The sequence below is a fragment of the Tachyglossus aculeatus genome, chromosome 22 (genome assembly GCF_015852505.1).
Source record: "Tachyglossus aculeatus isolate mTacAcu1 chromosome 22, mTacAcu1.pri, whole genome shotgun sequence".
NCBI classification, from domain to species: domain Eukaryota; kingdom Metazoa; phylum Chordata; class Mammalia; order Monotremata; family Tachyglossidae; genus Tachyglossus; species Tachyglossus aculeatus.
Genome location: NC_052087.1, coordinates 30483462 through 30624567, shown reverse-complemented (window position 1 = coordinate 30624567; position 141106 = coordinate 30483462). Strand labels below are relative to the sequence as shown.

General features: G+C 43.6%; 1 protein-coding gene across 1 annotated transcript; it reads right to left on the bottom strand.

Moving 5' to 3' along the window:
* Window positions 1-24216: 24216 nt before the first annotated feature.
* On the bottom strand, window positions 24217-122669 carry PTPRJ (protein tyrosine phosphatase receptor type J). Its single transcript, XM_038765224.1, has 47 exons — window positions 122659-122669; window positions 119794-119856; window positions 115749-115877; window positions 113619-113622; window positions 113157-113219; window positions 106048-106098; window positions 105380-105441; window positions 102865-102984; window positions 102459-102468; window positions 101148-101230; window positions 97239-97276; window positions 93888-94017; window positions 92971-93080; window positions 89423-89523; window positions 89262-89334; window positions 88598-88708; window positions 86987-87048; window positions 85533-85653; window positions 84180-84350; window positions 81815-81968; window positions 78408-78488; window positions 78117-78325; window positions 77598-77659; window positions 72652-72670; window positions 68823-69056; window positions 63511-63768; window positions 56616-56867; window positions 56105-56302; window positions 53728-53994; window positions 52332-52586; window positions 48270-48530; window positions 47197-47466; window positions 45946-46224; window positions 44174-44305; window positions 42383-42587; window positions 42004-42122; window positions 41198-41285; window positions 39995-40036; window positions 39374-39382; window positions 39181-39268; window positions 38134-38224; window positions 36269-36342; window positions 36041-36175; window positions 29386-29505; window positions 28664-28824; window positions 26560-26695; window positions 24217-25356 (listed from the first exon to the last, which is right to left on the bottom strand). The coding sequence occupies exons 1-47, from the start codon at window positions 122667-122669 to the stop codon at window positions 25198-25200; spliced, it is 5871 nt and encodes a 1956-aa protein (XP_038621152.1). The 3' UTR covers window positions 24217-25197.
* Window positions 122670-141106: the final 18437 nt, after the last annotated feature.

The following is a 141106-nucleotide window of genomic DNA, read 5'->3' as shown; positions in this document are numbered from 1 at the left end:
TATTTCATTTCCCCTTAACCAGTCTCATAGGGTCTACAGATTACACATCATTCCCAGGATCCTTTTCTCACAAAAGTTTCAAATGCTTTCAGCCACTAAACTGCTTTTCTGTTTGTACATATTTATTACTCTATTTATTTATTTATTTATTTTACTTGTACATATCTATTCTATTTATTTTATTTTGTTAATATGTTTGGTTTTGTTCTCTGTCTCCCCCTTCTAGACTGTGAGCCCACTGTTGGGTAGGGACTGTCTCTATATGTTGCCAACTTGCACTTCCCAAGCGCTTAGTACAGTGCTCTGCACACAGTAAGTGCTCAATAAATACGATTGATTGATTGATTGATTCTCTACTGAAGAACCAATTCCAAGACCCCTAAGGTAGAATATAGATTCCAATTGTACAACGCCCAGTGAGAGGTGTGAGAAAGATACAATAAGAAATAGTCACAATATCTCACCCTAAAATATAATTTGAAGATGTTACCCCAATAAAAATGATGCCACATAGAGAAAACCAAATTAATAAAGGAGCATTCTGCTGGTAGTTTCACCTATATCTTCCTCTCAATTTGTTTGTCTTACTCTCTCAAGTGCTTAGAACAGTGCTCTATCCATAGTAAGCCCTCAATAAATACGATTAATTGATTCATCCAAAAGTTTATGCTGGCAAGATCAATCCACAAACACTAAAAACAAAACCAGAATTCTAAGTTGAGCTCATTATTCCTTCCGCACATTCCAGGACCCAGTGTAAATGAAAATTGAGAAAAAAAAACCATGCAGTACATGAGATAAAATTTTCGGAAGGGCAACAATGTTCCTTTAAAGAAATTATTCTGGTAGAAATGTAGTTCACTGTAAAATAAGGCTCTCTTCCAGGGACTCGAAGTAATTCAAGGGGACACTGGGAGGACTTCAAATGGTTTATTATGACTCAATGTCCATTTTGAGAGCTTCTCCAGTAGTCAAGAATCAAGCTGACAATTCTTTTTTCTCAAAAACTGAAGCATCAGGACACTATTCTCCTATTCTCTTAGAGAATATACTCTTATTCTTCTCTTAGAGAAGCAGCGTGGCTCAGTGGAAAGAGTCCGGGCTTTGGAGTCAGAAGTCATGGGTTTGAATCCCAGCTCCGCCACTTGTCCGCTGTGTGACTTTGGTCAGTTCACTTCTCTGGGCCTCAGTTCCCTCATCTGTAAAATGGGGATGAAGACTGTGAGCCCACATGGGACAACCTGATCATCTTGTATTCCTCCCCAGCACTTAGAAGAGTGCTGCGCACATAGTAAGTGCTTAATAAATGCCATTATTATTATTATTCTCAACAACTGTGTAAGTTTAAGAAAAGAAGGGAAGCATTATGACCTAATGGAAAGGGCATGGACTTGGGAGTGAGAAGGTCATGGGTGCTAATTCCGGCTCTACCACTTGTCTGCTGTGTGACCTTGGGCAAAGCACTTAACTTCTCTGAGCCTCAGTTACCTCATCACCTTGGGCAACTCACTTCACTTCTCTGGGATTCAGTTACCTCATCTGTAAAATGGAGATTGAGACTGTGAGCCCCACATGGGACAGGGACTGTGTCAACCCAATTTGCTCGTATCCACAGCTTAGTACAGTTTCTGGCACACAGCAAACGCTTAATACAAAATTATTATAATTAATATCATAAAATGGGAATTAAGATGGTGAGCCTTATGTGGGACAGGAACTGTGTCCAATCCGATTATCTTGCATCCACCCCAGTCCTTAGAACAGTGCTTGGCACATAGTGAGCACTTTATAAGTACCATTATTAATATTTCATTCTTATTATTATTATTAAAATGGGGATTAAAACTGCTAGCACTATGTGGGACAGGAACTGTGTCCATCCTGATAAACTTGTATCTACTCCAGAGCTTAGTAAAGTGCCTGGCACATAGTAAGCACTTAACAAATACCATAAAAAAACCCTGGAGATACAATCCCCCAACACTCTAACTCCCAAAATACTTTGGGACCTAAACTGAATTTATACTGAGCAAGCTCCAGCCGTGCTGTGGACATTGGATCTGTAAATCTAATTACTGGTGATGTCTCTGACAGATTTATATCTGTTCTTTCCTCCACTTGTCCAGATCACTTACGGTAACCCAATTGACTCAAAAACTCAATTCCTCATTTTTTTTTAAATCCCAATAATCAAGTGTTTAATTGAGAGAAATTGCTGGCTGCTGATTCAAGGCGGGGTAGAGAAATGCACAGTTTCTCCTGTTCCCAAGGTCCTTGGAGGCATGGGGTCCAGACAACAGGTACTCATTTCTATGCAGAACAAGTGGTCACTGAAGGCTTCCTGGGAAAGGAGCCTGAGGCATCTTTCACTCTTCTAATTCTCCATGAGAGAACGGTGAGTGATGATTTCTGATTCAGAAAATCGAGTTTAAGAGAAAAAATGGGAAAAATTTAGGTGTATCATCTTGGAGAAGAGAGGGAGAGCCATGGGATAGAAGTGATCAGCTCATTCCTCTAAGCGCTTGGGAAAGTACAATGTCATCATCATCATCAATCGTATTTATTGAAGCGCTTACTGTGTGCAGAGCACTGTACTAAGTGCTTGGGAAGTACAAGTTGGCAACATATAGAGACAGTCCCTACCCAACAGTTGGGCTCACAGTCTAAAAGGGGGAGACAGAGAACAAAACCAAACATACTAACAAAATAAAATAAATAGAATAGATACGTACAAGTAAAATAAATAGAGTAACAATATGATAGAGCGGACAGAGCACAGACCTGGAAGTTAGAAGGTCATGGGTTCTAATCCCGGGTCTGCCACTTGTCTGCTGTGTGGTCTTGGACAAGTCACTTATCTTCTCTGTGCCTCAGTTACCTCAACTATAAAATGAGGATTAAGACTGGGAGTCCCATGCGGGATAGGGACCGTGTCCAACCAAAGTTGCTTGTACCCTCCCCAGCTCTTAGTACAGTGCCTGGCACATAGCGAGCACTTAACAAATACAAATACCAAATGACGGAGTTGGTAGACATGTCCCCTGCCAACAAGGAGCTTACTGTTCAGACAGAACAATGGGAAACAGGCTTACTCTGCAGAAGGGCAGAATTAGATTAGATTTAAGAAAGAACTATCTGCCTGCAAGGGTTATTCAACCTTGGAAAAACCCAAGGAAGGCTGAGGAATTTCATTTCCAGGACACTTTTGGGCAACAGAGCCATCTTTCCAGAGTGGTTTAGCTGAATAAGAAAAGAAGAGAGAAAGTCAGTTAACTCTCCCCAGCGTCAATTTCTCCACATAGGTTTTCAAGGCTGAAGGCCCAGGATTGAGGCTCATCCATTTTTTGTTTTCTTTTAAATGATATTTGTTAAGTATTTACTATGTGCCAGGCACTGTACTAATCGTGGGGTAATAATAATAATAACAATGGTATTTGTTAGGCGCTTACTATGTGCCTCCCAAGTGCTTAGTACAATGCTCTGCACACAGTAAGTGCTCAATAAATATGATTGAATGAATGAATGAATGCCAAGCACTGTTCCAAGCGCAAGGATAGATAAAAGATTATCAGATTGTCCCACGAGGGGCTCACAGTCTTAATCCCCATTTTACAGATGAGGTAGCTGAGGCACAGAGAAGTTAAGTGACTCGCCCAAAGTCACACAGCTGACGAGTGGCAGAGCTGGGATAGAACCCACAACCTTGGACTCCCAAGCCCGGGCTCTTTCCACTAAGCCACACTGCTTCAAACTGGACACGTCCCACATGGGGCTCACAATCTTATTCTCTATTTCACAGACGAGGTAATTGGAGCACAGATAAGTGATGTGACTTACCCAATATCACACAGTAGGCAAGTTGCAGAGCCAGAATTAGAACTCAGATCCTTCTGACTCCCAGTCCCGTGCTCTATCCACTAAGCCAAGTTGCCTCTCAATGGAAAACTCCATCGGCGGGAGTTCTATCTGTAGGCCGAAGGATGGCCTAAATGACTGCTGGAGGTCACTTTCAAATCTGGGATTCTGTACGTATTTCTGTTTCAGGATACACTGGCACAAGAAGGAAGAGCTGCCACTTTACTCAAATCTATGCACCATCTGATCTGTAGCCTAGTAGCTACTACCTTATTTCTAATTGGGGGATATCTAGAGGCAAAAGTGAAAACAGCGCCAAGAGTTGAAAACAAGAAACATGAAACCATATCATGTATAATAGAAATAAAGATATTAAACAGGGAAGAATTAAATTAAATAACATGAGGGGAGGGGGTCTCATTCATGTTCCATGGACAGATTCCAGTCTTTCCTTGGGGATATCTTATAATGATAATAATAATAATAATAATAATAATGGCATTTATTAAGTGCTTACTATGTGCAAAGCACTGTTCTAAGCACTGGGTTGGGTCAATCTACCCTCTCCCCACAAATTTCCCCTCCAAAGACACTGCTCACCTGCAGAGTAGAGTGACTTGTTCGCCCAGAATAATCTGCAAAGGGTAGCAGGTATTTTTCTTATCACTCACTCCCAGCTCCCAATCTGGTCCTCCTCAAGAAGAACTTTCCATGTTGCTTTGCCGGGATGCTCAGATCACTGAAGCTTTGTGTGAGGAAAAGGAGAACAGATGTGACACCCCCACAGCTGAATTTTTGAAGGCCGGGTGGCAAGTCTCTAGACAACGGTGGGCATCGCTCGTACCAGAAGGTTGAAGCGGCAGCGTCGGTCACTCTCTCCTCCCAAAGCAAACAGCACATCTTAAAAATGGGACCAAAAAAACTCCCACCCAACTCCCCTGTTACTGCAGAAATACCCAAAGGCTATTTCTTATTATGTCACTGACCCTAGTAATTAGCTCCCAGGTGTCTTTCCAATCTCAGTCACCAGAAGCCTTTGCCAAGGAAGTTTTCCACCGAACTGGTCAAGAGCATGAGCTTACTTTGGGGAGTTTATTCTCCTCTGACTTTTTAGTCACTGAATCAAAGGGGTCATGCTTTCCTGATCCACTTTGTGAGCAAAGACAATGCCTATCGTCTGAGCAAATGGATTCTCTGACTCTAGAAATGAAGTGTGGCCCACTTCATGGGCCACTGGGCATACCCTGGGTCACTGCATACAATGGGACACTCCATACAGGGGGTTCAGTTCTACAATCCCTTTAACATGGATTTGTTTGGCCAGCTTCAACACACCACTTCACCATCTCAGGACTCCAGTTTCCTCCTTTAATAAACCCACAAACCTCAGCCTAACTCTGGAGAGGAGTTAATTGAATGGAAGTCTTGATTTCATCACACTGCCCTCATTTCTGTAGCTTTGTAAATAACGGTCACTAATTTGAGATTCGACCACCATTGAACTGGGTCCCGCGGAACTTAGGTCAAGTAGCAAAAGCAGCCCCAAACCTCGCAATTGCTTCAGGAGAAGTCTCATGATAGAGAAACAGCGTGGCTCAGTGGAAAGAGTCCGGGCTTTGGAGTCAGAGGTCGTGGGTTCAAATCCCAGCTCTGCCAACTGTCAACTGTGTGACTTTGGGCAAGTCACTTAACTTCTCTGGGCCTCAGTGACCTCATCTGTAAAGTGGGGATTAAGACTGTGAGCCGCCGGTGGGACAATCTGATCACCTTGTAACCTCCCCAGCACTAAGAACAGTGCTTTGCAATTAGTAAGCGCTTAATAAATGCCATCATTATTATTATTATGATAGATAGTCATCCACCATTTTTGATCAGAAATGACCCTCCAGACAGTGAGATCCTCTCCAAGATTGTGTGAGCAACTGATAGTCTATTTTTCTTGCTATTTAAGTTCTCACTCTGTGCCAACACTGCTTTAAGACCTGGGGTAGATTCAAGTTAATCTGTCCAGCACAGTCCCTGTCCTATATGGGGCTCATGTTCTAAGGAGGGAGAGAGCAGGTATTGAATCTCCATTTCGTAGTTGAGGAAATCAGGCACAGACAAGTTGCCCAAGGTCATCTAGCAGAGTTTTGAATATAGGCAGAGCGGTAGACTGTTGAAGACGAAGGGGGAAGAAGTTTCAGGCTAGAGGGAGGAATGTGCCGGTGGGTGGCAAGAGGGGTGAGATTGAGAAACATTCATTCATTCAATAGTATTTATTGAGCACTTACTGTGTGCAGAGCACCGTACTAAGTGCTTGGGAAGTACAAGTTGGCAACATATAGAGAGATGGTCCCTACCCAACAGCAGGCTCACAGTCTAGAATGGGGAGACAGACAACAAAACAAAACGTATTAACAAACTAAAATAAATAGAACAGTAAATATGTACAAGTAAAATAGAGTAATAAATCTGTAGGTTGGGGCTCCAGAAGCAAAGAGTGTGAGGTGGGTTAGAGTGCGAGATCATTCATTCATTCAATTGTATTTATTGAGCACTTACTGTGTGCAGAGCACTGGACTAAGCACTTGGGAAGTACAAATCAGAGACATATAGAGATGGTCCCTACCCAACAATGGGCTCACAGTCTAGAAGGGGGAGACAAACAACAACACAAAACAAGTAGACAGGTGTCAATACCGTCAGGATAAATAGATTTATAGCTATATACACACCATTAATAAAATGAATAGAGTAATAAATACGTACAAATAGACACAAGTGCTGTGGGGAGGGGAAGGGGGTAGGGTAGAGGGAGGGAGGGTGGTGATGAGGGGAGGAGGAGAGGAAAAAAGGGGGGCTCAGTCTGGGAAGGCCTCCTGGAAGAGGTGAGCTCTCAGTAGGGCTTTGAAGGGAGGAAGAGGACTAGTTCGGCAGTGAGTTTGGCTAGATCAGTGAGGTAAGGTAGGAGAGGGTAGTTTTCGTTTGATGTGGAGATGCATGGGCAACCCCTGGTTTATGAAGAATGGGGAGATGTACACAAAGACTTGGGTATAACTGGATGCTTTCTTTTTTTTTTTTTAACCTTCCGTGCCAAGCCGCCTTCAGCCACATTTCACAAGAGGGATTGGCAAGTTGGATGGGGGGCTCTGGATCAGGGACACCCTGGCGGAGGGGGCTGGGCTGCCCCTCACTGGCCCCTGACTGTGTGCACAGCACTGTACTAAACGCTTGGGAAGTACAATAGTTGGACTCATAGTTGTTCATATATGAGAGCATATGTGGCCCCGACAGCGCGGGCCCACCCAAAGTATCGGTCCAGGCCTGGGCTCCCCCCGTTACCCCCGTCTGGATGGTAAGCCTTTTGTGGGCAGGGATTGTCTCTCTTTATTACTGTATTGTACTTTCCAAGCGCTTAGTACAGTGCTCGGCACGCAATAAGAGCTTAGTAAATGCGATGGAATGAGGGAATGAATGAACATGCCAAGCACCAGTCAGCCACCGGCACCACTAGCTGCTCCTACAGTAGATTCTAGACTGTGAGCCCGCTGTTGGGTAGGGACCATCTCTATATGTTCCCAACTAGTACTTCCCAAGAGCTTAGTGCAGTGCTCTGCACACAGTAAGTGCTCAATAAATACGATTGAATGAATGAATGAATGAATTTGCATGGCTCCATGCAGGGCTTCAGGAAATCAGCCTGACTTCGGCTACTACAGCTCCTTTAGTGGGGTGGACACCATTCCCAGACTCAGGACTTGGGTAGGGACTGTCTCTATATGTTGCCAATTTGTACTTCCCAAGCACTTAGTACAGTGCTCTGCACACAGTAAGCGCTCAATAAATACGATTGATGATGACTTCTGGGGTTCTCCTCAGCCTCAGTGGGATCCCCATGCACTCACTGAAATGCCCACACATCAGAAGTCAGTCGACCATATTTACTAAGCGCTTACTGTATGCAGAGCGGTCTGTCAATCAAATTTATTGAGCACTTACTGTCTGCAGAGCACTTTTAGTAAGGGCTTGGGAGAGTACAATATAACAATAGACACAGTCCCTGCCCACAACAAGCTTACAGTCTAGATGACCCATCCATTCACCTCTGCTGCCACAGGTTTAATTTCTTGTCTCAGCCCTCATCTTGCCCTCCTTCCCTATCCAGCCTCAGTCTGCTTTCTATTTGATCCCTGCTTTATCCCCATTTTATGAATGAGATAACTGAGGCAGAGAGACGTGATTTAACTCTAATAAGACATTTTTACCACACTGCCCTGCGTATAATCTAAGCATGTTCCCAGACTCGAAGAAACACTCCAGAAATCTTCACTGCAGAAAAACTTCACCCACACTCACCTGACCCACTCTTAGCTGGGCCCACCTCCTTAGATGAGGAGCCTGAGAGGAATCACCAAGAAGGGATTTTCCACATGGTCCACAAGGAAGGTGCTTGAAGGGAACTGGGTGACTAAGGGGAAACTGTGAGAATGTTATAGTACTTCGGTCAACCTATCAATCTACAGTATTTAGTAAGCCCTTCATGTGTCCACAGCACTGTGCTAAGCGCTTGGGAAAGTACAGTGCAATAGAGTTGGTAGACATGATATCTGCACATTGTCCTCTCCGGTTGTTTCAGATGTTTAACTCCCTCCTCAAACCCTCTGTCTCCCTGTCTCCCTCATCTATTGCCCCTAATGACTTGACCACAGACTTTGAGGAAATTGAAACCATCATTAAACTCTCCTTTGCTCCTCTCCAGCCCTCCCTTCTCCTACCCCTTCAACTCTCCCCTCTTTCCCAGAGGAGTTCAGCTGCCTTCTCTCAAAATCTGCACCTCTGACCTCATCTCTTCAAACCTTATTAAAGCACTTGCCCCCTCCATCCTTAGCTCCCTGACGGTCATCTTAAATTGTTCATTCTCTTTTTCAGACTGTGAGCCCACTGTTGGGTAGGGACTGTCTCTATATGTTGCCAACTTGTACTTCCCAAGCACTTAGTACAGTGCTCTGTACACAGTAAGCGCTCAATAAATATGATTGATTGATTGATTGATTCTCCAATGGCTTTTTCCAATTGCTTTCAGACATCCTCATGCCTCCCCTACCCTAAAAAAACCCCTCCCTTGACCCCACAGCTCCCCCAGTAATCACCCCATCTCCCTCCTACCAATCATCTCCAAACTCCTTGAGCAAGTTATCTACACCCGCTATCTCAAGTTCCTCTCCTCCAGTTCTCTCCTTTTTGCCTTCCAATCTGGTTTCCACCCCCTTCACTCCACAGAAACTGCCCTCTCAAAGGTCACTAATGATCTTCTTGCCAAACCCAATTGTCTCTACTCCATCCTAATCCTCCTCGACTTCCCAATTGCCTTTGTCACTGTCGACTATTCCCTTCTCCTGGAAACATTATCCAACCTCGACTTCGCTGACAGTGTCCTCTCCTGGTTCTCCTCCTATCTCTCCGACCACTCATTCTCCGTATCTTTCACAGGCTCCTCTTCTGCCTCCTACCCCCTAACTGTGGGAGTCCCTCAAGGGTCCGATCTTCCAACTTTCTGAAGGTTGGGATGGTCAGGCTCGAAGATGGAGGGGAGCAGGGATGGCGTGGAGGGAAGGGGCGGAGGATGGGGACTGCTCCGGTCATCAAACTGCCCCACCCCACCCCATTGGAACTCTGCTCATCCACTGCTCCAATCTGCGGGACCAGAGTAATCAATCAATCAATCAATCAGTGGGATTTACTGAGCACTTACTGGATGCAGAGCACTGTATTAAGAGCTAGGAAGAGTACATTACAACCTAGTTGAAGAACACACTCCCCGCCACTCAGGATTGTTCAAAATACAGTACTGCAAATTCATGTTACTTCCCTGCTGCCTTGCTCTACTTGTGTGGATTCACAGAAAGTCACTTCTCCTCCAAAAGCCTTTCCCCAGCTAAGCCTTCTCTTCCCCTCCCTCTCCCTTCTGCGTCATCTGCTGAATTGTACTTTCCAAGCGATTTGTGCAGTGCTCTGCACACAGTAAGCACTCAATAAATATGACTGAGTGCCCATCAGGAGCCTACAGTCTAGAGGGGGAGGCAGACATTCAAATAATTTTTGGATATACCTAAGGGCTGAGGGGGTGAGAGTGCAGTGAATATCAAGTGCTTCCAGCACTTAGAACAATGCCCCAGTGCTTAGAACAGTGCTTGGCACATTGTAAGTGTTTAATGAATGCCATTATTATTATTATTATTACAGATCCAAGTGCATAGGTGACATAGAGAAGCAGCTGATTCAGTGGAAAGAGCATAGGCTTTGGAGTCAGAGGTCAGGGGTTCAAATCCCAACTCCGCCAGTTATCAGCTATCTGATAAGTCACTTAACTTATCTGTGCCTCAGTTACCTCATCTGTACAATGGGGGATTAAGACTATGAGCCCCCCCATGGGACAACCTGATCACCTTATAACCTCCCCAGTGCTTAGATCAGTGCTTTGCACATAATAAGTGCTTAACAAATGCCACCCTTATTATTATTATTATAGAAGAGAGAGGGAGAAGTGGGGAATGAGTGCTTAGTTCGGAAGCTCTCTAGACTGTAAACCCATTGTGGGTAGGTAACATGTCTACCAACTCTGTTTTACTGTACTGTCCCACCATTTAGTACATTGTTCTGCACACAGAAAGCACCCAATAAATACAATTGATTGATTGAAGCTGATTCTGGAGCTCTGGTGGAAAGAGCTGAACACTATCGTGGCAGAGATGAAGAGGACATATGTGTATCATTGTGTGTGTGTGTGTGTGTATGTGTGTGTGTGTGACGCTTACATTGTACTCTCCCAAGTGCTTAGTACAGTGCTCTGCCTACAGAAAGTGCTCAATAAATACCAGGCACTGTACAAAGCACTGGGGGGGGATATAAGCAATTGGGTTGGACACAGCCCCTGTCCCATGTGGGGCTCACAGTCTCAATCCACATTTTACAGATGAGGTAACTGAGGCCAAGAGAAGTGACTTCCCCAAGGTCACACAGTAGACTATTGGAGGAGCCGGGATTAGAACCCATGACCTTCTGACTCTCAGGCCCGGGCTCTAGCCACTACAACATGCGGCTTCCCATTACCACACATCTGCTTAAGGCTCAATTCACGGGGTCAAAAAGGGCTCTAAATCAGGTTTGCTGGGTCCTGGCTCGCAATCTGGATCCTGGCTCTCAGTCTTAGTCTTCCCTTTTGGATGTTTTTCCCAAATATCCCAGACAAGTAATTAACTTCAGATCCTACAGCAGTATCGGAGAGTTCTGCTGTTCTGCTCTCAGCAACCAGATCTCCAGGCAATTTGTGTTGATGGGCGCAAAAGGGAGTTGACCTGCCAATGGATAGAGGGAAGGGGAGAGGAGAAGGAGGCGGGAAAAGGGGCCACTTAAAACTAATTAACTTCATCTTTCACTCAGCTCAGTCCAGCTTGGGATCCACTTCCCCTCTGCAGCTAAATTATAATAATAATTATTATTATGACATTTGTTAAGTGCAGCTAAATTATAATAATAATTATTATTATGGCATTTGTTAAGTGCTTACTATGTGGCAGGCACTGTATTACACTGGGGTGGATACAAGCAAATCAGGCTGGGCACACTCCCTTTCCCACATGGGGCTCACAGTCTCAATCCCCTTTTAACAGATGAGGTAACTGAGGCACAGAGAAGTGAAGTGATTCACGCAGGGTCACACAGCAGACAAGTGGCAGAGCTGGGATTAGAACTCGTGACCTTCTGTCTCCCGGGCCCGTGCTCTATCCATCACTCCACGCTGCTTCACGGGATGACTTCACAGAGAGGGTAGTACCTCCTCCTCTCCAACTCACCTCAATCTCCCCGTGTGGTCCTCAAATCCCTTCCATCCTTACCAGGCTTCACTCCCGAATGGGCATCCCTTTCTCTCCATGTACTCTCCCAAGCGCTTAATACAGTGCTCTGCGCACAGTAAGTGCTCAATGATTGCCTGTGGCTCAATGGAAAGAGCACAGGCTTGGGAGTCAGAGTTCATGGGTTCAAACCCTGGCTCTGCCAATTGCCAGCTGTGCGACCTTGGGCAAGTCACTTCACTTCTCTGTGCCTCAGTTACCTCATCTGTAAAATGGGGATGAAGACTGGGAGCCCCATGTGGGACAACCTAATCACCTTGTATCCTCCCCAGCGCTTAGAACAATGCTCTGCATATAGTAAGTGCTTAACAAATGCCATTATTATTATTATTACTAATAATAATAATCAGTCTCCTAAAAATTCTACTCCCTATCCTCAACCAGAGCATTTCCTGACACCAAATCAATCAGTGACATTTGAGTGCTTACTATGTGTGCAGCACTGTTCTAAGTGCTTGGGTGAGTATGAAAGAATAGATATATTCATTCATTCAATCGTACTTATTGAGCGCTTACTGTGTGCGGAGCACTGTACTAAGCGCTTGGGAAGTACACGTTGGCAGCATATAGAGACGGTCTCTACCCAACAGCGGGCTCACAGTCTAGAAGTATATATGATCCTTGCCCTCAGAGAGTTTACAATCTAGTGCACCTCAGAGCAACTTCAGAGGCAGTCTAGAAGTATATATGATCCCTGCCCACAGAGAGTTTACAATCTAGTGCACCTCAGAGCAACTTCAGAGGCAGTGTTAGAAAATAGGCACACCAGAGATTAAGGATACACCACAGAGGCCTAAGAGCCTGTGGGATCATCTATTCTGGAATCGACTGCTTTTCCAGGATTAAATCTTTTACACCCACCTAGAGGTTGGCTAGAAAGAAACCTTCCCCCACTTTCTCCAGCTCTGTTTACCCAAACTACCTAAAGCGAGCAGAATTGAGGCTTGCTGACAAGGACAAGGTGGCTGTCACCTTTGTGGAGCTGCTGTCACACCACTTCAAAGTCCAGAATCCCCTACCTCCTCTTTGGGAAGGGTCCGAGGCCACAGTGCCGGCCGCTTCCAAAATAGTCCCGATCAAAAAAGGTTGCACAACCACGGGATGCTCGGGCTGCATCAAGGGAGTTGCATATCTGAGGGGCGGGACGGGGAGACGAGGGCAGGGGTTGCCCCTCGTGGTTTAGGCTCATTGAGGGCTGTGAATCAATCAATCAATCAATCGTATTTATTGAGCGCTTACTGTGTGCAGAGCACTGTACTAAGCGCTTGGGAAGTACAAGTTGGCAACATACAGAGACGGTCCCTACCCAACAGCGGGCTCACAGTCTAAAAGGGGAAGACTGAGAGCAAAACCAAAGTATACTAACAAAAAAAAAATAGAATAGATAGGTACAAGTAAAATAGAGTAATAAATATGTACAAACATATATACATATATACAGGTGCTTTGGGGAAGGGAAGGAGGTAAGATGGGGGGATGGAGAGGGGGAGGAGAGGGAGAGGAAGGAAGGGGCTCAGTCTGGGAAGGCCTCCTGAAGAAGGTGAGCTCTCAGTATGTCCTTGAAGGGAGGAAGAGAACTAGCTTGGTGGATGGGCAGAGGGAGGGCATTCCAGGCCCGGGGGATGACGTGGGCCGGGGGTAGATGGCGGAACAGGCGAGAACGAGGCACAATGAGGAGATCAGCGGCAGAGGAGCGGAGGGTGCGGGCTGGGCTGGAGAAGGACAGAAGCGAGGTGAGGTAGGAGGGGGCCAGGGGATAGCCTTGAAGCCGAGGGTGAGGAGTTACTGCCTGATGCGCAGATTGATTGGTAGCCACTGGAGATTTTTGAGGAGGGGAGTAACATGCCCAGGGCGTTTCTGGACAAAGACAATCCGGGCAGCTGCATGAAGCACGGACTGAAGTGGGGAGAGACACGAGGATGGGAGATCAGAGAGAAGGCTGATGCAGTAGTCCAGACGGGATAGGATGAGAGCTTGAACGAACAGGGTAGCGGTATAGATGGAGAAGAAAGGGCGGATCTTGGCAATGTTGCGGAGCTGAGACCGGCAGGTTTTGGTGACGGCTTGGATGTGAGTGGTGAATGTGTCTTGTTTTTTGTTGTAGCATCCTCTCCCGAGCGCTTGGTCCAGTGCTGTGCACATAGTAAGCCCTCAATCAATAATAATAATATTAACGGCATTTATTAAGCGCTATGTGCAAAGCACTGTTCTAAGCACTGGAGAGTTTACAAGGTGATCAGGTTGTCCCACGTGGGGCTCACAGTCTTCATCCCCATTTTACAGACGAGGGAACTGAGGTCCAGAGAAGTTAAGTGACCTGCCCAAAGTCACACAGCTGACAAGTGGTGGAGCTGGGATTTGAACCAATGACCTCTGACTCCAAAGCCCGGGCTCTTTCCACTGAGCCACACTGCTTTGTCACACAGGAGGCAAGCGGCGTGGCTGGGCTGAGAACCCATGTGCTCTGCCTCCCAATCCTGGGCTCTTTGGGTGAGGCCATGCTGCTCCTGAGCCTGCTGCTGACTCCGGGCGATCACCCCACCACCACAGTAGGCAGGAGGCCAAACCATTCAGTCAGTCCATCGGATCGGATTGGGAAGCAGCGTGGTTTAGTGGATAGAGCCTGGCCTTGGGAGTCAGAGATCCTGGGTTCTAATCCCAGCTCCGCTACTTAACGATGGCATTTATTAAGCGCTTACTAGGGGCCAAGCACTGTTCTAAGCTCTGGGGAGGTTACAAGGTGATCAGGTTGTTCCACGGGGGCCTCACAGTCTTAATTCCCATTTTACAGAAGAGGTAACTAAGGCACAGAGAAGTTAACTGACTTGCCCAAAGGCACATAGCTTACAAGTGGCGGAGCCGGGATTGAACCCATGACTTCTGACTCCAAAGCCTACGCTCTTTCCACTGAGCCATGCTGCTTGTCAGTTGTGTGACTTTGGGCAGGTCACTTCACTTCTCTGGGCATCAGTTCCCTCATCTGGAAAATGGGGATGGAGACTGTGAGCCCCACGGGGGACAACCTGATGACCTTGTATCTACCCCAGTGCTTAGAACAGTGCTTGGCACATAGTAAGCGCTTCACAAATACCATCATCATCATCAACTTATCGTGGCGGCTTTGGGAAAATCCTCAGAAGGCACTGGGGCACCTTCTGAGAAGAATTTAGAGCAGGGGCATGACAATGTACCTGGGAAAAGCCAGAAGGCATAGTGTCATCCTCTGCTCCTTCTCCAAGCAGCCCAACAAGGATCCAAAAGCAGCAGTGAGGAAGAGAAGCCTCTTTAACTATCTTTTCCTTCCTCTTCTCTTCCTCCTTCCCTGTTTTCTCCCCTATCAGGCCTCACCCCTAATGCCCCACCCACTCAAAGCTCTGCACCCCCACCCTACAAGAACATTCATCCTTTCTTCTCCTTTTCCCACCCTCTCCCCTCTCACCCTTTCTCTTGGCATTTGTTAAGTGTTTACTGTGCCATACTAAGCGCTGGGGTAACGTGGCTTCGTGGAAAGAACTCGGGCTTGGGAGTCAGAAGTTGTAGGTTCTACTCCCAGTTCTGCCACTTACCAGCTGTGTGGCTTTGGGCAAGTCACTTAACTTCTCTGTGCCTCAGTTACCTCATCTGTAAAATGGGGATTAAGACTACGAGCCCCAAGTGGGACAACCTGATTACCTTGTATCTACCCCAGCAATCATTCATTCAATCGTATTTATTGAGTGCTCACTCTGTGAAGAGCACTGTACTAAGCGCTTAGAAGTACAAGCCGGCAACACATAGAGACGGTCCCTACCCAACAACGGGCTCACAGTCTAGAAGGGGGAGACAGACAACAAAACATGTAGACAAGTGTCAAAATCGTCAGAATAGAGTTGTAGCTATATAATAATAATAATAATGATAATAATAATAATGGCATTTGTTAAGTGCTTACAATGTGAAAAACACTCTTCTAAGCACTGGAGAGGATACAAGGTGATCAAGTTGTCCCACGTGGGCCTCACAATCTTAATCCCCATTTTACAGATGAGGTAACTGAGGCACAGGGAAGTTGACTTACCCAAAGTCACACAGCTGACAAGCAGCGGGGGCGGGATTTGAACCCATGACCTCTGACTCCCAAGCCCAGGCTCTTTCCACTGAGCCACACTGCTTCTCTAATGGCAGGGATGAGGAGGGATAGGCCCCTTCGAAGGCTTAATTATCCCGCTGAGTAAAGTCGGAGATGGGCAGGGTCCCCCCTTTCCCGCTCTTTGGGGTTGGAGGGAGTCCGACAGTAGGGCAGCGTTTGCTGAGCACAGGGGCAACGTGCTGAATTTTGGAGGGGTGAATTTTGGAGCAGCCCGGGTGGGAAGAAAGGGCTCCTTGCCAGCCTGTTCGTTCACTCTGCCTCTCTGAAGGATGCCGGCGGGGACTGTGAGCCCACTGTTGGGTAGGGACTGTCTCTATATGTTGCCAACTTGTACTTCCCAAGCGCTTAGTACAGTGCTCTGCACACAGTAAGCGCTCAATAAATACGATTGATGATGATGATGATGATGAACCCAGGGGGACACTCGCCCACTCAAGGAAGCCGAGGATCAGGCTCCAGGCCTGCAAGGGTCCGAGCTGAAAAGCTGTTGGGGCCTCCGGCGCGGAGCCAGGGAATGCCAACCACAGGCGCGGGAAGAGGAACAGGTCGCTGAGGCAGTCAGGGGGGTCAGGACAGGAGAGAAGCGGAGAAGGGCAGGCACAGGAACAAACCACACTGGAACGGACGAGTGCTTTTCTCGGTGCTTTTCTCTTGAGGGCCCTCACACCAGATCCCAGTGGCCGGTCCAGAGCAGGCCGGAAGCTCTCTCAGGACAGCAGCTGATGGTGCCTCCCTCAGAGCAGCAGTTGGCGGAGGCCACGCAGGGCAGAGTTGGATGCTGGTCTCTAAGGAGGTGGTGGAGCCATATCTATGCTGATGACACCCAAATCTACATCTCTGTCCCTGTTCTCTCTCCCTCCCTTTAGGCTCGTTATCTCCTCCTGCCTTCAGGACATCTCCATCTGGATGCCTGCCCACCATCTAAAACTCAACATGTCCAAGACTGAGCTTCGTATCTTCCCTCCCAAACCCTGCCCTCTCCCTGACTTTCCCATCACTGTAGACGGCACTAGCATCCTTCCTGTCTCATAAGCCTGCAACCTTAGTGTCATCCTTCACTCTGCTCTCTCATTCATCTCACACATCCAATCCGTCACCAAAACCTGCCAGTCTCGGCTCCACAACATCGCCAAGATCAACCCTTTCCTCTCCATCCAAACCGCTACCTTGCTGGTTCAATCTCTCATCCTATCCCGACTGGATTACTGCATCAGCCTCCTTTCTGATCTCCCATCCTCCTGTCTTTCCCTACTTCAGTCTACACTCCACTCTGCTGCCCGGATTATCTTTGTACAGAAACGCTCTGGGCACGTCCCTTCCCTCCTCAAAAATCTCCAGTGGTTGCCTGTCAACCTTCGAATCAAGCAAAACTCCTCACTCTCGGCTTCAAGGCTCTCCATCACCTCGCCCCCTCCTACCTCACCTCCCTTCTTCTACAGCCCAACCCGCACCCTCTGCTCCTTTGCTGCTAACCTCTTCACTATGCGTCGTTCTCGCGTATCCTGCCGACGACTCCCGGCCTACGTCCTTTCCCTGGCCTGGAATGCCCTCCCTCCACACATCTGCCAAACTAGCTCTCTTCCTCCCTTCAAAGCCCTACTGAGAGCTCTCCTCCTCCAGGAGGCCTTCCCAGACTGAGCCCCCTTTTTCCTCTCCTCCTCCCCATGCCCCCCACCCTACCTCCTTCCCCTCCCCACAGCACTTGTATATATTTGTACAGATTTATTACTCTACTTACTTGCACATATTTACTATTCTATTTATTTTGTTAGATGTGCATATAGCTATAATTCTATTTATTCTGACGATTTTGACACCTAGCTACATGTTTTGTTGTCTGTCTCCCCCTTCTAGACTGTGAGCCTGTTGTTGGGTAGGGACCGTCTCTATTTGTTGCCGACTTGTACTTCCCAAGCGCTTAGTACAGTGCCCTGCACACAATAAGCGCTCAATAAATTTGAATGAATGAATGAATGGAGTAGGAGCCATTAGATTTGGCAAGAAGGAGGTCGTTGGTGACCTTTGAGAGGGCAGTTTCGGTGGAGTGTAGGGGACAGAATCCAGGTTGGAGAGGGTCTAGGAGAGAGTTGGCATTGAGGAATTTGAGGCAGCTAGTGTAAACGACTCATTGTAGGAGTTTGAAAAGGAAAGGTAGGAGGGAGATAGGGCGATAACTAGAAGGGGCAGTGGGACCAAGGGAGGGCTTTTTTTAGGATGGGGAAGACGTGGGCATGTTTGAAGGCAGAGGGGAAGGAACCAGTGGAGAGTGAGCCATTGAAGATGGAAGTTAAGGATGGGAGCAGGGAAGGGATGAGAGTTTTCATAAGGTGACAGGGAATGGGGTCCGAAGCACAGGACCTTCTCTTTTTCCTTCTTCTTCTTCTTCCTTCTCCCCCCACCTTCACTCTTCAATCCCCATCCTCAGGCCCCTTTTCCTTGCCACATTTGGAGGGGAGGGCTGTAAAAATACCCAAAACACCTCCTCTGCCCTGTTCCTATCCAAGGAAAACCAGTGAAGAGACCCAGTAAATTCCCCACACATGTTGGGGATGGGAGTGGGTAGCAGAGAGCCCACATTTCAGAGCCCCAGTCCCTTATTAGTGAGGCATATAATCACCTCATCAAGATAGGTGGAAATCAGATAGATGGATCTCTGGATTGTAAACTTTCTATGGACAGGGAACGTGTCTGCTAAGTCTGTTGTACTCCCCCAAGCGCTCTGCTCATGAGAACGTGGCTTCCCATAAGCCTTGTAGCAAAAGGTTAAACATCTACATGACTCACCTTTATTTCTGGGCAGTCATCAGGTTTGTAGTCAGTTTCAAGTGCAAAAGCCCGTAATTTACTAAACGATTATGGTCTAGAGGAATTACTTCCAAAATGACTAATACCTATCAGTGAAAAAAAATGTAAATTTAAAAAATCATGTAATTGATAACCAGCCAGTCTAGTTTTGGGGGCATAAATATGCTTCACCACCTACTTGAATTATCCTTGGACTCAAGTCTTTTCCTATCACCAAACAGTGGACTGGCTCATCCACATTCAGGATGTATTTTTGTTCCCAATTTCTCAATGTGTTCATTTTAAAGGTATGTCATTCTCAGATGGTCGGGCAATGTTTAAAAATCACCTCTCTAGTTTACTTCCATATCCAGGAACAGCAGGGCCCGTGTCTACCAACTCCATTACGTGGTACTCTCCTAAGCACTTAATCCAGGACTCTGCTCAAAGTAAATGCTCAACAAATATCATTGATTGATTAATAATAATGATGATGGCATTTTTTAAGTGCTCACTATGTGCCAAGCACTGTTATAAGTGCTGTGGGGGGATACAAGGTAATCAGGTTGTCCCACATGGGGCTCACAATCTTCATCCCCATTTTACAGATGAGGTAACTGAGGTCCAGAGAAGTGACTTGCCCAAAGTCACACAGCTAAGTGATGGAGCGGGATTAGAACCCAAGACCTCTGACTCCCAAGCCCGTGCTCTTTCCAGTGAGCCACGCTGCTTCTCTAATGATTGATAATCATAACTCTCCTTTGGGCTTAGGAAGACAATGTGCAGCCATTTGTCCCCTTCACACCACTCACCCACCAAGACTGTCCTTTGCTTTCAGTTGCCGTTGCTATTTTTGTGTCTAATGTTGTTTTTCTCTCCTTATGCCTCTGTCTCACAATCTGCCCCCCAAACACTCCCTATTTACCTATTACTGACTCTAGTTTAAAATCACAATTAACTTTCAAAATATTGTTGGGAGATCCTTACTTGCACAGGACTTGGAATAATCAGGTACAGCTTTACACAAGAGTGTTGCGCTTTCCAATAATAATAATGATGGCATTTGTTAAGCGCTTACTATGTGCGAAGCACTGTTCTAAGCGCTGGGGAGGTAACAAGGTGATCAGGTTGTCCCACGGGGGGCTCACAGTCTTAATCCCCATTTTCCAGATGAGGGAACTGAGGCCCAGAGAATAATAATAATAATGTTGGTATTTGTTAAGTGCTTACTATATGCTAAGCACTGTTCTAAGCACTGGGGTAGATACAAGGTAATCAGGTTGCCCCACACGGGGCTCACAGTCTTCATCCCCATTTTACAGATGAGGGAACTGAGGCCCAGAGAAGTTAAGTGACTTGCCCAAGGTCACACAGCTGACAAGTAGCAGAGCCGGGATTTGAACCCACGACCTCTGACTCCAAAGCTCTTTCCACTGAGCCACGCTGCTTCCCAAGTTAGAGAAGTTAAGTGGCTTGCCCAAAGTCACACAGCTGACAAGTGGCGGAGCCAGAATTAGAACCCATGACCTCTGAATCCCAAGCCCAGGCTCTTTCCACTCCCCCTTCTAGACTGCGAGCCCGCTGTTGGGTAAGGACTGTCTCTATGTGTTACCGACTTGTACTTCCCAAGCGCTTAGTACAGTGCTCTGCACACAGTAAGCGCTCAATAAATAAGATTGATTGATTGATTGATTGATTTCCACTGAGCCACGCTGCTTCTCTGACTTACAAGGACTCCCAATCCCAAGAGTCCCATTTACCACAAAAAATGGTAGTTGTCCAGCAACTTCAACCTGACATGGGTCAGGAAAGTGAATCCCAAATCCGTATTTTGCATCTGGGATAAGAGAAGTTTGTGTTTGGACACAGGAAGCCTCGGTGACCCTCTGGAATATCCAAAAGCAGTGGGCCAAGGGACCAGGGTCCCAGATATGCCAAGTGTCTGCCACAGGGCAGGGATTCAATATCCTGTTCTCCCTCTCCTCTGGGACTGTGTGATTGGGGTCACACAGGGACTGTGTCCGAACCGATTATCTGGAATCTACCCCAGTGCTTGGTGCATTGTTTAGCACACAGTAAGCATTTACCAAACAGCACAATTATTATTATTAATCACAAGACTGGTTATCTTGAGAGTCTGTGAGGTCAAGCCTGTTGTGGGTAGGGATTGTCTCTCTTGTTGCTGAATTGTACTTTCCATGCACTTACTACAGTGCTCTGCACACAGTAAGTACTCAATAAATACGACAATGAATGAAATAAGTACTTGAATTTCAAAAATAGTGCTATGGTCCAGTAGGTTTTAGGAAAAGCAGCAGCATGGCCTGGTGGAGAAAGCACAGGGCTGGGAGTTGGAAGTACCTGTGAGCCCGCTGTTGGGTAGGGACAGCCTCTATATGTTGCCAACTTGTACTTCCCAAGCGCTTAGTACAGTGCTCTGCACACAACAGGATTGAATGAATGAATGAATGAAAGTACCTGACTTTTAATCCCAATTCCACCACTCATTGGCTGTGTGACCTTCATTTCTCTTCTCTGTACCTCAGCTTCCTCATCTGTAAAATGGGGATTAAGACTGTAAGTCCCACCGGGGACAGGGACTACGTCCAACCTGATTAGCTTGTATCTACCCCAGTGCTTAGTACAGTGCCTGACACATAGTATACACTTAAAAAATACCATTAACAAAAAAAAGGATTGATCCTTTTTCCCTAAAGACAATTGTGGTTGAAAAAAAATGTACGGTTAGCTCATCAGAGTCTCTTCCTCACTCAGACCTTAATCTCTGGCATGGAACTGGTGGCCTAAGGGAGATCTTTAGTTTCAAATAGCCTCTCTGCAGGTGGCCAAGACCTTTTCCGCCTGTTTTTTTGGTATTACGGAGCCAGGTTTTTACCCAAGGTTGGGGACCAAGACTGGGAAGACATGGAAGAGAGATGGAAGGAAGGTGCGGGTAGAGGAAGGAAGAGAAAGACGTCATGCAAATTTGACACTTTTTTATATTTGGTATTTGTAAATCTTTAAAAACAACGAATCAGGACACTTTTTTTTTTTAAAAGGCCAACTACAATGCTCTGTACAGTTGTAACAAACATAAAAAAATGTGCATCTCAAAATAGTTACAAGTAATTACAGTCTTTTGAGTACGTATTAATGCCTCGGCTTCTGGTGGGCTCCCAACGAAAAAAAGTCTACAGTATGTTAAACACACAACTGCAACACAGTAGTTTGGACAACTCAGAACTTGGATCTTCGAGGCAATCGACATCAGTAACCAAGACCGACAATGAACAGACTAAAGCACAGCAAAGCATTTTAAAATAAAAGTCCTTTTTTTTTTTTTTGTCCTATGTGGAAACACACCCCACCAGCTGCACACAAGACAGACTGAAGCCTCTGACCGAGCCTCAGTACAGGCTCTGAGTCCGGCGGCCGATGTCAGAATCTCACCAACGGTCTGGAGACAGAGCGCACCCAACTATCGGCACAGATTCGGAAGGACGGAAACCTCGTTTCGTGCCAGCGCCCATCCACGCCCTGCCCCTCAGGGAAAGGAGTCTGACCCTCAGACCCGTTGGCCTCAGCCTGGCGGCTGCAAGTTTGAGGCTACCATTTTGCCCTCTGAACTCCAGGCACGAGCGACCTAAAATAATAAAACGGCTTTGCTGATCGCGTTGCTCAAATCCTTTCAAGGACAACCATTTCCCTGACAGCAGATTTTGTAAACTCACACAAATCGTTAGAAAAGAGCAGTCCAGACTCCTTGCCCACGAAGTCCCGTATCACTTCTATTAATAAATTTAAATTCTCACCCCTCTTCTACAGCTGAGTTAAAATTCACTCCTGTAGGACATGAGGCCTTGGAGGATGTAGGTAACAATCTCCGTGACCCTTCGACACCCCTCTAGAGTAATTATAGGATTAGCTACCTAATGGTGTTTCGAAGCGTGTCAGAAATGACGTCAGAAACTGACTCTGTGCTGCCCGCCATTGTTTCCCAAGCCTGTACCAGGAGGAAGGGAGGAGTTCTGAGAACAATGTGTTGAAATTTTTCTGAAAGACGTGAAGGGACATGACTTCTCCTCCCATTTCCCTCCAGAGATGCCTCCCAGGTTTTGGAGCCGGAGTCTGCACTTCCAACAAAAGAAGGGATTTGTTGGAAGCGTAAATTGAGGTTGGATAAAGGACAGGGACAGTCTCGATAAGTGCCGGGGACCGGAAGCCAGGTCCTTTACCACAGGGCTAGAAGGTGTTCGCCTGAAATGGTGAATTCCATCCCCTCCCCAAATGAAACCAACGGGAATCTCTTTGACTTCTCAAGGGCCTCCGACAGCCTGGGATCAAACGGGCTTTACCCACGCATCCCTTCCTGAATTTGCTCAGGCCCCAGTCGCATTTGGGGCTATGGGGACAGAAAGTTTCCCCGACTTCCACGCCGCAAAAGGGAAGCTCTTCCCTCAGCTCGTGACAGGCTGCGACGGGGTCGATCTCCCGTCGGGCACCGGCAGAAGGGGCGGGGGCAATGAGCAGAGCTCACGCGCCAACCGGTGTATCAGGGATCCAGGTCCACGACCTTGACTCAGATCCGGCAGGACAGCCTGCCTTTGGAGAGAGCGGAAAATTCAACAAAGTGCAATTTCCATTTGGGGGTGGGGGGCGGGTATTCCCCCAACACCAAAACATCACCTCCACCTTTGCGTTTTAACCCTTTCTGTACCTTAAAGAAAAAAAATAGTCCACCTGGGAGCCTTATTCAGGGCTGCCACCCACCATGATTCCTCCTCTCTGCCAGAACTACTAGTTTCACTCTCCAGTTTTGGATCCAAGAAAGCCAGTTTGCGGGGGGAGGGTGTGGCAGTATCAGGAGGCAGGCTCCCTGAGCTCAATGGGCATGGGAGGACTTTGGGACTGTGCCCCACTTTCAATGGGACACATCTGTCTAAAGCTTATAGCAGATCGGGTTAGGCTCATTAAGGAGAACAGCTACGGAGGCTTTCGCCTTGCCTTCATAAGACCTTAAATACTTCATGTCTATTCACGAGTATAAACTCAAACATCTTCACAAAACAACCTGGACCTTAACCAGAAAAGGTTACAAGTAAATCCTTCCATTCTAATGCCTTAAGACGTTTCCAATTTTGTGTACCAGTAAAATAGAACCCACACTAGTTGTTGAATCCTTGGGAAATATACACCTAAAGCAAAACAAACAAACAAAAAACTGTCAACTTAAAAACAGGTCAAAGTAAATACAGCAGCAGTACATGGAATAAGACTTTTAAAAAATAATTACATCTTCGATACAAATTACAACATTTTTTACACCTTCAGTCGGACGCACAAGTATGACTGATTAAGGGGTTTGGTATATACAGTAGATACCTGTATGTGTCAAGTTCGGTAAGAGACCAAAAAGCCAGTTGACCCCCATGGGGCCAGTTGGACACTCCGACGCTTACACTGAAGTTTTCACAGACCCACATGCCCATTTGAAAAAAAAAATAAAAATAAAAGACACACACACACACACATACACACATATACAGGAACAATAGACACACACACATAAAATGCCAACCTGAGTAAAAACTCTACTAAAAAACATAGAGCATTCATTAATCACTAAATCACATATTGCACCTTTAAATAATCTTTCTTACTATACATGGAAACAACAGAAAGGGTAGGGAGCGTGGAAGGAAGATCATGTCACTACAGGGGTAGCTCTTCCCCTTCTTCTCACCAAAGCTCAAAGTGACATCTGCAGTCCACTCCATCCCAACTTGCAAGCTGGAAGAGATGAAGGCTTGCCAGAAATCAGATGAGCAGAAAGGGGTGTGACACAATAAATGGGAAGGAGGGAGAGGACAGCCTCCTCAACAAAGGGAACCGGAATGTTACTAAGAAGGCTAAGTCTTTATGCTAAGCTAAGTCTTTAAATATACTGTATATCCCAATTAGAAGATTCCATACAAAAATATATATTTATATCTCTACCGATTTTTGCCTATGGAAGCATAATTAGGAAAGGCACATGTTCAAATATAAAATCCACTTGGAGGAGGTACTATGTACCCACGCCCAGTGCTATTAACAACCACAATTATGCATATGTTCCATCAGCTAGATTTGAAGATACAGTAGGTAAAAATAGACTTCGTTATACTTAAAATATATTCACCCTAACATGACCCTGGCTTCAGTATGTGGACTTTATAAAACCGTAAAAAAAAGAGCCTGTGTCATTTAGAAAAAAAAGAACAGAGAGCTTACCTTTTCTGGCTTTTCTGAAATTCTCACAGAAAGGGCAACCCCCTCCTACTGTTAATCAGAAACTACCTTATTACGCGTCCTTACTGTCTGACTTTCCGTTTGCAATTTTAGGTGTACACCGTTAAGCCTTCAAAATTAGCCATAACGAAACAGAACAAAAAAAATGAAGACACCGTACATGTAAAAACATATCCACAGTGCATTTCCCTTTCCTGTGGGCAGGACAGTCTGGAGAGTTCCCGGAGAGGTTGTCCTTTGGAATTAAGCAATGAAACCATTTGTCTTCCCAAAAGTTGTCACGGGGGTAAGGTTTTCATAGATTGTCATGGCAGTTGTGTTTTGGTAGATAAGATCAGTCTTGGAGTCTTTCTGGGACTTGATAATATCCCACACACACTGATTGAGGAAGACATACTGGTCCTGGAAACAAAGTGGAAGAGGACATCAGTGAAGGAAAGTTTGAGGCCCAGGACCAAGTGAATTCATTTACAAAGGAGCTTGGAGACCTGGTCAACACAAAGATTGACAGGCCATGAAACGCTGATACAGTGTATCAGGGAAGTTAGTCTGTGCAGCAAAGGCAGTTTATTCACACACACACACACACACACACACACACACACACACACACACACTCTGTCTCTCTCTCTCTCTCTCACTCTCACACACAGAGTTTCGTGAAATCAAAATTGGATTAGTGGTTGTATTTTACAGGCAATATCCTGTCTGCTTTCTCACAAGGCAATTCTAAAATTCCCTCACTTCTTTGAAGAAAACCTTTTATTCCCTTATACCTCACATGGAATTTCTTGTATATTACGCCTCATAAATTTAGCCTTAGAGAAACAATCCAATATTGCCGTGGCCTCAACTGCTAGGGTTTGGAATCATCCAGCTTTATTCACAGCTATGCCAATACAGTTAATAAGGTTCACTAACAGTGAGTAGTACCTTACTGAGTAAGTACTTCAAAACTACTTCAAAAACATGATCCTATTTAGGCTCTCATACCATTTTTTACATACAACACCAGGAAGTGTTTCTTTGCTCCCAAAGAAGAGGGACTTGCCAAAAATTGTACAATGAATTCAGTGAGGCATGCACAGAAATTGAACTCAGGGCTCCTGAAAGTCAGTTCAACTTTTGCTTCACTAAACAGTACCTACATGGTATATTTAGCAAGTCACTGTCCATCAGTTTCAATTCAATAAGAAAAATATCCTGACACTCACCACCAAATTGGGGGAAAGGTATCTGAGCTGAAAATGCTTACAAAGAACAGAACATCGAGAAGCAGTGTGGCCTAATGAATGCAGCATAGGCATGGGAGTCTGAAGGCTCTGGGTTTACTCCCGGCTCTGCCACTTGTCTGCTGTGTGACCTTGGTCAAGTCATTCAACTGCTCTGTGCCTCAGTTACCCCATCTGTAAAATGGGGATTAAGACTGTGTACTCTATGTGGGACACGGATTGTGTCCAATCTGATTAGCTTGTACCTTCCCAGCATTTAGTACGGTGCCCAGAACATAGTAAGCACTTAACAAACAGCCTAAAAAAGGTACAGTGGCATGCGACACTTTCAAACTGATTCTGTGGTTTTAAAAACTGCAAAGTTTGACGATACCTCTGTTTGCACCATTAAAGGTCGATGCATGCGAAGGTCGTACACTATCCCGTATACATCAACGTTGTTCTCATTCTCCATCTGATAGATAAGTCGATCAATGGCAATGAAAGTTCCTGTTCTTCCAACTCCAGCACTGAAAAAACATAAAATAAAATAAAGTAGACACGCGTCATGTAGATTGTATGGTCCTTAAGGGCACACAGTAAGCGCTCAATAAATACGACTGATGATGATGATGATGATGATCATGTCTACCAACTCCGCTGAACTGTACTCATTCATTCAATCGTATTTATTGAGCACCTGTTGTGTGCACAGCATTGTTCTAAGCGCGTGGGAAAGTACAGTACAACAATAAACAAGACACATTCCCTGCCCACAAGGACCTTTATCTCCCAAGAGCATAGTGTGCACACAGTCAGGACTCGATAAATATCACTGATTGACTGATATAGCTGCACCGGGGTGTTTTCTTTTTAATAAAAAAAGGAGAAACCCCACCTCCTAATTAGCTGCATGTTTGCTGCCATTGTCCATAATCAGCCCCAGCAAGTCTGCTCAACTACACTGAGAACGTAGGAAAATACTTTGAATCTCAAGTACAAGCAGAACCACCTCGGCTTCATAGTCCTTGGGAATGAATCAAGATCAGGACAGCAGCATCACGTAGTGAAAGGACTGAGGCCTCTCATCTATGAATTGGACAGCAATTCCAGTCAAATGAAACCCAAGACATTACTACCGCCATTCGGCCAATCAGTTTAAGAAATCAGTAAAAGTCTGTGAGAAGCAATGTGGCCTAGTGGAAAGAGCAAGGGCCTAGGACTCTAAGGACCTGGGTTCTAAACCCAGCACTGCCACTTGTCTGCTATGTGACCTTGGGCGAGTCCCTTAACTTCTCAACACTGCAGTTAACATCTGTAAAGTGGGGATTAAATCTTCCTCCCTCCAATTTATACTGCTGTGAGCCCTATGTGGGACAGGGACTGTGTCCAGCCTGGTTATGTTGTATCCATCCTAGTGCTTGGCACATATTAAGTCTTAATTTCCATGATTACTTACCATAATTATTAGACTATTACTGGGGAAAACTCGGAGTTTTCATTAGTTACTTGAACACAAATTCAATCAATAGCATTTATTAAGCGATGACTGTAGGCAGAGCACTGTACTAAGCACTTAGAAGAATACAATTTAACATATTTAATAGACATATTTCCCTGGCAACAAGGAACTTATAGTCTCTAAGTACTACTACTTCTATTTTGCAATGTGTCTCTACAAAAGTGGGAGTGAAGGCCATATTAATCAACCAATTGAGAATATAGACTGTGAGCTCACTGTGGTCAGGGATTGTCACTCTTTAATGCTGCACTGTACTTTCCCAAGCACACAGTATAGTGCTCTGCACACAGTAAGTGCTTAATATAATTGAATGAATATTTCTTGAGCATTTACTGTGTGCAGCGTAATGTACTAAGCCTCTGAAAGAGTACTACGTATCAGAGTTGGCGTGGTTAGTGGAAAAAGCCCACGCTTAGGAGTCAGAGGTGGTGGGTTCTAATCCCGCCTCCACCACTTGTCCGCTGTGTGACTTTTGGGCAAGTCACTTAACTTCTTGGTGCCTCAACTGCCTCATCTGTAAAATGGGGATTGAGACTGTGAGCCCTACGTGGGACAATCTGATTACCCTGTATCTACCCCAGCGTTTAGAACAGCGCTCAGCACATAGTAGTGCTTAACAAATACCAACATTATTATTATTATTATTTCCTACCCACAATGAGCTAAAAGCCTAGAGAAGGAGACAGACATTAGTATAACTAAATTATGGATATGTACATAAGTGCTGTGAGGCTGAGGGAGGGATGAATAAAGGGTGCAAATCAAAGGGCAAAGGTGACACAGGAGGAGAGAAAATAAGGGCCTAGTCAGGGAAGGCTTCTTAAAGGAGATGTGCCTTCAATAAGACTCTGAAGTTGGGAAAAGTGATCGTCTATCAGATGTGAAGGGGGAGGGTGCTCCAAGCCAGAGGCAGGACGTGGATGAGAGGCTGGCAGCGAGAAAAACAGAATTGAGATAACAGATGAGATCGAGGTACCTGCAGTGCACCAGAACTGGGCACTCGGGAGGATTTTGCTTCTTAAAGTCATGAACAAGATATCTAAAGTTGATCAGAAGGTCTGTTGTTTCGGGAACTCCGTGATCTGGCCAGGAAGTGAAATGAAACTGTCGCAGAGGGTGTCCTTCATTCGTCTTGCTCTATGGGAGATGGGAGGAAAATTAATCAGAAGTAGAGAAAAGCACTCCCACCCGACAGTGTTCTTCACTGTCCTCTGGGGATCTTCAGGCATTAGATAAGAATATAATGGACAAGGGTAAATTAGTAATAGGCCATTCCCATTCATTCTTAGTCCAAAGAAGTATGTATTTCTCTTGCCTCTTGGGGCCGAAATAATTTTCATCAGAAAAGAATATTAGATTCCCATTAATGTTGGTCACTTGGACCTGAATCTATAGAGGAGTCATTTCAATAGCCAGATCAGTAGCTTTGCATTTTAATGCCAATCTTCCACTTTTCAATTTTTGCTTGATAAACGCAGCTTTTAATATTTAATAGTTTCAATGAACGGAATTCATTTTAATAAACCTATTAAACTTTATCCGATAAAGGGTGAAAGTTCAGTCGTCAGACAGAAAAGGAGAAATTGCTTATTCATTCAGATTTGACATTTTCTTTAAAGCCACCATTCTCAAAGCAAATCACCAATTATTCATAAAGGCACTAAAAGAGAAAGAGAAAGCGTATTGTGAATTACTCACATTTTTCACTGTGAAATCCCTAATTGTCCACTCTGGAAGAACAATTTCAGATGTCATTGCCACAGTTATTTCTCCGTAGTGCTGGGCCTGTTTGGAAGGCCAGTACTCCTCACATTTTGTCTAAAACAAAATTAAAAATAAAACAGAGGTGATGTTTTTGAGAAATGCAAATGCATCCCGTGCAACTTCTCACAACATTGAAAACTGATTTCCCACTTCATTTACCAAAGTACATTAGAACAATGCTCTGCACACAGTAAGTGATCAAAATATACCACCGAGGTATGTACAAATCTGTAATTTATTGATATTAATGCATGCCTCCCCCTCTAGAATGTAAGCTCATTGACAGGGAATGCATCTGTTTATTGTTATATTGTACTCTCCTAACCACTTAGTACAGTGCTTTGCATACAGTAAGCATTCAGTAAATGTGATTGAATGAATGAATATGTACAGGAGAAACTATGGTAAAGGCTGTTCTATTATACAATTCCAGATTTCCTTAATACACAAAGACACAATGCAAAGGATAAAACAGAAAGAAACACTAGACTCTTTGTGTGACATTATACAAGTCACAACTTCTCTGTACCTCAGTTAACTCACTTATAAAATGGGGATTTAAGCTTGTGAGCCCGATGTGGGACAAGGACTCTATCCAAACTGATTAGCTTGTATCTACCCCAGCACTTAATACAGTGTCTGGCACATAGTAAGCACTTGACAAATACCAATAAATTTATATATGGCACTCTAAGAAGGAAATGTAGGGCCAAAATGGAATCTTACACCCTATTTTCACTATTCTGAGTAATTACATTAGTTCACTGCAACCTATGAATCCAACAGTTCCAATCCATCAGCACAGCAGTGGAGTTCGCAAAAGCAAGAAAGGGATGCATCCAAACTGCGGCCACGCTAATCCAAGCACTTATCATATCCCGCCTTGATTACTGCAACAACCTCTTCACTGACCTCCCCACCTCCTGTCTCTCCTCTCTCCAGTCCAAGCACACTAAAAAAAAAAACAAACCCACAGTCCACACTCCCCACTTCTCAAAACTCTCAAATGTTTGCCCATCCATCTGCAAGTCAAATGCAAACTCCTTACCGTAGGCTTTCTGGAAGTCAGTCAGCTCTCCCCTTCCTACCTTATTTTGCTGATCTACTACAACCCAGCCCGCACACGCCACTCATCTAACCTACTCTCCGTTCCTCATCTTCTCTATCCTGTCACCAACGCCTTGCCCACATCCTACCTCTAGCCTGGAACTCCCTCACCCTTCATATCTGACAGTTCACCCCTCTCCCCACCTTCAAAACCCCTGCTAAAATCCCATCTCCTCCATGAGGCCAGCCCTGACTAAGCCATAATTTCCCCTATCCACCCTCCCCTCTGACTATGCTCTTGGCTGTATACCCTTTTCGCACTTTCACACTCACCCCAGTCACACAGCATTTATGTAAACAACCTCATAATAATAATGATGGCATTTATTAAGCGCTAACTACATGCAAAGCATTGTTCTAAGCGCTGGGGAGGTTACAAGGTGATCAGGTTGTCCCACGAGGGTAATTGAGGCACAGAGAAGTTAAGTGACTTGCCCAAAGTCACACGGCTGACAATTGGCAGAGCCAGGATTTGAACCCATGATCTCTGACTTTTTCCACTGAGCCACGCTTACCCTGTCTGTAATTTATTTTCCCCTCTGTCTCTCCCATGGACTGAAAACTTTTTGAGCAGGGATCGCATCTACCAACTCTGTTGCATTATACTTCCCCAAGAGCTTAGCACAGTGCTCTGCACACAGTAAGTGCTCATAAATACCACTGCTTGATTGATTCATTGGATGGTTAATTGCTTTCATTGGGGGTCTGGGTTGCCGCACTAGCTGTTTACTCCCAACATCCTGACTTTCTCACTTACGTACTAAAAACCTAAGGCACAGAGACAATTTCCCCAAATTCATATGGTGAATGAATGGCAGAATCACATTTCAGAGTTTCCCTTCTGGCTTTGTCTACTAAGCCACACTGCCTGCACTGGCAGTGAACAAAATAAAATATAGTTACTAAATGACTAATGCTCCTCAGTATTTACTTGTCTCAGGAAGCAGGAGCATTATTTAATCCTTTGCTCACTATTTAAAATGCAGGAAAAAAGACATCGTGTTACTACCCTTGCCAAGACATCTATTCCAATATAAAGCAATCACGCAAATATTCCAAAAAATCCTGATTTTCCCCCGCCCATCAAGTACACTTAGAGAAAAGCCCAAGAAATTAGCAGTTTTTCCTGCACGTGTGGCATCAACTGTACCTCACTTGATAAGTAAATGCGTCTGACATTAATTATGTAGAGGAAATAAGAAAAGGCTATTTGGAATAATGCCAATAAAGGCATTAGTCACAATGTCTACACCAATTTTTCTTCTTAAATTGTGTAAACCAATGTGGTGAAAAGACCATGTCACGAATAGTGGAAAAGGTGAGTGAAGGAGACAATGCATGAAAATCAGGTTTCAGAAACACTAGCTCCTGCCTCTCAGTATTCCAGCTATGGATCCCTGGCTAGTGGGAGACAAAGGACCTGGGTTCTAATCCTGCCTCCTACACAAACCCGGAATTCACGGGGAATGCTCTTAATGCAGATATGACTAAGTGGGATCAAGGATCTTTGTTCTCATTTCCTTTGGAGAAAGAACAGGAAGATTTATTTTTCTACTGAAGTACTTTAGTGTGCCTGGAATTCCGGATCTTATGAAAAGCGTAGCTGTTTGGTTGACGACTGTGTGGGTTAGAATTTGGAAGCGATGTACAGGTAAAAATGGTTTAAGAGACTAAAATGTTCTCCCCTGCCCAACTCTATTTGTGCAAAGATTGTGGAACTCAACCTGGCAGTTCTCAAGACTGTAAGCTCGCTGCAGGCAAGGAATGTGTCTGTTGTTATACTATGCTCTCTCAAATGCTAGGTGCAGTGCTCTGCAAACAGTAATTGCTCAGAAAATGCAATTATGAACGAATGAAGGGCCACAAAATCAATTATGATGGGGCTAACTATATTTTCTTTAAAAATGAAATTATACATTAGTCAGTCAATCATGTTTATTAAGTGACTAGTATAATAATAATAATAATGGCATTTATTGTTTACTATGCGCAAAGCACTGTTCTAAGCATGCAAAGCATTGTACTGGGCTCTTGGGAGAGTACAATATAACAATATGGCAGGTAAATTCCTGCCCACAATGACCTTACAGTCTAAGGCCTTATCTTCCCAGGTTCGTTTGCAACAGTGGCTGAAATATAGTAAGATTAGAATCCAGGTCCTCTGATTTCAGGCCTGGGTGCTTTCCACTAGTCTGTGCTGCCACTTTGCCAAAATCGTCTTGGAGAAGTACCAGACAGGCAATACTGGGACGTAGTAGTAACACTGTCACTTTGGGTATCAGGCATTCCGGGCTCTTCTACTAGTTCTGCCCCTTGCTGTGGGACCTCAGATACAAGAATAAAATCATCAGATAATAGGTGTGGTCTTTGTTAAGCACTTACTATGTACTAAATACCAGGACAGGTACAATATAATCAGACTGAACACCTGGGACTCTAAGTGGGGAGAGAGAACAGGTATTTTATCCCTATTTTACAGTTGAGGAACCCCAAGAAGTTAAGTAATTTGCCCAAGGTCACACAGCTGGCCAACGGCAGACCTGGGATAAGAACCCAGGTCTTCCAACTCCCAGTCCTCTACCCTGGCCACTGGCAGCTAATCCCTGTTACCTGTGTTTAAAATCGGTTCTCAGTGGATAATAAAAATAATTATGGAACTTGCTAAGTGCTTACTATGGGCCAGGCACTGTACTAGGCACTGGAGTGGACACAAACAAATCAGTTGGACACAGTCTTTGTCCTACATGGGGCTCACAGCCTCAATCCCCATTTTCCAGATGAGGTAACTGAGGCATAGAGAAGTTTGATAATAATAATAAGAATAATGATGGTATTTGTTAAGCGCTTACTATGTGCAAAGCACTGTTAATAATAATAATAATGGCATTTATTAAGCGCTTACTATGTGCAAAGCACTGTTCTAAGCACTGGGGAGGTTACAAGGTGATCAGGTTGTCCCACGGGGGGCTCACAGTTTTAATCCCCATTTTACAGATGAGGTAACTGAAGCACAGAGAAGTTAAGTGACTTGCCCAAAGTCACACAGCTGGCAACTGGCAGAGCTGGGATTTGAACCCATGACCTCTGACTCCAAAGCCCAGGCTCTTTCCACTGAGCCACACTGCTTCTCTACACTGGGGGGATACAAGGTGATCAGGTTGTCCTATGTGGGGCTCACAGTCTTAATCCCCATTTTACAGATGAGGTAACTGAGGCCCAGAGAAGTGAAGTGACTTGCCCAAAGTCACACAGCTGACAATTGGCAGAGCTGGGATTTGAACCCGTGACCTCTGACTCCAAAGCCCGGGCTCTGACTTGCCCAAGGTCATACAGCAGACAAGTATGTGTGTATATACATATATCATATATGCATATGGATATATATCTATATAGATATATTTATGTTGTGTATATGTATTTGTAATTCTATTTATCTATTTTGATGCTATTGATGCCAGTCTACTTGTTTTGTTTTGTTGTCTGTCTCCCCCTTCTAGACTGTGAGCCCGTTGTTGGGTAGGGATTGTCTCTATCTGTTGCTGAACTGTACTTCCCAAGTGCTTAGTACAGTGCTCTGCACACAGTAAACGCTCAATAAATACGACAATGAATGAAACCTGCTGTATGGCCTTGGGCAAGTCACTTCACTTCTGTATGCCTCAGTTTCTTCACCTGCAAACAGGTGTTTCAATATCTTTTCTCCCTCCTACTCAGATTGTGATCCCCAAGGGGCCTGATTATCACTATCTACCCCAGTGCTTACTACAGTGCTTGGTGCATAGTAAGCTGTTATCAAATGCCACAATTACTAGATAAGGGTAATTCTCAACACCACGTACACTTTGTTTCCATTAATTTAATATCAGTTTCCACTGCCAACCTTACAGTAATCTCTCCATGAATAAAACAGTGTTCTTTTATTGTGAGATGAATACACGAGGGATTTGTTGTTCTCGTGATGCAAAGGCCATCTCCAAACACTAGATTTACTGGAAGCTCGGTACAGCTGAACCTCTAGAGTGCATATGCAGTCATTAGAGTTCAAAAATAAAAGAGTTCCATGATTCTGCCATCTTTAATCCCCGGGATATTGCGTTTATCCCCAGTACGAAACAAGGAGACTGGCAAACTTTTAAAATGTGATTTCTTCCAATTTTTACTTGAAAGTTTTAAAACAAAAAAAACCACCTAATTGCAGAAAATACATTTTCTTTTTTAAGCGACTGTACCTTTCACAGACCAGGGAAAATGACCCAACACCCACAGAATAGCCGCAGGTTATGGAAACCAATGGGCCAATGTTAGGGTTTTTGGGGGGTTTTTTTAATGGTATTTGTTAAGCCCTTACTATGTGCCAACCACTGTTCTAAGCGCTGGGGTAGATAAAAGGTAATCAAGTTGTCTCATGTGGGGCTCACAGTCTTAATCCCCATTTTACAGGTGAGGTAACTGAGGTACAGAGAAGTTAAGTGACTTGCCCAAGGTCACACAACAGACAAGTGGTGGAGCCATGATTACATCCTCTGACTCCCAAACCTGTGCTCTTTCCAATAAGCCACGCTGCTTGACAGTCAGTCAGATTTATTGAGCGCTTCCTGAGTGCACAGCACTGTACTAAACGCTACGGAGAGTACACTCTAATAATAAATGTTGTCATGGGAACTCGGAAACCCACATCACCGACCCAATCACCTCTGATCACTCTAGCTCCGTGGGTTTACAGGATATGGGGGTGACCTTCTGCCCATCTTGGACATGTGTCTCCAGGGCTCCGTTGCGGGCAGGGGAACAGCCGCACCCATGACACACTGGGAATCGTGGCACCACAGGCCGAGAACCAAGTCCCCAAACATCATCTTCATCAACAACGGTATTTACTGAGCGCTTACTATGTGTTCTGTACTAAGCACTTGGGAGAGTAAAGCAGAGTTGGCAGACACGTTCCCTCCCCATGACGAGTGTACGGTTTAGAGGAGGAGACAAACACTAATATAAATAATTTACAATACAGAATTTAAAGATATATACCTCAGGGCTGTGGGGTTGAGAGTGGGGTAAACATCTAATGCCCAAAAGTCACAGATCCAAGTACACAGATTCATTCACTCATTCACTCAATCTTACTTACTGAGCACTTACTGTGTGCAGACCACTGTACTAAGCACTTAGAAAGACAATTCAGCAGATGAGGCGCTTAGAACAGTGCTTTGCACATAGTAAGCGCTTAACAAATACCATCATCATCATCATGAGGCAGAAGAGAGAGGGCAGGGAAAAGAGGGCTTAATGGGGGAAGGACTTTTGGAGGAGATGTAACTTTCTGTGAATCCACACAAGTAGAGCAAGGCAGCAGGGAAGTAACATGAATTTACAGTACTGTATTTGCTGTAAATACAGTAATACAGTACTGTATTTTGAACTCCTGGGTGGCGAAGGTTATTCAAGTTAAGAAAGGAAATTAAACTTTTTAAAAGACACTCACCCTGCCCTGTTCAACACATTTGGTTAACATAACGATGGAATGTACATTTTTCTCCCAGACCATACGCCAGAAATCATCTAATGTGTTAGGTAAGGGTCCTTGGGTGGCAATAAAATCCTTCTTCGAGTGGTATCCCTTAAAAGAAAAATTAATTCAGTTTTAGACCACGATGGGCATATTTTTAAATATTATGCAACAAACAGTCATAACAATTGCACAGTAACTTACGGGCATGTAGTTTGCATTAATATAGTCATCTGTCATATGGTTTTGAATGGAAAGCTTAACCCGAGAAATGTCATCTGCAATATAAAAAGAAAACAATACTTACAGAATGGAACTACTACAAAAAGGGAAGTAGAAGTAATGAAACTGCAGCACTGCGAATCGGAGATTCTGCCCATTTTCTTTAAAGATTTATGGACTATTATTCAGAATACATAATATGACTTTTTCACAAAAGGATTTTGATTTTTTCATGTACAGGTAAACCTGCAAAATTACCAACAGGTACCTTCTAAACACACACATGCTGAGTCAAAGTAATAACCGAAAACGTAGCACACAGAGCTAAGAGTTAGAAACCTAATCCTAGCTGGAAATTTATACTGACTGGTTGACCACATTAAACACACAGTAGAAAGTCAATCGTCAGAACTGAGTCCAAAGCTGGTTCAAGGGAAGAGTTCGGCTGGATCCGCAATGATCTGGTGAGTGGGATCGGCTCCGGGGGCTACAGTGAGTGTTTCAGGGTAAAAGCCGTAGGTTCACACGGATCAGGTATTGTAAGTTTCTCTCTACAATGTACGCTCTTTTTGGGCAGGGGACATTCCGATCAACTCTGGTGTAGTGTACTCTCCCAAGCCCTCAGAACAGTGGCCTAGTGGAAAAACCACGTGCCAGGGAATCCGAGGACCTCAATTCTCTACCCAGCTCTGCCACTGGCCTGCTGGGTGACCTTGGTCAAATCACTAAACTTTTCTGTGCCTCAGTTTCCTCAACCGTAAAATGGGGATTCAATACGTGTTTTCCCTCCTATTGTGAGTCCCTTCTGGCTTGATTATCTTGTAACTACCCCAGGGCTTAGAACAGTGCTGGACACATAATTAGCACTTAAGGCATACCATTATTATTAGTACAGTGCTCCGTACACAAACAATAAATACGTTTGATTGATTCATTGATTGAAAGGGAGGGCACGCAAGCGAGTTGGGGCAGAGAACAGGTAAGACTGGGGAGGTTACACTGCTACATTACCCTCTCAGCATCATCAATGGTATCTACTGAGTGCTTACCATTGATTAATTTATTTAATTAATTAAAATTATTTAATTTTGTTAGTATGTTTGGTTTTGTTCTCTATCTCCCCCTTGTAGACTGTGAGCCCAATGTTGGATTGGGACTGTCTCTATATGTTGCCAGCTTGTACAACCCAAGCGCTTAGTACAGTGCTCTGCACACAGTAAGCGCTCAATAAATACGATTGATTGATTCCGAAGCGCTTAGTACAGTGCTCTGCACACAGTAAGTGCTCAATACGATTGAATGAATGAATCAATCGTATTTATTGAGCGCTTACTGTGTGCAGAGCACTGTACTAAGCACTTATGAATGAATGAACATGTAATATAAATACATATTTATATGTAATATATGTACATATTTACTATTCTATTTATTTCATTTTGTTAATATGTTTTGCTTTGTTGTCTGTTTCCCCCTTCTAGACTGTGAGCCCCGCAGTTGGGTAGGGACCGTCTCTAGATGTTGCCAACTTGTATTTCCCAAGCACTTAGTAAAGTGCTCTGCACACAGTAAGCGCTCAATAAATACGATTGAATGAACTGACTGATTAATATACTGTACTAAGTACTGGGAAAACGTACACAGATGAAAATTACACATATCCCCTGACCCTACAATTTAGCTTCTGAGATAATTTTTCTATGAATCTGGTGTGTTCAGATAATTATTCCACATATATGAGTAACTCTAATACATTCATAAGATGCTACTGTTATTAGTCTATGCATATATTTATCAGCTAAAAAAAAAACCAAGATAATTTTGACCAAGCAAAGGGAATAACTTACATGGTAGAACATTATTATATCTGTTTTTTCCCCTATTCTCAGTCATCTCCGCTGCATATTTGGGTTGATTAACTCCAACGAGCTTTAGATCCTAAATGTAAGATTAAACGATGCTCATAAAACCATTTTCCAAACTGGGCTTACACATAGTATCTGCGGTTAATGCTTGAACACAGACGACACCCTCAACGAGCCACTCACACAAACCCCAAAACACCTCTGAAATGACTTCCCCAGCTAAACAGTTTCTTAATAATAACAATAATTGAGGGCTGTCTTAATTGATCGATGCCTTTGGTGGGGAGGACATATTCCTCTCCCAACTGCTGCTACCTACGAGGTATTTTTTTATTCAGAGAGACAGGGTGAGGGAGAGGACAACGGGAGTGGACAAAAGACGGAAAGAGAATGCAAGTTTCCTATCAGCTGTGGACAGGGAACATGTCTACCAACTCTGTATTCCCCTGAGAACTTACTAGAGTGCTCTGCACACAATGAGCGCTCAATAAATACAAATGATTGATTCACAATGATACTATCAATGGTAAGAAATTACCAGTTTGTGTAGGCACAGCTGATAAGACCAACATATAACTAAATGATTGACATTGCTTTCAGCACTGTGGGCATACAGCGGTTATCAATCAATCAATCAATCAATCGTATTTATTGAGCGCTTACTATGTGCAGAGCACTGTTATACCTTGTCAGATTGTCCTACTGGCTACCCACTGGGCCTGGTGCTGTTTTCGTTTCTTTATTCAATGTCACAATCTTGCCAGACCTTTACTCTAATTCAGTTACCCCTTTTACGACTACACAACATTAGCCATTAAGGCTTCTTTAAGATATGGAAGATATTAAAGTTTACAATTAGAGTGAGCTTGGTATTTATCTTCTTTCCACATATAACTGTCTGCTACACCAGTCTAATGCCCACCCTCAGTTCCCAAACAAGAACTCATTATCTAGCAAAAGGCATTTTTAACACCCACCCCACACACACAAAAAAGTCCCTAAAATTTAAATTCCTTGAGGAACACATACTTCATACTCTTCTGCAAATCCACAGTTGGAATCAGCCTGCTGTTTCTTGAAGTAGGATTCAAAATTTTCCACTTTAATTAACTTTGATCTATAAAAATAAAGCTATATTTTAGCATTTCATTTAACATACCAAAATTCAGCATGGGAATAAAATAAGACACAATATTTTGAAAATATAAATCAGTTTACTTACTTTTTTGGTCTGACATAAAAAGGGAGAGAAAAACAAACAGTCAACCATTGTAGTTTGGCATTTAGGTTTAAACACAGTCATAAGCCATATTGTTAGAAGCACTTTTTTCTCATAAAAAAGTGACTCAGAAAATACTTGAAAAACAATAAATTCTACAGAATAAAATACAAATTCATTGTGCATTGACTACATATTCCATTGACGTATTTATGAAATTTATTAGTGGCCCCCGCCTTAGCAGGTAAAGCCACCTGGGTGGGGATTTCTCAATGGCAGGCATTCATTCATTCATTCAATCATATTTATTGAACGCTTACTGTGTGCAGAGCACTGTACTAAGCGCTTGGGAAGTACAAGTTGGCAACATATAGAGATGGTCCCTACTCAACAGCGGGCTCACAGTCTAGAAGGGGGAGACACATAACAAAACAAAACATATTAACAAAGTAAAATAAATAGAATATGTACAAGTAAAATAGAGTAATAAATATGTACAAACATATATACATATATACAGGTAATGCTTAGATATGCCCATAAGTGTCAGTAGAAATCAAATCAACTCAAATTCCCCACTGTGTAACTTTAAAATCATGACTTGCAGATGAAATATTAACTCACTTTATTTGAGAAAAGGACACTTCATTGTTTTTTGCATATTTCCTGTACCAAAAAAAATACATATCAGACCAAAAGTACCGGTAAAACATTCCACAGTTTTTCAGGAACCCTCTCTTGGTAAATAAATTCTCATGTATGCCCTTTATGAATCTTTAGCTAAAGTTAAATTCTACCAGATTTTCAACAAAATTGAACAAAACATTGATATAAAGAGCTAGGTTTGCTTATTCCTTCCCTTTCCCACCCCATGGATCAATGCCATTAGGATTGAAATTGGCCCCATCACCTATTTCTGACAAGTTTCTGACAAGACTTTTCTTGTGACTACGTTATCCTAATGTGAAAGAGATGAAAAAGACTCAATTGGTGTTTCAGAGAGAGAAAAAAATTGCAGAACACTTCAGTTAATTAAGCATTCCTGAATTGAGCTAGTAAGTATAAGCTCCAAATATTAAAGGATGGCCTTAAGGGAAAACACAGCTTCCACACGCTTTCACCATCAAATGTAAAAGCAGTACTAATCCATGATAGGTCTAACCGGCCTTGCATTAAATTCTAGAAAGTGGGTTTTCTGACTTGATAAGCCAAAGATATTCTGAATTCACCCAGAGGCAATGTACCTCCTATAGACACCATTGACGACTGCTTCCTTGAAATACATCAAAAGAATAAGAAGGTAGAGCAGGCATCTAAAACTTTAATTCCCAGCAGTGGTAACAAAATTTCCCTAACCCAAAATGTTGCCCCACTTCCAGTCTCACCAATCCTACCATAACCTCTACCTTGATCTCTGTAATGAGTTCTTCATAACTTCTGCTCACACAACAAGGAACCCAAGGTCTAACAATGGATAGGACTGGAGCATGAATCCAGGCCTGGGCATTCATTAGAATAACAAGCTCCAGTGCCCTTACAAAGGAAAGGTAGGAACTCTATTTACGAGACGTGAGGTGGCCACAGGAAATTTCCGATTCTGTTGTACTGTACCTTCCCAATCGTTTAGTACAGTGCTCTGCACACAGGAAGTGCTCAATCACTGCCATGTCTTTCCTTCCCTTCTCTTCCTCTCCCCCTCTTCTTCTCCCTTTTACTCTGCTTCTCCCTCCTCCCCTTAAGCCCCACCCCTTCAAAGCTCCATCCCCAAGATTGCTCTAAATAAAAAGTTCAAGTCCCTGCCAAACAAAGTTAGGAAACATAAATCACCTTTTCCTTCTCCAGAAGATAAAGCCTCCCACAGCCACTACAACAAGGGCACCAAATATGCACCCAAATACAGCTCCACAGATGACACCTGGTGGAAAAAACATACGAGAACTCAATCATGTCACTCATAACAACTGACTGAGATCAAGCTTGGATGAGGCAAGTCTGCTCTTCAGATGTCAGAAATGTTTGAAAGGCAAAAGGCCAAAGTGGTTTCAGGAAACTTGCATTTTCTCCTACGTGAAGCCGCACTCTTCTGCTCTTACCTAGTTATTAGCACAGTCATCCTTCAAGGATATTTTTTAAAAAATCAATTTAGGACACAGCAAATTTCCCATTCCAAGGTTGAATAGGGATACATAGTGGTGTGGCAAGCAAGAATGAGACACTAGGACTACTTGAATGAAGAGAAGGAGAAAAGGCCTATTTCTGGAAGTGAAAAGGAAATGGGTAATGGGCCAATGCCATTACCACTAGCAGTTTTAACTCGAAGAGCAGAAGAGGAGCATAAACTGAAGACATCAAAGAAAGAGATAGTAAGAGACACAAATGAAATTCTTTAAAGAGGGTCCCACTTCTTTTCTTCACTTAGCTAAGAAATGGTGAACAAGACAAGCAAAAACATTCAGCTACTTATTGAACTCACCAAAAAAATCTGACGGCATTAGCTACCATTATTATTATTATTACCACAACACTGAATAAAGTATATACTCTGTTGCTTCCTGGGTTTCTTCTAGAGATTATGGACAGCATGACAGCAAACATAAAAAGCTATTCCCTCTTGCCCATTTTTTTCTCTCTACCTGGATCTTGTGGTAACGATACTGCATTTGAAAATGGCGTAAATGACACATAGCTTTTCTCTTCCTCAATGCGTCCTTGTTTGCTAAAGTTAAATTTGGTGAAGCCTGCGATACTGGTGCTGTTGAAAAGAAGAAGGAAAGGGTGTTAAATCATGTAAACATTCAAATTTCTCTAAAAAAAAAAAAACAATCATGGTGGGGGGAATCAAGATTTGGCTTTAAATTTCAAGCTGCAATAGGGTAATAACTGCAAGCTGCAATAGCTGCAAGCTGCAATAGGGTAATAACAGTATTAAGAGTATTTACTGAGGACCTAATGAATGCCATGCATTGTACTACACATTTTGGAAGTAGAACAAAAGGTTAGCTAGGGAAATACCGGTATGAGCTAAGAGGTTCCAATCTCCCATTGAAATAGCCTCCTGTAGTGGATTCATTTCCCACTTCAACTTCATATTTTAAGTCATCGGACAAGACTGAGGCTCTGTTTTCTTCAATTTCTATAAAGTAAGTCACATAAGTATTCGATTCCTTTTTCTTGAAGTCCTCATATGAGTAGTTCAGGACGTTCTTGCGAGGGTTACCTATGAAATAAACACATTATTCACAATTAAAACAAGTAAAAGGCTCACAAAACAGAAACAACCCAAACATTATTTGTATTCACACCACAGTTCTCTAAGTAAGTGCCTTCTAAGTAAATCAGGCCCTGAGTCAAACAGCCATTCATAAGCTCAGGGAAAGGTTAAGGGTGTAAAATTGGCAAAAATTAAGGACTGGGACTCAAGAATCCTAAATCTCCCAGCTCTACCCCTGACTCATAGAGACAGGGCGCAAATCACTTAACCATCTCAAATTTGTTAATGAAACCAGATAATAAACCAGATACCTGAATGCCTCTCGAGGCATGTGGCTTCAGTCTGTCACAAGAATGGGTAGCCATCATCATTATCCTTCTGTACTTGCATCTTTTATTTCCCCCAGAGCACTTAGGTATCTATCTGTATTTATATTAATGTTCTTCTCCCTTCCTCTCTCCCCCCGCTAGACTGTTAAATTCCCTGTCTATCTCCTCTGTCATACTGTAGTCTTCTAAGTGCTTGGTACCATGCTCTGCATACAGTAAGCACTCGATAAATATAATTGATTGATTTCAAATTGTTGGTCTCTATTATTAGACCACTATTTTGAAAAGGATCCAGTCTAGGGTTTAGAGTTAAATGGGGTCCCAAAGTTTTTTTGGGGGGGGGAGTGGGTAGCCAAGGTCTCCCAGGTATCAGCCACCCAAGGAACTCAAATATCCCAGTGGCTATCTTATAAAAAAGAGCCAAGGCCTTAAGTAAAACCAAGTGGAATTTAGATTTACGCCTTGAAAGCAACGAACCCAAAAGGCAATGAAAACCTCTTTAATGGAAAATTTTAATAACTAATAAAACTTCGTCTTTGAAAATCCAGGCCCCCAACTGTGATAAGCACACATGGTAACTTGATCACTTTCTTCCTAAAACCAAAACTGCTGTGACATTACACAACCTGAAAAAGAACCTGCTCTGTGCAGAAATCATGATGGGAACCTAAACCCTTCAGCAAAATCACCCTTTCAGCGTTTGAGCTACAGACAATGAAAGCTACAGTGCAAAACAAATATTTATCTGAATGAGAACATTTACTTTTATATTGCCATATTGTAACAATAACAGAAACAATGATGGCATTTATTAAGCGCTTATTATGTGCAAAGCACTGTTCTAAAAACTGGGGAGGTAACAAGGTGATCAGGTTGTCCCACGGGGGGCTCACAGTCTTAATCCTATTTTTACAGATGAGGTAACTGAGGCACAGAGAAGTTAAGTGACTTGCCCAAAGTCACACAGCTGACAATTGGCAGAGCCAGGATTTGAGCCCGTGACCTCCGACTCCAAAGCCTGGGCTCTTTCCACTGAGTCACGCTGCTTGTACTCTCCCAAGTGCTTAGTACAGCGTTCTGCACACAGTAAGAGCTCAAAAAATATAACTGACTGACTCTGTCTTGTCTTATGCCTTCGGGTCGTCTCCAACCCAAAGCAAAGTCATGGACACATTTCTCCCAGAACAACCTTAGGGGACACCAAAATGATGATACTATCACAAGGCCATGATGCAGGAACCTAACCAAAGAGGAGCTCCTTACCTTCACCTGTTGTAAGGATTACTGCATATGCTTTAATTGGTCCATTCGTGGCATTAAACCCACTGAACTTCACTTTCAGTGAATTGTGACTGACGGAAATAACATTTGGCGGTTCGACTGGTTCAGGAGGATCTGTGCCAAAATGAGAGTTATTTCGGTATTAATAACAGAAAATAATGAAGTGTCGCATGATAATACTTGCCTCCTCTTGGAGCCATTCTAATCAAAGGGAAAGTATAGAAATATTCCCAGTGTTGTGGATTACACACTTTTCACCTGTATGTCTGCTGCCCTTTTGGGGTACAACCTTCCTGAGTAGGTCTAACGGCTAGTTCTGGACAATGTTACGATGATAATGATGATTATGGTACTTGCTGAGTGCTATTTTCTATCAAGCACTGGGATAGATACAAGTTAATCAGCACGGACACAATCCCTGCCCCTCACGGGGCCCATAGTCTAAATGGTAGACAGAATAGGTACTGAATCCCCATTTTACAATTGAAGTAATAGAGGCCCAGAGAAGTGAAGTGACTTATGCAAAGTCACACAGCAGGCAGGTGGAAGAACTGGTATTACAACCCAGGTCCTCTGATTCCCAGGTTTGTGCCCTTTCCATTAGACCAGTAAGAATGCAGATGTAGATTAAGTCCCTCAGGATGACACCATTTAGTATTTTTTTATGATATTTGTTAAGCACTTACTATGTGTAAAGCAATGTTCTAAGCACTGCGAGGGGGGATACAAGATGATCAGGTTGTCCCACTTGGGGCTCACAGTCTTAATCCCCATTTTTACAGATGAGGTAACTGAGGCACAGAGAAGTTAAGTGACTTGCCCAAGGTCATACACCTAAGTGGCAGAGTCAGAATTTGAACCCATGACCTCTGACTCCCAAGCCTGTGCTCTTTCCACTTAGCCATGCTGCTTCTCTATTTTCCTATTATTTTCAGAAAAACAAGGACATAAACTTCCTCCTTAGAAATTCCAGGAAGGTGTAGCACTTTTTCCACAGACTCTCTCTGCTTCAGGACAGCCTCCCTGCCCAGAGCATACAGAATCTCTGTGAGAAAGTCCCAATCTCTGGGTGTGTTAATGCTGGATATTTGCTAATTGTCAAAACAGTATTTTTGATTACAATGTGGGACTCAGTACAGAGCTTCGCACACAGTACGCGCTCAATAAATACCACTGATAGACCCATCATCCCATATGCATCACCTGCAAGCTCGTTAGAGGAGGGGAACGTGCTTACCAACTCTGTTGTATTGAACTACCCTAAGCACTTAGTACACTACTCTGCCCACAGTAAGCGCTCAATAAATACCACTGATTGATCTCTGAATGATGTAGCTCTTGGGTTTGGTGTCAGTTTATAAGGCAATAAAATCAGGGATAAATGGATTTTGCCTGTCACAAGAGATTCCCAAATCACAGTGAAATAATTTTTGCTAGTTATTCTTGGTCTCATTATCAAAAAAACTCATCCCTTCTCTTTCAGGTTATATCCCGTGATCTATAAAACACAAGATGCTGAATATGAATTTTCTCCCCAAATTAATCTACCACAAGCCCTTGCCTCACTAAAATGATACTATACTGCCAAATTTTCATGCAAATTATAAGCTATAAAATGAATAACAATCAGGAAATCTTCATTTGAATAATAATGATGGCATTTGTTAAGTGCTTACTACATTCTGATACCACTACCTCCAATCACAATCACTGCATAATGCTGAAAGTGTCACCTACACATTTTTATAACCCACCCGTGATATCCGTAACACAGCTTTCTTCTCTCGGAATACTCTCATTTCCACAGGACTGGGTTGTTACACTGATATTGTAAGAAGTGGCGTAACTTAAAAGGGTCACATTTGTCACACTTGTGGAGTGACAGGCTGGAAGATGGGTTTCATTCCTCCATTCCCCGTGGATCACTTCCATTCTGAAACCGGTATTTGTACCAGGAGGGCAAATCCACTTCAGAATTAGGGCAGGCTGTTTGGGCACAGGTTCGCACCAAAATGAAGTCAAGGGTGCTGCGACTGAAAGAGAAGAAAGCAAGTAGCAGCGCTTAAATAAACAAGGTGGATTCATTTTATATTGTACTCTCCCAAGCACTCAGTATAGTGCGCTGTACAGAGCAAGCACTCAATAAATATGATTGACTCAGTGAAATAAGATCAATTCATGTCTTTCCGCTCCAAGGGCTTCCCATCCACCTCACATCGAAGAGAAACTCCTTAGTATCTATTTTAAAGTACTCGATCAGCTCACCCCTCCTACTTTACTAAACTCAGTGATCTGCTACTACAGCCCAGACCTGCATAATTTGCTTCTCCAGTGCCAAAACTACTCACAGTACCTCAGACTCATGTATCTTACTACTGATTTCTTGCCCATGTCCTCCCAATGGTGTGGCACCCTCACCACCTTCACATACGACAGACCACTATCTTCCCCACCTTCAAAGCCTTATTAAAATCCTACCTCCTCCAAGACGCCTTCCCCAACTAAGCCCTCATTTTTCCTACTCCCTCTCCCTTCTGTCACCTATCAATCAATCATATGTATCGAGCACTTGTTCTGTGTGTCCAGAGCACTGTACTAAGTGATTCAGACAGTATAACGAAGGAGGAAGACACATTCCCTGCCCACAAGCTGGATCTGCACCCTTTAAGCACTTGATATTCACCTGACCCTCTGCCCCACAGCACTTATGTGTACATCCATAATTTATTTTATTGCCGGATGCAGTGATCCAGCTGCTCTAAGGTGTTAAACTCTACTTGCAATCCATCTACAACATACTCCCAACACTTCTGTTCGGTAGTATCTTCCATTAAAATGATCCCAGAACTTACTCCTCCCTTTCTTCATTTTCTAATTTGTATTGTGACATTTGTGAAAAAGGAAAGCCAAAGAACTATCAATTACAAGGGAAAAAAATTAAACAGGTGAAAAAAATACACTGATACACCCTAGAAAGCATTTCTTTTCAGGGCCCTGACATTTACCTGTACATTTTGATGCACTGCTGACTGGCTCTCCCTCAGTAAAGTGATCCCCTGCTTGTGGAACTATTTTGAATGTGTAAGAAGTACCAGGGCTTAAACCTGTGATGCTAGCACTTGGCACATTAGATGTCTGGTTTCTGGCAGTTTCGTTATTTTCAATAAATATGAGATAGGTATATGCAGCAGAAGCATTATCTTGGTTTTGCCATCTTAAGGTCATCTCTGTTGTGGCAACACTCAAAACTTCAATGCCAAACACTTTGCTAGGTCCTGGTCAATAAAAAAAAAAAAACAGTCAGTCAGTCAATCATATTTATTAAGGGCTTACTGTGTGCAGAGCACTGTACTAAGCACTTGGGAAGGTACAATACAACTGACAGATTCCCTGTCCACAACCAGCTTATAGTCTGGGGATAGGAGGTACAGACATAAATATAAATACATTACAGATATGTACATAAATGCTGTGGGGCTGGGAGGGAGGGTGAATAAAGGGAGCAGGTCAGGGTGATGTAGAAGGGAGTGGGAGAAGAGGAAAGGAGGACTTAGTGAGATATAAGTGAATACAGGAACCTTTACTGAATCCAAAAAACAAACAACTAAAGCTAAATTATTCCAGAGAGAGACGTTAATGATCACCAACTGTGGAATGGTGCAAATAAAATTTTAGACAATAGTTAAAAAGATTAGTCTTCTTAGAAAAAAGCTGCTTTTGAATTTCCTACAAAGCCTTTTTCTTCTAAATGCAGTTCATTTATTTTTGATTTTCTTTCACAATCATGGGAAAAAATATTTAGTTCCTCTAAAGAATGGTGAGCACATTAAGTCATTGTGGGATTTTAGCCACCAATTCTAAAGTAAATGCCAGTTCTGTCTACCTATGCCACCATACTGTATGACTTGACCAGAAGTTATGCCAATACAAATGTTTAACATTAAATATAATTAATGAAATTGATAAATTTCATTAATTTAAACACCATTTCCATGCGAGAGACAGAACCTTTTCTAGTCAACTTAATCTTTCCTCCCTTGACAATGATGGAAGCAAGACGACATTTTGAAAGACTTACTCGTATATACAACTGTAAAGTTTGGTCTCCCTTCTGTCTGATTTTTCACTTCTGGAAAGATTGTGATGTTATAGGGTGTACCAGGGCTTAGCCCGGTGATGCTAGCGTTTTTGAAGACAGACGTTTGGTTCCAAAGTTCATCTCCATTCACCGATAAGCGATAAAGGTAGGTGTCAGAAGCATTGTCATTGTTTTTCCATGCTAATTCTATTGTAGTTGTATTCACTCCTACAACTCGGATATCAAACACTGCATTGGGTTCTGTTTAAAAGAAGGGGGAAGAATGCACATCAAAAAAGGGAAAAAATGGGATGATAAAAAAATTATACGTCCAATACTACCCTAATGACTATTTGAGAAAAAATAGAAGCAATACACATCAATGTGGTGACATTATAAATAAAAGGGCATTCCTTAAAAAAAATAGAGAAATCAACAGTAAGAGCGAACAATAAAGTTAGTAGACATAAACCAAGTCCTCAAGGTACCTTGAGGACTCCCAATTTAGTGGGGGACTAGATACTAAAATAAATTATCATGTAGGTAACTCCATATGCATATAAAGTTATATACATATGTGCTATGAACAGTTAGCAGACCCTAACCCCACTGGGAGGATTAGAAAACTACTGAATTCACTTCACTTTCAATGTTAGAGAAAAAACTATGCTACTCTGCCCCCAAGACAATGATAGCATATCATTCTGTATATCTCTAGTTACTTTGCTCCTATAAATTAAACATTTTCCGATCTACTATCTCACTTTGGACCTGATCAACGGAAAGTTGAAAGGGACAGTCATTAATAGATGAGGAAAATTCAAGTCAAAGTGTTTGTGACTTTGCCCAGCTAATCAGCGACAGAATAGAAAGCAGAATCCAGGACTCCTGAAATGGAGTCAAATCCCCTTTTCACTAGACCATCAGTCAATCAGCCACATTTACTGAGCATTTACTGTGTGCAGAACTCTGTACTAAGCACTTGACCATCCTGCTGGGGTTCAAGTAAGCCTTCTTAGCAGCAATTCATTTTTCATCTAAGCAATGCAGTTATATTTGCAGAGAGGCGGCTTATCCTAGTGGAAACAGCACAGTCCTGGAAGTCAGAGGAACTGGGTTCTAATCCCGGCTCTGTCATTTACCTACTGTGTGGCCTTGGGCAAGTCATTCTGTGCCTCAGTTTCCTCATCTGTAGAATGGGGATTCAATGCTTGTTATCCCTCCTACTTAAACTGTGAGCCTCATGTAAGACAGGGACCAAGTCCAACCTGGTTATTTTTATCTACCCTAGCCCTTAATACAGTGCTTGATAGGTAGGAAGGTACTTAAATATCACAATTATTAATATTATTATTATTCTTAGTTGTCCTGTCGGGTGCTTCTCAAACTCTTCATTTGTAAACTATTTTACAAACTTTTCTCAAAACTTTGCATTTGGGTCAACTTCACAGTAGAGTGAAGTTCTTCCTTCTCTTTATCCTCAGATTAACTCCAACAATCCCTCCCCTCCTCTCTCAGCTACATTCACAGGTACATTTTACATGCATTATAACCAAACCATAAAATTCGTTCTTGAATGGCTCCTAACTTTGGCATTTTTCATTGTCACATATAATCCACTTTGGGGAAGCTCAATTTGAGACAAAGATTTCAGATTATGCTCTATTTCCAGTCTACTGCGGAATACATGCATTTTTTGGCACAACTTTAGGGATCAACAGCATTATTTCAAGAGGCAAAGGATCATCCACAGTGATCTCACCCCTGTCTCATTAAAAGTTCCCAAGCATTTGAATCTCTCTGCCTTCAAAAAATGTTCCTATGAATCACAAGAATTTTCAGTGCATTTGCTTGCTTCTTTCAGATGACTCACTGATGAGTATCTTTCAAGGAATGAATGTACTGGACCTTACACTCATTTCTGTTATAATGTGTGTTTTCATTTTTGCGACTGGGAAAGAAATGAGTTTCCAAAATACAGCTGTGATTTATAGTACAATGAACCTCACCCTAGACGCTATGTCTGATCAGATTATTTCCTATCACCCTGATTGGATTTTCATGATCAGATGCTCACTACAGTGCTTGGGACATAATAAGCACTTACTAAATAACATGAATATTATTATCTGCCAGGAGTAATGCTGCAAGCAAATGACAGAATTGCAGGGCAAGCCTGTTTATCAGTCCCCTGCTAGACCGTAAACTCCTTGTGGGCAGGTTCTGTATCTATCAGTTTTATTCTGTGCTTGCCCAAGCACTTCATACTATGCTCTGAAAATGGTAAGCGCTCAGTAAATACCACTGATTGACTCAATCATTCACTAGCAACTACACTCAATTCTATAGAGTAGGGGTCATGGTATTGATGAATCCACGTTAAAGAAAACTTGTGTTATTGTACATGTGCCTTGACCAATGTAGCCGACAACATATATACATGTTGAGCAATCATTTCTTCTGATGTCGCTTCACATCCTATCCAGATAGACAAGTGATGCAGGAGGAATTTTCTCTACCTAAAAGTGTTCTAAAGCATGGTGAAAACATGCATGATTTAAAATTCGCTCTATACTAGAAAGTGATTTTTAAGCAGTACAAATTCCCACGAGATGCTAATGACCACTGTTAAAATATCAGGAGGAGATATCAGAGAAACAGGAAGCACAAGAGTCACTTTGTTATCATCTTTCAAAGCTTGTAACCAACTTTTTAAGACTTCCCTTCCATAACTTCCTTGAATTTCACCTAAACTGCTAATAATAATAATAATACTTATGGCATTTGTTAAGCGCTTACTAGTGCGAGGCACTGTACTATGAAGCATTGTGGCCTACTGAGAGGAGCACAGGCCTAGGAGTCGGAGGACCTGGGTTCTCATCCTAACTCTGTCAACTGTTTGCTGTGTGACCTTGGGCAAGTTAGTTAACCTCTCTGTTCCTCAGTTATCTCATCTTTGAAACGTGGATTACATACAGAAGAAGCGTGGCTCAGTGGAAAGAGCCTGGGCTTTGGAGTCAGAGGTCATGGGTTCAAATCCCGGCTCCGCCACCTGTCAGCTAGGTGACTTTGGGCAAGTCACTTAACTTCTCTGTGCCTCAGTTACCTCATCTGTAAAATGGAGAGTAAGACTATGAACCCCCCATTGTACAACCTGATCACCTTGTAACCTCCCCAGTGCTTAGAACGGTGCTTTACACATAGTAAGTGCTTAATAAATGCCTTAATTATTATTACTATCCTCCTCCCTCCATCTTAGACTGTAAGCCCCAAGTGGGTAGGGACTGTGTCCAACATGATAAACTTGTATCTATCCCCGCCACTTAGAAGAGTACTTGACACATAGTAAATGCTCAACAAATACCATTAAAATTTTAAAAAGACATTTGCTATTTCAATTATTTTCCAACCAGTTTTCACACTGCATAGGGATTTGCAGATCTGCACCTACACTGCCGAAGCAGTGATACCTGTACCCAGCCTGGGGCCTATATTTGTCAAAAGATCACCATTTAATATAAAATTTCCAAGTGACTAACATGTGCTCTAACAAATGCCCTGAAAATGTTTATTCACTGAAAGAGCTGTCCCTTTACCCAGCAGGTGGTAGGTATGTCAGCTGGTGGGGCAGGAGGAAAACAATAGATTCAAAAATAGAAAAAAAAAATGGCTGGCATCTATACGGATTATTATGATTTTTAAAAAGGACCAGTAGATTGAAACGTTGGCCAAGTTAGGAGGCTTCAGAAGGGTTTAAATAGAGATGTGTGCCATAAGCCCATGCTGGATTTTTAGTTGGGAAGGTTAAGCAATCCATCAGTCACTGTTATTTATTGGGCACTTACTGCATGCAGAGTACTAGACGAAACACAATAGAGTCAGTACACACGTTCCCTGCCCACAGTGAGCTTTCAGTCTAGTGGGAGAAACACATCCTTCGCTATGAGGGTGGATGTCAAGGAAAGAGCCATGCCTTTGTGACACTAACAGACACAGAATATTGAGCTGAATTCACCATGGGCTTCTGTCCCAAGAAAACATTCCGTACATTCAACAACTTACTGGTAGTGATGCTTATTCTTTCAGATGCTCCTTCAGTTGTACCTGCTATTTGTGGAAAGAGTTCAAAGGTATAAGTGGTACCAGGTTCTAATTCTCTTATCACAGCACTTTCTGTTGTAAATACTTCATTCCTAGGAGGTGATGTAGGTTCTGTAATAAGTATTCTGAAAGATGTAGAATCATTGCTGGTCCAAGCTAATCCAATTTCTGTTGTGCTGACGTTTGTCACCCGAAAGTCGGAAACTGGCTGTGGAGCTGTAAGGGAAAAAGAAAGGCATTCAATAATAATAATGGCATTCATTAAGCGCTTACTATGTGCAAAGCACTGTTCTAAGCACTGGAGAGGTTACAAGGTGATCAGGTTGTCCCACGGGGGGCTCACAGTCTTAATCCCCATTTTACAGATAAGGGAACTGAGGCTCAGAGAAGTGAAGTGACTTGCCCAAGGTCACACAGCAGACATGTGGCGGAGCCGGGATTCGAACCCATGACCTCTGACTCCAAAGCCTGTGCTCTTTCCACTGAGCCACGCTGCTTCTCTCTGCTTTATTCAGAACCACTAGAATGCTTCCTAAATTGAAAACAGAGACTGGCCCTCCAAATATTTTCAGTTCAATGAACTATATTCAGAGTTCAGCAGTTAAATTAGTACAGACAGTGCCACTCTGGAAACCAGATCATCCCAGATTTTCTAGGGGAGGAGTTCTGATCATTTGATCTTAACACTTGATCCTAACACTTCTGACCTGAAGAAAGCTGAACCCACCTAAACCAGAACCTTAGAGAAACTTCCAACGCTCCTCTCACACTCTCCTTCCAGGGCCTTCTTTCCCAGCTCTTAATACAGCACTCTGCATAAAGCAGACACTTAAAACATACTATTACTATTATCACTACTATTAGCACCATCGATGCTGCCCAAAGGCCAGAGAAAACAAAGTTTCTCTTGTTCCAAAGCTACCTAATCTCTATCATTTCTAAACTTAATTCACTGAAAACAAACCCCTCCAAATAATGAAGGGATGGGGGGACAAACAGATTCCACTTCTTCAGAGGAGGAAGAGGAGAAGTTATCATGAATGGAAGCAGGGGAGCTCCTTTTCTTTGGAATGTGAATTGTTCTGTGATGAAATACCACCTCACATCCCTCCACCCGCCCCTTCAACCAGCCAAAACCACACACACACACTCAAATAGCAAGAAACACAAATGCCACAAATTGCAAGCTAATAGATGCCCCAATGATTCTGTTGCCAGCTGCTACTCTCCACTAAACTCCCCTTGCCATCTGTTCACCTGGTCAGAAGCTCTCTATTCAGCTTCTAATACAGAGCTGGTACTCAGTAATTAATACCAACAGATGGCATTCAGTAAGATTATGTCTCCATGAAGTCACCTGTATAAGCTTCTGTAAAGTTTGGCAGGCCTTCAGGAAAACCCTGTCTTTGTGGATACACAGTGAACTTATACAAGGTGCTAGAATTCAGTCCAGTGATGACAGCTCTTCTCCAGTCGGATGATGCGTGAAATGAAGTATCACTACCGTACTCAACAAGGATTCTGTAGGTGTAGGCAGATGAAGAGTTATCTTCGTTTTCCCAGGTTAGGCTCACTTCTGACGCAGTGACATTCACAGCCTGGACATCGAAAATTTGACTCATGTCTGTTAAAAACGATAAAACAAAGCATGACTAGCAGAAGGAAGAGAATTTCCAAAAAAGCATTATCATTTTCGTCAATGCATGTAATTATTTCAAGGATACAACAGGGCTCTCTATGTCAACATTCATTTTTGTGTTTATTGTTATAAGCGCTCAGTAGAGCGCACAGTAAGCGCTCAATAAATATGATTGAATGAATAAGAGGCCACCTTCAGATGTCTCTGCCCCAGGTCGACATTCCCTCTGGAGGAGAGGACTGGCTTCCCTCCCTCAAGTTCCAGGATCCCCTATAGAGGCAGCATGGCACTGTGGATAGAGCAGGGGCCTGGGAATCAGAAGGTCATGGGTTCTAATCCCACCTCGGCCACTTGTCAGTGGTGTGGCCTTGGGGAAGTTACTTCACTTCTCTGGGCCTCAGTCACCTCATCTGCAAAATGGGGATTAAGACTGTGAGCCCCACATGGGACAGGGACTGCGTCCAACCCGATTAGCTTGTTATTCACTCCAGCATTTAGTACAGTGCCTGGCACATAGTATTACCATTATTATTACCGACAAGGCTGCTTGGGTTATTTTACTTTTCCTGGTTTTTTTTCCTTTTATTCAGATTTGCAACCCCTTGGTTCTCTTCTCCGTCTGCCTACATTTCCATTAAAAAACCAAGCTCCAAATATGAGTGAAAAACTCTTTATGAGGTAGTCCATTTAAACTAAGACTACGGAGAGAGTGGAACCAAATGTCATCCCAACCGAAGAACCTTAATTTCATAGAGAAGCAGCATGGCTCAGTAGGAAAGAGCCCGGGCTTTGGAGTCAGAGGTCATGGGTTCAAATCCTGGCTTCACCAATTGTCAGCTGTGTGACTTTGGGCAAGTCACTTCACTTCTCTGTGCCCCAGTTACCTCAGCTGTAAAATGGGGACTGAGACTGTGAGCCCCATGAGGGACAACCTGATAATCTTGTAGCCTACCCAAGCGCTTGGAACAGTGCTTTGCACATAGTAAGTGCTTAATAAATGCCATCATTATTATTATTATTATTATTATTTTGAATCCCATAAACAGTAGCTGAAAATTACTTCTTCAGCCTCAATGCAGGCCCTTCTATGAGCTCAGAAAAGTCCCTGGTGTCCCAGGACAGTCTCCAGAGCCACGCCAGGCCAGACTAGCCCAACCAAACCAGACTGGCCCTTTGACAGCTCCCAATCCCCAACTAGGGCACCAGCCAAATGGGGTCAGAAGTTCAAGAAGGCCGGCTCTTCCACTCTGGCACGACTAACCACCTGTGTCCAGCAAACGTTATAATATTAATTATTATTGTGGTACTTGTTAAGCACTTACGATGCGACTGTTCAAGCATTTGAATCTGTATATACAGGTTTATCAGGTTGGATACTGTCCCTGTTTCACATGGCGCTCACACTCAATCCTCATTTTTCAGAGGAGGTAATTGAGGCCCAAAGAAATGAAGTGACTTACCCAAGGTCACAAAGCAGTCATGTGGTAGAGCCAGGATTAGAACTCACAGTCTTAATCCCCATTTTACAGATGAGGTAACTGGGGCACAGAGAAGTTAAGTGACTTGCCCAAAGTCACACAGCAGAAAACTGGCGAAGCCGGAATTAGAACCCATGACATCCAACTCCCAAGCCCAGACTCCTTCCCACTGAGCCACGCTGCTTCACTGAGAGCTCACCTCCTCCAGGAGGCCTTCCCAGACTGAGCCCCTTCCTTCCTCTCCCCCTCGTCCCCCTCTCCATCCCCCCATCTTACCTCCTTCCCTTCCCCACAGCACCTGTATATATGTATATATGTTTGTACATATTTATTACTCTATTTATTTATTTATTTATTTATTTATTTTACTTGTACATATCTATTCTATTTATTTTATTTTGTTAGTATGTTTGGTTTTGTTCTCTGTCTCCCCCTTTTAGACTGTGAGCCCACTGTTGGGTAGGGACTGTCTCTATATGTTGCCAATTTGTACTTCCCAAGGGCTTAGTGCAGTGCTCTGCACATAGGAACCACTCAATAAATACAATTGATGATGATGATGTGACGAAAACCCAGTGGCTTCAACTGCACCCTCTCCAAATGCGGATCCAACTTACTTGTCCAGATTTCCATAGTCACGGGGTCTCCTTCGGTCCCATCAGCCGCTTGGGAAAAAATTGTGGCTGTGTATTGGGTACTGGGTTTCAATCCCACAACATTAACTCGGGTCAGCTGGGGTGCCTGTTCACCTTCGGGAGTCACACTTGTGGACACATCTTTTTGGCAGGTTACACTGACATCTGTTGAATTGGTCACTGTAACAGGCATACCAAATAAAGGATTCATTTCTGGGTTTAAACAATGCATGAAAGACATCTGTGTGGAAAGACCAGGATCTCGCCTTCCGCAAACCAAGTTGACATACCCCAGCATGAAAAGGCAATTTCCTGTAATTTTATAATGGTACTTTTTCCTTAAACATAACCGACTCATAATGGCCAAGGGTTCCTTCCCTCTGACCACATCCACCTTTCCCACAATCTCATACTACGGAAAATGCTCGAGGCAAAGGAGTTGGCACAATTTCACTTGAGCTGGAGTTCAGCAGAGAGCACAATTCCTCCTCACCTGTACTGGGGCCTATGTTCTCGTTAGGCTCATTTCCTTCTACAGGATCAATTCTGGCCCAGCACTGGAAGCCGTGTTTCAGCTCTGTGATGTTAACTTGCATAATTTGGGAAGTCTGGTTGGCAGTTCCATTCTCTTCAATGAGCATCCGATACAGGTATGTAGCTACAGCAGGGTCACTGTTCCGCCAGACCACGCTGACCTCCGTTGGACCAACGTTCGTATGATGGACATCGAATACTGGACTCGGTTCTGTTAAAAATAAAATAGACCATTATCTGCCCCAGAACCAGAAGGGTGAAATCCACCCGAACATAGTAACACCTGGTTTCACAAATTCTTCCATCTTCCATATACAAGTTCTCCCCACTCTAGACTGTAAGCCTGTGGTGGGCAGGGAAGATGTCTACCAACTCTGTGACAGTGTACTCTCCCAAGCACTTTGTACAGTGTTCTGCAGACAGCAAACACCCCATAAATAAGACTGATTGATAAGAGATAAAAGGCATGGTATTTGAATACTATGACACATACATATAGACACTGCAAAACCAGAAATAATTAGCAGCCGTTGTACAAGAATCAGGGCCAAAGGATCATAGAATCTGCTCTATATAATCCCTTTTTATTATCTCTGCCACAGAGATAGAAAGAAAAAAGGAGGATGGTAACTGTTTTAAAATCTAGAGATTTAGGTTAATGATCATGCAAATGGTGAGAAATTACCTTAATGTACAAGTTTGAGTCCAATCAATAATTTGACTAAGCGCTTATTATGTGCCAGGAACTATACTAAGCCCTGGGGCAGATACCAGCTAATCAGGTTGGACACAGTCTATGTCCTACATGGAGCTCACAACATTAAGAGAAGCAGCGTGGCTCAGTGAAAAGAACACGGGTTTGGAGTGAGTGGTCATGGGTTCGAATCCCGGCTCCGCCACATGTCTGCTGTGTGACCTTGGGCAAGTCACTTAACTTCTCGGAGCTTCAGTTACCTTATCTGTAAAATGGGGATGATGACTGAGCCTCACGCGGGACAACCTGATCACCTTGTATCCCCCCAGCGCTTAGAACAGTGCTTTGCACATAGTAAGCGCTTAACAAATGCCAAATGCCATTAATTCCTACTTTTCAAATGAGGTGACTGAGGCACAGAGAAGTGACTTGACCAAAGTGACACAGTGAACAAGTGACGGAGCCGGGAATGGACCTCTGACCCCCAGGCCTGTGCTTTAACCACTAGACCATGCTGCTTCTGTTTTTGTGCGTCGGGCAGTAGTTCCAAAATAACTCTGAATGGGAATTTTCAAAAGATTTTCAATGTTTTGAAGCCCCAAAAGTCAGGAAGGGCTGCCTCTGAGAGCGGGGAGCCTAGAGGTCAGGGTGGGCCCCAGCCATGCTCCCACCAAAGCTGGCTAGTACATAGAAGTATGGAGAGTATGGATAGTATGATAATAAAAGTATGGGTAGTACTAGTATGGATAGTATTAGAGGGGCAGTGTGGCTCAGTGGAAAGGGCATGGGCTTGGGAGTCAGAGGTCATGGGTTCTAATCCCGCCTCTACCACTTGTCAGCTGGGTGACTTTGGGCAAGTCACTTAATTTCTCTGTGCCTCAGTTCCTTCATCTGTTAAATGGGGATTAAGAATGTGAGTGCCACGTGGGACAACCTTGATTACCCTGTATCTCCCCCAGTGCTTAGAACAGTGCTTGGCACATAGTAAGCACTTAGCAAATACCAACATTATTATTATTATTATTATTATTATTATTATTATTAGTGTGGATAGTAAGGGTAGGGATAGTAAGGATATTGCTAGGGAAGCAGCATGTGGTTATAACACAGGCCTGGAGTCAGAAGGGCCTGGGTTCTAATCCCTGCTCTGCCACTTGCCAGCTCTGTGACCTTGGGCAAGTCACTCCACTTCTCATTGCCTAATCTGCAAAACAGGGATTAAGACTGTGAGCCCCATGTGACAAGCACTGTATCCAACCTGATTAGCTTGTATCTACCCAGAGTTTAGAACAGTGCTTGACACACAGCACTTAATACCATTATTACAATTATCATAGTAATAGTAGGAATAGTATTGACCATCCACTGTGAGGTCATCTTATACGTCTACACCCGTTAGGAGAACACTGATTATAATAAGTAACCTTTGTAGGCTGTTCTTCCCCTGTAGACTATAAATTCTTTGTGGCCAGGGATATCATCTACCAACTCTGTGTATGCATTCATTCATTCAATCGTATTTACTGAGCGCTTACTGTGTGCAGAGCACTGTACTAAACGCTTGGGAAATACAAGTTGGCAACACATAGAGACGGTCCCTACCCAACAGCGGGCTCACAGTCTAGAAGGGGGAGACTGACAACAAAACAAAACATACTAACAAAATAAAATAAATAGAATAAATATGTACAAGTAAAATAGAGTAATAAATATGTACAAACACATATATACACATATATACAGGTACTGTGGGGAGGGGAAGGAGGTAAGGCGGGGAGATGGGGAGGGGGAGGAAGGAGGGGGCTCAGTCTGGGAAGGCCTCCTGGAGGAGGTGAGCTCTCAGTAGGGCTTTGAAGGGAGGAAGAGAGCTAGCTTGGCGGATGTGCAGAGGGAGGGCATTCCAGGCCAGGGGGAGGACGTGGGCGGGCCGGGGGTCAATGGCGGGACAGGCGAGAACGAGGCACAGTGAGGAGGTTAGCAGCAGAGGAGCAGAGGGTGCGGGCTGGGCTGGAGAAGGAAAGAAGGGAGGTGAGGTAGGAGGGGGCGAGGTGATGGACAGCCTTGAAGCCAAGAGTGAGGAGTTTTTGCCTGATGCGTAGGTTGATTGGTAGCCTTTGGAGAGCCATTGGTAGCTTAGTCATCGTGGAACACAGGAAGTCAGCCATCGTGCCCTCCACAAGGCTAGGTGTGGCCTGCAGCAAATCTCTTTTCAGTAGCACTGAAGCCAATATAGTCCCAGCTTCTTCAACATTACAAAAATAACTTCTAACCCTCCAACAGAATTCTGATGGCTCCATCAGTTGGGTGCATTTCAGCATCTTCTTTATAGGTTTTGAAAGAGTCACTTGCTGCAAACGTGCTGTAAATTTTGTTGCTGTAAACTATGTACTTTCCCAAACACTTAGTATGGGACTCTGCACACCGCGACTGCTCCAAAAATATCCCTGATTGGCAGTTTGATTCTCAAAAAGCGCGGGCTAGGACTCAAAAACTAGCCCCCAAAAGACGGTGGTGGAACGGGTATTGAAACAGTACTGGGGGAAGCAGCGTTTCAAACTTCTCAATCTATCAATCATATTTATTGCATGTTTTTACTGCGTGCAGAGCACTGTACTAAGCAAGTGGGAGAGTACAAACAGGGCAGAATTAGTAGGCAAGTTCTCCATCCACAATGAGCCAACAGTCATAAGTATGCTTCTGGAGTTTACAGCAAGTGACCCTTTCAAAACCTATAAAGAAGATGCCGAAATACACCCAACGGACGGAACCATCAAAATTCTCTTGGAGGGTTAGAAGTTATTTTTTTAATGTTGAAGATAATGGGACTATATTGGCTTCAGAGCGACTGAAAATCCCCATTTTACAGGTGAGGTAACTGAGGCACAGAGAAGTTAAGTGACTTGCCCAAGGTCACATAGCAGACAAGTGGCAAAGCTGGGATTAGAACCCGTGACCTCTGACTCCCAAGCTTGGGCTCTTTCCACTATGCCACACTAATAATAATAATGGTGGCATTTATTAAGCACTTACTATGTGCAAAGCACTGTTCTAAGCGCTGGGGGAGATACAAGGTAATCAGGTTGTCCCATGGGGGGCTCACAGTCCTGGTCCCCATTTTACAGGTGAGGTAACTGAGGCCCAGAGAAGTGAAGTGACTTGCCCAAAGTCACATAGCTGACAACTGGCAGAGCCGGGGTTTGAACCCGTGACCTCTGACTCCAAAGCCCGGGCTCTTTCCACTGAGCCACGCTGCTTCTCTAGAAAGCCAAGTCCGTCCATATCCACACAGGTCCCAAACAGAAGGTTCGGAGTTGGGTATCCTCTAATTGTGGTATTTATTGAGCGCTTTCGGTGTGCAGAGCACTGCACTGTCTGGAGCCGGTTGGACTTGTTTTTGTATTGCTGAGTGTAAGGACTGCAGGGATCTTCCCATTGTCTGGCCTCATGGGAGACCATTTCTGAGTAGTGTGGCTCAGTGGAAAAGCGTGCGGGCTTTGGAGTCGGTGGTCATGGGTTCAAATCCTGTCTCGGCCATTAGCAGCTGTGTGACTTTGGGCAAGTCACTTAACTTCTCTGTGCCTCAGTTACCTCCTCTGTAAAACGGGGATTAAGACTGTGAGCCCCCCGTGGGACAAGCTGATTACCTTGTATCTCCCCCAGCACTTAGAACAGTGCTTTGCACATAGTAAGCGCTTAATAAATGCCACCATTATTATTATTGGTGTGGCACAGTGGAAAGAACCTGAGCTTGGGAGTCAGAGGTCACAGGTTCTAATCCCGGCTCTGCCACTTGTCTGCTGTGTGACCTTGGGCAAGTCACTTAACTTCTCTGTGCCTCAGTTACCTCACCTGTAAAATAGGGATTAAGACTGTGAGCCCCATGTGGGACAACCTGGTTACCCTGTATCTACTCCAGCGCTTAGAACAGTGCTTGGCACGTAGTAAGCGCTTAACAAATACAATTATTATAGAGAAGCACCATAGCTCAGTGGGAAGAGCACGGGCTTTGGAGTCAGAGGTCATGGGTTCAAATCCCAGCTCCAAGTCAGAGGTCATGGGTTCAAATCCAGCTCTGCCACTTAGCTGTGTGACTTTGGGCAAGTCACTTCACTTCTCTGTGCCTCAGTTACCTCATCTGTAAAATGGGGATTAAGACTGTGAGCCCCACATGGGACAACCTAATCACCTTGTAACCTCCCCAACGCTTAGAACAGTGCTTTACACATACTAAGCGCTTAATAAATGCCATTATTATCATTATTATTAAGCCTTCCAGCCCTTCAAATCCCCCAGGGGGGCTCTCTAACCTTCCAGGGTTCAGTGTGGCCTGGTGGAAAGAGCACAGGCTTGGGAGTCAGAAGGACTTGGGTTCTAATCCAGGCTCCACCACTTGTCTGCTGTGTGACCTTGGGCACGTCACTTCATTCTCTGGGCCTCAGGTCTGGGCTACTGTTCTGAGTCTAACAGTGTGTGGCACATAAGCAGCGCTTAACAAATTCCGAAGTCGTTATTAATGATTAATAAAAACCACTGTTGATGATGCTAATGACGACAAAAGGGAGATTTAATAATACTAAGAAGAAGATTTGTTTGGCAACTCTACTTCTTGGAACCACCGAGGAAGAGCAGGACACATTCTTGAATCACCCAGACATTAAAGAGTAGTAATAACCTAAATTTTAGCTCCCCTGTAAATTGAGAGCTGGTTGTAAGGGACGAAAACAGATGGCCATTCAATTAGTCATTCGCATTAATTGAGCACTTACCGTTTGCAGAGCACTGTACTAAGCGCTTGGGAGAGTACAATGTAACAATAGATAGATTCCCTTCCCACAATGAGCTTACATTCTAGAGGGGTACCAAGTTAATCCAAATTTCATTTAATCGTATTTACTGAGTGCTTACTGCATGCTAAGCACTGTACTAAGCACTTAAGCATTGAAGTAACTTTCCAAAGGAAGCGGTTTCTGTATAATTATTTAGAATGCTAAGGACTTTGTTATTACTGGATCAAGGAACAGGAAGCAAAGGGCTTACTTTAATGTTTAATCATTAGCTTTTTCTGTGTTTGGCATCCCCGCCCTGGGATTGTATGTTCTGAATCAGTTGGGGATGTCTTTAATTTATATGCTTGTTTTATTCTATCAAGTAGAGAGTGCTATGCCCAAAGTACAAATCAATCAATCAATGGTATTTATTGAGCGCTTATTGTGCTAAAAGTTTGGAGTTCCCTAGTGCTTGGGAGAGTAGACTACAGGAGAATTAGCAGACACATTCCCTGCCCATAATGAGCTGACAGTCTAGAAACTCAACAAACGAACTCAACAAACATTAGGAATAAACATTAGGAATAGGAAGTACAGAATGACAAAGTGATAGAAGCATGCGCGTTAATGGAAGTTGACAAACATAAAGGTATTTACAATTAGAAGTCAAAAATATGTCAAGTGGAGCTGCATCCAGGAGTGCACATTTAATTTTAAAGTGTGTTTTTAATTTGCTCCAAATTCCAATACACTCAAATTTCTCAAGAGGATAGTCTTCCCCATTCATTTCAGAAAAGTATTAACTTCAGGGGTGTATGCAAAAAGCAGAAGAAAAGTTATTTGGATTCTTAAAACGTTCAACATTAAGCATGTGAACTAAGGTAGTTTCAAGTTAATGATGTTAAGATATTATTCAAGCAAATCAAAATGTAGTTTTATGATTTTTTTCCTACTCAAGGATTATCTTATTTAGTATTTTGCACTCCTTCTGCTTTTAATAGCTTTGATTTTTTCATCTCCTGATGTATAATCCACTTGACACGAATTGTCAAGTCAGTTCACCAGTAAACCCAAATCACACTGGGCTATAAATATCCTATTTAAAGAGTCAAAAAATAATACGAAACATAAAACCCAACTATCCAAATTTTCCTAAATTAAGAATAATCTGAATGCTCTAAAACCTTAACTGTTGAAAGAAACAATGCACTACTCTTCAGTGATCAGCCTGGATATTTAAATATTCAGTGGAACCATCATAGCTTTCCCGAGTCCTACTTAATAAAATAATCACTTTTAAATAACTGCCTGCAGAGACAAAGCAGCATAAAATCAATATGTGAATTCAAACAGGGTTGTTTTTCCCCGCTACTGAGAAGGAAAGGCCAACTTACTTGTGGTGACATTTATGGCTACCGGGCTTCCTTTTATCCCATCATTTGTTTCTGGAATGATTCTGAATGTATAAAAGGTCCCAGGTTTCAGATCTGTGATTGTGGCACTGAAAGTCTGGTTGCCCACAAAACGGACAGTTTCTAGATCCATCACTACGTATTTATACGTAGACGCACCCGTGTCGTCGTTTTTCCAGCTGAACGACACGTCCGTTGCCCCCACGTGTGTGACTTCAATCCCAAACACACGACTAGGCTCTAAGGAAAACAAAGAAGAGTGTGGCAAAATGATTAGGAATTTGTAACTGCCTAAAATGTTATTTTTACGTGCCCTATTTTGAACGCCACCCAGAAAGGGGAGAAGAGGACACAGCTCCCGGCCAAGGAAGGGGATGGGTGAGGAGATGCAGAGTCTACAGGTCGCTGCCAAGTGGGCGGAAAGCCAGTGCTTGGCACCAGCGGCAGGTGGGTGGCAAATTTGGCTCATGGCAGGGAGCAGGAGACCAGCAACAGGACTGGACATCCAGGCCTGCTTGTGGCAAGGACAGGGGAAGTAGACTGAAAGCTGGGTGGGTGGGGAGAGGGGAAGAAATCAATCAATCAATCAATCAATCGTATTTATTGAGTGCTTACTATGTGCAGAGCACTGTACTAAGCGCTTGGGAAGTACAAATTGGCATCACATAGAGACAGTCCCTACCCAACAGTGGGCTCACAGTCTAAAAGGGGGAGACAGAGAACAGAACCAAACATACCAACAAAATAAAATAAATGAAGAATAAAATAAAATAAATAAAATAAAATAAAAGAAATGAAGCCCGGGGCAGCCAGGTATATAAAATAAGGCAGGACCCTGCTACGGGAGGGGCTGAAAGGAAAGGGGAACAAGACCAGGGCAAAACAAAAACCTGGAAATGAATCAAAACATCATTCATTGTTCTCAAGAGATTCACAGGATTTCTGACTCATAGGGGACAGAACAAAAACTCATATTAGTGAGTATCACTTTCCCTGAGGGAAACGTTGTGTCCTCTAGAAGATGAAAAGAAAGAGCTGAAAGGAATCGATGTTACGGAAGCTCATTATATTTCATTTCTACTGATGCTCAAGTGGAAAAACTTCATGGAAAAATGAAATGAAACTACTTTATTCTTCCTATTTCTAGCAGTTATGAAAATATCTCTAGATACCAATCCTGTCACTTGCTTTTTTCCCCAGCTGGTCAAGACTGCAATATTGCTGGTTTCTTTTTGATTTCGGTCTCAGTTCTGGTTCACTTTCTGAGGAAGAATGAAAAACTTTCCAAGATAAACATTAGTGACTCCAGGCACTAGGACCCAGATTCTAATGCCACCTCTGCTGTCTGTCGGCTGTTTGATCATGGACACTTAACTTCTCAGTGACTCAGTTTCCTCATCTGTAAAACGGGGATTAAATACTTCTCCCTCCTACTTAGACTGTAAATCTGATGAGGGACAGAGGCTATCCAACTTAATTATCTTGTACCTTTCCCAGTGCTTAGTACAATGCTTGGCAGATAGCAAGTGCTTAACAGATACCATAACAAAAAATAATAATACCCCTACTATTATTAATACTATTTCTCTTATTAAACAAGGAACTCCATTTGTCCCTTTCATTCATTAGCATTTTCTAAGTACCCACAGATTGCATTCATCCATTCAATCGTATTTATTGAGCGCTTACTGTGTGCAGAGCACTGTACTAAGCACTTGGGAAGTACAAGTCGGCAACATATAGAGACGGTCCCTACCCAACATTTCAGGCTCCTGTATCAATCACTGTTGGGAAGGATTACCCAATAAAAGACACGATCTATGATGTGCGTATAGCTATAATTCTATTTTATTCTGACAGTTTTGACACCTGTCTACACATTTTGTTTTGTTCTCAGTCTCCCCCTTCTAGACTGTGAGCCTGTTGTTGGGAAGGGACCGTCTCTATAGGTTGCCAACTTGTACTTTCCAAGTGCTTAGTACTGTGCTCTGCACACAGTAAGCGCTCAATAAATATGATTGATTGAATGAATGAATGAATGAATGAATGAAACAGCGTGGTCTAGTGGGAAAAGCATGGGCCTGGGAGTAAAGAACCTGGGTTCTAATCTCCACTCTACCACTTGTCTGCTGTGTGACTTTGGACATGTCATTTCACTTCTCTGTCCTCAGATACCTCACCTGTAAAATGGGGATTAAATCCTACTCCCTCCTACTTAGACTGTGAGCTATAAGTGGGATAAGGACTATGTCCAACCTGAGTAACTTGTATCTACCCTAACGCTTACAACAGAGTTGGGCACATAATAAGGACTGAACAAGCATAATAATAACAAAACAGCCATTCAAACAGTGATTAAATATTCTTGTGCCTGGATCATTCAACTCTCACTGCTGACAATACCCAAAAGGAATGTCAACATGGGCAGAACACACACCCTTCCTTCTTCCCAATTCCATCTGGGTGTATTCATCTCCAGGTGAATAATAATGATGATAATAATAATGATGGTATTTGTTAAGCACTTACTATGTGCCAAGCACTGTTCTAAGCACTGGGATAGATAAAAGGTTATCAGAGTGTCCCACGTTGGGCTCACAGTCTTAATCCCCATTTTACAGATGAGGTGGCTGAGGCAGAGAGAAGTTAAGTGACTTGCCCAAAGTCACACAGCTGACAAGTAGCAGAGCCGGGATTAGAACCCAGGACCTCTGACTCCCAAGCCTGTGCTCCTTTCCACTAAGCCACGCTGCTTCTCAATATGGCAAATGTCAAGAAAAGAATTGGGGATTTCATTTTTTCAATAATAATAATAATAATGATGATGGTATTTGTTAAGCACTTACTATGTGCCAAGCACTGTTCTAAGCACTGGGATAGATAAAAGGTTATCAGATTGTCCCACGTTGGGCTCACAGTCTTCAGATGAGGTAGCTGAGGCAGAGAGAAGTTAAGTGACTTGCCCAAAGTCACACAGCTGACAAGTAGCAGAGCCGGGATTAGAACCCAGGACCTCTGACTCCCAAGCCCGTGCTCCTTCCACCAAGCCACGCTGCTTCTCAATATGGCAAATGTCAAGAAAAAAATTGGGGATTTCATTTTTTCAATAATAATAATAATAATGATGATGGTATTTGTTAAGCACTTACTATGTGCCAAGCACTGTTCTAAGCACTGGGATAGATAAAAGGTTATCAGATTGTCCCACGTTGGGCTCACAGTCTTCAGATGAGGTAGCTGAGGCAGAGAGAAGTTAAGTGACTTGCCCAAAGTCACACAGCTGACAAGTAGCAGAGCCGGGATTAGAACCCAGGACCTCTGATTCCCAAGCCTGTGCTCCTTTCCACTAAGCCACGCTGCTTCTCAATATGGCAAATGTCAAGAAAAGAATTGGGGATTTCATTTTTTCAATAATAATAATAATAGCAATGATGGTATTTGTTAAGCACTTACTATGTGCCAAGCACTGTTCTAAGCCCCGGGGGGCTACAAGGTGATCAGGTTGTACCACATGGGGCTCACAGTCTTAATCCCCACTTTACAGATGAGGTAACTGAGGCACAGAGAAGTGACTTGCCCAAAGTCACACAGCTGACAAGTGGTGGAGCCAGAATTCAAACCCACGTCCTCTGATTCTCAAGACCGTGCTCTTTCCACTGAACCACACTGCTCGCCTCAGCGGTTCAAGGACGGTGAAACTGAGGATGGCTCCGACCAGACCGCGGGTAGCTTGTCTTTTGACAAAGAGGCTCTCGGGTGGTGTCTGATGGCATCTGCTCCCCTTCCTGGGCTGTACTCAGGGTTCTCCCCATCTCCACCCCTCTCTTTACTAAGAGCAGACCGATTCACTGAAGCACACAGACTTATAAAGAGCAAAGTACACACGATCCACCTCCCACTTTGTTCATTCATTCAATCGTATTTATTGAGCGCTTACTGTGTGCAGAGCACTGGACTAAGCGTTTGGGAAGTACAAGTTGGCAACACATAGAGACGGTCCCTACCCAACAGGGGGCTCACAGTCTAGAAGGGGGAGACAGAGAACAAGACAAAACATATTAACAAAATGAAATAAATAGAATATGTACAAGTAAAATAGAGTAATAAATACATGCAAAAGATCACCATGGCTTAATTATGAAGTAGGATTTGTGCCCTGCCAAGCACAAAATGAGAGTCAAAGGTCACAGTGGAGAAGCAGTGGGGCCTAGTGGAAATACCAGATACCTGAGAGTCAGAGGACTTTGTTGAAGGCCGGGGAATGAACAGCAGTTATTCAAGCTACGCTCCGCTATCTGAATGAAACTGGAAGTTGGCAAGCGGCATCGGGTATTACGACCCGAGTTTCCCTCTGTGGTATTTGTTAAGCGCTTACTATGGGCCAGCAAATGTAATAGTAATAACAATAATGGCCTTTATTAAGCGCTTACTATGTGCAAAGCACTGTTCTAAGCGCTGGGGAGGTTACAAGGTGATCTGGTTCTAGACTTCTAGACTGTGAGCCCGCTGTTGGGTAGGGGCCGTCTCTACATGTTGCTAACTTGTACTTCCCAAGCGCTTAGTACAGTGCTCTGCACACAGTAAGCACTCAATAAATACGACTGAATGAATCTGGTTGTCCCACGGGGGGCTCACAGTCTTAATCCCTATTTTATAGATGAGGTAACTGAGGCACAGAGAAGTTAAGTGACTTGCCCACAGTCACACAGCTGACAATTGGCGGAGCCGGGATTTGAACCCATGACCTCTGACTCCAAAGACCGTGATCTTTCTACTGAGCCATGTACTGAGCACTGGGACAATTACAAGACCATGACACAGGCCCTCTCCCACAAGGGCTCACCAACTAAGTGGAAGAACCCAACTCTTGCATTATAGAAGAAATGATCCTACACTTTAATAAGTGTGTAAAAGTCAGCTGTGACGGGTGGGAGACAGAGTTTTAGGACTGTAGGAGTTGAAATGACCCCCAAAAGCCTGGTGGGAAGGGGTGCTCCTGTGCTCTGTACACCCCTCAGAAAATACAATTGGGTCATTTTCTGAATTTCTATTAATTGAATGAACTACAATTTGCTTCTGCTCTGCCTGCCAAGAACATTATATGCCCTGTTTAACATTCAACACAGTAATGAAATGTGCATGCACAGATGCAAGGCATCCTAAGATGAACTTTGGACTCGACAGCCAGGCTATGGACTCTCATTAATAATGATGATCGTGCGTCATTTTGTAAATCTGAAAATGTCACATAGATTTTCTAAATATAACAATCCAAAAGCCCCAGCCTCACTTACTTGTTGAATACTTCTGCCAGCAGGTATCGGTGCCGTTCTGAAACTGGATCAGATACACTGCTCCAGGTCTAAGGCCCGAAATTGTAATATTCTGGACTTCACTCTCTAGCCAATTCCGGAACTGCTCTCCGTTTAGGTCTGTTACATTGGTCACCGAAAAGTTCACTGGCAAATCACCAATATGAATTTCCGTAGTTGTTGACGTTAATGCCACTGGACTGCACTCTGGAGAGTCTAGAAAGGAAAGAAATGTAAAGCCAAAATTCAGCAACGAGCTCTCGTGTTAACAACTGCCCCATCACATAATCAAAACATTGATCATTTGTATTTACTCAGCGCTTACTGTGTGAAAGTCACTGTACCATGGACTTGAGAGAGTACTATATAAAAGAGTTGGTGGACTCATTCCCGGGTCAATAGGAGTTTACATAGTCCCTATTTTAAAATCTGCAAGAGTACTCCTTCCACACTTACAACTCTTGCATTTGGCTTCACTGACTCCGTCCTTCCATGGTTCTTTTACCTCTCTGGCTGTTCACACTCAGTCTGCTTTGCTGGCTCCTCCTCCCCCTCCCATCCCCTAAGTGCCGAGGCTTCTCAAGGGTCAGTTTTTTGGTCCCCTTCTATTTTCCATCTACACTCACTCCCTTGGTGAACTCATTCGTTTCCACGGCTCCAACTATCATCTCTACGCGGATGATACCCAAATCTATATCTCTTCCCCTGCTCTCTCTCTCTCTCCCTCCAGACTTGCATCTCCTCCTGCCTTCAAGACATCTCTACTTGGATGTCCTCCCACCACCTAAAATTCAACATGTCCAAGACAGAGCTCCTTATCTTCCCTTCCAAACCCTGTTCTCTCCCTGACTTTCCCATCACTACCACCCTTCCCGCTCACAAGCCTGCAACCTTGGTGTCATCCTTGACTCCGCTCTTTCTTCACCCCACATATCCAATCTGTCACCAAAACCTGCCGGTCTCACCTTCACAACATCGCAAAGATCCGCCCTTTCCTCTCCATCCAAATCAGTACCACATTAGTACAATCAATCATCCTATCCCCACTGGATTACTGCATCAGCATCCTTTCTGCTCTCCCAACCTCCTGTCTCTCCCCACTTCAGTCTATACTTCACTCTGCTGTCCGGATTATCTTTCTACAGAAACATTCTGGACATGTCACCCCACTCCTCAAAAATCTCCAGTAGCGGCCTATCAACCTCCGTATCAGAGCTTCAAAGCTCTCCATCACCTTGCCCCTTCTTACCTCACCTCCCTTCTTCTACATCCCAGCCCGTACACTCTGCTCCTCTGTTGCTAACCTTCTCACTGTGTCCCATTCTCACCTGTCCCACCGCCGACCCCTGGCCCATGTCCTACCTCTGGCCTGGAATGCCCTCCCTCCTCAAATCCACCAATCACACTTTCCCCCTCTAAAGCCCTACTGAAGGCTCACTCCTCCAAGAAGCCTTCCCAGACTAAGCCCCCCTTTTCCTCAGCTCCCCCTCCCATCCCCATCGTCCCAACTCACTCCCTTTGCTTTACCCCACACTGCAGCACTTGTGCATGTACGTACATATCTGTAATTCTATTTATATTGATGCCTGTTTACTTGTTTTGATGTCTGTCTCCCCCCTTCTACACTGTAAGCCCACTTCGCGCAGGGATTGTCTCTATTGCTGAATTGTACTCTCCAAGACCTTAGTACTGTGCTCTGCACACAGTAAGCGCTCAATAAATATGACCGAACAAACGAATGAATGAACAATTCTGAATTATAAAGGAAAAATGCATTGAGAAGAACAGTACCGATATTTTTATGAAAAAGCATTTTTCTCACTGGGAGGGCTTGTGAATATGCAAAATGAAAAGCCTCAAAGGAAGTAATTTGATGATATATTGGGTAGGGTTGGGTCTCTATATGTTGCCAACTTGTACTTCCCAAGCACTTAGTATAGTGCTCTGCACACAGTAAGCGCTCAGTAAATACGACTGAGTGAATGAATGAGTGAATATTAGTTCATACTAGGAAAACATCTGTTATTAGGCTTTCCAATTGTACTTTGGGACAAAACGGTGCAGTTTATTATGGGCCGGGAACATGTCTGCTAATTCTATTATATTGTACTCTCCCAAGCGTTTCATACAGTGCTCTGCACATACTAAGTGCTCACAGTCCATTCATTCAATCGCATTTATTGAGCGCTTACTGTGTGCAGAGCACTGTACTGAGCGCCTGGGAAGGACAACTTGGCAACAGATAGAGATGGTCCCTACCCAACAGTGGGCTCACAGTCCATTCATTCAATCGTATTTCTTGGGCGCTTACAGTGTGCAGAGCACTGGACTTCAGTAGGGCTTCAAAGCCCTACTGAGAGCTCACCTCCTCCAGGAGGCCTTCCCAGACTGAGCCCCCCCACCCCTCCCCATCCCCACCGCCTTACCTCCTTCCCCTCCCCACAGCACCTGTATATATGTATATGTTTGTACGTATTTATTACGCTATTTATTTTATTTGTACATATTTATTTTATTTTGTTGATGTGTTTTGTTGTGTTGTCTGTCTCCCCCTTCTAGACTGTGAGCCCGCTGTTGGGTAGGGACCGTCTCTATATGTTGCCGACTTGTACTTCCCAAGCGCTTAGTCCAGTGCTCTGCACACAGTAAGCGCTCAATAAATATGATTGAATGAATGAATGAACAGGGACCGTCTCTATATGTTGCCAACTTGTACTTCCCAAGCGCTTAGTCCAGTGCTCTGCACACAGTAAGCGCTCAATCACTACGATTGAATGAATGTATGAATGAATAGGGACCGTCTCTCTATGTTGCCAACTTGGACTTCCCAAGCGCTTAGTCCAGTGCTCTGCACACAGTAAGCACTCAATAAATATGAATGAATGAATGAATAGGGACCGTCTCTATATGTTGCCAACTTGTACTTCCCAAGTGCTTAGTCCAGTGCTCTGCACACAGTAAGCGCTCAATCACTACTACAATGAATGTATGAATGAATAGGGACCGTCTCTCTATGCTGCCGACTTGGACTTCCCAAGCGCTTAGTCCAGTGCTCTGCACACAGTAAGCGCTCAATCACTACGACTGAATGAATGTACGAATGAATAAGGACCGTCTCCCTATGTTGCCAACTTGGACTTCCCAAGCGCTTAGTCCAGTGCTCTGCACACAGTAAGCGCTCAATCACTACGACTGAATGAATGTACGAATGAATAGGGACCGTCTCCCTATGTTGCCAACTTGGACTTCCCAAGCGCTTAGTCCAGTGCTCCGCACACAGTAAGCGCTCAATCACTACGACTGAATGAATGTACGAATGAATAGGGACCGTCTCTCTATGTTGCCAACTTGGACTTCCCAAGCACTTAGCCCAGTGCTCTGCACACAGTAAGCGCTCAATAAATACGATTGAATGAGTGAATGAATAGTCTATTTATTTATGTATATTTATTCTATTTATTTTATTTGGTTAATATGTTCCGTCTTGTTGTCTGTCTCCACCTTCTAAACTGTGAAGCCGCTGTTGGGTCGGGACCGTCTCTATCTGTTGCCGACTTGGACTTCCCAAGCGCTTGGCACACAGTAAGCGCTCAATAAATACGACTGAATGAATGAATGAATGAATGAATAAATAAATAAATAAATAAATAAATAAATAAATAAATAAATGCTATTGATTGATATTAATTGAAACACCCACAGAAATTCTCAGATCCGGCGGTTTTCCTTAGGAAGTGTGTTTCCCCGCATCTACCACTAGAGGGCAGTAGGAAATCAGATTTATGAAAACGTAAAATGCAAGAATACTTACAGGCACCTGCACATCTCATCTGTAACAGAAAAAGAAAAGGGAAGTCAGCAAACTCAGCAAACTACGGAATATGCAAACCATAAATAAAGCAGTCAAGAAATCCAGAACTCTATTAAGTAATAGGAGCTAAAGAGCTCGGCGCTGCCACTAGGTTAGCCAGCTTCGAGGGAGGGCCATCCCCAATCTGAACGCTGGCTCACTAAATTATTTGGGAGCCAACCGATTTTCTGCTGTCCTTTTCCCATGACAAAACACTGGGGGAAGAGGAGAAAGAGAATCACCTATCTGCTGCTGAAGCATACCCCTACTGTATCCTGTATCCTCAAAAATCTCCAGTGTCTACCAATCAATCTGCGCATCAGGAAGAAACTCCTCACCCTGGGCTTCAAGGCTGTCCATCACCTCGTCCCCTCCTACCTCACCTCCCTTCTCTCCTTCTACAGCCCACCCTGCACCCTCCGCTCCTCCGCTCCCTTCAAGGCCCTACTGTGAGCTCACCTCCTCCAGGAGGCCTTCCCAGACTGTGCCCCTTCCTTCCTCTCCCCCTCGTCCCCCTCTCCATCCATCTTACCTCCTTCCCTTCCCCACAGCACCTGTATATATGTATATATGTTTGTACATATTTATTACTCTATTTATTTATTTAACTTGTACATATTTATTCGATTTTATTTTGTTAGTATGCTTGGTTTTGTTCTCCGTCTTCCCCTTTTAGACTGTGAGCTCACTGTTGGATAGGGACTGTCTCTATATGTCGCCAACTTGTACTTCCCAAGCGCTTAGTACAGTGCTCTGCACACAGTAAGCGCTCAATAAATACGATTGGTTGATTGATTGATTGATAGAGAAGCAGCGTGGCTCAGTGGAAAGAGCCCGGGCTTTGGAGTCAGAGGTCATGGGTTCAAATCCCTGCTCCACCAATTGTCAGCTGTGATACTGTGGGCAAGTCACTTAACTTCTCTGTGCCTCAATTACCTCATCTGTAAAATGGGGATTAAGACTATGAGCCCCCTGTGGGACAACCTGATCACCTTGTAACCTCCCCAGCGCTTAGAACAGTGCAATGCATATAGTAAGTGCTTAATAAATGCCATCATTATTATTATTATTATTATTATTATTATTATTATACAACACAGAGTTTTATTTGTTTTCTATGGTACTTGTTAAGCACTTATTATGTGCGAAGCACTACTCTGGGATTCAGAAGAACCTGGGTTCTAATCCTGCTCTGCCACTTGTCTGCTGTATGACCTTGGGTAAGTCACGTAACTTTTCTGTGACCCAGTTGCCTCATCTTTAGAATGGGGATTAAAACTGTAAGCTCCACATAGGCATGGACCTGATAAAGCCTGCATTTATCACAGGGCTTAGTATAGTGCTTGGCACAAAGTTACAAGTCAATCAGGTTGGACACAGTCCCTATCCCCCAAGGGGCTCACACTTTTAATCCCCATTTTACAGGGGAGGTAAACTGAGGCTCAGAGAAGTGAAGTGATTTGCCCAAGGGTGCACAGCAGACACATAGTGGAGTCAGGATTAGAACCCATGTCCTTCTGACTTCCAAGCCCATGCTCTATCCATTAAACCACATTGACTGACCAGCACAATTTAACATGCACCAGCTGGAAGATTCCAGTTTGAAGGGACATGACCTCTTCACGGATTCCAGTTCAAAGGGACACGACCTCTTCACGCTAACTACCCACCTCCAAGCGATGAATAACAGAAAAATAGAATATGGGTGAAGTCCATTTGGTCAGAGAGTGTACAGGGTTCAACAGGCTCTGAAAGCTCTCATTTTCTCATCAGCAGATGGCAGAAGTCATTATTTAAAAGAGGAAAACCTTGCTAAAAGGACTGCAATAATTACACCTCAGTGAGACAGATTTCATATGGAAGGGGGTTAAAACAGCCCTATCGCTGCCTGGTGCTCACAACTAAAGGGGAGGGAGAGAAGAGCAGCAGCACAGGTCTGAGATTCAGAAGGACCTGGGTTCTAATCCTGGCTCTGCCACTTGTCTGCTGTGTGACCTTGGGTAAGTCAAATAACTTTTCTGTGACCCAGTTGCCTCATCTGTAAAACGGGGATTAAAACTGTAAGCTCCACATAGGGCATGGACCTGATAAGTCTGCATTTATCACAGTGCTTAGTATAGTGCCTGGCACAAAGTATTGCTCAACAAATCTCCCCACCAAAAAAGAGGGCGGGAGGGAATGTATCAGGTGCCATTTCGCTCCCATGGCTTCAACTATCATCTCTACACTGATGACACCCAAACATACACCTCCACCCCTGCTCTCTCTCCCTCGCTTCAGGCTCGTATCTCCTCCTGCCTTCAGGACATCTCTGCCCGCCATCAAAAACTCAATATGTCCAAGACTGAAGTCCTTATCTTCCCTCCCAAACCCTGTCCTCTCCCTGATTTTCCCATCACTGTGTATGGCACTACCATCCTTCCCGTCTCACAAGCCTGGAACGTTGGTGTCATCCTGGACTCCGCTCTCTCATTCACCCCACACATCCAATCCGTCACCAAAACCTGCCAGTCTCACCTCCATAACATCGTCAAGGTCTGCCCATTCCTCTCCATCCAAACCGCTATCCTGCTGGTTCAATCTCTCATCCTATCCCTACTGGATTACTCTATCAGCCTCCTCTCTGATCTCCCATCCTCCTGTCTCTCCCCATTTCAGCCTACACATCACTTTGCTGCCCGGATTATCTTTGTGCAGAAACGCTCTGGGCATGTTACTCCCTCCTCTAAAATCTCCAGTGGTTGCCTGTCAACCTACGAATCAAGCAAAAACTCCTCACCCTGGGCTTCAAAGCTCTCCATCACCTTGCCCCCTCCTACCTCACCTCCCTTCTCTCCTTCCACAACCCAGCCGGTACCCTCTGCTCCTCTGCCGCTAACCCCCTCACTGTGCCTCTTTCTCGCCTGTCCCGCCATCGACCCCCGGCCCACATCCTCCCCCTGGCCTGGAATGCCCTCTCTCCACACATCCACCAAGCTCGCTCTCTTCCTCCCTTCAAAGCCCTACTGAGAGCTCACCTCCTCCAGGAGGCCTTCCCAGACTCAGCCCCCTTTTTCCTCTCCTCCTCCCCATCCCCCCCACCCTACCTCCTTCCCCTCCCCACAGCACCTACATATATTTGTACAGATTTATCACTCTATTTATTTTACTTGTTCATATTTACTATTCTATTTATTTTATCAATGATGTGCATTATAGCTATAATTCTATTTGTTCTGACGATTTTGACACCTGTCTACAGGTGTCTGTCTTGTCTGTCTTGTATTGTCTGTCTCCCCCTTCTAGACTGTGAGCCCGTTGTTGGGTAGGGACCGTCTCTATATGTTGCCAACTTGTACTTCCCAAGTGCTTAGTACAGTGCTCTGCACACAGTAAGCGCTCAATAAATACAACTGAATGAATGAATTTCCATTCCAAAAAGTTTGAAAGGACACCCCTCCCTTCAGCTGCTGCCCCACCTATCTGACCCAGATGCTCCCTGGCTCTCTAGCAGTCCTCCCTTTCAGGAAGGACAACAGCTATTTTAGCCTTTCCCCTCACCCTCTTCCCCCCAATCCAACTTGGACATCAGGCTGTGGTGAGTCAGGGAAATCTGGTTCTCAGACCAGGAGGTAAATCAATCACTGTACTTACTGAGTGCCTATTGAGTGCGGAGCACTTTGTTAAGCACTTGGAAGAGCATAAGAGAATCAGTAGACATGATTCCTGCCCTCAAAGGCATGATTCCTGTCTCCTAGTGAGGCAGATGGACACTAAAGTATATTACAGTTATGAGGAAAAAGTAGAGTATAAAAATATGTGCATAAGTGCTAGAGGGGTAAGGGAGGTTATTACCCAAGTGCTTAAGTGACCCCCCCAAGTACTAAAGTGGCAGTTGGGATAGAGGGTGGTGAGATTATAGGGTGGAGAGATGAGAGATTAATCAGGGAAGGCCTACTGGTGGAGATGTCATTTTAGAAGGGTTTAGAAGATGGGGAAAGTAGCAGTCTGTCAGATATGAAGGGGAAGGCAGGATCAGGCAGAAATAAGATCAGGAGCAAGAGATTAAGCGGGTGAGGACAATGTGGCATGGCTGGGTTTGAAAGGAATGAAGTATGTGAGCTGGGATGGACTGGGAGAAGAGGGAGGCTAAACAGGGGAGACAGAGTTGAGTGGGGTGCGGAAGAACAGGAGTGAGAGGATGGAGGGGGTGTCGGGGACAGTAGTAATAATAATAGTAATTCTGGTATTTGTTAAGTGCTTATTGTGTGCCAGGCACTGTATTAAAAATCTCCAGTGGCTGCCTGTCAACCTACGACTATGACAACCTACGAGATTTTGTATTAAGTGCTGGGGTGGATTCAAGCAAATCAGGTTGGACACAGTTCCTGTCCCACATGCGGCTCACAGGCTCAATCCCCATTTCACAGATGAGGAAACAGAGGCCCAGAGCAGTGAAGTGACTTGCCCAAGGTCACACAGCAGACAGGTGGCAGAGCGGGGACTAGAACCCACAACCTTCTGACTCCCAAGCTCGTGTCCTATCCTCTACGCCACGCTGCTCTCCAGAATAGTAGTAGTATTAGCATTTATTGAGGACCAAACAGGTGCAATGCACTGTACTGAGCACTTGGGAAGTAGAAAACAAGTGACATTCCTTGCCCACCAAGAGTTGACCCTAATGGGGAAAACTGGGAACAATAAGAGAGGTAGCCAGAACAGAAGAGGAGGAATTCAGGATTGGAAGAGAGTAACAGATGAAAGCGATGGACAAAATGATGGTATGTGATGGAAGGAAGGGTATAAGGACAGAAATGCAGAGGGCTGGGGTGAGAGGAAAGGGCTGATGAGATTTGGAAAGAGAGACCTGGAGAAAAGGTTAATTGGGGGGAGATGAGAAACTAAGAAAAGAGGAAAAGGGCAGTTACAGGAAGACAGGAAAATAGGAACATGTGTAAATGCCACTGAAGCAGAGGAAGCGGGAAAATCACTATAAGAAATAAAAAAAATCGAAAGAGAACAAGAGGACATCTATCCAAGAAAGGATAATTCTGCATCTCACAATAATTACAGTTATTTTACGTATTAAGTGCCAGGCACTGTGCTAAGTCTTGGGGTAGATACAAAATAATCAGATCAGACATTCCCAGTATCACATGGAGATCACAATCCAAGAAATAAAGAGTGCAGATATCTCAACCACATTTTATAAATCAGGAAACTGAGGCACAGAGAGGTTAAGTGAATTTTCCAAGGTCAATCCACAAGTCAGCGGCAGAACTGAGATTAAAAACCCCGTTGTTATGACTGCCAGTCATATGACCTTTCTACTAAACCATGCTACCCTATGACGATTATTCCATTTAACAAGCAATGTCACTAATTAGGTAATACTAATTAATTGATGCAAACAATTCATCTACCACACATTTAGTACTAGGCCAAGCCTCCAGTGGATGCTAAAAGGATCAACAACAGCTGCTGCTCTAAAAGCTTCTCCATGCCCAGGAATCGACACCATTCATTTGAAGTCGAGCTTCCACCGTACGCTATGCTGGATAGCAGAGCAGAGCTCTTGGGTGTGAAAAGACCCAAAGCAAACACCTTGCCCAATTCTCTTGTATTTTGAAAGATGTGGAATTTCAGCTTTGCAGGACTGCAAGACGTAGAAGGTTGGCAAGAGTTCACCACTGCGTGTTCTACTGTGTTTCATCCCCAAACTGGCATGTCCCTCATACATGAGAGGGCTGAGTTCACTTAGCCTCACGTGAAAATCACTTTTTTCGCTCAGTGGCTCCAGTGATTTCAAAGAAGATTTCCTTTAGAAATTTTGAAAGGGTATGTGTCGTGAACCAGATTTATCCACCTTATTAAAATGGAGATAATTACCTATTCCCTCCTTACAGAGATCGCAGGAGGGTCAATGAGAAAGCAAGAATTTACGGTATTTCGAGTTCTGAAGGGACTACGAGAGCTCACCTTAATGGTGGTGTTATTTATTTATGCTCAGAAAACAATAAAAAATTAGAAGGTTCATTTTTGGCTCTGAACATGTAATAACACAAATCTGTAAACAGCAATTTGAAGTAAAGGTGGCTAGGATGCCTAGATAACATTCATCTTCGACAAAGAATCCCAGATTTATGACTGCAAGCTTCATTAGGGCAGGGATTGTGGCTTCCACCTCCACTGCACTGCACTCTCCCAAGCCTTTAGTACAGGGCTCTTTATACGATAAGGAATCATTAAATAACATGACACTGATTTAGAAGATTGACCCCCTCTTTCATGCAAAACGCACCCAACCATCTACGGCAGGTGAGAATTACCCCAACTTTAAAAACTTTCTGAGGATTCGCCAACAACCTACCACCTATCAACAGCTTTATAAGGAACTTTTCCCCTTTTTCTAACCTAAAGCTCAGTGAAAGTCCCAGTTCTTCTTGTTCAGGGTTCAGTGAAGAAGAGCTGGTGTCATTCAGAGAAGCAGCATGGTTCAGTGGAAAGAGCACGGGCTTTGGAGTCAGAGGTCGTGGGTTCAAATCCCGGCTCTGCCACTTGTCAGCTGTGTGACTTTGGGCAAGTCGCTTCACTTCTCTGGGCCTCAGTTACCTCATCTGCAAAATGGGGATTAAGACTGTGAGCCCCCCGTGGGACAACCTGATCACCTTGTAACCTCCCCAGCACTTAGAACAGTGCTTTGCACATAGTAAGCGCTTAATAAATGTCATCATTATTATTAGTATTATTATTATTCAGTACTGAAGTGCCTGTCACAGCCTCAAGACCGATCATTAAACTGTCCCTCTGCCTTCTTTTTTCCCTTTAATCATCTTTGTGATTCTCAGTGGAACTCGTCCCAATTTCTGCTCATCTGTCCTTAAGTCTGGTAGACTCAAGGGCAGATCTCACCAGTTCTGGGTGTGATGCAAGTCACTACATGACATAGTAATACCTCTAGACTGTAAGCTCCTTGTGGGCAGATGTCTACCAACTCTGATCTTCTATACTCTCCCAAGCACCTAATAAAGTGCTCTGCACACCACAAGTGCTCAATAAATACCACTGATATGGTAGACTGATTTGGGGCATCTGGTATCATGCTTCTTTTTTTTAAAACATCCAACATTACCCACTCACAGTCAGCTTGTTATCCGCTACCACCTCAAAAATATCACCTGACTTTACAGAGAAGAATACCGAGGTACAAAGCACTGCTGGACCTCAGCCAGGCACTGATTCAAAAAAAATACAACCAGGGAGATGATGGATGCAATTGGCACTCATTCAGGGAGCTGTTCTTTTCTTAAGTTCAGAGCAGGAAAAAGAGAACTTCAGACTCAAAATCCTTCACTGCCTTCTCTTTTCTTTCCAGTCTCTAATCAAATGCACTTAAAGCATTTTCACAATGGAAATTCATGCAAAAAACAGGTCACACAGTTAGCACCATTCTCCCTCTGCCTCTAATCTTCTTGTCTCCCAGTCTCTTAAGGACACCAAAACGTCAAAGGCAAGTAAAGAAGCCACCCCAAGTGAGCTGCTGCAAATGGCTTAGGGCATGTATAATCACTGGGCAAGCACAAAGGGGAATAGTGAGGCCTAGTGGAAAAAGCACAGGCTTTGGAGTCAGTGGATCTATTTTCTAATCCCAGCTCTGCCACTTGCCTGCCATGTGACCTTTCTGTTCCTCAGTTTCCTCACCTGTGAACTGGGGATTCAATATCTGTTTTTCCACCCATCAATCAACCAATAGTATTTATCGAGGACTTACTGTGTGCAGAGCCCTCTTTTAAGTAAACACTTGGGACGGTACAATATAACAGAGTTGGTAGTCACGTCCCCTGTCCACAAAAAGCTGACCATCTAGTCTCCTACTTAGACCCTGAGCTCCATGTGGGACAGGGACTGCCTCCAACCTGATTAACTTGTATTCTACCCCAGTGCCTGACACATATTAAGTGCTTAATTCCATAATTTGTTCTGACGACTTGACACCTGTCCACATGTTTTGCTTTATTGTCTATCTCCCCCTTCTAGACTGGGAGCCCCTTGTTGGGTAGGGACCGTCTCTATATGTTGCCAACTTGTACTTCCCAAGTGCTTAGTACAGTGCTCTGCACACAGTAAGTGCTCAATAAATACTATTGAATGAATGAATGAATAATTCTTATTAAAAATCAATGGTATGTACTGAATGCTTTCTGTGGACAAAGCAATGCACTAACCACTTGAGATAATACAACAGAATAGGTAAACATGATCCATGTTCTCAAGGAGCTTATAATCTAGCTGGAGAAACAGACATTAAAATAAATTACAGGTAGGAAAAGCAACAGACTATTAAAATAAAAAATAAATACGAAGGGGAAATACGGAGGGGATGGGGCTGGGGTGAGTACCAAAGTGCTTAGAAGGTGTGGACTCGAGAGGAAAACGGTTAAGAAGCGAGGAAAGATAAGGTCAGGAGATGAGAGATGAAAAATGAGTCAGAGACATCCAATACACTTCAGGGTTACTGTAGAGGGGTCGGGCAAGCTAAAGATGGGAAAAGTGAGTGCTATTGCTATTTCTCTGCAACTACCAACTTCTGAGCCCAAAGGAGTAGCTTTGCAACTCCCACTGAAGCTCCTCAAACCCAACCCCACAACTTCCTGGCTCAGTTGAAGCAACAGTTGCAAGGAGAAGTTCAAATGTAGTCCCCCCCCGGCCCCGGCCCTCTTCTCTCACCTCATCCTTCCCCGCTCCCACTAGGCAGGGAGTTTCAAAGATGTCATAACTGGGTTTTCCAACCATGCTCTTATCAAGAGTGATGCAGAGAGGGGAAGAACTGAGGCAGGCATGGAGGCTAAATGCCCATCCCGCCTCCTGGGGTTCTCTTCCTTCCTGTTTTCGCTTCACAGCTCTATGGTGCTTTGCCCTCTACGGCTCCAAACCTCACTCTCCTTCAGTCCCGACTTGAGGAGATCGAGGGAGAGCACAGTCAGTCATCGAACGCAGCAGAAAACTGGAAACCTGAACGTGTCCGACCTGATTATCTTGTATCTACTCCAGCATTTAGTACAGCGCTTGCTAAGCCCATAGTAAGCACCGAACGAATAGCAGTTATTACTATAATTATTGGGAGTCCCCATATTTAGGAGTTTACTGTTGAACTCTCTTCGGATCCCACAGCTGTATCAATACAATATCCACCCCACTTTCCAAATGCATAAACAGGGACCCAGTGACGGCCTTATCAAGAACAGCAGAGTATCTTCTACCCATAATTGCCAGATAACTGTAGCACAGTCCCATAGCGACTGCAACCAGCCACCAAGACATTTACCCAGAGTCCAAGGCAATGAAAAAATCTAACTCTCTGCGGCCTCCTCATGGCTCCATTTTAGAACAGATCCCCTTTGTCTAGGGCTGCGGGCTTGTTCATTTGTTCCCTCTTCCCTGTGTTGGATGCTTTTCTGATTTCACAACATCCTGTATTTCTCGGCGCCCCAAACCCTTGATGTCGTAAAGAGATTTCTCCAGCAAGGAAATTCATTTTCGGTCTTCATTACTCATGCAAAATGGCCACACACACACACACACCACCCCCCTTCCCTTCTTCCCCACTTCAGCCTTCAGAAAGTTAAAATCTTTAAGGTGTCAGAAAGCACATCCATTTATGGAATCCATTTATTTAGTCATTCATTTCTCCAAACTCTTGCCATTACCAACTAAAATGGCATTTTTTTTCTCCTGCTCCCACTGTTGGGAGACAATCTGTACTTGCCTTCTGCCCCCTCTTAGATTTTAAGCTCCTTGAAGGCAGGAACCTAGTCTTTTTCTTATGCTGTTCTCTTTCAATAATCAAACCACATGCTCAACACACAGCAGGTGCTCAACAGGAACTACTGAATGGATGAGATAATTCACCCTCAAGCTCCATATCTTGGGCTGAGCGGGGCAAAAAAAGCAATTCAAAAACAAAATGACTTGGCAAGCATTTTCTCGCACATTCTGTCAGCCATCTCACCAATGAATATGGACACTATTTTTAGTCATAAAGGAAGAAGCCAGAGAAACTAATCTCCCTAGCCCTCAAAAGAGGGCCATACTGACAAGTCCTACAACTTAAGGTTTCTGGTCCTATATTGCAGTCTACACCTAGCAGCTAAGTCCATTAGGTCAACTGGGCACTTGCCAAGTGGCTGTGGAGTAAGCTGCATTTTTTTGCATTTTTCCAAGGAAGAGAATACTTTCCTCATCTGTACAATGTTGATTAAATACCTGTTTCCCCTTAGCTTGTGAACCCCATGTGGGACAGGAACTGTGTCCAATCTGTGCAAAGTGTATCTACTCCAAAGCTTAGTACAGTATATTTTAAGCACTTAAATACCTTTACTATTTTTATTAGTATTATCATGATGATAATCAACATTAAAGCATCCACAGCACCTCTGGCTTTCTCTTAACAAGCAGAAGCAGCATGGCCTATTACATAGGGCTGGGAGTCAGAGGACCTGGGTTCTAATCCCGGCTCTGCTCAGTTTCCTCATCTGTATAATGGGGATTCAGTCTGCCTCCCTATAGCGGAGACTTTTTTGGGACAGGGACTGTGTCCAATCGGCTTAACTTATGTCTACCTCAGCGCTTAGAATAATGCTTTATTCACACACAGTAAGTGCTTACCTAATACTTTAAAAAAAACTGATTTATGATATCATCCAAGATGCCACCAATCCTATAAATTTCTTCCTTAGAAGCTCCGCCCAGCAGGATACGCATCCAGTGGCTTGGCCTGAGCTACTGGGTAGACGCAGCATGACTTTGTGGATAGAGCACGGGCCTGGGAATCGCAAGGACCTGGGTTCTAATCCCAGCTCAGCCACTTGTCTGCTGTGTGACCTTGGGCCAGTCACTTCACTTTTCTGTACCTCAGTTACCTTATGTGTAAAATGAGGATTAAGACTGTTAACCCCATGTGTCCAATCTGATTAACTTGTCTTTACCCCAGTGTTTAGAACAGTGGCACATAATATGGACTTAAGTACCATATTTTTTTTTTGTCCTGTGGATATTTTGATTGAAACACTCACTTTCTAGCTGAACAAATTCTAGTTGAAAGTTATTTTGCCTTCTCCTAAAATAAGCTCTTCAATTTTCAAACTAAAGAAAGGAATTTTATTCCCAAGGCATTAAGCATTTGTATTTTTAAATGCTGGTATTTATGAAAGAAGACAGCTCTCAATTAGAATTGAATATTTCTGAAAAGTGATGCTATTCTGCAAATCCAGATGTCCAATTTCTATTTTATATATCATCCATCAGCCTATTTATACTCCTAAATAATCAGTCTATTCTAGCTGGAAGCCTGGGTTAAGTGCTCTGTTCATCTTCAACTGCTTATCATTAACTCAAATTATACTCTTCTCAATTGGGTGTGGCGAATGATGATTTCAGAGCAGATCTAAAAAATGTACATTTGTTAGAATAAGATGCCAGTGCCAGACTTTTGCTTTCGGTATTTCATTCACTGGGGTCAATCCACTGGCCACAATAGCACCATTTTAAAGCATCAGGTGACACAGAATAATCATTAATCTGAATTTTAGGTGCATATACCAAATTCAACTTTGAGAATTCCTCAACAGTGGGTGCAAAACAGTTTAAGGAAACTTTGTCTAGCTTTGGAAATATCCAATACCCTGAAAAAAAAGAGGCACTGGTAATCTTATGGAAACTTTTTGCCCACTGTGCTGCTCTGTGCTAAAATAGCATAAGTGGTCAACCTAATTGACGTGGGTCCCATCAGGATAGAAGCTATAGAAAATATGTACAGCACTTGGCTTTAATATAGTAAGCCCCGATTTATGCCTTATGCCTCACATTTCAAACTCCCTCTACACTGTAAGCTCGTTGTGGGCAGGGGATGTGTCTGCCAACTCTGTTATATAGAACTCTCACAAATGCTTAGTACAGGGCTCTGCATGCACTGACCACTCAATAAATACCATTGATCCACTGATTGATTAAAGGGCCCCAGCTCAAAGAAAATGGATGAGCCACCAGGGTACTGCTCCCAAATTCTGGAGATCAGCAGACCACCTCAGGGGTAGATCCCAAACCTTGGATGAAGTCGTCCTGTGTTGTTTTATGGAGTGACACTCCTCAAAAATCTCCAGTGGCTGCCTGTCAACCTAGGTAGGCTTAAGCATAAACTCCTCACTCTCAGCTTCAAGGTTCTCCATCACCTCGCCCCCCCCACCTACCTCCTACCTCACCTTCCTTCTCTCCTTCTACAGTCCAGCCTGCCCCCTCCACTCCTCTGCCACTAACCTCCTCACTCCTCCGTCGACCCCCGGCCCATGTCCTTCCCCTGGCCTGGAATGCCCTCCCTCCACACATCCGCCAAGCTAGTTCTCTTCCTCCCTTCAAAGCCCTACTGAGAGCTCACCTCCTCCAAGAGGCCTTCCCAGACTGAGCCCCCTTTTTCCTCTCCTCCTCATCCCCCCACCCTACCTCCTTCCCCTCAACACAGCACCTGTATATATGTTTGCACAGATGTATTACTCTATTTATTTTACTTGTACATATCTACTATTCTATTTATTTTGTCCATGATGTGCATTTAGCTTTAATTCTGTTTGTTCTGATGACTTGACACCTGTCCACATGTTTTGCTTTGTTGTCTGTCTCCCCCTTCTAGACTGTGAGCCTGTTGTTCAGGGTAAGGACTGTCTCTATATGTTGCCAACTTGGACTTCCCAAGCACTTAGTACAGTGCTCTGCACACAGTAAGCACTCAATAAATACGACAATGAATGAATGAATGATCCACCCTGAGGGAATATAGCAGGTGAGATCTGTGGGTTAAACGGATGAGCCACCAGGGTCCTGCTCCCAAATTCTGGAGATCAGCAGACCACCTCCGGGGTAGATCCCAAAACCTTGGATGAAGTTGTCCTGTGTCTTTTTGTGGGTGATGCCAGCAGCTGACACTGATCCACCCTGAGGGAATATGGCCCGGGAGATCTGTGGGTTTAATCTATGTAGAACATTCCTCTTTATTGAGGAAGTGGTGAGTCGAGAACCAGGGGCCCACACAGACCATTGTCTTGATCTGTTCCCATTTTATGGGAGGTTTCCCCCTTCCTAAGGCTACACTGTCAACTGGTCAATATTTCATTATGAGTTACCTACACTGTCAACTGGTCAATATTTCATTATGAGTTACCTATGTTACTTTCCTTTGGCAAGTCAAATTTTATGTTCTAAGCAGCGTGGCTCAGTGGAAAGAGCACGGGCTTGGGAGTCAGAGGTCATGGGTTCTAATCCCAGCTCCGCCACATGTCTGCTGTGTGACCTTGGGCAAGTCACTTAACTTCTCTGAGCCTCAATTACCTCATCTGTAAAATGGGGATTAAGACTGTGAGCCCCATGTGGGACAACCTGATCATGTTGTATCCCCCCCAGTGCTTAGAACAGTGCTTTGCACATAGTAGGTGCTTAACAAATGCCATCATCATCATCATTATTATTATTATATGACTATTAGATGGTTCTTAACTAATACATGAGGCATTCTACAGAAAGAAAAGGCAGTGCCAGTAGAAGACAAAAGCAACAAACTCTGTGATTCATTCATTCAATCGTATTTATTGAGCGCTTACTGTGTGCAGAGCACTGTACTAAGCGCTTGAGAAGTACAAGTTGGCAACATATAGACGGTCCCTACGAAACAGTGGGCTCACAGTCTAGACGACAGACTACAAGTCACGCTACAGCCACCAAATTTCAGCAGTCACATAATTCACACTGGATATTTCCCAGGCTCATGTAACAGCAGCAATCTTGTGAGGCACAACACCACGAACTACTTTATTTTTTATTACACTGCACAAAAGGGATTTTGCACCCTCAATAATTATCTGATTGACAGGCCTTAGAATAGCATTTAAGAAAATAATAACAATGGCATTTGTTAAGCGCTTACTATGTGTCAAGGACTGTTCTAAGCACTGTGTGGTATTTGTTAAATGCTTAGTGTGTGCCAGGCACTGTACTAAGTGCTGGGGTGGTTATGAGCAAATTGCTTTGGACACAGTCCCTCTCCCATGTGGGGTTCACAGTCTCACTGCCCATTTTACAGATGAGGTAACTGTGGCACAGAGAAGTGAAGGGACTTGCCCAAGGTCCCACAACAGACAAGTGGCAGAGCTGGGATTAGAACCCATGACCTTCTGAGTCCCAGGCCCATGCTCTAGCCACGATGCCATCGAGTGTGGCGACAAGTTTCAAAGAACACTAAAACTGTGGCAGGATCCACTCTTCTATGAGTTACCACAGAAGGAATTTTGCGCTTCTCCAAGTTCATCAGCTTCACCAACATGCCACACTGGAGCACTGGAAAGAGGATAACCTATCACGGAATTTGGGAGAGCAGTCAGTCCACCAGGATCTCGTTGAGGGCAGGGAATGTGTCTGCTTGTTATACTGTATTCTCCCAACTGCTTAGTACACTGCTCTGTACACGGTAAGTAAGCGCTCAATAAATGCGATTGGCTGACTGATCAAAGCAATGCTCGATGTAATACAGCTCCCCTGAATGGGATGGGTGAAGAAAAAGGATGGTACCAGGGTGCCCAAGAAGCTGCTGATAATAACTGTGTTATTTGTTAAGCACTTACTATGTGTGAGTGGATACTTACTAAGTGCTGGGGTGGATACAAGCAAATTGGGTTGGACACTGTCCCTGTCCCGCATGGGGCTCGCAGTCTTAATCCCCATTTTACAGACTAGGGAACTGAGGCACAGAGAAGCTAAGTGACTTGCCCAAGGTCACAGAACGGAGAAGTGGCAGAACTGGGGTCAGACCCCAGATTCTTCTGACTCCGAGTCCCATGCTCTATCGACTTCCAAGGACTTAGTATGGTGCTTTGAACATAGAAAGCACTCAGAAAATATCACTTACTGATGGATCAATTATAGTGGAGTAGAGGAAATTAGGATCACAACCACTGGCCACTATATGCCAGGAGGTAGAGGAGAGAATCTGCTAATTACCCAGGTGTCAGAGCAATAATTCCTGTCACCAAATGCAGAACCACTCTACTGGATATTGAAGCTCCTGTAAGTTTCCTACCTTTAGGGGATTACTTTCAAAGGCAAGCACATCAAAATATGATAATGCTTTTGTCCTACCCAGGGTCTGTCTCTAAATATTCAATCCCGTCCCGCGGTACCTCATATTTTGTGAAATCTTTGCTCCAGAAAAGCAAGCCTTCTTCCAACTGTTGCCCCCCAAGCTGGTCTAGAGCCCACTGTTACGTCACACCACTTGAGACTGTGTTTTTCTATGACTTTGAATCATTTACTCTGCCTTGCTGGCTTGTGAGTGCCCCTAATCAACTCACCAGACAACAGCTACATGATCAGGCCGGTGTCATCCAATCTCCTCATATGTGTCACTTAGCTCTGTGAACGTTGCTTCAAAGAAAATAAACTGACAGAGAAGCAGTGTGGTCTAGCGGACAGAGAATGGGCCTGCGAGTCAAAAGGTCATGGATTCTAATCCTGGCTCTTTCTACTGTGTGACCTTGGACAAGGCACTTCACTTCTCTGTGCCTCAGTTCCCTCATCTGTAAAATGAGGACTGAGACTGAAGCCCACATGGGACAGGGACTGTGTCCAACTCGATTTGCTTATATCCACCCCAGCGCTTAGTACAGTGCCTGGCACACAGTAAGTGCTTAAAGAATACCATCGATATTATCATTACTATTCTCTGTGCCTCAGTTTCCTCAACCATTAAAATGAGGATTAAATCCTACTCCCTCTGTGAGCCCCATGTGGGAGAGGGATTGTGTCCAACCGGATAAACCTGTATCTACCCCAGCGCTTAGTGCCTGACAGATAGTAAGCTCTTAACAAATATTATTTTTAAAAAACTGACTGCTTTCCCGTTCTCTTTTGTTAATCTTGCCCTTTGACGATGTTGAGTGAGGTTTGTTCGTGGCACTGGGGACACTGCTCAAGAAGCTGGATGCAACATTTTTAGCAGGCCCTGATGGGTTTTTTTGGTCCAATTTAATCATAATTTAATCTTTCTCACCCCCCCCCCCCGATTATTTTTTCTAAGTGTTAAACTGGGAAAAAAAATTGTCACTTCCAAAATATACTCAGCAATTTACAAGTTCTTTCAAACTTTATTAGAGTGCTTTGCATAAATGAAGTAAATCGACTTGATTAGTTGTCAGTATTTTTACTGCCATGAGTTTTGGAATGTGAGCTCCGGAAGACTGGGTCAGTTTTAAATACATCACATGTTTTCTGGGGCAATTTCATTTTCTTCATTCCACAAAGTATCCCATGGATAACTGGTACCTCCGCTGTCAGCTGTGTGACTTTGGGCAAGTCACTTCACTTCTCTGGGCCTCAGTTACCTCATCTATAAAATGGGGATTACGACTGTGAGTCCCCCGTGGGACAACCTGATCACCTTGTAACCTCCCCAGTGCTTAGAACAGTGCTTTGCACATAGTAAGCGCTTAATAAATGCCATTACTATTATTATAGTCAGATTTTGCTCATCTTTTGTTCAGTGTCAGCAGTCTCACTCCAAAATCCAGACCACACCTCACAAACAAGATCTGCAAAGTTCAGGAACTGCTCAAAAGAGTTTAGTTTCCTCTAGAGACACAGTTACAAAAACACCGGCAAATAAATGAGTTGCTGTGCAGGTTCAGCACAGGAAGTTGCAGTGAACAGTCTAAAATACCCAGAAATTGGGCACCAATCTACAGTGGAACATCCTAAAGGTTTTCATCGGAAACCCAGAACTTTTATCTAACCAGTGAATTCTGCTATTTGGGTAGTACACTGTTTAACAGTGCACAGATGCACAAAGGGGTGGAATAAAAGAATGAAAAATGAGAACATGGCTTTTGGCAGACAGCAAAATAGTCGGGTGACAATGGGGCATCAAGCCTCAGCTGAAATTGAAGGGCTACAGTCTTGTTATGTTCATTCATTCATTCATTCAATTGTATTTATTGAGCGCTTACTGTGTGCACAGCACTGTACTAAGCGCTTGGGAAGTACAAGTTGGCAACATATAGAGACGGTCCCTACCCAACAGTGGGCTCACAGTCTAGAAGGGGGAGACAGAGAACAAAACAAAACATATTAACAAAATAAAATAAATAGAATAAACATGTACAAATAAAAGGCCAATCAGCGGTATTTATTGTGCGTTCAGTCATTCAATCGTATTTACTGAGCACTTACTGTATGCAGAGCACTGTACTACGGGCTTAGAAAGTACAATTCGGCACTTACTGTGTTACTAAGCGCTTGGAAAGTATAATTCGGCACCCACTGTGTGAGGAGCACTGTACTAAGCACTTAGGTGAGTACAACATTGCCACTGTAAGGGCTGAGAAGCAGCACAGCCTACTGGCTAGAGCAAGGGCCTCGAAGTCGGAAGGTCATAGGTGCTAATCCTGACTCTGCCGCTTGTCAGCTGTGTGACCTTGGGCAAGTCACTTCACTTCTCTGTGCCTCAGTTACCTCATCTGTAAAACGGGGATTAAGACTGTGAGCCCCATGTGGGACAAGGACTGTGTCCAACCAGTTGCCTCATCTGTAAAATATGGATTAAGACTGTAAGCGGCCCCACATGGATAGGTACTGTGTCTACCTCCTTCCCCTCCCCTCAGCACCTGTATATATGTTTGTACAGATTTATTACTCTATTTACTTGTACATATTTACTATTCTATTTATTTTGTTAATGATGTGCATCTGGCTTTATTTCTGTTTGTTCTGACGGCTTGATACCTGTCCACATGTTTCGTTTTGTTGTCTGTCTCCCCCCTAGACTGTGAGCCTGTTGTTGGGTAGGGACCATCTATATGTTGCTGACTTGTACTTCCCAAGCGCTTAGTACAGTGCTGTGCACACACTAAGCGCTCAATAAATACGATTGAATGAATGAATGAAACTGATGACCTTGTTATCTACTCCAGGGTTTAGAACAGTGCTTGGCACATAGTAAGCACTTAACAAATACCATAATTATTATTAATTATTATTAAGTGGGGAGAAGGGACAGGAGATAGACCACAGCAGAACTGAGCGGACACATCGAGTGAAAGGTCTCAGATATATTAATATTTATCGAGTGCTTGTGTAGATACCACTGCACAAAGCACTTAGGGAGTTCAGAGGTAGAAGACATGATTCCAATCTTCATGAAACTTACAATTTAACAAAGGGAGGCAATCACAAAAGCCTCGTTTTTAGCCGTCTGCTCAACATCACCCCAATCCAATCATCAACCTGCTGAGCAAAGTTCTCCTAATTACAAAATGGGCAAACTGAACGTCCATCTCCTTTCCCTGCCCACCTCTGAAGGGAACGTTACACAGCAATGCAATGGTGAGGAGCCAGTCATGAGTGAAGGGAAGAAACAAGGAACCAGAATAATTCGTCAAGTGGCTAATCAGACTGTGTTTGTGATTTTCTGCTTTTAATATCATATTTAGACTTATTTTCTGTCCTAACGTCAATCCTAATAAGGGGACTTTAATTCACTGATTCCTCTAGTCGAGCGCACACTATACCTTGCCTCAAAATAATTTAGATTCTTCCTACTGAGTCCATTGTTCCCATAAATGCAGGGTGAGTCACAATCTCCACATGTACATTACTCAAGCTCTGCACTTGACGGCATCATAGGCCACGGAGAAAATGTCTCAGTAAGTGACTTTCAGACCCAACATCCTAGAGATATTTCAGCACTGACCCATGGCGGATGTTCATTCATTCATTCAATCCTTTTTATTGAGCGCTTACTGGATGCAGAACACTGTACTAAGTCCTTGGGAAAGCACTTGGGAGAGAAGCAGTGTGTCTTAGTGGAAAAAGCACAGGCCTGAGAGTCAAAGGACATGGGTTCTAATTCAGGCTCCACCACTTTGCTGTGACCTTAGGGAAGTCACTTAACTTTTCTTTGCCTCAGTTACCTCATCTGTAAAATGGGAATTAAAATGTGAGCCCCACGTGGGACAACCTGATTAGCCTGTGTCTATCCCAGCACTTAGAACAGTGCTTGGCACATAGTAAGTGCTTAACAAATACCATTATTATTATTACAACAAGACTGAGCCCCCTTTTTCCTCTCCTCCTCCCCATCCCCCCTGGCCTACCTCCTTCCCCTCCCCATAGCACCTGTATATATGTTTGTACAGATTTATTATTCTATTTATTTTACCTGTACATATTTACTATTCTATTTATTTTGTCAATGATGTGCATCTAGCTTTATTTCTATTTATTGTGATGACTTGACACCTGTCCACATGTTTTGTTTTATTGTCTGTCTCCCCCTTCTAGACTGTGAGCCTGTTGTTGGGTAGGGACCGTCTCTATATGTCGCCAACTTGTCCTTCCCAAGCTCTTAGTACAGTGCTCTGCACACAGTAAGCACTCAATAAATACCATTGAATGAATGAATGAATAAACAAATTCCCTGCCCACAACAAGCTTACAGTCTAGAGGGGGATGACCGACAACAATACAAATAAATAAATTACAGATATATACATAAGTTCTGTAGGGCTGGGACGGGGGAAGAACAAAGGGAGCAAGTCAGGAGACGAGGAAAGAGAAGCTTGGTCTGGAAAGGCCTCCTGGAAGAGAGGTGCCTTCAATAAGGCTTTGAAATGGGGGGAGAGTAATTGTTGGATTTGAGAAGGAAGGGAGTTCCAAGCCAGAGGTAGGACATGGGTTAGGGGTCAGCGGTGAAATAGGCGAGATTGAGGCACAGTGAGAATGTGACACTGAATAGGGGCAAGATCAGTAAGAAGACCTCAACTAGCCAAGGTGGCTGATTCAGGAGCTTCAATCAATCAATTGTATTTATTGAGCGCTTACTGTGTGCAGAGCACTGTACTAAGCGATTGGGAAGTACAAGTTGGCAACACACAGAGACAGTCCCTACCCAACAGTGGGCTCACAGTCTAGAAGGGGGAGACAGAGAACAAAACCAAACATATTAACAAAATAAAATAAATAGAATAGATATGTACAAGTAAAATAGAGTAATAAATATGTACAAACATATATTCATTCATTTCATTCATTCAATCATATTTATTGAGCACTTACTGTGTGCAGAGCACTGTACTAAGCGCTTGGGAAGTTCACATCTGCTGCCTACCCCTGAAACTTCCCAAGTACAGAACCCAAAACTGCAGCTGCTTGTGGATGAAGGTATTTTCCTTACAAATGCCAACCCCCTTCATGCCCAGGACCTCTTCATACAGAGGTTGTGAAACACATCCTCCATCATCTCTAATAACATCTGCCTATCAGGTACACTGGCTTTATAGTGCACCTGCCTCCAGTGAACAACACTGATGCCAGTCCTTCTCCTGAGACACATTCACAATTAAATTCTTCTCTAAAAATATCACTGGTACCTAATCAAAGGGTGATGGTCCTCCACGGTGGCACTGTAATTTATGTCCGTCTCCCCCTGTAAGTTCCTTCTGGACAGGGATTGTGTTTATGAACTCCGTTGCACTGCACTTCCCCAAGTGCTTAGTACAGTGCCCCACACACACAGTAAGGCCTTAATAAATACCACTGATTTACTGATTGTTATGCCATGGGTGAAAAAAAAAATATGGCACCCTATTTAATTTGAAATTAATTATTATCGCCATAAGAAGCTTTGAACAGAAAAATTGGTTTGAAAAGTCATTTCACTTCCCCTATTTACCGAGGTTTGCTTAGCTACATAAGGAGAAAAGTTTCAGAATCCCCAAGTCCAATTGATCTCCCCTGGCCTTTTCCTACTAATAAAACTCTTTTTTATTCCCTCGCATAGGCTTAAACTTTACCAAAAGGCAAACTGTGCAAGTATATGCCTCAGAAAACAACAGTCAATTGACTCTTTGTACAAGCCTGATAATCCACTGTTCTGGTTGAATGTTTTGTGACTTTTTTAATAAGACACTGTCCAGAAATAGGACTGAAGATTGACCTTGTGACTCCTCTTATTAGTCCCCATTGATAATTCAATATGTGTACATTCAAAAATGCGTAACTACAAGCTAAACTGCTAAACACTAGGCAGGCAATATTAAAACCAGCTCTCACGGAATATATTACACAAACAAACAAACACACACCTGCTTTGCTGCCCAATAAATTAAGGAAGGGAATTCATAATTCACAACTTTGTAACATCAAACATTTCACTACTATTAATTTTGCCCACTTCGGGTAACGAACTGCAGATGTGGCAACTATCTGAATCAAACCAAAAGAATTCCTTCTCTCCAGATTTCCAGCATTCCTCAATTTCTAAAATTAGATTCCGTCAATTGGGAAACTGGGCCAGGATTGCCTGTAGTCCAGATCTCCACACAGGAGACAGGAGCCCCACAGCAGGGGTAACCCGCATGTAGATTAGGACTGCAAACCCTAAATCAGTCGAGATTGTGGGAAGCACCGGCCCAGAAGAGAAGCAGCGAGGCCTATTAGCCTGGAAGCCGGAGGACCTGGATTCTAATCCTGGCTCTGCCTCTCGTCTCCTGTGTGATTTTAGCCCAATCATTTTCACTTCTCTACACCTCAATTCTTTCATCTGTCAAATGAGGATTAAGCGCCATGTGGGACGTGGACTACATCCAACCTGATTAGCTTGATCGTGTCCCAACGCACAGCACAGTGCCTGGAAAATGCTTAACAAATATGGCTAAAAAAATTAAAATAAAAAAGGGAAAGAGGAGAAGAGAGAAGAGGGGAGGGAGACAGAGATCAAATTATGGTATTTATTGAGCGCTCACTATGTGCAGAACACTATACTAAGATTTAGGGAACCGGTCAGAAGATGACCCTAAGGGATGGAACCTGAAATCCAGAGCCACTAGGCATCCCTGGTAGTGAGTCTTCTCTCAAAGTATCCCAAGAGCACCACAGAGGATGCTCGGGATATCTAGGCCCCAGGTTCTAAGGAAAAGAAAGAGAAAAGCAGCTTGGAAGCAGCGTAGTCTAGTCTGGAAGTCAGAAGGACCTGGGTTCTAGTCCTGGCTGTGCCACCTGTCTGCTGGGTGACCTTGGGCAAGTCGCTTCACTTCTCTGTGCCTCAGTTACCTCATCTGTAAAATGGGGATTACAACTGTGAGCCCCATGTGGAACAGGGACTGTGTCTGACCTGATTACCTTGTATCTCCCCCAACACTTAGAACAGTGCCTGGGACATACTAAGTGCTTAAGTACCATAAAAAAAAAAAAGCAGTAGAACTGCCTAGTGGAAAGAGCCCAGGCCTGGGAATCAGAGGACCTGGGTTCTAATCCTGGCTCCACAACTCGTCCGCTGTGGGATCTTGGGCAAGTCACTTCCCTGAGCCTCAGTTCCCTCAACTGCAAAATGGAGATTCATTACCTGTTCTCCCTTCTTTAACTGTGAGCCCCACATGGGACTTTTCATTCATTCATTCAATCATATTTATTGAGCGCTTACTGTGGGCAGAGCACTGTACTAAGCGCTTGGGAAGTACAAGTTGGCAACATAAAGAGACGGTCCCCACCCAACAGAGGGCTCCCAGTCTAGAAGGGGGAGACAGACAACAAAACAAAACATATTAACAAAATAAAATGAATAGAATAAATATGTACAAGTAAAATAGAGTAATAAATATGTACAAACATATATACATATATACAGGTGCTGTGGGGGACCTGATTATCTTGTATCTCGGCACACAGTAAGTGCATAACGAATACAATTATCACCATTACTATTATTACAAAAGGACACCTCCACGTTTGCCTGTGAAAGCCGGCAAGACACGCCGCCACAAGAGGCTGAGCAGCGTGGCTCAGTGGAAAGAGCCCGGGCTTTGGAGTCAGAGGTCATGGGTTCAAATCCCTTCTCCGGCAATTGTCAGCTGTGTGACTTTTGGCCTGTCACAACTTCTCTGGGCCTCAGTTACCTCATCTGTAAAACGGGGATTAAGACTGTGAGCCCCCCGTGGGACAACCTGATCACCTTGTAACCTCCCCAGCAGTTAGAACAGTGCTTTGCACATAGTAAGCGCTTAATAAATGCCATAAAAAAAAAACCCGGAGCCAACTCAACTGAGAAGAAAGGTCAGAGACCAAAAGCTCACTAGAGCCCCCCTCCCCTGGTCATGGGTTCGAATCCCAGCTCCGCCACAAGTCTGCTGTGTGACCTTGGGCAAGTCACTTCACTTCTCCGAGTCTCAGTTCCCTTATCTGTAAAAATGGGGATTAAGACTGTGAGCCCCCCGTGGGACAACTTGATCACACTGTATCCCCCCCAGCGCTAAGAACAGTGCTTTGCACATGGTAAGCGCTTAACAAATGCCATCATTATTATTATTATTGACTGGAGTCTGGAAGGTTGTGACAGTCTCTCAGGGGACACACACACACACACACACACACACACACCACACACACACCTTGAGCTAAATCATCAGCTTCCTTCAAAGTTATTTCCACAGTCTCCACCACCCAAGAACAAGCAATGTGGAAGGCAGTCTTTTCATCTCTACATAATTCAGCCCACTTCACGATCTATACCTATCTAATTACAGCCCTGGGTTAATGTGAAAAGATTACTGTTATCAAGTAACTTTATCACTTTAACCGTTTGTAAAGGCAGTCCCTCTGAAAGCGCAGGTTTATTCTGGCATGACCTCTTAATGGGGCTTCATTGAGGGACCAAAGAAGAAATTTTCCACTGTGACATACTTAAATTAAACAGAAAAAACTACTCAGATCCTGCTGTTGGAGGAAAAATAACCCAAGTCTTATTGTGGCTTCTGACATTCTGCCAGGCCCTGGACATTGAAATATGAACGGGACTAAAAGATATTAGGCCAGACTGAAGACTATTAAAACTGATTTTTATTACATACATCCATCTTACTCAAAAGTACACAGCCCATTCGGGAAAAAGAAAAACCAAAGGGAAAGAACCGATATGTTCTCACCCTTGAGCATCAAGTACCTGCTCACTAATGATAATAATAATGATGGTATTTATTAAGCACTTACTATGGAAAGAACCAATGTGTTCTCACCCTTGAGCATCAAGTACCTGCTCACTAATAATAATAATGATGGTATTTATTAAGCAATTACTATGGAAAGAACCGATGTGTTCTCACCCTTGAGCATCAAGTACCTGCTCACTAATAATAATAATAATCATGATGGTATTTATTAAGCACTTACTATGTTCTAAGCGCTGGGGAATTTACAAGGTGATCAGGTTGTCCCATGGGAGGCTCACAGTTATCCTCATTTTACAGATGAGGTAACTGAGGCACAGAGAAGTTAAGTGACTTGCCCAGAGTCACACAGCTGGCAATTGGCAGAGCCGGGGTTTGAACCCATGACCTCTGACTCCAAAGCCCGTGCTCTTTCCACTGAGCCATGCTGCTTCTCTGTGCAGTTAATCAGGATAACAAGTGTGGTATTTAAGTGCATACTAAATGCCAAGCACTGTTTTAAGTGCTGGAGTAAATGCACGATAATCATACTATCCGTACCGTCTATGAGCTTCCATTTCATCCTAATTTCCACCACCCTGGTGGGAAAAGAGAAAACCACAGTGACATGAGGCTACCCCAAAACCCTGGGAAGACTGGGGAGATGGCAGAGTGGTTGCTGTGGCAACGAGTGTGTCTTGCACTCTGAGCCATGAGAAGCCTGAAATTCTTCTCCTCTAGACAGGGCACCTTACTGAGTTTTGGTTTGATTTTATGCATTTGTCTTTATCTTTTATGTTGTTTTGGTCTTCCATTGTTTCATCACTCCTTATATATCTATATACTTTCAGACAGCGAACCCCTTGTGGGTCGGAGACCATATTCATTCAATCATTCATTCAATCGCATTTATTGAGCGCTTACTGTGTGCAGAGCACTGTAATAAGCACTTGGGAAGTACAAGTTGGCAACATATAGAGACTGGTCCCTACCCAACAACGGGCTCACAGTCTAGACGGGGGAGACAGACAACAAAACAAATTCTCACCTGTGAATTATTTCCCAGAGCTTAGTACAGTGCTCTGCACATAGTAAGTGCTTAATAAATGAAAGCCCTTTGGCTACTAGCTACAGATAGAGTCCCTGTCCCAGTTGGGTCTCACAGCCTAAATAAAGGGGAAGGAGAACAGATATTTAATCTCCATTTTACAGAAAAGGAAACGGGCACAGAAAAGATAACTGATTCACCCCAAGTGACACACAGCAGCCAAGTGGCAAAGCCAGGATTAGAACCCAGGTCTGCTGACTGTCCTGTACTCTTTCCACTAGGGCACACTGCTTCTGCTCCAGTAAAATGGTTAGCCGTCAAAGCAATGAAGTCATCAATGTACATCTGAGCTACTCTGCAACTGAATACTCTTGGGTGAAGCTGATTTTTATAACTCATTAAAGCATTCCCATTTGGTACTGGGCACTTGACTGGAGTTCAGTTCATTCCCATCTTTGGTTCCACAGAGAGAGATTCCCACTGTGTCCCCCAACTAGCAGGTGTGGAAATGTCCTGCGTCACAAGCCTACTAGACTGTGAGCCCGTTGTAGGCAGGGACTGTCTCTATTTGTTGCTGAATTGTATTTCCCCAGTACTTAGTACAATGCTCTGCAAACAGTAGGTGCTCAATAAATAAGATTGAATGAATACTAGACACAAATTCAGTGCTGACCCCGTCAATTAAAGAGATGACCATCCTTCCCAACAAAGCAGATGGGCAAACAGCTCCAGTTAAAGGCCTCCCTGCCCTCCTTGCCCTGTCAAGAAACAATTTCTGCAAGCTCCAAGAAATAATTAAGAGCATATTTGTCCTCGGCTCATCTGACTCCATGCCAAGACACCAATAACAGCATCTCAGAATGGAATTTAATAAGTGCACAGCTAAGTACACTTTTTGTTTGGGAAATTCTTTCTGAACACCACAAATATTAATTCTTTATAAAGGGGGAGTGGATGGTACACTTCACCACCATAATTCATTAAAAAGGGCTTGGACTAGTAGGGATTTGTACAGTGACACTGAGATCTGATATTTTCCATATTAACTACTCGCCATCATTGATCCCATGAGGCCACAAACCAAATACGGAGGGGTCTTCTATAGCCACAGGTCAATATGCCTACTGCAATTTTTCCCTGGCTACACGAGATCCCGAGATGCATCCCAGTTAAATAAAACTCAAACAACAAAACCTACCATCTAATAAGCACACACTACAAATCTGGCCCACTGCAATTCCACAAAGGGAAGGGGAGCATTATCTATACCCAGACAATACAGAAGCCTAGTAAAGAATTCAGCTCAACCCAAAGTCAGACAGACATAGAAATATTCATAAGCCACAGAATCAGAGTTAATAAAATTGCATTGTCAGGTGACTATTCATATTCATTCACTTCAATCAATCGTACCTATTGAGCATTGTACTAAGCGCTTAACACTATTCATGTGCACAAGTGCTGAAAATTGCCATAAATAATCAATCAATAGTATTTATTGACCCCCTACTCTGTGAAGAGCAATGCACTAAGTATCTGAGAGAGTATAACAGTTAGTGGCCACGATCCCCATCTTCCAGGAGTTTATAGTCTAGCAGGGAAGACAGACAAAAATAAATTACAGATTGGGGAAGCTACAGTTCAGAGTTAGGTATATAAATGCTACATTGACACAGACATTCAAGGGGTGACTGAAAGGTTGTTAAGGCTAGGGGCATTGGTAATTAATTGGGGAAAGCTTGGTGGAGGAAGTGGGGTTTTAAGAACTTGCCCACTCCCCCCACTCCTTAGGTGTGTGTCCAGGGTTGTAGCCTAATCCAGCACTCCACACTCTCTCAGATATGAATGTCATGGCCTGTAACGGCAGCCTTTTGGCTGGAGTTATCCTTGTCCTCCTTCCTGACATGGTGGAAACCAAGTCCCACCCTCAGAGGAGTGGAGGGGAGGCCGATGCCCATTTAAAACCAAGTTTGTGTGCACACTGGGTGTGAAGAAAGAGAAGAAAAAGTAGCAGAACATAGAATTCTTCTTCTTGCTTCAAACTTGGGTGGACACAGTAAATTTCAAATTTGGGCTCCTCTTGTGGATAGGCGGTGTGAGCTAAATGGGCTAAGGTGCTCACCTCCTTCTTCCCAACTGAACACTTACTCTAGACTGTAAGCTCATTGTGGGCAGGGAATGTGTCTACCAGCTCTGTTAAACTGTATTCTTTCATGCACTTAGTATAGTGCTCTGCACACAGTATGTGCTCCATAAATACGATTGATAATTTCAGCAGAAATTCTGTACATTTGTTGCTATCGTTTCCCACCCTTGCCCTGAAGAACACTATCCAGTGACTGACAATCTTCATTCCACTGTGACCTCAGATGAAAATCCACTTCCCCATGTGCAAAATAGATAAATATTGATATAGTATCGTGAAGTGGGTGGATGCCCTAGTGCTTGAAGAGAGCTGTGTAGGTGGGTCTGACTCAACAGTTCTCCTTGACCTTGTTGATGGGAGAGTTTGAACTGCCAATGGTTTTGCCCACTGCAAATTCAGCTAAATCTAATCAAGATTAGCTCATGCCTACTGGGTCAGCATTTCTAATAATAATAATAATGATTTTGGCATTTGTTAAGCACTTACTATGTGCCAAGCACTGTTCTAAGCACAGGGGTAGATACAAGGTCATCAGGCTGTCCCACGTGGGGCTCACAATCTTAATTCCCATTTTACAGCTGAGGGAACCGAGGCCCAGAGAAGTGAAGTGGCTTGCCCAAAGTCACACAGCAGACAAGCTGCGGAGCCGGAATTAGAAGCCACAACCTCTGACTCCCAAGCTCAGGCATCACAAACTGGACTCGTTTTGTTCCTGCTTCACCTTCTGGATCAAATCAGACAAATTACGTAACCTCTCTGTGCCCTGCTTGCCTGAACTATAATTAGCATTATGTCTGCCTATTTTTCATCCCATTAGATTGGAAGTTCTCTGAGGGTAGAAGACTACATTTCACCCCTGTTGTACTTTCCCAAGGGCCTAGTATAGGTCTCTGAGCAGAGACTGGGATTTTAGGACTAAAAGAGACTAATATGAAAAGATTGAAATAAAAGGTGTGACTGCAAATCAAAGGTAATTTTGCTATTATTGTTATTATTTTACCAAATATTTGGTATACTGAGCTCTTGTTTTGAGTGCTTAATGGGAATCTTCTCACAGCCTGTGGCTTTCTTGCACAGCTAACTAAATCATCCTAATTTACAAGCTTTGCTTTGAAAAACCTGCCCCATTACTTATAAAATCCTGCCTTCCAGCCGTGACTGGCAAAGTGCTCATATACTGAAAATGCTGACTTTGGAGAGTTGAGTTTCCTAAATAGAAAACCTAAAGACTTTATTATCTCCCACAGGGTTATTGCCAGCCCTGATATTTATGTACCCCTTTGCTTTCAGAAGCACAAAAAATGTCTTATATCTGCTCTCATTCACCCTCCCACCTCTACAAAGGATTGAAGGCAGGATCTATTTCAAGAGGAAACATGAGAAAAAGGAGATTAAAAAATCTGCACAACATCTAACAGCAAGTGGGTGACAAAGAAAGGAGAAAGATGAAAGGCCCTAATTCCCATCCCAGCTTCTATTCAGGAGAGCAAAATTAAATGAAGGGAGTACATTACTCACCACGAGATCAGGCCAAAGGTTAAGGAGTTTGACCCTTCTCTTCCCTAGGAAGCAGATTAATACAACGCTAAGTTATCGCTACTGAAGCAGTGTGGTCGAGGGAAAAGATCACCACCTGGGAATCGGAGGGCCTAGGTTAAAAGTCTGATTCTGCTACCAGTCTACTGTGGCCTTGAACAAGTCACTTAAGTTTTCTGTGTCTCAGTTTCCTCAACTGTAAAAATGGGGATTCAATACCTGTTCTCCCTACTAGTTAGGCTGTGGGCCAAAGACCTGATTACCTTGTATCTATCCCAGTGCTTAGAACAGTACTTGGCACAGAGTAAGTGCTTAACATACACCACAATTACTGTTTATGACCGAAGGGGCAATTTATTAGATTGTCCAAGGAGGACCCCAAAAATGTTCACCGACTCCAAAGATGATGATTATTGAAATTTTTATGAAATTTCTTAAGCACTCCTGTCCCAAGCACTGTACTAAGGTCTGAGATACAAGGTAATCAGGTCAAAGTTCCCAATCCACATGGGGCTCAAAGTCTAAATAAGAGGAAAGACCGTTTCTCTCCATCAGGAGGATTCGACCAATATTAACTCTGCATGATATTTCTAATGTTGCTTTCTGCCACAAGAGCTATATAAACTCCACCACCACAACATCCTTCTGAAGTAAATGCAGCAGAGATTAAGCAGTACATTCGCAAGAAAATAGGCCCTAGGAGGGTAAACCACTTATCTGGTGGGGCAGCTGGGAAGAAAACCCAGGTTTCAAGACTCCCAGAAGAACTCTATATTCACTGACCAACAACCCTTGGTTTCTTTCATTCATTTTTAGGAAAGTTCTACCTTTGAACTTCCCAGGATCTCAGTTTAGCAGGAGCCATCCTGTTGAAGAACTGCTCATTTGTGGCTTCAGAATGAAAACCAAAGCCCAACCAGGCTGATAGCTTTATTTGGGGAGAAAAGGGTTATCCACAGCATTATTCACAATGGCCACCCAGAAGACAACCAGGCCTTGTTATCCATGCCCTGTATAGAATTTCCTCTCCTCCCCCTTTTCCCTTGCCTACACGGATGCCCCTGAATAAGGGGGGAGGACCTCTAAAAACAAATGAAAGCTGCCTCTTCTCCAACCAGTCTGCACATTTCACTGCTGAAGACCACGCCTGGCAAAATGGTAAAAACCGTTCTTATCTTTCCTCCATTTGGGGTGCAGGGCCCCCTCGTTGCCCAAGCCAGCCAGGCAAAGAGAAATACCAGTTGGATGTTCAGCTTTGGGGAGCAGCATGGTGCAAATGAATGAGCCACTATTTTTAAGCTTCCTGTTCCATTCTCTGTGTGAGCAGAGACGGCACAGACAATAAGGGTCTACAATAAGCCAAAATGGGAGACACAATCGCCTACTATGTTTTCAGTGGCTGGGGCTTGGAGCATTCCATTTGAAGACGATAAATTATATTCAGGCAACAAGGCTACCGATTAGAGAGCGAAGGGCAGAACACCAAGGAGCAAGCACCATTCCAGAGTCTCCCGGTCAATGAAAGGCCCCTTTTTCCTGTCTCTCTGGGTTCAGAGTCGAGGCTTAGAGGGTGATTCCTGAGAAATTTAAGAGATCACAGTCACCGTATCATCTATGGAAAGATCGCAGACACCACCCCAGTACCACCCATCCGTCAGGTCCTAGAGATTCATTCATTCAATCGTATTTATTGAGCGCTTTCTGTGTGCAGAGCACTGTACTAAGCGCTTGGTAAGTGCAATTTAGCAACAAGTAGAGACAATCCCTGCCCACAATGGGCTCACAGTCTAGAGATCTTACTTTAGGTCAGGCTCCTCAACTAAACAATAAGGTCTCCTCTATTGAGCTCTGCCAATCTAACAGAACTAAGACAGTACAGATACACACCATCTCTGCTTCTCCCTTTAGGGGGAAATGGTGGAAAGCAGCCAACTGCAGTGGCAGCACACAGCATTCATTCAATTGCATTTATTGAGCGCTTACTGGGTGCAGAGCACTGTACTAAGCGCTTGGGAAGTACAAGTTGGCAACATATAGCCAACAGCAGAGGTCTCCATGGGGGACAGGGAGTGGATCTGAGCTCTGATGATCTCATATCTAACCCAGCGCTTAGCACGGTTCTTGGCATATAGTAGTAGTACAGAGAAGCAGTGTGTCCTAGTGGATAGAGAACGGACCTGGGAATCACAAGGAACTATGTTCTAATCCTGGTTCCGCCACTTGTCTGCTGTGTGACCCTTGGGCAAATCACTTAAGTTCTCTGTGCCTCAGTTACCTCAACTGTAAAATGGAGATTAAGACGGTGAACCCCATGTGGGACAGGGACTGTGTACAACCTGTTTAGCTTGTATCTTCCCCAGCGATTAGAACAGTGCTTGACAATTATTATTATATGTAAGAGCTTAGCACATACTACCATTATTATTATTATTATTCATTCAATCATTTAGTGAGTGCTTACTATGTGCAGAGCACTGTACTAAGCACTTGGGAAGTACAAATGGGCAATATATAGAAACAGTCCCTACCCAACAATGGGTGCACAGTCTAGAAGAGGGAGACAGACAACAGAACAAAACAAGTAAACAGGTGTCATTATTATTTCATAACAGGCATGTGGGGAAGGGAGCTCGTTGTGGGCAGGGATTGTCTCTTTTTATTACTGTATTGTTCTTTCCCAAGTACTTAGTGCAGTGCTCTGCACATAGCAAGTGCTCAATAAATACGACTGAATGAATGAAAAGAGTTAAGAGTTAAGCCCTGACTCTGTAGCTCCTTTACTCCCTCACAGGGCTGAGATTGCTGAGCTAGTGATCACTCATTGCTATTTATGGAGTGCTTACTGTGTGCAGAACACTGAACTAAACACTTGGGAGCGTAATACATTTTTCTCCAAAATCCAAATGATTTTTCTAGACAACCCTTCAGTCCATGTTTCCTCACTTCCCAAGAACCTCCAGTGGTTGTCTGGAACTCCCTCCCGCCTCACAACCAACCGATGAAAATTCTCCCCGCCTTCAAAGCCTACTTGTCTGCTGTGTGGCCTTGGGCAAGTCACCTCACTTCTCTGTACCTCAGTTACCTCATCTGTAAAATAGGGAATGTGAGCCCTGTGTGGGACATGAACTGTGTCCAACTCGATTTGCTTGTATCCTACCCGGTACTTAGTACAGGGTCTGGAACATAGTAGGTGCTTAACAAATACTAATTATTATTAAAATCTCATCGCCTCCAAGAGCCCTTCCCTGACAATTTCCTCTTCTCCCACTCCCTTCTGCATCACCCTTGCACTAGGATTTGCAACCTTTATTCACCACCCCCTCAGCCTGACAGAATTTATGTACGTGTCTGTAATTTATTTATGTCTGTCTCCCCTTATGCACTGTAAGCTCCTTCTGTGTAATAACAATAATGGTACTTGTTAAGCACTTAATATGTGCAAAGCACTGTTCTAAGCGCTGGGGGGATACAAGGTGATCAAGGTTGCCCCATGTGGGGCTCACAGTCTTAATCCCCATTTTACAGATGAGGGAACTGAGACACAGAAAAGTGACTTGCCCAAAGTCACACAGCTGACAACTGGCAGAGCCAGGACTTGAACCCATGACCTCTGACTCCAAAACCCGTGCTCTTTCCACTGAGCCACGCGTGTAGGATATTTGTCTGCCAATTCTGTTACACTGTACTCTCCCAACTGCTTAGTACAGTGCTCTGCCCACAGTAAGCACTCAGTAAATTTGACTGATGATCAGGAGAATACAGAATTAGTATACACATTTGCTGCCCACTAGGAGCTTACAGCCTACACCCAAAGACACAGCTCCTGCTGAGAAGTAGATATTTTCTCGTCTTCCTCCCTGCCCCTTTACCTTCCTTCCTTCAGCCCCTCCCAGATCAGCAGAGACCATTTTTGGAGAGAGCACTAGACTGGGCATCACAATGCTAAATTCATTTTTGTTCCTCCTTTACTACCTGGGTGACATCATCAGAAAAACCATGTAACCTCTAGTGCCCCATTTGCCTGAACTATAAAACTGGAAGAGGATTTTTTAAAAGCAATATCGGGACAATCAATCAGTGGTATTTATCCCTGCATACAGAGCCCTTGGGAGAGTACAGTACAACATGTTCCCTTTGGAGGATTGGGATCCCTATGCAAAAGTAGCTATTTCCAAAGCAATGGTGGTGCATTCCGACCTTATAATGCATCACAAGAATTCTAATATATGTACATTACTCCCTGCATTTAGACAATGTATCACAAGGATTCTAATGTATATACAACACTTTAGAGTACTTTCATTCGGAGTACCCTCCCTCTAAAAAGCTCCATCAACCATATCTTAGTCCATGCTTAAATCATTTCACTTGGCCTCGTATCCTAAGACCAGAGAATGCGGCTTACACTCAGATGCACTTCCTTTAGAAAAAAAATAAATAATAATAAAACCACCCTCTCTTCCCTTTCTCCAAACCTTCCTTTAATAAGGTTTCTGAGTAAAAGAGCCTCCATCATTGGTGCTCCACTGGCAAGAAGGGGGAAGAGGAAGTAGTTACTGGACACATAAGCAGATTCCTGGCCCTTTCGCTTTGCCACCTATTTTTTTCTAACCCCCACCCTGCCTCTCTAGTGATATCACCAGAAATGGTAGCATCAACAAGTGATTAGGGAGCTTTGACTCTCGATAAGCCTAGTGAGGGATAAAAGCCATGTTAAAAAGCTAAAGTAATCCAGCAAAGAGGCCTCAAACAACTTCTGTCTCCTTCAGAACTGCTCTCACGGATTTATTTGACTGCTGCTTTAGGACACGGCAGATTTGCTGTATTAAGGCAGCTTCCCTAATGTCATCTGGGCATTTCTGGGGATGCTGGAGATGATTTAGTGGACAGGGAAGGTGTCTATGAACTCCTTTATATTGTACTCTCCCAAGCGCTTAGTACTGTGCTCGGCACAAAGTGTAAAATAAATATGATTGATCAGTAAGGTGGAAAACTATTTACTCTACATAGTGACACAGGCAACCCTCCCCAATGTCTAATTCAATTCCAGACAAATCCCCGGAAAGTAGCCCCAGATGGGGGTTTCTGGACAGGAAGGATTTTAGAGAGACACAGAGTTTTGTGCCTATGGTTCTCTGCATCACTCCCAGTGTCATCCAAAGAACCAGAACAAATCTTGGCCCCACTTCCACATAGTACTGTGCTGGACCATAAAGGAATGAAATACAACCACAGCCCCCGTCCCTGCTCTCTAAGAGATTACAGTCATAAAACCTAGAGAACATATTGATAAACCATTTGAGTAAAGCCTTGGGCCAAATAAAGGAAGTGTTTTTCCTTTCCTAGTTGTCTTCTTCAATTGTGCTCTCCCAAAGAGTACAATACGTGGCACTCAGCTGACTCTCAATAACATCCATTGGTTTGTTTAACTGAAATGGAAATTTTGCAAGAAAAATAAGGGGTTGAAGGGGTGAGCAAAGCCAAGTAGTGGAGGTAGAGAGAAAGGAGGAAGAGTGCTTAGAAAAGTGTTTGACATATAAGTGCTTAACAAATACCATTATTATTATTATTATTATTATTATTATTATTATTATTAAGAGGGGGCAGGATTGAAGGGAAGGGGGTACTCAAATCATTTTCAGAGATGAGCCTAAGAGGTCTGGAAGACTGCGATCTAGTGGAACGGGAGGGGTACTCTGAATTTGGAACTCTGGTACTCTGAATTCAAGTTAGTTTCGGGAAGTTAGGGTACGTATAAAGTTCTTAGTGTGCGCCAAGCACTATGCTAACAGCTGGGATAGATGCAAAAATCACACTGTCCCTACCCAATATGGTGTTCACAATGTAGGTGGGAGTGGCCAGATTAAAAACAATGCTAACAATGGGTTGCAAACAACAGGAGTAAACCATCCAAGGCAACAACATAAAGACAAGTAAATGAATGGTTCTTGCTCCAAGTAAAACGGTTCTTAGTTATAAAGCATGGCAGTCTCCCAGAATCTAATTTGGCGGGGGAAGAGAAAACTCTTGAGCCCAGGGGTTTTAAGAGGGCACCAAAACCTATTTGACTCAGTCCCTGCCATGCAGGGAATGGGGATTGCGGCATACAGTGCTCTGTGGTACTTGTACATATATATTCTATTTATTTTATTAGTATGTTTGGTTTTGTTCTCTGTCTCCCCCTTTTAGACTGTGAGCCCACTGCTGGGTAGGGACTGTCTCTATATGTTGCCAACTTGTACTTCCCAAGCGCATAGTACAGTGCTCTGCACATAGTAAGCACTCAATAAATACGATTGATGATGACGTGGTGCCAGACTAGGCTGTTCGAGGTGTATGAAGGAGAGGAGTTCAACCTCCCTGATCTGCCACTGGTCTACTGAGGGATTTTGGACAAGCCCCTGAACCTCTATGGCCCTCAGGTTCTGCATCTGTAAAATGGGGACAATACCACCTGCTTCCCATTTATTCAATCGTATTTACTGAGCACTTACTGTGTGTAAAGCACTATACTAAGCGCTTAATGGTATTTGTTAAGCGCTTACTATGTGCCTGCATTGTACTAATTCAGTGTTAGTACTAATTCACGGTTCCAATCCCGGCTCTGCCAATTATCAGCTGTGTGACTTTGGGCAAGTCACTTAACTTCTCGGTGCCTCAATTACCTTAAATGGGGATTAAGACTGCGAGCCCCCCATGGGACAACCTGATCACCTTGTAACCTCCCCACTGCTTAGAACAGTGCTTTGCACATAGTAAGCGCTTAATAAATGCCATCATTATTATTATTATTACTAAGCACTGGGGTAGATACCAGCCAATCAGGTTGGGCACAGTCCAGGTCCCACGTGGGGCACACAGTCTTAATCCCCATTTTACAGATGAGGTCAGAGAGGCACAGAGAAGTTAAGTGACTTGTCCAAGGTCACAGAGCAGACAAGTGACGGAGCCAGGATTAGAACCCATAAATATCATCGATTGACTGACTACTATTCGAATCAAACCAAAGGAAAAAAAAAATGAATGATGGTATTTGTTTAGCACTTACTATGTGTGGAGCACTGTTCTAAACGCTGGGGGGATGCAAGGTGATCAGGTTGTCCCACATGGGGCACACAGTCTTAACCCCCATTTTACAGATGAGGGAACTGAGGCACAGAGAAGTGAAGTGACTTGCCCAAAGTCACACAGCTGACAAGTGGTGGAGTCAGAATTAGAACCCATGACTTCTGACTCCCAAGCCTGGGCTCTTTCCACTGAACCACGCTGCTTCTCTAGGAACTCATCTTCCTGAGATCTGAACCAAGACTTCTTTCCCATATCCAGCATTCTCAGTCTCCTGGCCCACTTAGAAAATGCTTCCTACAAATTCAGATTTCATCTCTGAATTACACTCCCGGCATTAGGACACTGAGATAAACAACTATACTTTTTCATTCCCTGTGAGATCATTTCAGGCTGATTTTTTATATATACTGATTTTTACTAAACTACACACATTTTTTATAGCCAAAACCTCTATTCACTCTCTTTCCTTTAAAACACATCACCAAATAAAAGCCTGAAGATCCCCAAACCAAAGACTGAGTGGCTTAGTATTCCTCGGAGGGGCAACTTTGAAGAGGACTCTTTGAAGTGAGCTTAGAGTTCTTCGAGAAATGAAGACTAAAAATGGAAGATAAAATGCGGAGGGAGGAGGAGGAAGAGAAGGGGGAGTGTGACACAAGCATAGAAAGAGGAAGGGGAAAGTGTTCATCTTGCAGGCAACTACGCACAAGTCTCGGTTTGGGCATTGCCAGAATCCCTCTTGGGCCAAAGTGGATCCATGCTAAAGGCTTTTTGTTGTTGTTGCTGTTGTGCGTGTGTGTATGTTTTTTAAAATGGCATTTGCTATGTGCTATATGCCCGGCACCCTACTATGCCCCAGAGTAGATACAAGGTAATCAGGTTGGACTCAGTCCCTATCCCACATGGGACTCACAGTCTTAATCCCCATTTTTCCAGATGAGGTAACTTGAGGCACAGAAAAGTGAAAAGATTTGCCCAAGGTCACACAGCAGACAAGTGGTAGAGTCAGGATTAGAATCCAGATCCTTCTGTCTCAGTCCCGTTCTCTAACCATTAAATCCCGCTACTTCTCTTGAAGCAGTGGTTCTCCAGAAAGGCTGCTTCTCTTGAAGCAGTGGTTTCTACCACTGAGCCTTCTCGACAGGCTTGTACTCTTCCCTAGAACAAATGATTGGGTGCAAAGTAAATGTAAGATCAGGATGGAATCCAAATGCTCTTTATTTTCTCTTTCTTAAATATAATAATAATAATAATAATGGTATTTGTTAAATGCTTACTAAGTGCCACGCACTGTTCTAAGCACGGAAGGAGATACAAGGTAATCAGGTTGTCCCACGCAGGGCTCACACTCAATCCCCATTTTACAGATGAGGAATCTGAGGCACAGAGAAGCTCAGTGACTTGCCCAAAGTCACACAGCAGACAAGTGGTAGAGTTGAGACTAGAATCCCTAACTTCTGACTCCCAAATTCATGTTCTTTCCACTAAGCCACGCTCTGTTGTGTTGTTGTAATAATGATAATAATAATAATAATAATAATAATAATGGTATTTGTTAAGCGCTTACTATGAGCCAAACACAGCTCTAGGCACTGGGGTAGATACAAGGTTATCAGGTGTCCCACGTGGGGCTCACAGTCTTAATCCCTATTTTACAGATGAGGTAACTGAGGCACAGAGAAGTTAAGTGACTTGCCCAAAGTCACACAGCTGATAAGTGGCAGAATTGGGATTTGAACCCACGACCTCTGACTCCCAAGCAGTGCTCTTCCCATTAAGCCACACTGTATCTCCAAGCAGTGCTTGGAGTACTGCTTGTACTCTCCTAAACTCTTAGTACAGTGCTCTGCATACAGTAAGCGCTCAATAAATACCATTGATTGATTGATTCTCAATACAAGTTGCAAGTCTCCAAATTGGTGTGCCCTCTCACTGACACACCTCATTTCTGAGAAAGTTTTAAGTGCATGGTCAAGTTCTTAGGAAAATATTACCATTACCTGTAGACTGTAAGCTCCCTGTGGGCAGGGATCTTGCCTACCAAATCTGTAGATGATGTGTATATAGCTATAATTCTATTTATTCTGATGGTATTGACACCTACTTGATTTGTTTTGTTGTCTGTCTCCCTCTTCTACACTGTGAGCCCACTGTTGGGTAGGGACTGTCTCTATATGTTGCCAACTTGTACTTCCCAAGCGCTTAGTACAGTGCTCTGCACACAGTAAGTGCTCAATAAATATGATTGATTGAAATACGACTGATAGGGGCCGTCTCTATATGTTGCCGACTTGTACTCCCCAAGTGCTTTGTACAGAGCTCTGCACACAGTAAGTGCTCAATAAATACGACTGACTGAAGGAATATTTTTCAAAGCACTTAATACAGTGCCCTGCACACAGTAAGAGTTCAGTAAAAACCATAGATTGATTACCAGTTAACATTTTCTCGAGATTTCCCAGGATTCAAAGGACCAAAAATATTAGTATTAGATTGTGAGCCCCTTGAGGGACAGGGTCTATGTTTAATTCACCATAGCGTATTCTTCCCCAGTGCTTAGTACTCTGCACAGTGACCATTTAATAAATACTATCACGACTACTGTTAGACTACAGGGAAGGAAGTATCTTCTTGACAGAAAAGCGGAGATGGAGAAACAGCATAGCCTAATGGATAAACACAAATGTGGGAGTCAGAAGACCCGGGTTCAAATCCCACTCTGCCACTTGTCTACTGGGTGACCTTGGGCAAGTCAACTTAACTTCTCTGGGCCTCAGTTGCCTCATCTGTAAAATGGGGCTTAAATCAATCAATCATATTTACTGAGTGCTCGATGTGTGCAGAACTCTGTACTAAAACACTTGGGAGAGTACAATATAAGAGAGTTGGTATACATGTTCCTTCCCACATGTTCCTCTTCCCTCCTACTTAGACTGTGAGCCTTGTGTGGGGCAGAGACTGTGCCCAACCTGATTATCTTTTATCTACCCTAGGGCTTAATATAGTGCTTGGCACAAAATAAGCCCTTAACCAGTCCCATTACCAAAAAATGGACAGAAAGGCTCTTTGCAGGGTATAGGGTGGAGTGGAAAACAATGGCAGAAAACACATCTGTTCCATAAGGAAATCCCTCCAACAAGTGACACTTTGACTTACGGACCAATCCAATGAGGTTATTATATACTCAAATCAATCAATCCATCAACTGTATTTATTGAGCACCTACTGAGTACAGAGCACTGTAATAAGCGCTTGGACGAGTACAATATAAGAGCTGGTAGACACGTTCCCTGCTCACAAGGAGATAATAATAATAATAATAATGGCATTTGTTAAGCTCTTACTATGTGCAAAGCACTGTTCTAAGCGCTGGGGTGGATACAAAGTGATCAGGTTGTCCCACGTGGGGCTCACAGTCTTGATCCCAATTTTACAAATGGGGTAACTGAGGCACAGAGAAGTTAAGTGACTTGCCCAAAGTCACACAGCTGACAAGCGGCAGAGCCAGAATTAGAACCCATGACCTCTGACTCCCAAGCCCGTGCTCTTTCCACTGAGCCACGCTCCTTCTCAGGAGATGACATGATACGCTGAACCAAATACTGTGGTACTTCCTAATTATTAAGAAATTCCCATCAAGGCTCCCAGAAAACTCAACACTACAGACAGCATTAAAGTAACAGATTTACATGCCAAAGTGAATGGGTTTGTTTTTTCAAGCCAGCTATAATTCAATTGCATTTTAAATGGCTGCTATAAAAGATGCAAATTTACTCCCCTTCATACAGCTTTCTTATAAGACAAAATCACCCATATTCACTAGACGACATTAAAACATTTTTCATGAAGCTTTTTAAAAACAATTTTCCTGTAAATGTACAATTAGAGATCTTGAAGTTGACTCACAAACAGTATTTTTATCCTTTTGCTATTAATGTTAATTTGAACGTAACAAGTTCGCAAAATATTTATATGGTTATATTATATGCTAAGAGCCAAGTACTGTGCTGAGCACCAGAGGAGATATGAGATGATCAGATCAGACACTGTCCTTGTCCCACAGAGGCCTTACAGTCCAAGGGGATGGCAAAGAGGTATTTCTGCCCCTGATTTTATAGATGAGGAGACTGAGGTCCAGATGTTACGTGACTTGCCCGCGATTATACAGCAGTTGTGGTAGGACTGAGATTAGATGCCAACTCCCAGACTCTTTCCACTAGCCATGCTGCTACACCCTGGAAGATGAAAATCACCTTAGAAGGCTGTATGAGGCCCAAGTAAACACTAAGGACTTCATTCTCATGAAAAGATGCATTAATTCTGAAAATACCACTTAGCCAAAGCATTTCATTATCCTGTCCTGGGTTGCTCATATTACTTTCTCCTTTCCCTCTGACTTGGTAGATCAATCTCACATACTTCCATTCCTTCTCATCTGTTGACATTTTTGTTCCTTCAAGTTGCTCTTCCTTCCCATCCATCCCGCCTCCTTAGCCCGGTTCTTCTGATGTGAATCTTTAATCCCCTTGCCTTCTCAACTGGCTTCCTAAATTTAGCTACCTTTTCTTTCCTCACCCGTAAAAATAAATGCAACTTCTTTTAAAATGAGGAAGAGAAAAACTGAACTAGAAAATGAAAAAATGCCCATGTACACACGGTTTTTCTACAATGTGGGGATTACATTCTTGCAAAAGTCAGCACTGAGGAAAGTTCGCATTGCAGTAGTCCCCATGCCCGAAGCTGCCTGCAGGCAACACACATACGCACAGAACATTTCTTCAGACACTGCATCATGACACTGAGCCAAGGTGGATCCTCACTGTGGGCGGGGAACACGCCTACCAACTCTGTTATACCATACTCTCCCAAGAACTCAGTAGAGTGCTCTGTGCCTACTAAGTGCTCAATAAATACCATGGATTGGATCCAAACAGGGCCTTACCATTGGAAGAACATTCCCTTTCATAATTCCCTAACAACATTCTGGTCCACATGTGTAGCGAAAGCATACATTACGGTAAAACTGAATACGGATATTCTTTTTTTTGATGGGAAAAAGCTGAGAAAGGGATTTTAGAGGGGGGCTTCTCATTATCAGGAGGCAAGTTATAAATCCCCAATTTCTGGTTATAGGACTTGTTACCGCTCTAAAAGAGGGAAGTCTGAATAAAGTGGTAAAAACAATAGACTTAAAAATGGGAGGTGTGGGTTCTAATTCTTACCCGGTCACTAGCAGTAATCTTTGGAAAGTCATCTAACTGTAATGTTCCTGTTAGAATGGTGTAATAATACCTCCTTCCCATCCAACTGGGGATATCTGTAAATTACAACTATGTCAACTGAACTGCTGCTAAAGCTTTTGTACTCTATGACATAATTTACGTAATTGTAGGCGTGGAGGCTTTTATCACTCTACTTCTCCACACCAGTCCCTAACCCCGCTCTCTCCCCGTTTCTACCAGCAATCCTAACTGAAACACAAGGATGCTGAGGCCAAATCAAATGGCAAGCAATAGTTGACAAGCTCAATCAATAAATCAACGGTATTTATTGGGCTCTGACTTTCACTTAAGCGCCTGCGGTGTGGAATGCTCACAGGGGTTTCCATGGCATGGAAAGGAAACATGGGTACTGCTTAAAGTATCACCTCTTCCCAAAGAACTGGGAAGGACTATACAAACTGCACATTACGACATTCATTCATGCACTTGAGTACATAATAACTGTGGTATTTGTTAAGCACTTACTCTGTGCCAAGCACTATATTAAAGCACTGGGGTAGAGACAAGATAAGCTCATTTCTGGACTTTACGTTCCTCTCTGGACCATAAGCTCCTTGTGATCAGGGAACATATCTACCAATTCTGTTTTGTTGTACTTTCCCAAGGGCTTAGTAAAATGCTGTCCACACAATAAGCGCTCAATAAATACGGCTGATTGACTGAAGGTCAGGCACAATCCCTGAACCACATGGGGGTCACAATCTGAGTAGGAAAAAGAATTGAATCCCCATTTTGCAGATGAGGGAACTAGGGCACAGAGAAGTTACATGACTTGCCCGAAGTCATATAGCAGGCCAAAGGTGGAATGGGGATTAGAACCTAGGTTCTCTGAGGCCTGCCCTCGTTCCACTAGGCCATGCAGTTTTTCATCCTAAACTCTAAAAACTAATATTAAGGTTGTACAAAGCAGGTTTTGATGAAACGAGTCACAGAACATGGTACAGGACTATTTCAAGACAGGTTTTGGCTTCCCCTTTTGAATATTCAACATTCCTTCCTTTCAGTGCTGCATTTAAGTTCTGTAAGTTTCTAGAACCTAGAATAAAATTCCTCTCCATCCATAAAAATAAGAATAGGCCACTGCCTATAGTTACAAAAGTAAAATTAAGGTTGTACAAAACAGGTTTTGATGAAACGAGTCACAGAACACAGCACAGAACAATCTGAAGACAAAGTGAGAAGCAGCGTGGCTCAGTGGAAAGAGCACGGGCTTTGGAGTCAGAGATCATGGGTTCAAATTCCGCTCCACCCAGTGTCAGCTGTGTGACTTGGGCAAGTCACTTAACTTCTCTGTGCCTCAGTTACCTCATCTGTAAAATGGGGATTAAAACTGTGAGCCCCCCGTGGGACAATCTGATTACCTTGTAAACTCCCCTGTGCTTAGAACAGTGCTTGGCACACAGTAAGTGCTTAACAAATACCATCATTATTAATTAATATCAAGAATAAATATTTGTTGTGATCACATACTACCAAAACAAACATTGTGTTCATTCAAGATATTTTTTTCTGAATAGGGGAGGCTGACAAGGCACTGATAATATAGTTTAACCAGAATAGGGAATCCAAATAAAAAATGACAAAAAGTTGAAGGATTTTGATATGTTTAAAAAAATTTTCATCTAGCTCACACTTTACTAAAATCTGCTGATAATGACCTTTGGCCAGAGGAAAGTATTTAACTGCAAAGGACCGTACTGCATTCAATTCTATTATCTGTCACCTTGAGCAGAAATTTCCCAAAACATCGTATTAACCATCATAATGAGCCCATTAGGACATTTGGCCCAGAAAATAATATATCTTTCCAATACAAGAGGATGTGAAGATGAAAGGACATCCTATAGAACAGCAGCCCAGATAAGGTCATTTTCAATGGATAGCCTCAACCTCAAACTGTTGTATTTAGGAAGTCATCAACACCATAAGCAAATAAACTTCTTGTGTTTCCTTCCCCTCTTTGTTTTTCAAAAGTTCATTGTATCTCTCACGATTCAGTTGAGGGAGAAATTGCTCTCTTGGGCTCTACAAAATGGGTGGTTTTGGGTAAGGGGTTTGCTTCTGTTTTCTTTATGTCATCTCTAGTTGAGTCATAACTGCACATTTTCAGTGTTCTGCTCCTACCAAAAGCCAGTTTCCGCTCTAATCATGATCTACGAAGGACAACATTTCGACTCATCCAAAAAACGTCCAAGACACGAAAGGGAAAACTCAGACGGAAAAAGAAAAGACTGTAAAATGTTAGCACTTCGTGGGCAGGGGTTGCATTTACCAACTTTAATATATTGTATTCTCCTGAGCACTTAGTACAGTTCTCTATAAACAGTAAGTCCTCATTAAATACCACTGATGGTTTGACCAACCTTATTCACCTAAAAACGCAGCACTTTGAAGGTCAACACACGGGAAACACCGAACCTAATCGATAGGAACAACTGTCAGTTAACTGTGTGAACTGGGCATCCGCCATGAATAGAGGACTGAACAGGTGCTGGGGAAGAGCTATCAAGAAAGTGAGAGTTGTCTTTCAAAAAAAATGGTATTTGCTAAGCACTTACTATATGTCAAGCTCTGTTCTAAGCTCTGGGGTAGATATAAGAGAGATATATCTGGGGTAAATATACCTATCTGGGGTAGATATATGAGGTTGGACAGGGTCCCTGTGCCACATGGGGCTCACAGTCTAAGCAGGAGGGAGAACTCCCCATTTTACAGATGAGGAACCTGAAGTTCAGAGACGTTAACTGATTTGCCCTAGGTCTCACAACAGACTACTGGCAATGGCAGAATTAGATCTCAGGTCCTTTGACTCCTAGCTCCATTCTCTTTCCACTTAGTCCACACTGCTTCTGACACTTTCCAGTTCTACATCCTTGAGAGCAGAGATCATCCCTAACAGAGAAGCAGCACTGCCTAATGGATAGCACAGGGGCCTGGATGTCAGAAGGACCTGGGTTCTAATCCCGGCTCTGCCACTTGTCCACTGTGTGAACTTGGGCAAATCACTTCACTTCTCTGGGCCTCAATCTGTAAAATGGGGATTAAGACTGTGAGCCCTGTGTGGGACAGGGCCTGTGACCAACCCGATTATCTTGTACTTACCCCAGTCCTCCCCCTCTCTCCCCCTCGTCCCCCTCTCCATCCCCCCATCTTACCTCCTTCCCTTCCCCACAGCACCTGTATATATGTATATATGGTTGTACATATTTATTACTCTATTTATTTATTTATTTATTTTACTTGTACATTTCTATCCTATTTATTTTATTTTGTTGGTACGTTTGGTTCTGTTCTCTGTCTCCCCGTTTTATACTGTGAGCCCACTGTTGGGTAGGGACTGTCTCTATGTGTTGCCAATTTGTACTTCCCAAGCGCTTAGTACAGTGCTCTGCACATAGTAAGCGCTCAATAAATACGATTGATTGATTGATTGATTAGTACAGTGACTGGCACATAAGTGCTTAACAAGTACCATAATAATAATAATTATTATTATTATTATTTTCTGGGTCTCACTTACCTCATCTGTAAAAGGGGGACGAAGAGTGTGAGCAACATGTGGGACACGAACTGTGTTCAACCTGATTAACTTCTATCTACCCCATACATAGTAAGTGCTGAAGTCAGTAGATCATATTTATTGACTGCTTACTGTGTGCAGAGCACTATACTAAGCGCTAGGGAGGGTACAATATAACAGACACATTCCCTGCCCACAACGAGCTTATAGTCTGTGGTACTGGGGCAGAAACATACACTAATATAAATTACAGAATGCTGTGGGGCTGAGTGGCTGAATAAAGACAGCAAGTCAGGGTGACAGAGAAGAGAGTGGGAGAAGAGGAAAAGAGGACTTAGTCAGGGAAGTCCTCTAGGAGGAGATGTCGTCGATAAAGTTTTGAAGAGGGAGAGAGTAAACTGTCTCTCAGATATGAGGAGGGAGGGTGTCCCAGAACAAGGGCGAGAGGTCAGCAGCGAGATACACACAATCAAGATACAATGAGAAGGTTAACATTAGTGTGGCTCAGTGGAAAGAGCCCGGGCTTTGGAGTCAGAGGTCATGGGTTCAAATTCCGGCTCCACCAGTTATCAGCTGTGTGACTCTGGACAAGTCACTTCACTTCTCTGGGCCTCAGTTCCCACATCTGTAAAATGGGGATTAAGACTGTGAGCCCCCGTGGGACAACCTGATCACCTTGTAACCTCCCCAGCGCTTAGTACAGTGCTTTGCACCTAGTAAGCACTTAACAGGTGCCATCATTATTATTATTATTATTATTATTATCATTATTATTATTATTAGCATTACAGGACCAAAGAGTGCAGGATGAGTTGTAGAAGGAGAGCAGTGAGGTAAGGTAGGAGGGGGCAAGGTGACTGCTGCAAAGTCAATGGCAAGGAATTTCTGTTTGATGTGGAGGTGGATGGGCAACCACTGGAATTTCTTGAGGAGTGGGGAAACATGGACTGAATGTTTTTGTAGAAAAATGATTCGGGCAGCAGACTGAAGTATGGTCTGGTGTGGGGAGGTACGGGAAGCTAGGAGGTCAGCAAGGAGGGTAATACAGTAATCAAGGCAGGACAGTATAAGTGATCGGATTAACGTGGGATAAGTTTGGATGGAGAGGAAAGGGTGGATTTTAGCAATGTTGTGAAGGTCGAACTGATAGGATTTAGTGATGGACTGATTGTGTGGGCTGAATGACAGCAAGGAGTCAAGGGTAATGCCAAGGTTACAGGGTTATTCATTCACTCATTCAATAGTATTTATTGAGTGCTTAGTGCGTGCAAAGCACTGTGTACAAAGCAAAGCGCTTGGGAGAGTACACTATAACAACAGACACATTACTGCCCACAACGAGCTCACGGTCTAGAGGGGGAGACAGACGTTAATATAAATAGCCAAATAAATTACAAGTATATACATATGTGCCTAAGCCTTCCACTGGCTGGGACTCCCTTCCCTTCTGAGACCAGGCTGGAGGGTGGGGGAGAGAAGTAGGGGGTGGAGAGAGGAGGAGGCGGGACATTTGAAATCATTTAAATTGGGCCCCAGTGTGGATTTTAGGAGAAGGGGATTTGATGAACTAGGCCTCCTAGTTTGTTTTACTTGGAATCTTAGGGCTGCTGGTGGATTTTATATGAATTTAGGGCATGGGTTTAACCGGAGCTTGACAGCTCCTTTACCCTATAATAGGCAAGGGGGTATTTTCCGAATTTGCTGGGGAGGTTAGAAGCAGTGTGGCCTTGTGGATAGAGAACGTGGGTTCTAACCCCATCTCCACCACTTGTCTGCTATGTGACCCTGGACAAATCACTTAATCCCTCTGTGTCTCAGGTACCTCACACACCCTACATGGGACAGGGACTGTGTCCCACCGGATTATCTCATATCTATCTCAGTGTCCAGTTCAGTGCTTGGAACATAGTAAGCACTTAAATACCACAATTATTATTATTACATTTGTTATTGTTCTCTGGGAGAAACTTTGATCAGCACACAAAAGTCCATGAGATGACAGCTTGGGAACAAGAATAATAATAATGATGGCATTTGTTAAGGGCTAACTATGTGTTCGGCATTGTACTAAGGGTTAGGGTGGATAAAAACAAATCGAGTTGAATGCAGTCCCCATCCCATGTGGGGCTCACAGACATAAATCCTCATTTTACAGGTGAGGTAACTGAGGCCCAGATAATAATAATAATAATGGTATTTGTTAAGTGCTTACTACGTGCCAAGCACTGTTCCAAGATATAGGGTATTCAGGTTGTCCCATGTGGGGTTCACACTTTTACTCCCCATTTTACAGATGAGGTAACTGGCACAGAGAAGTTAAGTGAGCTGCCCAAGGTCACGGGGCAGATAAGTGGCAGAGCCAGAATTAGAACCCAGGTCCTCTGACTCCCAAGCCCGTATTCTTGCCACTAAGCCACATGACTTACCCAAGTTTACACAGCAGAGAAGTGGCAGAGTCAGAATTAGAACCCATGACCTTATAACTCTCAGGCCTGTGTTCTATCTATGCACCATACTGCTTCTCTAGTTCTGGCCTAGATTCAATTGAGTCTGGGAGCTTCACCAAAAAGCCATCAATGCTAAGGGGGCAGGAGACAGAGAAATTCTAGCAACTGGTTGTGGGTGGAAACAACAGATATAGATGAACTCACTCAAGGAGTTTGGAGAGGAATGGTAGGAGGAAGATGGGGCAATTACTGGAGGGAGCCATGGGTGTCAAGGGACGGGTTTTTTTTTAGGATGGGGAGACATGGGCATGTTTGAGAGCAGTGGGGAGAAAACCACATACCATTATTTTAAAACCCTCTATTGTATTGTACTAAGCACTTAGTACAGTGCTCTTCACACAGTAAGTTCTCAATGAATACCATTTATTGATAGATTTATATAAAAGAAGGAGGGGCCAAGGAGATGGGCCAGAGCAATTCTCCATTCTCCACCTCTTCACTTGAGCTGACCAGGAAGGTAAAAAAAATCAGAAACGTTTCACAGGAAGCAAATTGTCGGTCTCTGTGGGAATTCCACAGCCCTACAAGTTTTTGATAGTGCTCCGGCTTCAGCAGCCTTGACTTTCAGAGGTGGAAGATCATTTTCCGGGGAATAAAAGTCACCCAGAGTCAATGGAAAGCAAAGGTTGGCTGTCAAAACACATTCAGGTTGAGAACATTCTGCCACAAATGCCAAGTTTCAGCTCAGGAGAAAGATAGGAGCCTTGGGTAAAGTAAACAGAAGGGGGAAAAAAATCCCTAGCATAAACTTAGGGGAAAAAAGTCTCTTCCTGTAGATCAACTTCTGACCTTCACATGAACTCCAAATAACTAGCTCATGATTTCGCAAACCAACAAGAATGGTAAGCATTTTGAGCGATACTAAAAAATCTTAGTTCCCTTTTGACTGATGCATTTGCCTGCCTTACAAAATGTCAAAGCAGAAGTAGCTAAAAAATGCACCCTTATTTCACTGAGAGAGAGATCATATTGATATCGCAGAATAACAAAGGGCAAGAAACAGTGATAATCTTACTCAACTTCTTGGGCATTACCAGCATTTGCCAAGTACCAAACAAGAGACGAATATTCTGAATCCAAAACATTAAACTTTGCAAGAAAGATATTTCTAGTGAAGTTACTCATAGTCTCCCTAAAATCCGCCTCCTAAGTAGGTTTTAAATAACGCTGATTTTTCTGGGAGGAAAGAATATCTTTGCCGTTGAAAAAAAATCACCATTTCTCATTACAATTTCAGATACTCGTGCCCCTTATCACTCACCTAACCACAAACAAGCGTGCTTAAAAATTTAGTATTGCAGTGACCGGTTTTGATTTTGCGGGTACAAAATAAATTGGTAGAATTCATGAATATAACCTCGGTGGAAACAGTCAAAAAATAAACAGAACACTGTAGGACACCAAGCTCATTTGCAGGCCCGCTTAATAGAATTTAAATAGTTCAAATTAGTATTAATTTGTTCAGCTGTGCCTAATGTACTCACAGGAAGGCAACATGTCCACTAACTCTGTTGTACTGTACTATGGCCAAGATATGCCCTTTCCTCTCCATCCAAACCGCTACCTTGCTGGTTCAATCTCTCATCCTATCCCGACTGGATTACTGCATCAGCCTCCTCTGTGATCTCCCATCCTCCTGTCTCTCCCCTCTTCAATCTATACTTCACTCTGCTGCCCAGATTATCTTTGTACAGAAATGCTTTGGCCATGTCACTCCCCTCCTCAAAAATCTCCAGTGGTTGCCAGTCAACCTACGAATCAAGCAAAAACTCCTCACTCTCGGCTTCAAGGCTGCCCATCACCTCGCCCCCTCCTACCTCACCTCCTGTCTCTCCTTCTCCAGCCCAGCCCGCACCCTCCGCTCCTCTGCCGCTAACCTCCTCAATGGGCCTCGCTCTCGCCTGTCCCACCGTCGACCCCTGGTCCATGTCCTTCCCCTGGCCTGGAATGCCCTCCTTCCACACATCCACCAAACTAGCTCTCTTCCTCCCTTCAAAGCCTACTGAGAGTTCATCTCCTCCTGGAGCCTTTCCCAAACTGTGCCCCCTTCTTCCTCTCCTCCTCCCCTCCTCATAGCCCCCCTGCCCTACCTCCTTCCCCCGCCCCAGCACTTGTATATATTCGTACATATTTATTACTCTATTTTCCTTGTACATATTTACTACTCTATTTTATTAATGATGTGCATGTAGCAATAATTCTATTTATTCTGATGGTTTTGACACTTTTCAACATGTTCTGTCTGTCTCCCCTTTCTAGACTGTGAGCCCGTTGTTGGGTAGGGACCGTCTCTACAGGTTGCCGACTTGGACTTCCCAGGCACGTAGTACAGTGCTCTGCACACAGTAAGCGCTCAATAAATATGATTGAATGAATGAACTCTCACAAGCGCTTAGTACGGTGCACTGCATACAGTAAGCCAACAGGGCCTAGCTTCAGCTCTAGACACAAATTTCAGCTTCAGCTCTAGTTTCAGCTCTAGAAACAAATCAAGGCAAACTTCAAAGCTAGCTGTTGAAAAATAGTTGACAATATAACAACCTTAGCCAAACACGACAGTTTGTGGTCCATGAAACTGATTAAGAAATTTAGCCATACTGTTTAATAACAGTAATAATAATGATGATGGTATTTGTTAAGCGCTTACTATGCGCCAAGCACTGTTCTAAGCGCTGAGGTAAATGTAAGATAATCAGGTTGCCCCACGTGGGGCTCACACTCTTAATCCCCATTTTACAGATGAGGTAACAGGCACAGAGAAGTTAAGTGGCTTGCCCAAAGTCACACAGCTAAGTGGCAGAGTCAGGATTAGAACCCATGACCTCTGAATCCCAAGCCTGTGCTTTTTCCACTAAGCCACACTGCTTCTCATACTTTTTGCCCATTGTGCTACAGCCAACCAGTTAGAACAATGTAAATGGTGAGCAAAATCGAGGAGCTTTTGTGTTTCAAGCTGAGGGACTCTGATCCTAAAGGGAGCAGGAGTATATTTATACAGCGCAGTTACTTGCAGGCACACAGAGGTCAATATCCAAAGTGTTCCAGAGGACGTAGGAATTCTGGATCAATTTTGTGCAGCTCCTGATTGCATTGTGTTCAATCAATCGATTGTTATTTCTTGTGTGCTTACTATGTTCAGCATATTATACTAAATGCTTGGGAGAATACAGTGCAACAAAGTTGGTAGAGAGGTTCCCTCCCCACAATGAGCTCACAGTCTAGGACTGGATGCATTGTGTTCAAAAGCTTCAGACTTTCTAAAAAGAAACCGGTTTTTTTTTAATCAACATTTATTTTTATGGTATTTGTAATTACTTACTATGTACCAGGCACTGTAATAAGCTCTGGGGAATTTACAAGCTAAGCAGGTTGAACACAGCCCACGTGAGCCACATGGGGCTCACAGCCTTAATTCCCATTTTAAAGACGAGGTAACTGATGCCCAAAGAAGTGAAGTGACATGACCAAGATCACACGGTAGACAAGGGGCGGAGCCAGAATTAGAACCCAGGTCCTTCTGACTCTCAGGGCCTTGCTCTATCTACTACGCCAGGCTGCTTCTCAGACAAAATAGTATGGCACATTGCAATCGAGAAAGGAGAGGGTCTTTGCAAAGCCGCATCTACGGAGCCATAAGAAAAACAGACAAAAATGAGAACAGAACCAAGCACTGGAAGCAATAAACAGGATGGTACGACCAACCACAGTGTGATCGAGACTGTAGCTCTCACATTAGCCTTTTCAGACACAAGTGCCAATATGTAAATTTCACCACCCACTGCATCTTATTTGAGCACACAGGATAACTACAAAAATGAGAAGCAGCGCGGCCCAGGGGACTGAGCACAAGCCTGGGAGTTAGAAGGACCTGGATTCTATACCCAGCTCTGCACTTGTCTGCTGTGTGACCTTGGGAAAGTCACTTCACTTCTCTACGCCTCAGTTCCCTCAACTGTAAAATGGGGATTAAGACCATGAGACCCATGTGGGACATGGTCTGTGTTCAATCTGATCAGTTTGTATCTAACCTAGAGCTTGGCACATAGTCAGCCCTTAAGAAATTCATTCTCATTTATTCTCTCTCTCTCTCTCAACTTGCATAGGTATATATATCTAGAGAGAGAGAAAGATAAAAAACATTACTTGTAAGACGATGATCACTTCAGTGCTAAGGTGATAACCTCCAAAATAATTCCACCTCATCACAAAAACAGAAAGACTATGTTGTTTGGCTTTTCAAAGATTAGTAGTCAAAATGGCAACATTAATACGCATTGTCAGAAACACAGCTCAATTTTTCCAAGTTAAAAAACAGTTCTGCCGAGTCTGCACTGAGGTCCCGAATTTCAGCATAATTCCAGATGTGGAAAACCTGAGTTCTCGGTATTTGTTTCTATCTCGTTATGGGCAGGGAACGAGTCTCCTAATTCTGTTGCATGTGTACACTCCCAAAAGCTTAATATAGTATTTTGTACTATATTAAATAGTAAACAATAAATATGACTGATTGATGATCTGCTAACACCTGCATGTAAAGCGATATTAAAGTATCCATAATACAATGAACGAACATATAAGTCTCAGACACTTTATGGATCTAACATCACATAATTTTAAGCCAAGTAGAGACCTGCTGCGGTATCAAATCTGCAGCACGACCCAAACTGCTGGAGTAAGCTTGTGGTTTCTCAAGCATTAATCTGTTTCCTTTTACGATGCAAGACTATGTGCATGTGACACACATACACGGCTTTTAACAGGAGACACCACCACCTCTGCAGGAAAAATTTCAAAGCCGAAAAACCTTTACATATCCTTCCAAGACCAACATATCCCAGCACTTCTGTCTAAACATAATGCTGATTCCCTATTTAAAACACTTCTTCAACATACCTTAACACCTACATAATAGGGCAAACCATTAGATCAACGGGAGGAAATCGTCATTTGCAGAAAAACACCATTATTCATTTTCTACCTACAGAGATGACCCACGTTAACAACAATATTTTATGCAATAGTAGTTGAAGCACATTTTGAATATTTTGGCAGGGCAGCAAGTACCCTTAATTTAAGGATACAGCTCACAATGACCTAGATTCCTATTTCTGAAAATAGGGAACTATTTTCTTCATTAACAAATTCATTTACCGGAAAGACAATTTCCTTAATATAATCCAAAAGTGAGTCAGGAAGTGATCCAATCACTTGAAATCAGACCTCCGTATCTACAAGAAATACACAGGGAGCAGTCATTGTGTTAATGGGGGCAGTGAATGAACAACTTATTCTGGGGTTGTCAATGATAATCAAGAGGCAATTACAGGTAGTGCAAACACCTAGACTAAGGCAGGAGCCAAAGACCACCCTGATCTAGATTTCTGTCAACCCTCCTCAGGGAATCAGGCTCAAATATGCAAGTTTACAATTTTGGATTTTTTTGGTGGGAGGAAAAAAAAACCACACACATGCACATAACTACAATTGTTGTTTAAGTGTATAGACAACTCACTGTAGGATTTAGATCCTGGAATTATCCTACCTTAATCTCTAGACCCAGAAGCATTAGATTTTTTTTTTGCCATGGAGATAGAATACATATACTTCAGCAGAGTTACAGAATTCAAAAGACACCCCTGAAACTGATAGTAATAATAACAATAATAATTGTATAGTGAACAGGAAACAATGTGATGGAAAAGATTTGATTAAGGGACCAGTTCTAGCTACTAATGGAGCTAAATATTTGTATTGACAACAGAAAGGAAAAGTACTGTGAGTCCTTCTGAAAATTTTCTGCAATATTTATAGTTACCAATGGCAGCAAATATTTCCTAAATAAAGGGATCATCTGTATCAGGCAAAAGCACTAATAATGAAGGAGGAGTTAGAAGGCCATGATTAAGGGTTTGTATATGCACTCCACATATCCTATAGTTTAATTCTGCAATAAATTGATTTTTATGAAGCACACACAGACTCCATATATTTTGCATTCCTACGGACTAAGAACAAAACAAGTTAAATTTGATATATCATACTACAAACGTTATTATCATTATTGTATTGTTAAGCACTTACTATCAGCCAAACTGTTCTAAATGTTGTGTAGATACAAGTTAATCAGACTGGACACAGTCCCTGTCCCACATGGGGCTCACAATCCAAGTAGGAGGGAGAACAACTATTGAATCCCCATTTTACAGTTGAGGAAATTGAGGCGCAGAAAAGTGATGTGCCCAGGGTCACACAGCAGGTGAGTGGCAGAGCCGGGATTACCACACAGATCTTCTGATTCCTGGGCCCGTATCCTTTCCACTAGGCCATACTGCTCCTCATCTCATACAAGGAAAAAGGCAAATGTGCAACCTCACTCTACAAGGGTAGATATTTTTTCACATCATCTAATACGGCTTAAATGACATGCATATGCTTTGAAAGTAAATTCACCTGAAGAAATTCGAAAAGGACTAAAGTTTTTGGGAAGCAGCGTGGCTTAGTCGAAAGAGCACAGACTTGTGAGTCAGAGGACATAGGTTCTAATCCTGGCTCCGCCACTTGTCTGCTCTGTGACCTTGGGCAAGCCACTTAATTTCTATGTGCCTCAGTTACCTCATCTGTAAAATGGGAATTAAGACTAAGAGCTCCATGTGGGACAACCTGATTACCTTGTATCTACCCCAGTGCTTAGAACTGAGCTTGGCACATAGTAAGTGCTTAACAAATACCTTAACTAGTACTTAATAATAGTAATAATAATTCAAATCAATCACGGTAGTTGCCTTCAAATTTTGGAAGGACAAAAGTATGTACTTTTTGATATTCACCAAAACTTTTTGGAGTATCTGGGATGAGTCTGTGGCACTTGATGAATATGGACAATGGCTCAACCTAACATATGAATTCTCATGGTTGCAATCAATCAACAGTAATTATTGAGCACTTACTATGTGCAGAGCACTGTACAAAGCACTTGGGAGAATACAATACATATGTTTCCTGCCCACAACATGCCAAGGGCAAGTCAAGGAGTACAGCAGAAAGCAGAATAACCTAGTGGATAGAGCACAGATCTGGGAATCAGAAGGAGCTGGGTTCTACTCCCATTTGTCACTTGTCTGCTGTGTGACTTTGGTCAAGTCACTTCACTTCTCAGTACCTCAGTTTCCTCACCTGCAAAACAGGGATTAAGACTGTGAGCCCCATGTGGGACAATGGACTGTGTCCAACCTGATTATCTTGTCTCTACCCCAGCATTTAGTGCCTGGCAAAGAAAGTGCTTAACAAATCCAAAAAAAAAGCTGATAGTCTAGAAGACAAGCTACGGTTCCCATCAGCCCCATGGAGGAGACACTTAAGACCCATAACTTTTTTTCTTAGTTTGGAAGGATCTAAAATAAGGTGGTGATAGAAGGATTCCTACTAAGATGCCAAGCTAACCAAAATGAAGAAGTTCCTTATTCAGAAAGAAAATGTCACAATTTCCCAGCAGTTAAGATCACTCAGTCATGCCCCTCCCGTAAAGGTAGTTGGGGAACTGAGGTAAAACTAGACATCTACACCCACCTGGGTGGCCTCTACCTCTTCAGTCAGACCCCATCTCAACATCAGAATAATCGGGGCTGGACTACTGGGACAGTCAATCCAGACCAGAATGGACCCTCCCAAGCCTTCGTTCCCAGACCGAGGCCCTCAAGACTAGGTCAGAGAAGATCCAGAGATACATACGCCATTCACTACCATTGCTGGGAATTTTTACTTACCACCGGTCCTGAGCTTAAAGACATAAAAGCTGGAATCAAATTCACTGCAACTTTCTCCCCCTGATCACAAGACTTCAAATGAATTCTGAATAGTTCTTCCTGTCCTCCACTAAATGAAACAAACTGTGGAATTAATCATTTCTATATATATGACGTTAATTGCAAGAATCCCAAGAATTCATATTAGGGTGAAAATAGCCATTACCATCGATGAATATTTATTAAGCTCCTGCAGCCTTCACAGCACTAATATAACTGCACAGGTGGCAAGAAGTTGGTGCCAAAAAATGAATACACGGTTGCAGTGCTATACATATGCTTCTAGTGTTACAGGAGGGATGTGCAGTGGACATACTGAAATACACAGAAGCAGTGTGGCCTAATGGAAAGAGCACAGGCCTGGAAGTCTGAGGAACTGAGTTCTAACCCCAGCTATGCCATTTACCTGCTCTATGACCTTGGTCAAGTCCTTTTACTTTTCTGTGTCTCAGTTCCTTCATCTACAAAATGGGGATTCAATATCTGTTTCTCCCTCCTACTTAGACTGAGAGCCCCATGTGCAACCAGTGACCTTGTATCTACCCCAGTGCTTAGTACAGGGCCTGGCACATAGTAAGCGCTTAACAAATACAAACAAAAAAAAGCTTATAGTCCAGAGGACAAGCTATGATCCCCTTCAGCCCCATGAAGGGGACACTTAAGACTCATAACTTTTTTTGTGTGTTTGGGGGGATCTAAAATAAGGTGGTGGCAGAAGTGTTCCTAACAAGCCAAGCTGACCGAAATGTCATAAGGCAATAATAATGTAATTTTATTATATTAAGCAAATGAGGGGCTACTTTCAATATTGGCTACAGACCTTGCCAGGGAGTAAGGTCATCCCTCCCACTGCTGTGTCGTGGACTCGCGGTCATCCTCACATCTGTGTTGCAATGGCAACTAGGAATTTCCCTACTGTTGTTCAATAAAATGTTAACCTTGATCTTCAACCACGTTTTAACTTTCAATGAAAACGGACTTGAGTACAAACTCTGAAGGATATTTTCTTCTCCATTTTACTAACTAATCATAGAAAAGGGGTACCAACTTTTCATCTTGAACTCAGGGGAAATGGGAAGTCATGGTTGGTGATTCTTTGCGGGGACAGGGAGGGAAAGAGGGGGAGGGGGTGAAAAAGGGAGGAATAGATGGGGAGAGGGAGGAAAATGGAGGAGAAAAGGGAGAGAGGGAGCTGGATGATGGGAAGGGAAAGAGGGAGGAAGGGAGGGCAGGGAGAGGAGAAGAGGAAATGGAAAGGGGGGGACGGAAAAGGATGGTCACGATACTCAATATCTCCACCACCATTTCTCAGCCCTCCCCAGCCTCTAAGGGTCCCATGAGGGCCCCACTGTTGGGTAGGGACTGTCTCTATATGTTGCCAATTTGTACTTCCCAAGCGCTTAGTACAGTGCTCTGCACATAGTAAGCGCTCAATAAATATGATTGATGATGATGATGATGATGAGGGCAAGCCGACCACCATCCTGGATGAGGGTAATCTCACCCAGTCCCTCCAGGCAACCTTGGGGGGGCCCTCTGGGATAATAATAACAATAACAACAACTGTAGTATGTAAGCGCTTACTATGTGCCAAGCACTGCACTAACCACTGGGGTGGATACAAACAAACCATGTTGGACATAGTCCCTGTCCCACGTGGGGCTCGCAGTCTCAATCCTCATTTTACAGATGAGGGAACTGACACACAGAGAAGTGAAGTGACTTGCCCACGGTCACACAGCAGATGGGGAGGGGAGCTCCAGAGCCAGGGGTCCAGTTTAACGCTTGTGGGGCTGCCGTAGGGCTAGTCGCGAAGCAGTCCGGAGCTGCAGCCCACAGGCTCTAAAACCAGGTCCAGGGTACCCTAGAGCTCCAACCCTGCAGCTAGAGCCCGGACAGTTCCCAAGGCAGTGGGTAAGAGATGGGTGGTCACTTCCTGGCACCAAGGGGTAGGGAAAGCAAGCTATGAAAAAGGCCCCCAGGCAGCCTTGACCTCCTGGGTCCCAGAAAAATTAATCATATTCTGTTAAAAGCACTACTCACTCTGTGAATCAGTAGCTTATCTCGGAGCTCTATGCAGTTTTATTTAGATAAAAGTTTAAGTAATGAAATTAGATTAGATATTAATTAGCAAATCCAAGGCATCCCAACTGGAGAACCGGAAACCTTCAAAATTGAACTCATTTGATGTTTACTATACAACTGAACCACCATAACCTTCTGAGGGTTTTGAATAGTTACCTGCTCTGTGATTTTGCTTTTTATACACTTAAATTTCATTTTTCAAGCAGAAACAGATTTTTCTAAAAGCACCTGCAGAGGTAATTAAACCATAATCCATTTAGGTTAGCAACACTGCTTAATTAAATGCCCAGAAGAACCGGTAAAAGCTAAATTTTATTACAGAACACCTATTGGCAATAATAAAACACTGCCACCATATTAAAAAAAAAAACTGCAAATGAAGACAGGCATCCTTCCAATCCCAGTAGGATTAAATGTCTCCAGTATCTCAATCTATATCTGCCCAAGAAAAAAATATACCAGGAGCAAGATGTCCCGTCTCCTTGAAGAGTTCCCAAAAAGAAGCAGACCCACAAAACATCTCCCCTCACCCAGTAACACTTGCAAACACCAACCTCTTCGAACAACACTATGCATGCAGGGTATTTAAGCGATTACTATGTGTCTCAAGCAATGCCTATATGCTTGGGTAGATACAAGATAATTCCCTGTTCCACATGGGGCTCAAAGTCTGAGCAGGAGGGAAAACAGTCAACGCAACTCCACTTTATAGATGAGGAAACTGAGGCACAGGAAAGTTAAGTGACTTGCCCGAGGTCACACAGCAGACAATGGCAGAGCCAGGATTAGAAACCGGGTCCTCTGACTCCAGGCCCGTGCTCCTTCCACTAGCCCACACTGCTCCTCAAAGGCTGAGATGCTACACTTGAGTTCAGAGGGAGAGAAGGACTGTGCCTAGCTACAAGCAGTCATTTGTCCATTCCCAGTGATGAGGCTCATATGAATTTTTCCCACTTTAAGCTCCCTGAGGACAGGGAACATTTTCCCAGATGCTCAGTTCAGTGTTCCACACTCACTAAATCCCACTAATTGATGGACCAAAAGTCTCAGCATAAGGACTATAAAATAAATCACTATTTCTTACCTAGCGCTGTAAATACTCAATAAATACCATTGATTGACTGACTGATGAGAAATCTCTGCGTCAGCATTATAACAGAGTTCACATTTTTCTTATATGTTGTCATTGGAGTTTGGCTGCTAAATTTAGCATAAATCATCTGATTTTCTAAAGCTCTGGTGCTTTCCTTTTTACAAGTAGTGCTGAGTTAGCCTAAAAGTTAGAGCAATGAAGTTTTACCTCTGCAGTTATTTTAGCTATTTATTAACTAAAGATTCTGAGCTTGTACCCTCCAGCTGCCTGGGGAAAGGACTGTGGGAGGATAGGGAAATTAGGAGAAGATGATCAATTTCTAGGGGAGTGGAGCATTTTTTTTTTCCTGTTAGAAAACATTTTTTAATGGTATTTGTTAAGCGCTTGCTATGTGCCAGGCACTGTTCTAAGCACTGAGGTAGATACAAGCTAACCAGGTTGGACGCAGTCCACGTCCCACATAGGGCTCACAGTATTAATCCCCATTTTACAGGTGAGGGAACTGTGGCACAGAGAAGTTAATTCAACTTGTCTTTGTCCTTTGCTGCCCCTGCCACTACCCTCCTCTTCCTCCTCTGGGAGCTTTGGGGAACCAAATTCCTCATCAGGGAATGCCCCAACCACAGAGCCATTCACCACCCCAGGGCTCCTAGTCTTGCCAGGCCCAAAGGCCAGGTTGGGCCTGGTCAAAACTAAACATACACTGATTTTAGGCCAACTTTCCACCTCTCACCACCACTACCCCCTGCACACAAAGGACAAAGGGCATAAGCAGAGAGGTACGAAACAGAAAAAGCCAATACAAAAGCAATATGGGCCTTATAGTCCACAAACTCTGAACCGAGCCTAGGTGACACTCGATGTGTCAAATCAATCGAAGATATTGAGTGCTTAGGAGAACAATAATAATGGTATTTGTTGAGCACTTACTATGTGCCAAACACTATACTGAACGCAGGGGTAGATACAAGGAAATCAGGTCAGACACAGTCCCCGTCCCTCATTGGGCTCGAAATCTAACAGAGTAGGATTTAGTCCCCATTTTACAGATGAAGAAACCGAAGCATCGAGTATCCATTCATTCAATCATATTTATTGAGCCCTTAGTGGGTGCAGAACAATGTACTACGCACTTGAGAAAAAGAGAGACAATCCCTGCCCACAGCGGGCTCACAGTCTAGTGAAGTGACTTGCCCAGGGTCACACAGCAGACAAGTATTGGAGCCAGGCTTAGAACAAAGGCCTTCCCAGGCCCGTTTTCTTTCCATTAGGCCACCCTGCTTTCCTTAAGGACAATACAATAGGATGGGTATTAAAGTGCTCAAGGGAGACAGAACTAGGTGCATAGGCGATGCAGAGAGGAGGGCGAACAGGGTGGGAAGATGAGGAGTTAGTCAGGGAGGGGCTCTTGGAGAAAATATGATTTTAGTAGCACTTTGGTGGTGGGAAGAGTGGTGGTCTGGCCAACATGCTTCGTAAAAACTAGACGGATGATGTGTTTAATTATCAGTGCACATCAGTAACTCGAAGAAGTACATTAAGTACAATTCCAGTTTTCTGAGTTGCATCTTCCCCACCACTTCCCCCCTCCTCCTCCACACAAACACTCCCTCCCTCCAACCCTCCCCCATCTTACTCCTACTTAGCTACAGCCTGATTTGTTTCCGATTCTGAGCCTATGCTAATTTGTTAGTTCAGTGGGATATACTAAAGAATTTAATGGGATTATTTTACTCTGAGCTCTACTGGAATTACACTAATCTGATTTGCGGGGGGGCTACGTTCCAAGGTCATGATTGCAGTTCCCTAAGCTGATTCCGCACTTCACTCAGAAATGTCGCTTCTCTGTTTCAGCAGAGAGGAAAAAAAAAAATATGGCAGTGAACTCACTGACACAAACTGAGGTGAAGAAACGTTAGCTGATATAAAAATTAACTTCAGACTTTGAGTCGCTGTGTTTATAAGTGGGGCCGGAAGTGGCGAGAGAAATAGGCTGGAATGGTCTTCCAGACCTCAGATTCCTGAGAAAGGCAGCCTGTTCCCAAGTAGACAAAGTCTGTAACCTCCTGTGGCAGCAAAAAAAAAAAAACTGTGTCCGCCTGGCTGGCTCGGTTCCTCATGGCCAGACAAGGAGGAAGTATAGGCTCAGAGGCTGGGTTTGTCAGGAGTCAGTGAGTTGAACACCTGCCATGGGCTCTATGCTTGGGGGAGACTTTTCACTCCATTATTGTTCCACATGGCAGGCTGCTGCTCTGCCACAAAGGCAAGGATGAACAGAGTCCTTGGCCGATGTAGAACTTCCATCCGCCCACACACGGGGCCTGGGGAAATGGGGCTGGAGAGGGGCACACCCTTCTGACATCCATGGAAATGTCCCAAGTTCTGTGTATGTGTGGGAGGGAGCTCTTCCCTCTCCTCTTTAGCGGCCTTAGGGGCTGATACGGTAAAATGACTAAAAAGGGACTGAATTTCAAGGCCTGACGGAGCCCGGCCCAAGTTCAATGGGAACTGAGAAATTGAAGGCCTAGTCCCCTCAAATCCTACTTGGTTTTTTAACTAGCCTGAAGCTGGCCCAAGATCTGTCACGTGGGACAAGACTCATCCCTCTTTAATGCCTGTCAGGAAAACAGGGGCTCCCTCTAGTACACCTGCCTGTACCCCAAAACCTAGCTTTCTCTTCCTTCCTCAAAAATGAGACATTCCTCAGCCAGATCTTGGAGAACTACAGGTAAGCAAAAATTAGAGAGCAGCAAGCCAAGACTGTATAGCTCATCACACTGCAATGCATTATAGGACTCATTGAGTGCTCATCAATAAATACGACAATGAATAAATTAATGGGAATACAACTCTGGAAAAGGGTAGCAAGAAAGAAAAGCTTAATACACCTTCGTAACAGAGGCACAGGAGGAAGAGTAATGGGCAAAGAATATCATCTCCGAGCTAGGCCCCTTGATATCATCCTGGGCCTGCAATCCCATCTTGCTTTACAACACAACAGTGCCACCATGATGGCTCTATCAAATTTTGAGCCCTGGGCAGCCTGCGCTGTCTGCTGAAGCTGTAGTGGTCACTGTGGGTTCACGACTTTGAGCCATAAACAGGCCACACTTATAGCCATAGTATTTGCTTTTGTTTTGTTGTTGTTCATTTTGTGTGCATTTCTCCTATGGTTTAGTTTTTTTGTTGCGTTGTTTTAGTGTTTTTATTGTTTTGTTTCTCCCTATATTTCCATCGCCAGTCCCCTCTCCCAGCTTTATACTTCAACTGTGAACCCCTTGAAGGTCAGGAACCTCTTCCAATTCCCATCTGGGTACTTGGTCCCAATGCTTAGTACACAGTAATCAATCTCAGTGAGTGTTTAATACTCATTCATTCACTCAATCGTATTTGAGGGCTTACTTTGTGCAGAGCACTGTACTAAGCACTTGGAAAGTACAATTTGGCAACAGATAGAGACAATACCAACCCAACAACGGGCTCACAGTCTAGAAGGGGGAGACAGACAACAAGACAAGTATACAGGCATCAATACCATCAAAATAAATAGAATTATGGATATATACACATCATTACTAAAATAAAAAGAATAATAAATATGTACAAATAATAATAATGGTGGTAGACTGTGAGACCTTTTAGACTGTGAGCCCACTGTTGGGTAGGGACTGTCTCTATGTGATGCCAATTTGTACTTCCCAAGCACTTAGTACAGTGCTCTGCACATAGTAAGCGCTCAATAAATACGATTGATTGATTGATTGATTGGTATTTGTTAAGCACTATGTGCCAAGCACTGTTGTAAGCAGTGATTCTGATGATTCTGATCATCAGATTCTGATGATGATGATGATGATGATGGCATTTGTTAAGCACTTACTATGTGCCAAGCACTGTTGTAAGCACTGGGGGAGATACAAGGTAATCAGGTTGTCCCACATGGGGCTCACAGTCTTATTCCCCATTTTACAGATGAGGTAACTGAGGCTCAGAGAAGTTAAGTGACTTGCCCAAAGTCATGCAGCAGACAGGTGGCATGGGTGGGATTAGAACCCACGACCTCTGACTCCAAAGTCCGTGCTCTTTCCACTGAGCCACGCTGCTTCTCAATATACACAAGTGCTGTGGAGTGGGGAAGGGGGTAGAGTAGAGGAAAAGGGGGGCTCAGTCTGGGAAGGCCTCCTCCTGGAAGAGGTGAGCTCTCTTTAGGGCTTTGAAGGGGGAAAAAGAGCTAGTTTGGAGGATGGGAGGTGGGAGGGCATTGCAGGCCAGAGGTAGGACGTGGGCCAGGGGTTGACGGCAGGACAGACGAGAACGAGGCACAGTGAAGTGGTGGGCAACAGGGGAGCTGAGTGGGTGGGCTGGGCCGTAGAAGGAGAGAAGGGAGGTGAGGTAGGAGGGGGCAAGGTGATGGAAAGCTTTGAAGCCGAGAGTGAGGAGTTTTTACGTCACGCAAAGGTTGACAGACAACCGCTGGAGATTTTTGAGGATGGGGGTGACATGCCCAGAGCGTTTAAAACAATTCCATGCTGAAACTTTTCAGTGCTCTCCCAAAAGACCACGGCAGAAGACAGTGCCTGAGCAATCTAAACCACCACCCTATACTGCTTTTTGCAGCTGTTCACAGGGAAAAAAAGATAATCTCACTGCACGTGGCGCTCACCACATATGCAAAGTCCAACATGGCCCATTTGAATATTCCACCACTTGTTCTCACAGAACCAGTTACCAGCCAATCAACCGTGTTAAACTCAAAACACGAGGTGGAAGGAGGAAAGGGAAAAGAACGAACTGTATCATTTTCAAGGCCATTACTTGAAAAATGACAATGAGGCCTTGCGGCTGCAACCTAAGAGACTCAATTACAAGCAAGATCGCACCTCAATTTTTTTTAATGGTATTTGTTAAGTGCTTACTATGTGCCAGACACTGTACTAAATGCGGAGATAGATCCAAGCTAATCAGGTTGGACACAGTCCATGTCCCACATGGGGCTCCCAGTCTTAATCCCCATTTTACAGATAACTGAGGCACAGAGAAGTGAAGTGACTTGCCCACAGTCACAGGGCAGACAAGTGGCAGACCTTCAATTAGAACCCAGGTCCCTCTGACTTCCAAGTCTGTGTTTTGTCCACTAGCCCATTGCTGCTTCTCTAAGTTTTAGCCCGTAAATCCAGGTTAGGTATTATTCCAGACATGCTGGTAACTCAAAGGCACTCTCTCCATCATTCACACCTGTTCAAAAAGGAAGACTCTCTACTTCCTGCTTTCAGGCGGCAACAACAGGATATGTGCCTTTCATTTTTGAATTATGCATTATGAACTACTGGATTTCTAATCATTACGATTAGTTACAGTCGCTCTAAGTGATTTGTTCAACTCTGCAGAAGACCACTGAATGTTGCTGTCCAGTTTAGTAGACCTCTACTTAATCCACTGAGCCATATGGCTACTCTGAATTCTACAAATTCTTCATAACCCCTTGAAATTCAACAGGTAGCATACCTGCTCACAAATACAATCAGTCTTGCGGATAAATTCCAAGCTATTTATAGGTCTCAAAACTTGAACTTTCCCAGGCCACTCTTAACCTTTGCTACCCTCTCAAGGATGTTACCCGCTTTCCTTCCATTGCAAGTGTCAGAGAATATAACCAGGGCAAAGCACTCGAAAATCACTTACAAAGCAGAGTTCCTATGAAAACAATCAAAAGGAAATTAAGAGGAAGAAGTGCTTATTAGATCTCATTTAGGCCCCTCCAATTCTCTAGACTGTAAGCTCACTGTGGGCTGGAAACTGATTCTGTTGCACTGCACTCTCCCTAAGTGCTTAATATAGTGCTCTGCACACAGTAAGTGCTCAATAAATACCATTTATTGATTGATCAAAGCACTAAGTATTAAAGCACAAAGTCTTTATTATACACACACATTAAAATACACACATACAATGGACAACTAGAAGGCTCAAGTGATCCTTCAGCCAAGAAACAATGAAAAGACTTCAATGTGAAATTTATTCTGTGCAGTTAATTTATGATCTGAACACAGAATGGTGGTTTAGGCTCTCTTGCCAGAGCAACTGGGAAATTTACCAGTCAGTATGGAATTTTGTGAAGAAATATGGCACTGAAAAGGACTAACAAGGGATCTGATGTCAATGTCACCCAAGACAATATATTGTTTTTGAAGATCACTGCAGCAATGCTTGCTACCTCACAGTCAAGAAGTCCTTCTTAAAATAAGCAACTCTTGCTGAAATGACGACTCCATTAGCCCTTGGTCAAGGAAAAGGAAATAATATAAGACATGTCAATCATTGAATCCTTGGCTCAGTGGCAAAAGAACTTCTTTGAAGGCACAGTAGAATGACTGTCATTCTTGATGACCATCCTAATGGTCAAAGGTGTATTGTCTAGTAACGAACTAGTGTGGCATAATGGAAAAAGCACAGAACACTAAGAAGACCGGGGGTCAGGTCCCAACCTGGCTATTGGGCCTGCTGTGAGTCCTTGGACAAATCATTTACCCTCTCTGGGCCACAGTCTCCTCATCTGTAAAATGACTGAGAGCCTCACGTGGGACAGAGACTGTGTCTGATCTGATAAATCTGTATCTAGAGTAAAGCTTTGCTAATAGTGAATGCTTAAAGGCCATAAATTATTATACCTGAAATTTCCCCTCTACAACCCAAGTGGTGCTTTACTATCTTATAAGATCACCAATGGTATTTATTGAGCACTTACTGTGTGCAGAGCACCGTACTAACGGCTTGGGAGAGTACAGAGTTGGTAGACACGTTCCCTGACCAAATCAAGCTTACAGTCTGCCTTGGAAAGGGTCTCAATGAGGCTAAGGAATCTTGGGAGCCGCATTTTATTAGCCAGCACATGTTCAGCTGTACTCCTAAATGTGCTCTCACCTATGCGGCTACTGCTGCTACTTATGTCAGCAGGGCCTAGTGGAAAGAACACATGCCCAGGAGTCAGGAGACCTGCGTTCTAATCCTGGTTCCACAACTGGCTTGCTCGGTAACTGTGGGCATGTCATTTATCAGTTTCCTCACTGTAAAATGGGGATTAAAACCTGTTCTTCCTCTCAGACTGGGAGCCCCATGTGGGGAACGTTAATCAGATTGTACTTTATCTACCCTCGGGTTTAGTACAGCCTTTACCATATGATAAGCACTTAAATACTACATTAAGTGCTATTAAGTGCTAGATTAATACTATGATAAGCACTTAAATACATATATACACTGTATATATGTATATATGCTTGTACATATTTATTACTCTATTTATTTATTTATTTATTTTACTTGTACGTATCTATTCTATTTATTTTATTTTGTTAGTATGTTTGGTTTTGTTCTCTGTCTCCCCCTTTTAGACTGTGAGCCCACTGTTGGGTAGGGACTGTCTCTATATGTTGCCAACTTGTACTTCCCAAGCGCTTAGTACACTGCTCTGCACATAGTAAGCGCTCAATAAATATGATTGATGATGACGATGATGACACTAGAGCTATTATTATTACTGACGATGAAAATCTGGATGAGTGGTGCAAATATTCCAAACTGCTATGCTGACTAATTGGCAGAGGTTGGAATCAGGTAACGGGCACAGAGTATCATTTCCTGGGTGAACTTGAGGACTGCAAATGACCATGGTTTGCACTGTGCCTCAGATCCCACCTTCAAAAGACTCTCGGGAGAGGGGACTTGTGAGCCAGACAGACTCAGGGGCTCCCTCAGGCTCAGCACCACACCTTTCTTAACTGCACCCTGCAAGTCGATAAGGACACTACTACCAAAACAGGACCACACAACTGGAAAGCCTTACTCCACTGTGGCTACCATCCTTAACACCAAAGGAAAAATCAGCAGCATGGCACAGTGGATAGAGCATGGGCCTGGGAATCAGAAGATGATGGATTCTAATCCCAGCTCCACCACTTGTCTACTGTGTGACCTTGGGCAAATCACTTCACTTCTCTGCGCCTCAGTTGCCTTGCCTGTAAAATGGGGATTGAGACTGTTAGACCCCAGTGGGACAGGGACTGTGTCTAACCCGATTTACCTGTATCCACCGCAGTGGATACAGTGGTAAAGTGGGTACAGTGCCTGGCACATAGTCAGCACTTAAATAGCACAATTGTTACTATTACCATTATTATTACCATAAAAGAAGCAGCGTAACTCAATGGAAAGAGCACGGGCTTTGGAGTCAGAGGTCATGGGTTCAAATCCCGGCTCCGCCACTTGTCAGCTGTGTGACTTTGGGCAAGTCACTTCACTTCTCTGGACCTCAGCTACCTCATCTGCAAAATGGGGATTAAGACTGTGAGCCCCCCGTGGGACAACCTGATCACTTTGTACCCTCCCCAGCACTTAGAACAGTGCTTTGCACATAGTAAGCGCTTAATAAATGTGCCATTATTATTATTATTGTATTTCACAAAATTGCAGGCTGTCTACACCAATTTTCACCCCTCCTTCCTCCGCCGCCATTATTCACCCTGGGCTTGTGCCCGGGGGTCAGAAAGGTAACCCCATTTGATCAACAGCAGCAGCACGTGTGTCTGAGCTTCAAACCAAAAAACGTTGCGGCTACGGCAGTCTTGCCCATTTGTTCCTAGCTGGTGATGAGAATGCTACCGAACATGGAATCAAAACCCGACTCAGGCCAGGTTCATCTACTGCTTTCCTTTTGCCTCTAGCCTATATGGAAATGAAACTGTTCTGGGAACATCTGTTCTGCATTTTCCAAAGTCATCATGGCTGCTAGCTCTGGTTCTTCTATGGAAATGTGTTGCACTGTACTCTCCCAGCCGCTTAGTACAGTGCTCGGCACTCAATAAATACCAATGATTGACTGCTTGTGAATTTGCTAAAATAAGTAACAGCCGCTATTTTTCACCTGGATAAAGATGCCCACTGCATTTGCCCTTTTCCAGTCTTCAAGCACTTCTGACTTTTATAAGTCCTCATATTTTACAAAATTTTATAACTTCAATCAGTGGTATATATTGAGGGCTCAGAATGTGCAGGGTGCCTTCCTAAGTGCATGGCCTGCTGTGTGACCTTGGGCAAGTCACTTCAGTTCTCTAGGTCTCAGCTACCTTATCTGTAAAATGGGGATTAAGACTGAGAAATCCACTTGGGACATGGACTGTATCCAGCCTAATTATCTTGGATCTATCTCAGCACTTAGTACAGCGGCTGGCACAAAGTAAATTCATTGGAGGTGAAAACTATGAAAAGCCTTTGCTTTTTCCACTCTCTACCAAGGAGCAGCATTTTCTCATAATTTCCTCATTTGCCTTCCTGTGTATGACAAGCAGTGCTTTCCTGCTACTAATGTGAAGGGGAAAAAAAAAATCAGTGAGAATTTGAACTCACTTGTCTCTGCCATCTGGTGGGGCAGTAAGAGAGAGGAGAGAAAGAGGCCCTGAGACACAGGAAGACACAGAGAAAGTTTCTTCTGAGAAGATGTTTCCAGTCATTCAACCGTCACTAGGGCAGACCTGCCCTAAGTGAGATCGGTGAATGGACTTCCGCATTCTGACCCTTTGAGCCCAGCACTTCGAAAAGGCTGATTCCTGCTACCATAAAAAAAGTCTCTTATTTCCATTCTCCTTTTTCCACCCATCAGTTCCACAGAGACAGAATTGCACGTTCAGCCTTAAAATTATTTTTCTAAAATTATTACCCTGCTTTGAACTTCTTGGGTAGTTCACACCACCGTTCGTGTTTTGGAGTGTGCAGAAAGCTTCTAACCATTGACAAGAAGCATTATTTCCTGTAAATTGTTCAGATTAGTCACAAAGTTAAAAATCTGAATTTGCAAAAAAAAAAAAAAAAAATCAAGTGAGAGACATGTGTCATCGCTTGCGAAAGAGAGAAGCCCTAATACCCACATATCCTCCGCAGGCAAGAGATTAATCAAGACTAACCTGCTTTCTTTTTTTTTCTTTTTTTAAACGGCATATGTTAAGAGCGTACTGAGTGCCAAGCACTTAGATACGAGCTAGTCAGTTTCGACACAGCTTACCATGGGCCTGGAAGACAAAACTTGGGTTCTAAGCCTGATTCCACCACTTGTCTGGTGGACCTTGGGCAAGTCATTTCACTTCTCTGTGCCTCAGTTACCTCTTTTATAAAACGGGGATTAAGACTGTGAGCCCCATGTGAGACAGGAACTGTGTTCAACCTGATTCCTTTGTATCTACCCCAGCACTTAGAACAATGCCTGGCTTATAGTCAGTGTTTCAATACCATTAAAAAAAAATCCCCATTTTATAGATGAGGTATCTGAAGCACAGAGAAATTAAACGATTTG

What these genes read in the sequence shown, in the direction of transcription:
- PTPRJ (XM_038765224.1), bottom strand. An exon ending in TGGCCAGTGGATTGACCCCA is followed by an intron (nt 81,969 to 84,179) that starts GTGAATGAAATA and finishes GGCTGGTTGCAG; the next exon opens with TCGCTATGGGACTGTGCTAC. An exon ending in CTTTACAGTTGTATATACGA is followed by an intron (nt 47,467 to 48,269) that starts GTAAGTCTTTCA and finishes TTTATTGACCAG; the next exon opens with GACCTAGCAAAGTGTTTGGC.